The 137172-nt window shown below is 42.2% G+C and overlaps 1 protein-coding gene and 1 long non-coding RNA gene across 3 annotated transcripts; one reads left to right on the forward strand and one right to left on the reverse strand.

The window, feature by feature from the left end:
• Window positions 1–7438: 7438 nt before the first annotated feature.
• Window positions 7439–45092, reverse strand: SLC34A2 (solute carrier family 34 member 2). Its single transcript, XM_050947626.1, is given in 14 exon segments — window positions 7439–11273; window positions 11275–11289; window positions 17642–17766; window positions 17851–17967; window positions 19734–19901; window positions 20598–20718; window positions 24178–24273; window positions 24895–25090; window positions 29190–29301; window positions 29949–30092; window positions 31000–31128; window positions 31736–31870; window positions 31980–32094; window positions 45046–45092. Coding segments are annotated over 13 exon segments (2031 nt in total). The 5' UTR covers window positions 32086–32094; window positions 45046–45092; the 3' UTR covers window positions 7439–10706.
• LOC127048387 (uncharacterized) lies at window positions 41085–63364 on the forward strand. Of its 2 annotated transcripts, XR_007773633.1 has the most exons (4): window positions 41085–41561; window positions 53462–53515; window positions 55763–55869; window positions 56927–63364. It is a non-coding gene; the product is annotated as an uncharacterized LOC127048387 (long non-coding RNA). The 2 variants fall into 2 exon arrangements; XR_007773632.1 differs by lacking the exon at window positions 55763–55869.
• The last annotated feature ends 73808 nt before the right edge of the window (window positions 63365–137172 follow it).

A 137172-nucleotide genomic window follows, 5' to 3' on the forward strand; every position in this document is an offset into this window, starting at 1 on the left:
CAGATCTCTGCCTTCCTGGAAAACAAGCGAAAACAGCCAGGCACTTCATCAAGATAGAGAGCAATGACTCACCCTCTAGCATTCTATATCGGAAGTGATACAAAATGGCATCTCCCTCACAGTTGCCCCCAAGAGGGCTGGAAGACCTTTCTACACTTAAAGGAGCAGTACACATAAAAGAGAATGACATTTTCTTTCAGGTATCATAGCTAGATGCACCACACAGATGAGCGTTACCCAGAACTCAGAAGTGTAGTTACCACCAGAAAGCAGCATAATGGCACGTGACAGGGCACAAGATGACCCTAAAAAGTTTTACTGAAGTGAATGGAGCTGGGTGGGAGGGAAGAAAGGGAGGGGACTCAAATGAAAAGGAGATGATTTACTAATAAGGTAGAGGGATCTAGGATTTGCTAATGCTATACGGGCTAAGAAATTCTCAAAACAGTTAAAGTTAATGGGAGGGGATTTTCAAAGGCACAAATGACAGTTAGGCACTTAAGTCCCACTTAGCTGAAATAAGAGTTGAGTTCCAGACACGATTTGTGCCTTTGTAAATCTCCCCCAACTTGTCCTTCTCCGTCCCAAACTTTCTAGAGCCTCCAAACTCAAGGAAGCCAAATTAGCCCAAATTTTGTCTTTATTATTATTTATTACCATACTGGGACCCGTTTGCACAGCTAGGAACAAAAAGACAGTCCCTGGCCCAAGCTTAAAGCCTATTTCAAATATATAACTAACTTTTCCTTGTCGTTTCTTTTCATAGCGATAACAGCTGTCTGTAAATGACCCTTTTAAAATACATGGCCTTTCATGCAGCCGTTAAATGTCTCTGAAGAGGGTCACTTCTCTTCCAGTTCTGCTTGGTCTAATGCATGACCATCATCATACGGTGGGGGTTTCATACATACCATACTGAGGGAAAAAAATGTTACGAATATAGATTTTTTTCAAATTAAAATGACTGTTGTACGTATGCAAGGTGACTATGAATATATGCATATATATATATTTTTAAACTGTAGCAGGAAGCCAGGCAGAAGGGAGCTGCGGAAGGTTCTAGGTCAGTCGTCGGCAACCTTTGGCACCTGGCCCATCAGGGTAATCCAGTGGTGGGCAGCGAAACATTTTGTTTTACTTTGACTGTTCGCAGGCATGGCCCTCCACAGCTCCCATTGGCCGGGAACGTTGCTCCTGAGTCAAGAGTGGCCTTGCTGCTGCTCCTAAGAGGAAGAAGATGTCCCATGCTGCCTCTCTGGAAAGGGATCCCCATGCCACCACAATTCCAAGTGTGGGGAGGCAAGACCAAGGTCTCAGATTGCTTGAATCTGGCCTTGCCTTCTCTGCCAACCTCAGTAGCTTTACTGAACAAGCTAGACCTGATTTTTTTTGGACTGCTCCCTCTGTGAGCATGGTGATTAGTAATGCTTTTATACTGTCTTTTGGTTCATGTTCTATAAATTGTGCTGAGGAACAACCCCCGCTGGGGCAAAGAGTGAGGGAGAGAATCGCTTATGATTATATAAATCATCTACTCTTCCATCTGGGATCATACAATATTCCTGTGGCAACTACAGCAATTTCTTCCATGGAAAACTAATACTGGGAAAATACTTAATGCATTTTTAGCATCTTTTCATGCAAAGTAGCAACCGGCAACAAGAAGGAGCCAGCACCAGGGACTAGATCCACAAAGGCAGTTAGATGTTACAACACCCCACCAATGACTAGAATTCTCAGCTCTGAGTTAAGTGCCCAGGCTCCCTGCACAATGCATGGAGAAAATTAGGCACCTGAGGAAGGAATCCTTAGAAACCAGCAATCCAAGAAGGAAGCCACCTAAGCTAGCCAGGAATGAAATGCAAAGGAAAGGGGAGTGGCTTAGAACCCAAACTCAATGGTATTTAGGTGTCTAACTTCCATTGATCAGGGCCTCTAGGTGACTAAATTGACAGGCAGAGGAAGGTGCTTCCCTCTGCTCAAGATAGTTGGGGTTGGTCCTGCTTTGAGCAGGGGGTTGAATCAGATGACCTCCTGAGGTCTACTCCAACCCTAGTCTTCTATGATTCTATGAGATCCTCAGCCATGAACAATCTCCTGGTGTAAAACACATAAGCTAGGTCAGCTGCTTAAGTAACCCATGCCCTAGCAACTGAAAATCAGCAAGAGAGACCTACTCTGTTATAGCCAGCCGTCTAGTGGTTAGGCCACGCACTTAGGATGTGGAAGACCCAACTTCAAGCCCGATTTGAAACACGGACTTGAACATGCAACTGAGGTGAGTCCTCTAACCAGTAGGCTATTGGCTGTTCTGAGGTGGGTCTCTTAACCTGTTCTGCTGAAGCTGTTGCACTTTGTATAAGTAACTAAATGTTCATTTGGGGCAGAGACTTGAACCTGGGTCTCTGTGAACAGGTTTCCCCTTCAGCTCCTGGAAACACTAGCTAGTAAGCCCTCTTTGTGAATTAAGCAGCACATATAGTCCACCAGCATCTTGATGATTGTTTATGTGCCAGGCACAGCGCAGCATAGCAGCAGTTATGTAGAACCTCCTTCGCTTGCTAGGGTGACCAGATGTCCCGATTTTATAGGGACAGTCCCAATTTTTGGGTCTTTTCTTAAATAGGCTCCTATTATCCCCCCACCCCCGTCCTGATATTTCACATTTGCTGTCTGGTCAGCCTACTGCCTGCTCCCAGGCTCTGCCTTTTACACTGCTTGCTTTCTTCTCAGAGCTATCCAGCAAGCAAGCTAATTACTTCATTAGCTCCTCAGAATCCCTACAGGTGCAAATGATGCCTTCTGCCTTTCCATACCCAAGCTCCCTAAGTCCCTCATACTCTAACTACACCCAGTACCCTGGCTATTCTAAGTGACCCAGGGTGCTTCCCAAGGGCTCAATTTAAAGCTGCTGATAGCACCCTGTCACAGTCTCTCACGTACTAACTGAGTGTTTTAACTACTGGACTATAGTGCTGCCTCTGGTCATTTGATTATTTATACAAAGCAAAGTAGCTTTAACAGGAGAGACTGAGCATCTTTGTGGCTGTAGCCCCTTATGACCAACTAGCTCTCTGTGAACAACAGCTTGAGAACTGATGCTCTAGGCCAGAGTCAAATAGTCGACTACTGAATTGTATCCTCAGTTACATGTGCGCAGCTCCTGCTAAAGCTACTAAGAGTTGCATGTTGCAGAATCTGACCCATAAATTGTCCAAATTGTAATTTATGCTTCTTGCATAGTGTAAACTAGCAGTAATTACATGCTACTGTCATCTGCTTGCAAAATATTATTTATTGCTGTAATTAAGTTGCTTGTTTATACTACAGTGCAGGGCACTAATATATTAACTAGTGTTTAGTGATTGGCACATGCAAGAAGTGTGAAGGGTAAATATGAAAGTTTCACAAGGGCATGAGTAAAATGGAATAGTTTCAATATTGTCCTCCCTTCTGATGTTCTGCTATGTTGTAATGCTGGGGTCTGATCTGCACTGTAAATCTACTTAGTCACTGCTCTAGAGAAAATCAGCATGTTTACTATCCATGTGAGAAGTGCACACCTTAGCTTCCCTGGTTATGGAGCATGTAGACTAAAGTAGTGAAGGGAGGGCTACAACTCACAGAATATTCCCTATAAAAATACATTGCATGAGTTGACATGTACAGTAAAATGCCATCCAGTCACATGGACAAAAATATTTATAGCAACTGGCATTTAGTACGGCTAGAAATTCCTGCTGAATAGAAGCAAATCCCTGTCAGTGACACATTGAGGATGATATGGAGCACAACGTTGCTGCTTACTTACAACACCTATATGGAAATATGGACTGAGATTTTCTTCTGATTTCCTTATGCTGTTAATCCACAATATTCGTATCTAGCACCCATTTGCTGACACACCTACTGAATCATGTGGATTTGTTCTCAGTATTATTCATTAACCATTCATTTTTTTCTAGTAATGTATGGGTCACTATGGCCAAATGCTTCCGTGTGAGTCAAGGGAAAGTTTTCTAAGAAGCAGGAAGTGGAAGAAAGCTGCTGTTTTTGGTCACTGGTACTACAGGCTTATTTAGGCTCAGTGACGAAACACAGGAGGGTGTAACTTTGTCAACAGAAGGAGTGGACAGTGTCCTAACTAATTCTTCAGTGCATCTTCTTCTTCCAACTATCATCACTTTTGCTTTGCCTGGCCTGAGTTTGAACCAGCTGCTCCTCATTGAGGAGGGAGCTATTGAACACATTGTGAAGTCTTAGTGGTGACACTGGTGGCATCTGTAGAGAATGCGATATGGTTGGCTGTCAACAGTGCACATTACTGGCCACAAAGTCTGTGGCATCTCATCATTTTTTAATTGTTCTCATGAAGCCCAATTAAGGGGAAATAGTATGGCTCTCTGTAGGATCCCTCAAGGAAGAAGAGCATTTACCCATTACCATTCTCTGGGTTTTGCTGAAAAGGAATTGTGATAGTGTGCCATCTGTTCCAATCAAACAGGCGGATTATCAGGATCTTTGTGATCTACTGTGTTGGAGGCTGATGAGAGGTGCAGTAGTATAAGCATGAAGATGAGATCTGGCCTAGTTTGGTGTTTTCTGCCATTCAGATTCAGGTGAATTTTTCAGGAAAATATGGGGGCTATCCACAGCAGTTGGTGTTTGGGTTTGAGGTTTGAACTATGATGTCTGGACTGATTAGTCAGCTCATTATGTGAAATCGCTCTGCCTCAGACTGCCCTATTGTCCCCAGGTTTCATGGGACTGTGCCGCTTTGACCCACAATTGCCTCCACCCCCTTGCCCAGTTGAAACAGCTCCTATTCCACAGGGCTGGCTGGGCTCAGTTTAGATCCTGGTGCATAGGTTTGGCCCAGCCTCTCTGACAGGGGTGGGGGATGGCCAGGCCAAATTTGAGAGAATGGCCCTGTGACCCCATGCATCAGGGGCCGGGTTATAATATCTGGAGCCCAGCCAGTCCCACAGGACAGGAGCTGCAAGAGTTGCCCCTGGGGAGGGGACATGGAGAGTGCCGGCCTGAGTCCAACACTACATTGTGTGGGCCTGAGTCCAACCACCCTTTTCCCAGACTTCCTAGTGCCCTCGAAGTGTGGCTGCTTTAGCCTTTAGTTTATGGTGCAATGTGGGAAAACTTGATTGTCTATCAAACTTGACTATCCCAAGGACAAAGAAAGTCCATGGGATTGTAGGATACTTTTGGATGACTCACAGTGCACAAATCCAATAGAGCCGTGTTATCACTGTAAAACAATAGGGCTTGAACCCTGGCTTGACTCAGGCTTGACTCAGGCTCGTACCCTCCACCGAAGCCCTTGGTTAACATGATTTGTGTGTAGACAGAATGGAAGTTAGGCTTGAGCCTGAGTTTGAACCCTGGGCTTACACTGCAGTGTAGACATACCCTTAGTTCCTCAAGAGCTTTTTCCTGAAGTAATGTGAGGTCTGTCCCCATCAATAAATTCAATCTTTTCCCCAAGAGAATCTTTTGAAAATTGTGATTGTTTTATGGACATTTCCTCTGTATTGTGCACATTTATTTTTACAAATATTCATTTCTTGCATGCACTATTCCCCCCAGGGAAAGGATGAGAAAGCGAATGAATGAGAACATGACACATAGTCACATTGCTTAATGCACTTCTGCAAAGTGCTCTGATACTCTACTGTGATGAGTGCAGTATAAGAACCTATCTAGACTAAGCTAGAAACAGTCATTTACCATTTCCTTCCATGGTTCCAATATGGAAATCAAGGAGAGAAATAAGCAGTGGAGTGTTTAACTTCCCCTGGATTTAAAATGTACTGAGTTTAATGCTCTGTTCTAGATATGAATAATTATCAGGACACAGTGGAAAGTGGAGAAAGAAGGTAAACCTCCCAAATAATCCTGGTGAGAAGAAAGGTCCACTTGAAAGTGACAGCAAAGGAGCCAAAAGCTCAGACGTGAATGATGAACAATGTGGTCCAGATGAGGAGACAGAAGAAAGAGGAGTACAGCAAAATGCAGAGATAAGAGCAGTAATGTGAAGTCTCTTGATGAAGCTTCATTCTAAGAGTCTTTAGATCCCCCTGCAGCACCTACCTGAAGTTAAGTGTTTGCTTAAATGCTTTGCCAAAGTGAAGCTTCAGTGAACTTCCATAATGGATTTGAAAATTGTCCACATGAGGTGGACAGCACAGGGATGGGGTTTACAAACTCCACACTAAGGCAGAGACAAAGGAAGGGCTGGAGCAATACTGGCCCATGGAGGCCCTTCCCCCTCAGACATTGTTGAGCATGGTCCTGGGAGAATACCAGGATAAAAGGAGCATCAGGAACCCCAGGTGGTGGGCCGTTTCCTGGAGGAGCACTGTTCTGCAGCAACAGGAGAGGGACGTTCTCCTAAAGGTACCTGACTGTGATTCTTCCCCTCACCCGCCCCCCAGATGCTCCCCAGGAGAGAGGAGGAACTGTGGGCTAGGATTTGAATAGGCAATAGGCATCAGCCCTAGACTGGGGTTTGGAAGTAAAGACTAACTAATGCCACTGCGTCCGTGCCCCAGACTGAGATGCAGTGGTGGTAGGAAGTGGCCCAGGGAAGAGCAAGCAAACAGGCTGGACAAACTTAGGCCAGTGCATGCTGTTTCACTTGCAGGGCCCAGGGCATGGACCTGCTGCAAAGAGAGGGCCCAGGTCCCTTTTCCCACCCCAGAGCTATGCCTATAACCTTAAGGAGGACAGGATGAGGAGTTACCACCAAAGGTCACTCCAGCTACCACCTCATCCAATGGTCAGGGATACCTTGAACAAACAGAAAGGCTTAGGGTTGCCAACTTTCTAAAATAGTACAAAACCGAACACCCTTGCCTCATCTTACCCCTCCTTTTCCCCGAGCCCCACCTCTACCGCATCACTTCATAGGCCCTGTTCCCCGCTCACTCTATCCCATAGAAACTTGCCAGAAAATGTCCACGTCCACAAAAGACAGGCGCAAAGTACTTTACTTAGGAAGGAAAAATCAAATGCACAACTACAAAACGGAATAACTGGCTAGGTAATAGTACCACTGAAAAAGGATCAGGGGCCTACCACAGTAGGATAATAAATTGAATATGAGTCAACAATGTGTTGCGGTTGCCAAAAAAAAAAAAAAAGGCTAATATAGTTCTGGGATGGATTAACAGGAGTGTCTTATGTAAGACAAAGGAGGTAATTGTCCTGCTGTACTTGGCACTGGAGAGGCCTCAGTTGGAGTACGTGTCCAATTCTGGGCACTGCACTTTAAGAAAGAAGTGGACAGAGGAGCGCAACAAAAACAATAAAAAGTTTAGAAAACCTGACCTGTGGAGAAAAGTTAAAAAGAACTCGGCCTATTTAGTCTTGAGAACAGAAGACTAAGGGGGGTATTGGATAACAGTATGCTAACATGTTGAGGCCTGTTATAAAGGAGATGGTGATCAATTGCTCTCCAGGTCCACCGAAAGCAGAACAAGAAGTGCTAGGCTCAATCTGTAGCAAGTGAGATTTAGGTTAGCTATTACGTAAAACTTTCTAACTATAGAGGGTATTAAGAAACTATAGAGGGTAGTTAAGCTCTGGAATAGGCTTCCAAGGGAGGTTGTGGAATCCCCAGCATTAGAGGTTTTAAAGAACAGGTTGCACAAATACCTGTCAGGGATGTTCTAGACTTAACTTAGTCCTGCCTCAGCACTGAGTACTGAACTAGATGACCTCTCATGGTCCCTTCCAGCATGCCTCTTACGCAGCATGTTTAATGCTGTGAAAATCTATATTGGTGCACATTCCTCCTAAGATTTCCTTTGTTGTACCTACGCTGATGCACAACCCCATATCCTTTACAGTTTGCTGTTTCAAACTAGAGTTCCTCGACTCAGAACTATTTTTCCTTTGGCAACCACTGCATCTAAGTAAATGTATATATTTTAAACATCTCTTTATTTTTTTATTCAATGCACTGCACTCTACTAGAGCAAGATGAACATTCATGCCAGGTTACAAAGCCAATGGTACAGAATCCCAAAAGGTTGTATAAATTCTTTGAATTTAAAAAAATAATTTTTAGGAACCTTGTGCCTCAACAGTTACTCTTCACAGAAAATTCACAACCGGTTAGAAAAATAGAATTCAACATCCTTGTGCATTATAGACATAATAGGAATATATTTAGCTACATTGTAATCTTTATTTTAAGGACTCACCTCCTGCATTAGCAGCAAATCGCAATGTAACTTTAACAATGGAGCCACTAACATGCCTCCATAGTATGAAGTATACATAGTTACAAATACAATTTTTAAAAGCTATGTTACAAAATATACAGTATATCCTTTTTACATTATAGATAAACATTGCACAGTTTTCAAATATGTAATGTAAACAACTCAATCACATAAAGACATTTACGATATAACTTAAGAAAATGCTGTACACTAGAACAATTATAAATTAAGTGTAAATAGCAATTATTAGAGTCTGGGAAGGAATATGCTGGGACATGTGCTATCAACTTTTAAGTAAATGTCTCCACTGAAATCCATGAGTTCTGCCTGAAAATAAAGGCACATGACACAATGTATATAAAGAGTGAAGAAGGCTAAACAAGAACTGAATGTGGGACAGGAGAATAGTTACAACAAAGAAGCCTAGAGCACTGATATGTCAAAACATAATTCCTCCAGTTCCTTTGTAGCAACTGCTTTTCCTAACTACTCTGGTGTTTTGATAGAGAGCTTGTTATGCTTTTATTTAAAACAGTAAAACAAAGAGTCACTCTGTTAACTGAATAAGGAGAAGCAGGAAACATCTTCTATTTCAAGGTTAGTCAATGAAAAAATCTTACAGAATTTCACAAGAACGTCTAGATATTATTCTAATGAGTCAAAAAGCTGAGAGTAGGAAATGCACATAAGCCTATAAAGACATGTGAGAGCACATTAGAAATGTGAGGGGCAGACTAGAGATCTTGTTCATATGAGAAGAGTTGTTCAAAGACAACGAAGTTCAACAAACATTAACATCAAGAAAACAAAAGAAGGAATAAGCTGAAACGCATGGATGGTCCTAACTCTGAGTTCTCTATTGAGATCCAGGGGAGCAGAGTTAGGCCAACAGTGAGTCCTTTTGAAAATCCTATCTGGGCTAATAGATACAAATCACAACTATGCTTAGCATCTTGTCACTGGCTCACAGGAGCAGAAAAAATCCAAAGCTCAGTCTGAATACAATTTAATATAGTATGAAAAAGCAGACTTTACACAACTTATAAACATGTCAATTTAAAAATGTGAAGAACTTATTTTCACCCTCAAAATGTACATATTTACATTATAACTGAGTTCTGCCTACTAAATTACATAACATTAAGAAAATAGCAAACTTGTTCAGAAGTAAATCTATTTTAGCAGCACTGAGTAGCTATGCTACAGTGAAAGGTCTTGTCAGCATTTCCATTGTAAGTCTCATTTATAACTCAGCTATATAAACTAAAAATTAGCATAGAGCCAGGGCTGTAGTTTTTCCACCCCTCACAACTGTCAACCTTCACACATTCCAACCCTCACCCACTATATCTCCCATGATTTGGTCATTTTTAAATTCTATAAAGCCAACAAAAGTGTACTGATTTTTGAAGGCTTTGCAGTACTCAGAAATGGCTCATTCTGAAATGTTGCAGTTTGTTGTCAGTCCATGATGTGGACTAATCTGCACAGGCATTTACTAAAACATTAATACCCACAGAGAGTGAGGACAAGGGACTTCCCACCATGTGATGTCCGATTACTTTACCTGTGGATGTTTATTAGAGATTTGGATTCCTAATATGCACATGCATAATAATGACAAATTCATCCCAGGCACTATGCTGATTCCAACCAAGACTGACACAGGCCATGCCGTAAATGGTTACAGTTAACACATATGTTCTCTACAGTTGGTGTTAACAGCTTTCTTTAAGAATGTGTGATCTTAGCATAAGCCCTGCAGTCGGCATAATGCTGAATTCCAAATGTCCTTGCTTTCATTGCTCTAAATCCAACCGTTACTGCTATTTTAAAAGGCTGTTTTGTAGTTTAGTAAAGAGTTTCCAGCAAGCCCTTCAGTAGGCACCCAATCCTTAACTGATTTATACTTTCAAACGACAAGTGCACCAGCAATTTAAAATAGTTACATGTTAGCCTTTAGTTAGAAGTCACAAAATACAGCATCTAAGCTCTCTAACATTACAGGAAATGAATATATGAAAATATTTTCATTCTTCTGAGTTTCTGCCTCTTCCAAAAACTTTGTGGTATCATCAGGTGAGTGTAGTTAAATATTCCTCTAATCCAGAGAGAATGTTCTGCACATTACAGCATGTTTTTTTAAGTTCATATGTCTCAATTCACTGGAGCCATTCTGTTAATGGGACTGCATATCAACATTTATTTGTTTGGTACTACTGGCCTTGAATTAACATATAGTAGATCCTTCAGATAAAAATTCATCCTTAGCTTTTTACCTGATCTTAGACTTTCTGGGAACCCTGTAGAATTTTTTTCTACTGCATTCCTTGATGAGTAGTATTCCACTGGATACAAGAACCTAACAGAGTTTTCATTCATTCCTCAGTATACTGCCCAAGCTGATTTTCAAGAGATTGATTGTCTTATACTGTATCTTTGCTATTACAGATTGATCCCCTCCTAAAAGGCTGTGTTGTCTGAGTAGGTTTTCTCAACACCAGCCGCTGGTTGTGTCTTTGTAATACAATTTTCTTCATCCGCCAATTCAACCGTGTTATCATAAACTGCCACAGCCTTTTCCTGCTTGTCTTTGGCCAGCTCATCTTCCGTGTTGCCTTTGCAGCATTTGCAGCACTTGTTGCAGAAGCAGTATCTCCCACAGAAGGAAAGTGCAGAAGTTATCACATTATCCCATGGCTTCAAGGAGTGCATCCACCTGGGAAGGAAATCCCAGTTTTGGAGCTTTGTAGGCAGGATATTTGGCCGTTTGGACTGCAGAACATTAATCACAATCACCACAATCACAGCAAGTAGGATGGGACCACAAATGCCCAGAAGGACCTGCCAGCCAGCTACCGACAAGCCAAACACAGCCAACGGGATCAGGAGGAAGCAGATGATCAGATAAAAAACAGCAAACCATCTGTACTTGGCTGTTATGTTCCCCAAGCCCTTTGCGAGGCGGATTGGTAACCGGGTGAAAGGTATTGGGTACCACAGAATAATCCCAGAAATATTGAAAAAAAAAATGACACAAAGCAATCTGAAAGCAAGCACATTTTGAGCAGTTAGTTAAAGTGCCTTTAAATACTGTGACCCAAATATCAACAAACCTATGATCTTCCTCAGAGTCTGTATTGTCTTCCGTCACTCCCCTCTTACTCTATTATCACACTTAAGAGTTATGTTTAGTTTTAGGTTATACGGTCTTGTCTGTGTCCTGGGAAGCACTACGAACACTTTGGGTACTACATAATTAATAATGATCAACAATCAGGATAATATTTGGAAAATATCCAGAGTTCTGTGTATTTTTGATGAGTCGTCAACATAAGACAACTAAGTTACATCTGACTTGGCCTAAGGGTCTGATTCCTTACTCTCACACTACCAAAATTCCCAGTGAAACCAAGGAGCCTACAACAAGAGTATTAAAAGGTCATTAAAAGTGTACAATGGACAGCACATCCACATGAAAGTACAATTTAGATGGGGCTACTATAAGGTGGGTGCATAACTGGCTGGATAACCGTACTCAGAGAGTAGTTGTTAATGGCTCCCAATCCTGCTGGAAAGGTATAACAAGTGGGGTTCCGCAGGGGTCTGTTTTGGGACCGGTTCTGTTCAATATCTTCATCAACGATTTAGATGTTGGCATAGAAAGTACGCTTATTAAGTTTGCAGACGATACCAAACTGGGAGGGATTGCAACTGCTTTGGAGGACAGGGTCAAAATTCAAAATGATCTGGACAAATTGAAGAAATGGTCTGAGGTAAACAGGATGAAGTTCAATAAAGATAAATGCAAAGTGCTCCACCTAGGAAGGAACAATCAGTTTCACACATACAGAATGGGAAGAGACTGTCTAGGAAGGAGTATGGCAGAAAGAGATCTAGGGGTCATAGTAGACCACAAGCTTAATATGAGTCAACAGTGTGATACTGTTGCAAAAAAGGCAAACGTGATTCTGGGATGCATTAACAGGTGTGTTGTAAACAAGACACGAGAAGTCATTCTTCCGCTTTACTCTGCGCTGGTTAGGCCTCAACTGGAGTATTGTGTCCAGTTCTGGGCACCGCATTTCAAGAAGGATGTGGAGAAATTGGAGAGGGTCCAGAGAAGAGCAACAAGAATGATTAAAGATCTTGAGAACATGACCTATGAAGGAAGGCTGAAGGAATTGGGTTTGTTTAGTTTGGAAAAGAGAAGACTGAGAGGGGACATGATAGCAGTTTTCAGGTATCTAAAAGGGTGTCATCAGGAGGAGGGAGAAAACTTGTTCACCTTAGCCTCCAATGATAGAACAAGAAGCAATGGGCTTAAACTGCAGCAAGGGAGATTTAGGTTGGACATTAGGAAAAAGTTCCTAACTGTCAGGGTAGTTAAACACTGGAATAGATTGCCTAGGGAAGTTGTGGAATCCCCATCTCTGGAGATATTTAAGAGTAGGTTAGATAAATGTCTATTAGGGATGGTCTAGACAGTATTTGGTCCTGCCATGAGGGCAGGGGACTGGACTCGATGACCTCTCGAGGTCCCTTCCAGTCCTAGAGTCTATGAGTTTATGCACAATGATACACAGAGCTGGCCAGAGAAGCTCGGTGAGAACCTGATTCTGTTGGAATATGTGGTTCCGTCAGCATCAAAATGCTTAATGAAACTGGGTACATTTTGCCATAATATCATTGGGGGTAAGGGGAAAGGTTTCAACAAATGTCCCATTTAGACATTTTTGGAACAAAACATTTTGATTTTTTGCATTGAAACTACTTTTCATATCTAAATTTTTTTACTTAAATAAAGACATGTAAAAAGTTGAAATCAAAAGGAAACATTTTTCAATGACCGAAAATATTATTTTGAATTTCCCATTGTGGACAATTTGAAAATTTTGGGTCTTTGCTCTGATTTGGAACAAAGTCAAAGCTCAATATCTCCAAATCCTTCAGAAAACAGTACTCCCATCCTCCACACAGCTCTGCTGAGTAGTTCTACCATGCAGCCCTTCACCCCTGTGCTGACAAAGCCAGCCAACTCAAACAATAAGCAATTTCTGTTCATCAACTGAAAAAGACACAAGTCCATATCAATGAGAAAGGCACACAACTCTAATTTTTTTAATGTAAAAAATGTGTGCTTACAAGGAAATAAGATGCTGCCTTAGACTCCGGCAGTCTAAGAAGTCAATAAGGACAAATGCAAAGTACTCCACTTAGGAAGGAACAATCACACATACAAAATGGGAAATGACTGCCTAGGAAGAAGTACTGCGGAAAGGGATCTGGGGGTCATAGAGGACCACAAACTAAATATGAGTCAAGAGTGTAACACTGTTACAAAAAAAGCAAACAACATTCTGTATTATATTAGCAGAAGTATTGTAAGCAAGACTACATGCATCTGACGAAGTGGGTATTCATCCATGAAAGCTCATGCTCCAAAATGTCCGTTAGTCTATAAGGTGCCACAGGACCCTTTGCTGCTTTTACAGATCCAGACTAACACGGCTACCCCTCTGATACAAGACACGAGAAATAATTCTTCCACTCTACTCCGTGCTGATTAGGACTCAGCTGGAGGATTGTGTCCAGTTCTGGGTGCCACATTTCAGGAAAGATGTGGACAAACTGGAGAAAGTCTAGAGAAGAGTAACAAACATGATTAAAGATCTAGAAAACATGACCTAAGAGAGAAGATTGAAAAAAATGTGTTTGTTTAGTCTGGAGATGAGAAGACTGAGAGGGGACGTGATGACAGTTTTCAAGTACATAAAAGGTTGTTACAAGGAGGAGGGAGAAAAACTGTTCTTCTTAACCTCTGAGGATAGGACAAGAAGAAATGGGCTTAAATTGCCACAAGGGCGATTTAGGTTGGACATTAGGAAAAACTTTAGGAAAAACCTACAATGTGACAGTCTCCATTCCAAATGAGCACATGGAATGGAGACTGTCACACTGTATTTGAAAGAAAAACTTAGAGTTTAATGATCTAAAATTAAGGAGATCAGATAATTTCTGTCCCAGAATACTGAAAGAACTGGCACATGAAATTGCTAGTCCAGTAGCAAATATTTTTAATAAATCTGTATATTTGGCAGTAGTACCATATGACTGGAGAATAGCTAGCATTGTTCCGCTATTTAAGAAAGGGAAAATAACTGATCCGGGCAATTACAGAGCTATTAGTCTGACCTAAATGGTATGCAAGGCTTTAGAACAAATTATGAAGGAAAGGATAATAAAATTCATAGAGGTAAATGGAAAAGGGAGGTAACACAACATGGCTTTACCAAAAATAAAGTGTGCCAGACTAGCCTGATTTATTTCTTTGAGAAGAGAACTGATTTTTTAGATAAGGGACATGCAGCAGTTTTAATACACTTGGACATCAGTAAAGCATCTGACATGGTACCACATGGAAAATTGTTAGTTAAGTTAGAGACGATAAGGATTAGTACAAGGAACTGGCTAAAGGAGAGAGGGCAATGCGTTGTGCTGAAAGGAGAAATATCAGACTGCAGAGAGGTTACCAGTGGAGTTCCTCAAGGATTGGTGTTGGGGCCAATATTATTTAATATTTTTATCAATGACTTTGGCACAAAAAGTAGGAATGTGCTAATAAAATTTGCTGTTGAAACAAAGGTGGGAGGTATTGGCAATACAGAGGAGGATCTGAATATTATACAGGAAGATCTTGAAGACAGGAGTGATAGAAATGGGATGGAATTCAACAGTACAAAGTGCAAGGTAGGATTCAATAATAAGAATTTCTGTTATAAATTCAGAGTTTATCAGTTAGAAGCAACAGACACTAAGTGTATTGCTTGATCACAGGATAATTATGAGCCACCACTATGATGTGGCTGCAAAAAAGGCAGGTGCAATGCTAGGCTGTGTTATGAAAGACATTTCCAGTAGAGATAGAGAAGTATTAATGTCATTGTACAAAGTACAGGTGAAACCTCATCTGGAATACTGTGTAAAACTCATGTAAAACCATGTTCAAGAAAAAAAAATTCAAACTGGAACAGGTGCAAAGAAGAGCTACTAAGATGATTGGGATATGGAGGACCTATTCTATGAGAGGAGAATGGAAGTGCTTGGCTTGACTGGCCTAGCAAAATGAAGTCTGAGAGGGGGTAAACACCAGGGAGCATGAAAAACTATTAAATTTAAAGGACAAGGCTGGGACAAGAACATATGAGTATAAGCTGGCCACGAAAAAATTAAGGCCGGAAATTTAAAGAAGGTTTCTAACCATCAAAGAGATGAGATTCTGGAACAGCTTCACAATAGACCTTATGAGGCAAAACAGTTAATTAGTTTTGAGAGATGGATAAATTTATGAGTAGGATTGTATGATGGGATTGGTCGTGATGGTGGGGGGTAAGGCTCAACAGCCCTGGGGGTCCCTTCCAGTTTATGTCTTCAGTCAGTCACCTGAAGGGGTGACCTCAATGTATTCTGAGGTTTTTTTCTTCTTCCTCTGAAGTGTCAGAGATGGGACACTGGACAGATGGTGCTTTAAGGTGGTACTGAGCATTCTCTCACTCAGGTGCTTGCTCACATGCTCAGGCTCTAGCTGATTGCAACATGTGGGGTTGGGAAAGAATTTTCCCCAAGGTCAGAGGGTGACTTTGTGGGGGTTTCACCTTCCTTTGCAGCATGGGGTGCACTTAACATGCTGGGATCATCTAGATATTCTTGCTGAATCAATTCCCTGCCATGGTGAGGGCTTCCGGCACTGATACACCTCAGTCTCCCCCCTTCTCTGCCTGTGCCACATAATAATTTAGTCTCTTGTGGGCTACAGAACTTTCATCTAATTTTGATTGTTGGGTTTAGTGTGGCGGTGTTGGATGATGTTAGTGGTCTGTGATACACAGGAAGTCACCCGAGGGCCAGGTCTACACTAACAACTTAAGTCAACCCAGTTGTGTCACTCAGGAGTGTGAAAAATCCACAAGTAAGTCAGCCTAACTGCCCCCTGTTGACTGTGTTAGGCTGACAGAATAATTCTTCTGTTAACCTAATTAACGGCCCTCAGGGAGGCAGCAATGGGAGAAACCCTTCTATTGCAGCTGCGAGTGTCTATGCTGTAGAGGTTTAAGAGTGATATAACCTACATAATCTGGTGGTCCCTTCTGACCAAAAAATGTTTGGCACATCTGGCATGTAAATATCTTGCGATGCCGGCTACAACAGTGCCATGAGAACGCTTGTTCTCACTTTCAAGTAACATTGTAAATAAGAAGGGGGCAGCATTATCTTCTGCAAATGTAAACAAACTTGTTTGTCTGAGTGATTGGCTGAATAAGAATAGGACTGGGTGGATTTGCAGGCTCTAAAATTTTGCATTGTTTTATTTTTGAATGCAGTTTTTTTTTTACATAATTCTATATTTGTAAGTTCAACTTTCATGTAAAGAGATTGCATTACAGTACTTGTATTAGGTGAATTGAAAAATACTATTTCTTTTGTTTTTTACTGTGCAAATACTTGTAATCAATAATAAATATAAAGTGAGCACTCTACACTTTGTATTCTGTGTTGTAATTGAAATCGATGTATTTGAAAATGTAGAAAACATCCAAAACTATTTAAAGAAATGGTATTCTATTGTTGTTTATTAGTGTGATTAATTGCGATTAATTTTTTAATCGCTTGACAGCCCTAATTCAAACATATGGTTTTGTTTTTTAAACGATGTCATAAAATGATTATTTAACATGATATGAACTTAACTGGACTTAGCCCAGCTGAGATTGCAGCTGCTTTATCTTGTGCAGAGGCAATAAAATGACTACTGTTGTTATTTCCCTATTTTCCAAGTATGTCAATAACCCTTTCAGTTTATTAGAGTTATTGAAATGCATTGATACTTGATGTAGAAAGGTAAATTCAGACATCACCATATACCTGGAATATCATTTATCTTTTTAAAAAATAGGTTCCCAAACCTAGGCTCCTAAAATCAGCGGTGTGCTTTTCACAAAGGCTGAGCCAATAATGAAGTCAATGGAAGCTACACGGTGTTCAGCATTTTTGAGAACAGGCCATCAGTGTAGATGTCTACATTCTGACTTCGGAACCTAACTTCAGACTCTAGTTTCTGAAAATCTATAACAGAATCAAGCCAATCTCAGGAAAGCCATTGTCAATTCTGTGAACATATAATGTATCTTTTTGCGCTGGTCTCAATATTTGAAACTGATGCATGACCCTTAATAACCTGAAGAGCTCAGGTTTGAAAGGCAATAGTCTGGTACTAATGTGGGATATTTTATACCAGCATGATTAAAGCTAAATCCTCCTTACGCCTTAATCCTCCTTACTCTGGCAAAATTCTCACTGACTTCAATCTGTAAGTAATAATAAGCATGATTTATACTGACCTGTAATGAATATCTTAATGTACTGCCTGGACTTGCTAAAGCCGCAAGTATAGCAGTCGTGGTCGTACCAATGTTAGACCCTAACGTAAGTGGGTAAGCACGCTCAATACTTATAACACCAATACCTAAAAGAAGAAAATAGGACTGAATATTTTGGACTGAAAAATATAAAATACGAGGCTTTAGAAATGGAACACCAAAGAACTTACCAACGAGCGGCGTAATAGCAGATGTGAAAACAGAACTGCTTTGAACAATGAACGTCATACCAGCTCCAACAAGCATCGCCAGGTATCCGGTTACCCAAGAAAAAGGATATGGAAAATCTGAAAAAGAAAAAAGGGAAGGCACGATTTTTAGAGTCACAAAATATTTTATGCTCTATGTAATACAGCTGTGAAAATATTATTATTATTTCTTATTTATTAGATGTTAAAGCTACTTGGGGCAATGACCATTTTTTGTTCTATGTTAGTACAGCACCTAAGACAGCGAAGCCCTGGTCTTTGAGTAGGGCTCCTAGGTGCTACCACAGTGCAAATAATAATAAAAGCATTTACATGGAGATCAACACAACAATGTATAGGTGCCTTTCAAGTTATAAACTGAAATAACAAGGCCTACGGTTTCCAAATTTCAGTTGCCTCAATTTTGGCAGCTTCAGATGCCTTCAATGAGCCTGTTTTTCAAAAAGCACTGAGAGCTCATTCTGTGAAAAATCGGGTCTCTTTAATGTGTCTCAAGCTGGGCACCTAAAAATCACTAATAACTTTTGAAAATATAGACCTAAAGACCCCAATTAGAGAGATAATGCACCATGTTTCCCTGAAGCCTGCAGTTTTGCCAGTCAGCTATGAAATCAGGACTTAATCAGTTGGGAAGAAGTGAAATAAGAAACCCAAGAAACTGACAAGTTCCAAATTAGATGTAAACATGGGAACTGACTAATTTTTTTCCTGAGCCGCTGCTGCCCTCTACCCCAGAGGAAGGAAGGGCCAGCAGCAAATCCTGTCTGTTTAACCTTCTCCCCATGCAGAGCACCATCTCTTCTTCCTCAGTCACACCTCTGTCAGGGCTGCCTCCCACTGCTGGTGAGGCCCACCCCTCTCCTCAATCTAGGAAGCAAAAGGGGATGGTGGCAAAAGCTGCACCTGGGTGAATGACCTATCACAGGGGTAGGCAACCTATGGCATGTGTGCCAAAGGCGGCACGCAAGCTGATTTTCAGCGACACTCACACTGCCCGAGTCCTGGCCACCAGTCCAAGGGGCTCTGCATTTTAATTTAATTTTAAATGAAGCTTCTTAAACATTTTAAAAACCTTATTTACTTTGCATACAACAATAGTTTAGTTATATATTATAGACTTAGAGAAAGAGACCTTTTAAAAATGTTAAAATGTATTACTGGCACACAAAACCTTAAATTAGAGTGAATAAATGAAGACTTGGCACACCACTTCTGAAAGTATCAGAGGGGTGGCCATGTTAGTCTGGATCTGTAAAAGCAGCAAAAAGTCCTGTGGCACCTTATAGACTAACAGACATTTTGGAGCATGAGCTTTCCTGGGTGAATACCCACTTCGTTGGATGCATGCACTTCTGAAAGGTTGCTGACCTCTGACCTTGCACAAAGTGGCTTTTTAATGAGACAGGTGGTCATAGAGATTGAAGCTGGATGCTCAGTCAGGAGAGGGAAAGGGAATTGTCCCTTTTTTCAACTAGCTCTAGCAGTAACATGAGGTGAAGGCCCCGTGCCAGAGGAAGCTGTCAGCACTTCAGTGGTATTTACTAAGGATATATATCTAGTAACCCCTAGGATTCTTACAGCTAATGATTATACAGTATATCAAAAACAGAGTCTGGACTTTGGTTCCTACGGCTTAATCAGCCACACTTCACAAGTGAAACATTCATTCATTGATTTATAAAAAGAAATGAAAGAAACACACTGACAAGTTGAAATATTATTCTAGAATTTCAGCTTATATTACTTCACTCGTGCCATCGCTTCAGCTCAGCCAGTGCAAAGTGTCAGTAAATGTGTTTATTGCCACAGTTATTCATAGTTAAATAGAAACAACACATAGTTACCGGTATTGAGCGTCTTCTTGATAACTGAGGCCACTTGTCCTTTAAGCACAGAATTCAGTAACTTAACTATCAGCACCAAACAGGTGCACAAAATTATCAAAGACCCTGCAAGCAGGATGAGACCGACAGCAAGATCAGCAAGATTTGTTCCTACGAAGAGATGCTGACCTAAAAAAGAAAAAGAAAGTCAAAGTAAGACTAGCCAGAATTGTATTTCTGTCACTAGGCCATACTGCTGTTCTTCCATAAATAGGCACAGTGGCATCAATGTCAAAGGTAGCAAAAAATCCTTACCTCATTGTCTGCCTAGTTTGGGTGTTTTAGGGGTGTGTGTGGATCTGCTATGGACATGGCTGTAAGATATCTAGCATCCCCACACAAAGGGGCAGACAGAGACAGAGACATGCCCATGTATGGGTAGTGAATCTCCATGCAACTTTGAGCAAGGGAGCGATACGCAAAGGCAGGAGCAAATCTTAGTATGTTCTTCAGGGCAAGATGAGTGTGTCACCCCTTCTCTGCCAAATGGTACTCACATGCCAATGAAGATGGTCAATCAAAATATCCAAGAAATCACTCTTGTAAAGTAACCCTAGGAACCTGTCACTGGACTTGTAAGGTGTGACGTGACATGGAAAACCTGTGCTGATTTTAGGGCTCCTAGCAAGAGATCTATGTGGGGTCTGAATGATGCAATGTTACCAAAAGGAAATTGGTCAATAACTCCAGAGGAGCTGGTCTGAATGTATGCAGCTGGCAAACTTCATTTTGCTTGTATCCCTTTATAATGATATGTTGTTCACTTCACACAAAATAAGTGTATCTAAAACCCATAACTTACAAATAAGTAGTATTTCTACTTACATTTTTTAATATTTTCTGTGAGAGACACATTTTTGATGGTCCACGTCAAGTTTCCATCAGTCCAGCAAAGGTCAGGGGATGTGCAGTTTTCTGAGACCGGAATGGTGACATTCTGCATTGTCTAGATATTGTCATGCAAAACAGACAATTTAATCAACTACATCCTTTGCATTAAAAACTAACATGCATAGGTTTTCAAGAACTGCAACAAAGCGTTCATATAATAAATGAAGAATGGTGAACAGGGCTAAGCTCAGTCTATATATAACTAATGGCACCCCACCAATGAAGAGGCAGACTTGCTTGTATTTTGAAAAAAGGCTGAGACTTCATTCAAGTTAATTAAAGTAATATGGTGGGGTGGGAAGGCTGTAGAATTCCTTGACAATCCCTATCCATCTCACTGCTTCCTTGAATCAAAGAAACTTATCTCCACTAGGGTCCTTAATTGAAAGTAGTGGAGACAGTGCTGCCTATTGGATAGAGCACTTGACTAGGATTCAGGACACCTGGTTCTACTACCACCTCTTCTTGTTGGGTGACCTTGGGCAAGTCACTTCACCTCTCTATGACTCAGTTTCCCCATCTGTAGAATGGAGATAATGCTACTGATGTTCTTTATAAAGCACTTTGAGATCTACTGATGAAAAGTGCTATAGAAGAACTAATTACTATTAGTGGGGACCTGTACTGGACCCCACACTTGTTCACCAGCCACAACCTTGCCCGTGAGGAGGGAAGTGACCAGTTCAGACTCTTGCCGTGCTGTCTGTGGTTTGCCAAGGCAGTCATGTTCTGCTATTTCAAAGCAGTAGCCTCGAGTAGATCAGACTCAGCTCTAGCGGATTCTTCATTCAGGGTGGCAGGCACACACAGACCCTGATTCTTCAGTTCACAGAGAAATGGTGTTATATAATACAAGGTCTGCAAATCCTAGCCAGATTAAGAAACCATGGAATGGATTGTTTGCTAAATTGTACAGCCCAAGAAAGTGCTTACCAGCCAGTTAGACTTTGAACTCTGACTTTCTGAGCCACTGACATTGTGACTGTCACCAGTCCACAGACAAGTTTTTCCGTTTCTGTTATCTCTCACTTTGTTGCCGCTACAGCCAGTGACAAATTGTCTGTACCTATGCTTGTAAGGGGTTTATTAAAACAGTTTTCTAACATTGTGTGTTTAAATGTACCAATTTAACAATATTTTTGAATGACAACACAGTAGGGGTTCTACACATCTCTTCTTTCCTTTCCTTCATATGAATTTTTATTCATCAGAGACACAGGACTAAGCTTGCAATTTAATAAATACAAGAGAACTTATTGTCTAGGATTTATAGTAGTCTCTGAAACCAGGGGTTATTGTAAGTAAAGCATGAAACCTTACAATGTTTAATGAATCTCCTGCAAATTCAGCAGCAATTACTGCCCATTTATTGCCAAATGTTACTTACTGTATTTTTACAACATTACCACTCTCAGCAGAGCTTCTGAAATAGCCGCTGGCAAAAGCAAAACCAACCATTTAGTATTAGAGCCAAGCAATATGCTGTTGTTGTAGGACCTGATTCTAATATACTTTCATTGAGAAGTATCTTATTCCCCAACCCGTCCCACTGGTTTCAATGAGATTACTCAAGGAGTAATCAGAATCTAGCCTTTAGAATATATGTTTAAAGAGGTGTGCATGGTCACCTTTTTAATGGACGAGAACCTGCTCCTCTTACTCATGCTGAGCAGTACCTTACTCTGAAAGTAGTCTCACTGAAATCTAGTACGGTAGTTCTCAGAGGAAGTAAGGGTGACAGAATCTAGCCCATTATAAACTGATATTGGGCTGTATTCTATTAAACAAATGGGATTTGAGTGCAAAAATCAAAAGGGAAACATGATCTACTGGTTTTTATGGGGTCACTGCTTTGCAGAAGGGACTATAGAGAATCTAACACAACTCTTATCTTAAGAACTATTTTTAGAGCATTTTGTACTGGTGAAAGATGGTAGATTGATAGTCCTGCTAAGTGACATTTTGTATTTGTCAACAGAAAAGTTACTATATGGGTAGGGACAGTGCAAGCTTCCCACACTGCCCTGTCAATACACCTCAACTCTGATCTGGAGTTACCAAATCTGTCCGAATAGCTATTCAATATTTGGCCTCTCTGCTGAGACGGTTTGTTTAGTTTGTTTTTAAAATTAATTGTTTCCTTGAGTTGCAGTTCTAGAACAACAAATGTATCCATGCACATCAAACTGTATGTATTTCATTATATCCCTCTTCCCACATGCTCCATGTAATCACTTATCTTCTTAGTGGGAACTTTCAAAGACATGTTTGACAGTTGGGTGGCCAAATCTCATTGAATATTAATGAGAAGTGAGTGCCTAACTCCATTAGGCTCATCTGAAAATTCCAACACTAGATTTTAAATTCTTCAGAGCTGGAATTGTGTCTTCTTATGCATTTGGGGCCGCTGACTTGGAGACTTTGGGCATTACTGTAATACATATGAGAAGTGATAACATTCTCATTAAGAGCACCAAGGGATCTTTAACAGACCAGTTTTTATTTAAATGAAGCACGGAACAAGATCCAAATCCTGTAGTCTTTAATCTAGCAAAATGGATATTGATGTTAACTTCTGAAAGAAATTCCTTTAATTGGGAGTTTTGCCTTTGTTATGAATTCTGGTTAAGCTCCAAGTCAGGTTGGTCACAAAGCAGTTTTCCAAGAATACTAAAATAGGCAAAAGACTGCACTAATGCACATCAGAATAAACTAGTTCTGTATTGGTTTGTCAGATCAACTCACTGGAATGCTGCCATACTGCAGTGGTCTCATGCTTGAATATTTAGCTTTGCTATTTATATCTTCACCTCAGTGTTTTATGTCAGGGGCACTATTCTGTTCTGCTGAAATTCATGCTTCATTGCAGATGACTTTCACCTCTTTTTGTTAATTATTTTTACTGTAGTAGCACCATAAGTCCCCAGTCATAGGGACCCACAGTGCTTGGCATTGTGCAAACACCTAGTAAGAGACAGACCATGCCCTGAAGAGCTTACAATATAAATGGACAAGACAAAAAAGGGGTGGGAGGAAGGTAGTATTATTACCATCGCTGTGTTGCACATATTCTCCACATGCAGGAAGTCTGCAGCAGCACCAGAAATTTAAAATAATAGTGGATTTAGGAGGGTTTTCTTTTTCTTTTTGACTCAAGACAATCACAATGACAAATCAAAAGGTGTACAGCATCGTTCAATGTCAGACACACTAGGCCAAATTCATACTTGGTACAACTCCTTAGACTTCAGTAGAGGTACAAGAATGTTAGACTTTGTTCATTTATTTTATGCAACAAATAAAACTAATCTCAAAATAATCTCACAAACTGCATATATTAGAATACCTTACCCAACTACTGTAAATAACATTAGTAGTAACAGAAAAAGATCTTTTTTGTGCTGTGGATGTATTTATAATACTGTCAAACTATTTCCTTCTATATGAAGGAGTGATAGTTAAGCAACAATATCTTTCCTTAAGAGCACAAAAGCTATTTTAACACAATACTTACCACATTTGTTTTAGTTTTGCACCAAGTCTTTACCAGGGATTTGTTTTTTGCTCCTTCCTCATTTGTAGCAATTGCATTTATTACTGATTTATCAAGCTAAAAGAGAAGAAACAAATAGAACACAGTAATTCCAGTCTGTAGTTTGGATCTGTAAAATTAGAGCCAAGCCTACTCATCTAACTCCTCCAAGTAGTCCCACCAATAGGTTTGCTAACATGAGTAAAGCAAACATGACCTTAGAAGTGGCCTGATCTCCTGCCCAGCAAGAAATACAAACAGGGGTTTATCTCCTGGAAAAATAATCTTCTTTATAATCTGAAACATGCATCCTTTGCCCCATGTACTAGACCAAATCAGCCATCAGCTACCCCTCATTTAAACAAACACACATGGTTGATTTCATATAAACTCAACTTCTCCACGTATCAATTTCCCTGTTCACTCTATTTTTCATCAATTGCCTAACTCCCAAACAACCTTCCCACAAGTGCCTGCCTTGAGTGTCAGCATTAAATTGACAATTTTTTCTGAAATATTTGAAACATGCATCTAATACATAAGATTTCAGGAAATGTGAAACAAAAACATAAAATAAAATAAAAAATGAGCTTTTCTGTCATGAGTCCAGTAATACTAACATGCAGCCTGGCAGCCTCAGAGCAGTTTGATTAACTGAAGATGAATCAAGCAAGAGGCCTCATTAAAGTGAGAGCTTACCTGGATGATAAGCTTTGTAAAAGGATCTGTGATGACTTTTAGCAGCTCAGGGGCATCTTCGCCACTCTCAAGATTAAAGGAATCAACTATAACATTAGTGAGACGATAAAGATAACCAGACACTACTTCCAGGGGCAACAACACAAACACTGAGAGCCAGTTAAAGAAATCATGGACTGTAGCTCCAGCAAAGGCCCTGCAAAAAGAAATTTAAAAAGATGATTTGCAGTTTGAATAACACATACGGATAAAGGATGTAATCATATGGGTTGGAAAGGAGCCTGCACTGAGGCAGGAATGATTTCATTTTTGGGGCCAAAATCTGCCATCCTGTCTCACAGTGCACAGAATCTTACATGCAATTGACAAAATGGACCCCGAGGAATTAAAACATCAAAGGAGAACAGACAAATGAAGCAATTCTCCCTGAAAGAGGGGTGTCATATCTTGCCTTAACTATTTCCAGTGAAAGTCACTGCATAATCTCTATTAGCTCATTCCATCACTCAACTCTAGTTATACTGTTTTCCCCTAATACTTAGCCTGACTTTTTCCTGCTGTAGTTAAAACCTTTCTTCCTATCCTTACCCAGCAGCGTGAATTATGTATCCCTATCCTCTTTATAGCAATCCTGTAAATATTTGCAAACAATTACTGTAGATCTCCCTTCCGGGCTTTCTTTTCTGCAGACTGAACATTCACAGTTTTTTCCCCATAGGTCTTCTTTTCCAAGTCTTTAATCTTTAATCTCCTTTAATTCTCTCCAGTTTGTCTATATATGTTTTAAAATGTGGTTCCTAAAACTAAAAACCTAATGCTGTAAGCCAAGGAAACATGTTTTCCAAATGTTAATCTGTTTGATACCTTAGGTTTGCAATATTGCTTGAGGGTAAAATATTAGTGGAAGTTGGAACATTAGAATTGGACAATGGAAATGGAAGTCAAATCCTAGTGAGGCAAATAGAAAGGAGCACAAACACTGCCAGCTTAAGTGCAAGAGTGTAATAAGAAAAGCCAAAGAGGAGTTTGAAGAACGGCTAGCCAAAAACTCCAAAGGTAATAACAAAATGTTTTTTAAGTACATCAGAAGCAGGAAGCCTGCTAAACAACCAGTGGGGCCCCTTGATGATCAAGATATAAAAGGAGCTCTTAAAGATGATAAAGTCATTGCGGAGAAACTAAATGGATTCTTGGCTTCAGTCTTCACGGTTGAGGATGTTAGGGAGATTCCTAAACCTGAGCCAGCTTTTGTAGGTGACAAATCTGAGGAACTGTCACAGATTGAAGTGTCACTAGAGGAGGTTTTGGAATTAATTGATAAACTCAACATTAACAAGACACCGGGACCAGATGGCATTCGCCCAAGAGTTCTGAAAGAACTCAAATGTGAAGTTGCAGAACTATTAACTAAGGTTTGTAACCTGTCCTTTAAATCAGCTTTGGTACCCAGTGACTGGAAGTTAGCTAATGTAATGACAATATTTAAAAAGGGCTCTAGAGGAGATCCAGGCAATTACAGACCGGTAAGTCTAAAGTCGGTAAAGGGCAAATTAGTCGAAACAATAGTTAAGAATAAAATTGTCAGATACATAGAAAAACATAAACTGTTGAGCAATAGTTAACATGGTTTCTGTAAAGGGAAATCGTGTCTTGCTAATCTATTAGAGTTCTTTGAAGGGGTCAACAAACATGTGGACAAGGGGGATCCAGTGGACATAGTGTACTTAGATTTCCAGAAAGCCTTTGACAAGGTCCCTGACCAAAGGCTCTCACGTAAATTAAGCTGTCATGGGATAAAAGAGAAGGTCCTTTCATGGATTGAGAACTGGTTAAAAGACAGGGAACAAAGGGTAGGAATTAATGGTAAATTCTCAGAATGGAGAGGGGTAACTAGTGGTGTTCCCCAAGGGTCAGTCCTAGGACCAATTCTATTCAATTTATTCATAAATGATCTGGAGAAAGGGGTAAACAGTGAGGTGGCAAAGTTTGCAGATGATACTAAACTATTCAAGATAGTTAAGACCAAAGCAGATTGTGAAGAACTTCAAAAAGATCTCACAAAACTAAGTGATTGGGCAACAAAATGGCAAATGAAATTTAATGTGGATAAATGTAAAGTGATGCACATTGGAAAAAATAACCCCAACTATACATACAATATGATGGGGGCTAACTTAGCTACAATGAGTCAGGAAAAAGATCTTGGCGTCATCGTGGATAGTTCTCTGAAGATGTCCAAGCAGTGCGCAGAGGTGGTCAAAACAGCAAACAGGATGTTAGGAATCATTAAAAAGGGGATAGAGAATAAGACTGAGAATATATTATTGCCCTTATATAAATCCATGGTATGCCCACATCTCGAATACTGTGTACAGATATGGTCTCCTCACCTCAAAAAAGATATTCTAGCACTAGAAAAGGTTCAGAAAAGGGCAACTAAAATGATTAGGGGTTTGGAGAGGGCCCCTTTTGAGGAAAGATTAAAGAGGCTAGGCCTCTTCAGCTTGGAAAAGAGGAGACTAAGGGGGGATATGATAGAGGTATATAAAATCATGAGTGATGTGGAGAAAGTGGATAAGGAAAAGTTATTACTTATTCCCATAATACAAGAACTAGGGGTCACCAAATGAAATTAATAGGTAGCAGGTTTAAAACAAATAAAAGGAAGTTCTTCTTCACACAGTACACAGTCAACTTGTGGAACTCCTTACCTGAGGAGGTTGTGAAGGCTGGGATTATAACAATGTTTAAAAGAGAACTGGATAAATTCATGGTGGCTAAGTCCATAAATCGCTATTAGCCAGGAAGAGTAAAGAATGGTGTCCCTAGCCTCAATTCATCAGAGGATGGAGATGGATGGCAGGAGAGAGATCACTTGATCATTGCCTATTAGCTTCACTCCCTCTGGGGCACCTGGCATTGGCCACTGTCGGTAGACAGATACTGGGCTAGATGGACCTTTGGTCTGACCGGTACGGCTGTTCTTATGTTCTTATGTACGATGCAGCCACACAGTGAATATTATTTGGACTGCTAGCAGGCACTTGTCATTTTTTTATTCTTTCTTTGAAATGTGAATGTATCAATCCATTTCATCCACCACAAGAGCGATGTGAACAGTAAGGCTATTAACAGATAGATATGATTATTAATAATTATATTATGAAGCAACTTTTTCAATTTACTTTAGCAACTAAAGTTTCTCCCTTTTATACATTATTTAGCTCTAACAAACTATTTGGTAGGTGATGTGTATGTCGTTGACAAAGACTGGTAAGATTCAGAGGGACAACACATAGAAATATGTTTTGGGTAAATGTATTTCACGCATCTGGTTATATGCACATATTCATTATTATTTGTACTGAATGACAAGGTGCTAAAGTCTCACTCCCACCCCATTTTTACTGCTGTCTATCAGTAAGCTAGCAGAATACCTTTGTAGTGTCAAGATAGTAATCCACAAACTGGTAATGGATACGGTCAGTGGTTAGAATGTTTCACTTTCCTCATTTTACCATATCTTACCTACTGTGGAATTGACAGACGTTGAAAAAAACCATAAGGAGAGTAAACAACAGGTAGAAAACATTTTATCTAGTGTAACATTAATCTCTACTGTGTAGACAAAGTTTTTCTTTGCCCGTTTTAGAGATACGGTGAAATGAGGGTAGAAAAGCAGGCACTCTTCAAATTCCACTGGCTGGAAAGATTTTACTAGCTCCTGTGACATTCCTGATCTCTAAAAAGAAGGATTCTATTAAGCAAGAGTAGAATCTCTTAGAACTGTGGAACTTTTCAATGGAACCACTATGCATCTTTTCAGATGTATTTTCAATTAGACTACCTTATGTCTAGGTTGTACTGTACTTTATAGTGGCACATAGCTGATGAACAAAGGGACATGGTACTTACTGTACTACCAAAGCTGACTACTTTATGAAGCAGAAAGCTACATAATTGCCATGTAATTATGTATGATGACTAGGCAGGACACAGCCTATTGAGGTCTATCACAAAATTCCCCTTGATTTAAGTGAGACAGGATTACATTTTCAAGATTGTTGACTAAATGTTGATTTATTTTAATTAGTTTATATCCAAGAATATAACTGAAACTGCACAATAACTCATTAAATGTAGCGTTAGAAATGTACTTTCACCTTTCCAAATTATAAAACATCCCTTTGGACAATTAAACTGTAAGGTGGCTACTGTGGTGATAAGAACACAAAAGAAAGCCTGCTAGAGGAGGTGAAAATAGGCTCTGAAGGGCTAAGATTAAAGCACAATACCTTCTAAATTCATTCCTGTCTCCAGCTTGCATGAGTGCCACAATTGTGTTTGTGATTGAGGTACCAATATTTGCCCCCATTATGATAGGAATAGCAGCCTTTACACTCAGCACTATAAAGTAAAAAAGGAGCATTAGGAGAAAATCAATCCTTCAGCACACATTTTACATTCATCCTATAGAAGTCAATGGGAGCTCTGCCACTGACTTCAATGGGATCAGGATTTGTCCTGTTAAGTAACTGTAATCAAGCACTATAATCTAAACAAGTTATTTTATTAAAGCACCTTGAGAACGTGCTACATGATTAGTCTGATTCTTCGAAGGTCATGCTCTGCATCTGCAGCATACTGGTTTTATGCCACTGCCACAAGATGTGAAAGTAGTAGAAATTCTGTCTTATCTTAAGCATTATCCCGCATGCAACTCTCACAGAACTAAACCTCAGAAGAAAACCAGTTACAGTAACTTTGTTGGTAGAACGAAGTATGCAAGTGCTGCTGAAGTTAACAAATCTAGTGTCAGTGAACCAAACAAATTTTACATAGTTGTGGGGTCGGGTGGGAGGGCTGGTTTTCTATGCTATGTGTCCATTTTTAATTGCTGTCCATTTCTTATTTTGTATCAGGATGAAATAACAGTGAGGTTGTTTTCCTGCAGTCCCTTTCCTCATTTCCAATGTTTTTATACCTGGAGGTAAAAAGTGCTGAATGTAAAGGTCTGAGGGTGATCTGCACTAGCTTATTGTAAGCAGACTTACATGTAGAAGACACCATGCTGACTATAATGGATGAGGAAGTGCTAGAGCTCTGCACCATGACTGTCACCAAAACTCCAATCACCAAACCAGCAACAGGATTTGACAGCACAGATCCGTCTCGAAAAATGTCCCCTGCTGCTTTACCTATGTAAAGGAATTATTTTAGTGAGAAAGTGCCGTGTATAGTCGATAGTAAATAAGACAGCATTTTGTGAAAGATCGTAAAAACAATATGCATGTGGCCATGCCTGTCAGTCTAAAGTGATATAACCCAGTGATCCAAGTTCAGATCCTGAACATAGTTTCTAGCCTTCTGAGTGATCAGGGAACACCTTACATTTTTCTCTTTCCTTTGGTTGACTGAAAAATCAGCAACGGTGATGGGCCCCAGAGAGAACTGTATCTAGCCTACTTTGTCTGAGGGAAGGCCATCAAAATTGGGAAAGGGATTGAGGTTTGGGAGAGAAACCCCTGAGGGAAAAAAAAGAGTAATAGCTTTATAGACTCTAAGGCCAGAAGGGACCATCATGATCATTGTACAAAGATGTAGTTAGTCTTAGGGGGATCTTCAAAAGGAGCAGCTGTCTGAGGCACAGATATGGGTAGAGTACTGATAGGTCCAAATCCCTCTATATTTTGCCTTACTTTCAGCATGACCCTGTGGTGGTGGCGGCAGTTACCTGAGCCTGGGGCACAGGAAACCTGGGACCATGAGAGCTTTCAATAAGCATCCAGTTTTAAATCTCTCCACAGTAAAAAGGTTTTCACATATTGAAGATAACATAACTACACCTGTGTATTTAACAATCACTAAAATAAAAGGGACTTCCAAAATAAACTGGGATCACCAATCTCTAATGTCAACACCACTCTGGAATTTTGGAAACAAAGGCATCCTGCAACAAAGGGAGATCAACATTCAATCACAGAGGACTCCCTCTGTATATTCTCTCTAGGTTGATATTCTTTAATTAGTTACTTTATTTTGAATTGAATTAGATTCAACAGCCCACCCAAAGCCTAACCTGATACTTCATAAGCATTTTCATACCTCCTACCAACTGGAAGGCAGAGCTCAGTATATCCAAGGAACACACAAAGAAGTAGAGTAGTCCAAGCAAGGCAATAAACTTTGCTATCGCTGTGAGTACACTGATGATTTTTCCTTTGTTATCCAGGTCTGCAAAACATAAGATAAGTGTTTGTGTATCAAATAGTTACGTATTTGGCACTTCTTTTTGAACTATTTAGCACTTCTAGCAAGTCTCCCATCCATAGTCCATGGAGTCAAGGATACTGTTGTGAGCTCTATGGATGATAAACCCAAAGGAATGCTCTTGTTAATAAAATTTTAACTACAGCATCACTGCACATAAAAGCTTTTAATATACTTTAAAGATTCAGTGAAGTTTGAAATTCATCCTTATTTTTTTACTGTTCACTTTTAGGTTTTTACCACATATAATGGGGTTAATGAAAGGCTGATATTAACATACTGCTTGACAGCTTTCATCCACAGCTCTCACAGTGCTTTAAAATGGTGGGTAAAAGGTATTACAATCTCATCATCCACAGGATCTGAGGAAATATTATAGCCCCATTTTACCAATGGGGAAACTGAAGCAGAATGGTTAACACCAACATTTTAAAACCTGTGTGCCTAAGAGGAGGATTTTAAATTCATTTCTCCAGAAACTAACATTTGAGAAGAAATGGCTAAGATAAAGAGCACAGAAGATGAGAAGAAATAAAGACATGTAGATAAGTTGCGTATTGACAGGTTGTACCTCCCCACTTGACCCCAGTGTCCTGAAGCACTGGCATACTCCAAGGGTCTTCTTCTTGCCCTGGCTCATCTATCAAGGCAATGTTGGAATGTGCAGGCTGAAGTCCACCTTTACTTCGAAGTGAACCCACATTGTCTGTTGAAATAAAACACAAACAAACCAAATTGATTACTTGCCATCTTTCTCCATAGCACAACTGTAAGGTTTTTATAGCCGTGTAAATTATATGGAAGCAGATATTTACCTTTTGTTTTTTCTCCACCTTTTTCAGACATGGCCTTGTCTTGCTTAGAGGAGTCTTCAGTATAATTATTGGGTTGAGAATTTTCCAACTGAGGCCAAGGAGCCATGATCTGACACTAAAAAAATACATTGATTAATGTCAGAATCTGATGAAAACACTCTTCAGTGTATGACAAGAGAAAGGATTACCTCTAAAAACAACAGAGAGAAAACAACTCATCCTTGAACTCTGTTCTTTTTTAACCTTATTGAATTAATGCATTTTATTTGTGAAACCATATTTTAGCTTTACTTGTGAAACTTAGGCCACTACAAGCTATACTGTTATGAGCTGCATAAAAGCTTGTTATGATTTGAATTAAAAACTTGTTCAAGCTGATGTGTGAACATGCCCGTCATTTAAGAGGTTGTAAGAGACAGCTGAGGAGTCACACCTAAAACAAGATCTAACAGAGTCTGCCCAGAAACGAACACCATGGGGGCAAGGAGTTCCTCTGGGTATTGTGACTGGGGAGGTATGAGAGAGTGAGGGAAGGTAGAACACACAGAAACTGAGACCACACAAGAACAAAGAGAGACAGAGGCAAAAAGCAAGAAAGCCAAGCAGTAGCCTGTGAGCACAGTGTGACCCTGGGTAAAACTAGAGAGAGAGCTTTTGGATCTGTTGGCTAAAGAGGCTTGGGGCTGTAATCTAAAAAACTGCTCCTTTTGTTCTTGGTTCCTCCTGTGTTTGGAGAAACAGGACTTAGTCTCTTTTACCCAATCTTGTTTATTTACAAGTTATGTACTATCGGACTCCATCAATTTCTACTTCTAACTGGAAAATCCCCAGGGCCCCAAAATTTGACTAGTCACTTGGCTCAAAAAGGGGCAACGCTGGTGTTAGCCTTGGGATCCAATTTCCAAGGAGAAAGAGTGTGAGCTGGTATTTCTGCTAAACCAAGATGGAAGGGCCGTCCTTAGGCATACACCGCATATGCAGCTGCATAGGGCACCTGAAAATTTGGGGCACCCCTGGATCTCAGTGTCCACCCTCCCGCCTGTTCCTATCCCTGTTCTGACCCTTCCCACAGGTTCCCACCACAGCTGGCTGCTGCAGCCTGGGGGGTCTTTCTCGGGAGAGGATCTAGTACTTAAAAGTGAAAAAGCCTTCAGTCTGCCAGACCTATTAGCACAACATTGAAACTGTTAAAGAGCCATTCAAGTGGTGATTAAGCCATTTAATAGGCATTTGCCAACCTCCAGGTATATACTGTCAGGCCATGGCTACACTTACAGTTCTGCAGCGCTGGTAGTTACAGCTGTGTTCATACAACTGTGTAGGGCCAGCGCTGCAGTGTGGCCACACTGACAGCTAACAGCGCTGCAGTGTCGCCACATTTGCAGCATTTGCAGCGCTGTTGGGAGTGGTGCATTGTGGGCAGCTATCCCAGCATTCAAGTGGCTGCAACGTGCTTTTCAAAAGAGGGGGGTGGGGTGGAATGTGACAGGGAGCTGGAGGAGACAGACAGAATGGATTTTTGGAACTGACACTGTTCTCAGCTCCCTGCCTTGCAAGTTCTAAGGACTGGAAGATACACAGTGCCTACCTTCAATCATTTTAAAAGTTCTGACCCTTTCCCCCACCCCTCTCTCATTCAATAAATGCAAATTATGCACTCCTAAATAGCGAGACCAGATAAGCATCTGCTCAACACGGACTTCCCCCTCCCCCTCTGCCGTGTGAGAGTGCTCTTTCTCTCTTCAAGCAAACAGCTGTGAACATTCCAAAGTAATTCCTCTGCCTGCCTCCGCTCGCTCAGCAAACAGGAGCTGTGTTTGTTTTTTAAATAAGCAGTTTGGCTGAACTCCGAGCTCCCCCTTTCTTCCGGTTTGTTGTGGACAGGAATTCTGGGATACCTCCTTATACCCCGGAGGTCAATAAAAGCGCTGGTGGGGTCCACACTTGCTGACCAGTGCTGGATCACTAGTGCTGGAATCGCTACACCCGAGGCTCGACCGGGTGTACAGCCAGCGCTGCAACCAGGGAGTTGCAGCGCTGGCCATGCTTTGCAAGTGTGGCCACATCCTAAGTTGCAGCGCTGTAACCCCCTCACCAGCGCTGCAACTCTCTAGTGTAGCCATGGCTTCAGTTTCTGAATTTAATGACAAAAACAGTTGTGCATGACTGTAATATTTACCCAGAACATGTTAGTCTACAGGACCTTAGTTTAAAATTTGCTTTAAAAATATTTCATTAGTGTGTTCCTGAAGATTATAAAATCACATCACTAAAAAATCCTTGCATAGATTTTTAGATGCCCAATCTGGGTATTCATCTTTAGCCTTAAATGCTTGGATCTTCAGACATATAGTTTTCTAAATAAATCCTTCAAAAGGCCACCCTTATCTAAAATACACATGCAAACCCAGGCAGCTATCGGGCACAGGGGCACCAGTTTAATATACTGCATAGGGCCCCATAAATCCTAAGGACGGCCCTGCAAGATGGAACAAATACTGGGGATGCTTGCAGAAATCAGAAGTGGCCAGCTGAACTTAAAACAAGACCTGAAACAGGAGCTGGAAGCTTCACAAATGGAATTGAAGCAGCACCTGGAGGTTCGCCAGAAAGGGCTCAGAGATGACTTGCAGACAGAAATGAAACCTCTGTGGGAGCAAAAACTGCAAAGGGTCCGGAGAGATTGGTCTGGACATGTCCATGCTGGAATAGTGATGAGGTGACCAGCAATCTGACTGGCATAGATCAGCAGTTCTTCAGTGAAATAGTGGAAGCTAAGCAAACTTTAGACAAGCTTCAATTTGCCAACCAAGACGAGCTGCAGCAAGGACTTATGGAGCTAAAAATTCACCTCTGGAAGGAAATCAAAGGGTCACAGACCAGTGGAAGGCAGCAGCGTGGAGAGGAGTTGAGCTACCTAGCACACTTTGTTAAGATTGGACGTTTACAACAGTTTTCTACCCTGTTCGTAACCTACAGAGGCCTAGGAGGAGAGGTCTGTCCCAGCTCAAATAAGGCAAAATCTTTGATTAAAAAAAGCTTCCGGGGAGGTTTTTTTGGCCCAGGTTAACCTTGTAATTGAATGGCTGGGAGGAAGGATAAAGAGGAGGGTTACTAGCAGCAAGCTTGGGGGGCCCAGCTCTGATTGTGCTGCAGAACTTACCCAGACCTTTGACCTGTTGTTTGGATCTAGCCATTACCTGAGCTGGCCAGGGCACAGCTAGGAGCTGGAAGGAGAGGGAATGAACCCTCACCTGAACTGGCAGAGTATGTGTAGAGACTTATGTTCTTGGCATACCAGATACTACAGAGGCCTTCCAGGATACACTGGCATTGGACCAATGTATAGATGTTCAGCTGGACTTGGACTTGCCAATCAAGATTAGCAAAAGGAGACCAAAGACCCTCCAAGAGGCTGTGAAATTTTCCTGTTGAACTTGAAGCTTTTCTTTCAGTAGTGCACCAGAAGAGAAAGCAGCTGCTAGTGACCGAGATGGAAACTGATTGTCATGAGCCCTGTAAGTACAGCTCTGTATCCAATATGTATGACGAAAGAGGGAATTTAAATTTGGTACATGACAATATTGAATGATTAGAACAAATGATAAACGTGGTTTGTAAAAAGAAGAAATTGCCAATAATGCAAAAATAGGTCAGTTAAATTCTGCTACTGTGCCAAAATTGGCCCAAAAAGAAGGATTATTATAAATTTAAGGCAGGTCTAAAGTCTCTAGTGAAAGCCTTTCTCCTGGACTGGGAAACAGGTGATACCAAGTTGAAGGAGCAAAGCTTATGGAGGTACAAAGATCAGACCCAGAGTTTTGGTTTAATAGCCCAGATCTAAGCAATAGTAAGAGGAGTTTGGCTATCGAGTACATATGACGATCTGTGTTGTGTATAGGGATAGTTGACACAGACTCAAATATAATGGTTATTAGACCAGACATGCTAAAAAGGCTACCCAACTCCCCAGACAGTAACAGATGCTTAGAGTTTCTAGAGAACTGCTCCTATTACAGAAAGTTCATTTGTGGGTTTCCAACTATTGCAAAACCACTGCATAGATTGGGTGAGAAAAGGAAACAATATCAATGGTCAGCAAAGTGTGATGTAGCATTTTCAGAAGTGAAAAGCCTCTTGTGATGGTGCCTTGCTTGGCCTAGCCATGTTTCAAAACCCCCTTTGGAAACTGGACACAGATACTAGTGCTTATGATTGGAGGAAAATATTGACACAAGAATACAATGGACTTGAGCGGGTGGTAACTTATTATAGCAAAAATCTAAGTTCCCCAGAGCGAAATTACTGCACTGACCAAAAGGAACTCCGGCAGTGGTTAAATCTACAGAATGTTTTTCTCACTGTTTGTATGGGAGGAAGTTTATGGTCAGGACCAACCAATGCTTCCCTGCAATGGCTCTTTAGATCCACGAATTCTAAGGGACAGCTTGTCAGGTGGTTGGAAAAACTGCAGTGCTAAGATTTCAAAATCACATGCAGATGTGGCCATAGGCATAGTAATGTTCCTGCCTTGTCCAGGCAGACTTGTTGGGACACTAATTTGAAAACACTGCCCCAAGTGGGAGAGCAAGGAATTAGTTGCTCAGTGGAACAGGTCTGCCTCTCTTCCTCTATTTGCAGAAGTGCCCAGTGTTCCTGGTTTATCCTCTGGAACAATGGGGATAGGGTTGCCGGAATGGAACCCAGAACAAACTAAAAACTTACCAGAGAGAGGATTCTGATCTCATGATAGTGTATAATTAGAAAATCAACTATCAAACACAGCCACCCTGGAATATGGTCTCCTCCCACAGTAGCACCATTAAAGCTTCCTAATCATTGGGAATTTAAATACTGCTGGACATTTTGGATTTGCAAAACCTTAGCCAAGCTAAAAGAAAATTTCTGTTGAGTAAAATGAAGGCAGGACATAAAAAGTCAGTGCAGGAAATGTGATGCTTGCTTTACAAAGAAGGGTCCCCCTAAAACTGGGAGAGCCCCTTTGCAGCAGTATTTTGTGGGAGGCACCAGTGCAGAGCATTGCCATTGATGCTCTCACGCTGTTGCTTGAGGCAGAGGCTGGCACTCAATATTTGCTGGTAGCTATAGATTATTTTGAAAATGACCTGAGGTATATCCATTAAGAAATCAAGAGACTGTGATAGTAACAGAGGTCTTAGTGAAGGTATTCACAAGATTTGGGACCCCGAGTGAGTTACAGAGCAAGGGAGAAACTTGGAATCCAAAGGTTTTCAACAGGCTTGTGAGATTCTAGGCATCCACAAAAGCACACCCACAATCTGATGGGACAGTGGAGAGGTCAATAGGACTTTTGAGGTTCAGCTGGCTACATCTGTAGAGCACCACCAAAGGGACAGAGCCCAGCATATTCCATTCATTTCGATGTTATATAAAACAGCAATGAGAGTACAAAGTGTTCCCCAGGTTTGGGCATGAGCTATGGACCCCAGAAAACCTCTAGTATGAAGTTCCTGAAAAGGAACAAAGGGAATGGAACCCAAAACTGAAAAAGCTAACGCTTTTGCTGGGGAAAATTTGAGGATAGCCTCTGATAAAATGAAAAGCCTCTGTGACATCATGGCATATAGACAATATTTTAGAAGCAAGGACGTGGTCTGGTTTCACATTCCTAGAAGAAAGAAAGGTAGGACCCCTAAGCTAGATAAACCTTGGGATGGACCCTATACAGTACTGTCCCAAATAAACAAAGTGGTATACAAAATAGAGTTGGGTCCCAGGACTAAACCCAAAGTTATCCAGAAGGATCATCAAGGGCAGTGTCAGAGAGATAGGATTTCAGCATGGTTGCTTTCCAAATTGGAGAATGTAACTGTGGATGCTGAGGCTGGGAATGTTGTGACAGTAATGAGTCCCAGCCCCAGACAGAATAAGCAGGAACTGTCATAGCCAGCAGTTCCACAGAAACAACAGACACACCTCAGGAGCACTGAAAGGAAATCCAGGGAGAAAAAAGCCCCCAAACAGATTTGGGTGGGAATAAAATTATTGTATGTTGGTGAAGTGAAATTACTCTGACAGAAAGACACTGTAAATAGTTAAGCTTGGGTTTAGTCCTGGGACCCAACTGCATCCTGTATGCCACTTCATTTATTTGGGACACTCCTGTTCAGGGCCCATCTCAAGGGTATGTAAATAGCTACGCTTGTATCGTTTGTAATCATTTGTGTTAAATTATTCATTTTCTTTCTGTTTGGGATGGGTTATTGGGTATCACCATTTTAGGCCTCATTGGGAGGATGAGTAAAATGGAGCTGAGGAGTGTTATGAGCTATGTGAATTCTTGTTATGGGCTGAGTTAAAACCTCATTCAAACTGATGTGTGAACATACTCTTCATTTAAAAGCGTTGTAGAGACATTTATAGGCCACACCTAAAACAAGGCCCAATAAAGTCTGCCCAGAAATTAGTACCATGTGGACTGGGGTATTCCATGGGGTATTGTAACCATGTGTTTGTGTGCAAAAGGGTGAGGGAAGGCACAACACACAGAAACGGAGAACTCGAAAGAGAAGCAGAGGCAAAAAGCAAGAAAGCAAAGCAATAGCCGGTGAGCACAGTGTGACCTGGGAAAAGCTAGAGAGAAACCGTCAGGTTTGTTGGCTAATGAGGCTTGGAGCAGTTTGCTAAGGAACTTCTTTTGTTCTTGGTTCCTCCTGCAATCAGAGAAGGAGGACTTTGTAAATTCCTTGTAAATAAACAGCATTGCACAACAAGAATACCAGACTCCATCGATTTCTACGTCCAACTGGAACAGCCCCAAGACTCAAAATTTGACTAGTGGCTTGGGATGAAAAAGAAGCAAACAAAATGATTTCCTCCTTCTGTTTGTAAATGTGTTTAGTTTTGGCTGCTACTGAAGCAAAAAACGTCATGCTTTCAAAACTTTAAGTATACCGGTTGTTTTAATTCTTCATTCATTTTGCCTCCTGTAGAAAACAACTTAAATTTTTGCTTTTAACTTTTTTCCTATTTTCTGGTGCTTAACTGTATAATTGTAATCCTGAAATAGTATTCCAGTGTATGGATCTGAAGAGGGACCTGCTATTTTTATTGTTGACTGAATATGTGAGAATTACAACCCTGCTTTCTCCATTTCCATCAATCTTTCCAGGATGTCTTAATTCAGAAGTGACAAAGAGTCCTGTGGCACCTTATAGACTAACAGATGTATTGGAGCATAAGCTTCGTGGGTGAATACCCACTTCGTCAAACGCATGTGGTGGAAATTTCCAGAGGCAGGTATAAATATGCAGGCAAGAATCAGTCTAGAGATAATGAGGTTAGTTCAATCAGAGAGGATGAGGCCTTCTTCTAGCAGTTGAGATGTGAATACCAAGGGAGAAGAAACTGCTTTTATAGTTGGCTAGCCATTCACAGTCTTTGTTTAATCCTGAGCTGATGATGTCAAATTTGCAAATGAACTGGATTTCAGCAGTTTCTCTTTGGAGTCTGGTCCTGAAGTTTTTTTGCTGCAGGATGGCTACTTAACTCTGATACTTAATTCAGAAGCCAAATCATATGGCCCATTTGTGTTATTCAGGCACATTCCTATACTCTGGGTACTGATCAGGTTTGGGTCTTGTCTATACTTGCAGTTTAACTGTTTTTAGCATTGGTTCAGCCATATCTGTTGCTGACAGCTGTTTTTAACAAAGGCTAAATTACTGCATGTAGATAAAGCTTCAGTGTTATAAACTTCCATATAGACAGTTACCACCATGTGTAATGAAAGAGGTGCCGGGGCTCAAGCAATTAGGTGCCAGGACTCAACAATTTTTTACATTAATAACTGATGCAGCAAGCCCAGAGGTGCCTGAGCTATGAACTGCCAAGCCTAGACCTCAGCCCTGGTAAGCCCTGACACAAATTAAGCACTGGACAGTTACAATTATAGCATATAGTTATAAGAAAAGAACCATGGTAGAGCCCTTCTAGCAAAAAACATGGCTAAATATTGCTAACATTTGAGCTTTTACTTTGAACAGGCCCTTTACAAAGTAAGGATATTCCAGAAAGTTGTTCCCTAAAGGCTATGTGTGTAGGAAATATTTGCTAAAATATCACTTGGCTGCTACCACCAATTCAGCTCCAACCTTGGTAACACTAAAGAAATTATTAACATGAACAAAGCTGTGGAGGTAACTGGAATTTTAAGTTCTGTATTGTATAGACCTGCTCTGAGCAGTTACATACCTCAGGGATAGATATACAAAGGGATTTAGTTGCCTAAATCCAGAAATCAGATCCTCAAAACCACTGCGGAGTTGCCCCCTCACCCTGTAGGTGCCTAAATTCTTTAGCTGTCTAAATTTCTGCCAGTAAAGTTCTCTGGGTGCCTAAATATCTGCTGGTGGACACATGTAAAAGCACCTCTGCTCTGATGCCTAGCACCTAGCTCATATCTAAGCCCTGGCTGGAGTCTGAAACTAAGTGTTCCCCTCCCTATCTTGCCTGTAGGACCAGATCAGGGCCCACATAAAATGAGGAGGAGGTGGTGCTCCTTCCTCCCTTCTATCAAATATCCCAGTTGTTAAAGCACTCATCAAGGATGCAGGAGAACCATGTTCAAGTCTGAACTTTGCCTGATCTGAAGCAGAAACTTAAATCCAGTTCCCGTCTCCCTGAGGAGTACACTAACCACAAGGATAAGGGGTAGGTGTCACTCAATTGCTCCTGTTGAAGCTATTCCACTTTGTATAAATAATTAAATAGTCACTGGTCCAGAGAGAGAGTGAGAATTTCTTGATAGCCCAGTAGCTAGGGCATTCATGCAGGAGGGAGGAGAGTCAGGTTCCAGTCCCTCCTTCAATGGCTATTTGTGTTTAACCATGGCTTCTTTAGCATAGTATCATGACACTCATAAGGAAAACATTCTCCTCCTTCCACACTGGTCAGGAAAATTATGGTAATAGCCTGATAGCAACAACTGTGCCTTTACACAATTGTTATTAGTAGAGTTTTAACAGTAGTGTAGACATAGCAACTTGGAGGGCACAAAAAGAATGATCTTTACACAGCTGGAAAAAACACTCTTGCTTGTTTCAACAGTGTGTTTCCATTTGCCTGGAGCCATTCTCGTAGTCCCAAGCATGTCAGAACAACCCAATCCTGTTAGACAAGTTGCATTAGTATATGTTAACTTCAGCATTAAAACAGCTTGCAACAAAATTGCTTAGCAGTAGCAACCCTCCAAAATTTAAATGCAAGCATTAAAAAAGTATCTAAATCCAGGTTTAGGGTTGGACTGGCCGCTTGTTTTCACCACTCATCACAGGTCCTATCACCTACAAAATAAATTTAAAACTGTTTTGCTATATTCAAATTCAAGGTGGAACTCAAGTATTCAGCCTCCCCTATTACTGAGGCAGCATGAAAATTAGACTGGTGTGATCTCCAGAGGTACGAGGGCTTGAAAACTCCACCTGGTGAACAGCCTCTTTCATCCCACTAAAGAAGAAATCTTCTAAGCTCAAGAATTTGGCAGAACAAATTTTCATAATGAAGATGCCTCATAGCACTAAGGTGTCTGGAGTTCCACAGGTAGGTCATTCATTTTTATTATTGCTTCTTTATATTATTATTTCTTTATCCTGAAGCACACTGAGCGAGTTGGGGTGGGGGTGGGAGAGTGAAGAAGGGAGAAGGTGTCAGAGGAGAGGTGCTATATAGCTAAATATATACATAAAATTATTAAATGTGATGTCTGATCAATGTCCAAGATGGGGAATATAACCTGAATATCCTAATTCCTAGAAGTAACTCCCCTCAGCAGCTCTGTTTCCAGAAAGGGTATCACAGTAGCAGCCAACTCTGACTGCTTGATGTTAGCAAGGGTCTCTGAAAGTAGAACCATGTAGATAGAGTTTGGACTTCTTAAGTGTCAACAAAAGATGTCCACTTCCCCCATCCCCAAACCCTAGCTAAGTGAAACAGTGAGCATCTGAGCAGGTAACTTTCAGCCACCAGACAGACTGATTAACAGAATTCTGGCACACAACTACCCACAAGTTGATTTAATAAAGGTCTTTTCTCATTCTGATGCAGAATGTGAATATTATCACTGCAATATTGACTTCCGAGTTTACTGTCTTCCCCAAGGGTAAGCACTGAAACGTTGGGAACAATATTCCGAAGAAAAAGTAGACACTGCAGAGAAACTGAAACCTAATGTTACAGGGCCTCACAGTCCACTTCCTTGTCCCTTATGTTATTTACACTTGTGTAAAGTCAGTGAACACCTCCATTACCACATCAAAATAGTAGCAGTTTATATCTGTTTTGCACAGATATAAATGCCTATAAAAAGTGTAAGGGAATGGAGAATCAGTTCCACAGTCCTTAACATAATATTTACTTTAGGCATGATTTTCAATGCTACTTTGAGAGGCTCCCACCTATAATGATGCAAGCACTGAAACGGAAAGATTTCTTTTTTAAAGTAACATGTCAAAAGATTCTTTGCACACCATATGAAAGTATTATTTCCAAGGTATGAAATTTAATGCTCATGCAAGCTGTGATCCAATCTATCTCAGTGAACCTTGCAATATATCCTCACAAGTCATAAGCATGTGATCCTATAGTTGTAACTCTTGCTTCTGGTCGTGCCCACTGTGTGCTAATTGCTTTCCAAATATAAACGAAGGCAAAGTCCCTTCCTTAAAGAGTATAGAACATCAGGACAAAAAGTGGAATATTTTGAAGCAACATTGAATCACGAGTGGCCCATTGACATATGCCAGCAAAGGGTGAGCCCACAGTTTGCATGGAAACTTACAGTGCCACAATCACAAAAATTCAACTCTCTGGTGAATAACTTGAGCAGAACTAGGCACCATGGAATTATCTTGTATTATACTCCCAAGTGTCTCATTAAACCACTTCCACGTTTTCTGTGTTGTACAGTGAAACTTTCAGTAGTTTTCAATTCTACAGTAAAAGCAATCGCAAGTCTATTTATTTTGCTGGACTTAACACACGGAGATATAAACTACCAATTGCCATGTGTCTACAAAGCATTGTTTGTACCTTTCCATCCATGACAGTTCAGTGAAAGGACAAGTTGTACTTGAAAGAAGTACTGGGAAGCAGTAAGGTTTAGAGAAATCAAAATTACAGGGGAACTGAATGAAGTAAAATTGAGATGAAATGCTGGTTGGGGGGGAAAAGGGGTTTTCTCTGTGGAGAAAGAACCACTACCTTCATATGCAATTATTAATAAAAAGAGAAACAGCTAGACTATCATACATGCAAATTCTTTCCAGATCTTTCAAACTGTTCCCAAGACAAGATACAGAAAATCCGTTTCATGCAGGCTATTCAGACTTTCTTCTAAGTATCCTCTTTTTTTACTTTTCTACATATACATAATACTTTATAGTAATTCACCATGCTGTAGAGATTTTTAGTTTTAAAAATGGCATTTTTACAGCTAGTCTGATATTTAGTGCTAACTGTGTGAATCAATACTATTTCATCACCTAAACATCTTAGTAGCAAGTATGTATTAACCCTTGTCAGCATACACTTTGAATAAATATTGAATGTTTCTTTAAAATGTATAACTAAAGATAAAACTTAAGACTTGTAAAGGCAAGAGGGGGCCAGATTGTTAGATAGTGTAAATAGGTGTAGCTCCAGTAAGTTCATTGGAGCTATACCCATTTATATTAGCTGTGGATCTGGTCCAAGACTCTGGTACATTGCTGCCCAATTCCCATAAGCGTGATAGAACAGGTAATAATTTAAATACATGCAAACAATGCCTCAAACTCACTCGGAACAAGTTTCTTCTTTGCTTTAGCAACAGTGACTTCAGTGGGACTATTAGCATGAATAAAGAGATCAGAATCTAGCCACTTCTAAACATCTCTTTATAGATGGGAAAATATAAGGGATGGATGCTAAATAATTATATATTTTTTCATTTCTATTGAGCCCTTGGACCCCCGGTTGCCTCACAAAATAGAATCTAAAGCATGTTAAAACTAAATCATACATAACATGAAATAATAAATAAAATGAATTTCTAAGCCAGTACAGAAATAAAGCAAATCCCAAGTAACAACCCATCAACTCATGAACAAACAGTTCTAAAGATACTGCTTTCCAATAGCCATAACCACACCAACTGTCATATAAAAGATTTCAATGAACTACCTGGCAGAAAGATACCTAAATAAAACAAGTTACAATTCTTAAAAATTGAAAGGAAAAAAATTCTTAATAGTAAACAATGAAAATAAAACAGGATCCTACCAGTACTTAACCTGAAGCACATAGTAAAGAATCTCAAGAAAGGAAAAAGTAATGATATTAAAAGGCTTGCTGATCTAATAGAAGAGCCGCTAATAAAAGTTCCTCTGATATCCATGGACTTCTGTTTCCTGTCACATTAGTTCAGCTAACCATATTAGACTAATGTACTCCTTTTACCTCAGTGTGTCAAACTGAATTAGCATAAGACAACGTAACCTTGACAAATCGCCTGATACTGCAACAGTGCTGCACATAGACATTACACTATTATTTATACTAACAAAGTGAAAAAAGGGATATCTTTAAATAATGCTTTATTGATTACATTCTGGCCTTTTTTCCCCACTATTGGACACTACTCTTCATTGTGCTGTATTTTAAAATCTCACCAAATAAAAGATTAAGACAATACTTTCCCCAAGCTATAGACGGGTGAGTTAATTCTTGCTCTTTATCACTATTCAAATAACTTTTAGTTCCTTTTTAGGATTTGACAAAAAATATAGTTACTTTCTAAACAAATATTTATTATATCACAATGTATACATTTTTATCATCTGTTTTAAAATATTATCAGTACAAATTAAAGAATAAAAGCTGAAAAAAATAAGAACTGAATGATACTGCATTGTGCAATTCCACTTCGCTTTATGAGCTCTAGTTGCTGCTATCTCATGTGAGCTGCAAAAAATTCTGTGGAGATTCTGACTTGCAAACTAAGGTAAAGTTTTTAAAAAGGAGAGTTTGTCTGAGTGGTTTTACTTACCACTTCTTTCTTCCCAGACAATAGAGTGAACCAGGTATCCACTGAAACCTACATTATATATAGACGTAGGTATTGAGCAAAGTCTACTGTCATCACCACACACTCACATTCCTACCTTACACTCTGGAGGCACTGCCTACCTGCAATTTAATGATTTCAAACAGCTCTTTCCAGCACGGCAGTAACCAACGGTACTAAACTTCAAATTGTTTCACGCTCATCATATTCTAGGGACTGTCTCATCAGCATTAAGCAAGCGTAGCTCATATGTTCCTGTGAATGCGGTGGAGCTGTTTGTTCCACTCTGACAAATTGCTGGGCACCTTAACACTCAGTCATCTCTCTAATAAGAATTTTCCAAAAATATTTTGTGGTATCAGAAATCTAACAAAAGGGTTCTGATAGGGATATGGTACTGTTATCTGTCTATTCATCTATTAATCTTTCTATCTGTTTCATCTGCCTATTGATCTGTCTAAGAAGAGAAGTGGAGAATCAGATAAAAAACAGTCTCATTGGGAAACCCGTGAGAATCCCTTTCAGAACAAAGGAATCATTTTCATTCTTATCAGTGCTCAGTGTTTCCAATTAAAGAGAAGCTACAGTGATCATTAGCATTTTGGCCATTGCTGGTGTGGTTCTCATTCTTACAGAGATTTAAAGATGTGAGACTGCTTCTGGTAATTGTATCCTGAAGTCTAGAAAGTAGGACAGGTATGAAGATGCTTCGTACGATATAAAAGATTCATGAACTATACAAACAATTGACTCAAGTTAGACCAAGAGCCACTATACAGGACTGGGCTTGTAAGGAATCTGGGTACTGACCAGGCAACATCAAATATTGCAATTAATGTTTGCTTTACAGAACTGTTCACTCTTAAAGAACACCTTCACTTGGAAAAGTGACTATGTAAAGCAGCATCTTACCCAAGAGATCTGCTTCCTATGTGTATGCAGGTCATATCTACTGATAAAAATAGCTTTTCACTCCAGTTAGCTGCAGCGACAACGCAGCTGAAAAGGTGTAAGCTGGATTTTATACATTATCAACAGAATTATTTACTAAATTCTAAGTTGTTAAACTCATGCCATCCTCTGGAGGCACTGGGGTGGCGCAGGGGTGAGTAAGACATATTTTGAAGACAAGGGAGCAAATTTAAAGATAGGTGTAACCAAAAGCCTAATTACCCTTATTACTCATAATGATTCACTAGGAGCAAAGTACCCAGCTTTAATCTCAGATCCCAGACGGAGCTTGCAAAGTTGACTATTAAAAATATGTTTTTATTTGTGAAAGCTGAAAACACTTGAAATGGAAATAAATGACTGAAACCACACCTGGAAACCCATAATGCCATTTTTATAGTCACTTCTCCTACTAGAACTGCACTTTAATTTTACATACAAAATAATTGTAATTGATCCCCCACTTGCAGAAAAATACATATTAGAATAGCTTAAAATAGGAAGATCCTTGTGTCCTGTGAACGACGCATATATCCTCCTTTGGTTTACTAAGTGTAAAACACCAGCTCTGGTACTGAGAAAGTTCTTAGTCATTCAAGATTTAAACTCATGGTCAGTGTTCAACCAGGTAGATGCCTAACTTTTTAACAGTTGGTTTTTTTCAAGATACTTTGTTCTGGCTGTCAAACACAGAATGATTCTTGTAATAGGCTATAACAGCCTTTTCAGATTTTAGGAAGATGACCCTCCTGGACCAGTATTTTGCTGTTCCAGAAACAGTAGGTTAAGGAAGAGGAGCTGGTCATTGAGGGAGAGGAAGTGGTTTCAGGAAGGCAGTCTGAGGCTTGGGAAAACACTTATTCCAGCCTGCGTTTAGGGCCCAAGAATGATACTTCATGAGCAGAAGGGCTATAACTCTCTGTCACAGGGTAAACGGGACCTTTAAGAGTATGTCTGCACAGCTGCTGGGAGCAAATCTGACAGCCCAGAACAACAGACTTGTGTTACTGGGACTCAAGCTAGCTCACTCAAAATAGCAATATGGACATTCCAGTTTGGGCTGGAGCTCGGGCTCTGAAGCCTAGGGACAGGGGACTTCAGAGCCCGAGCTCCAGCCCACGTGTCAAACCAATGTCTACACAGCTAGTTAGTATGCTACCCCAAGCCCTACTAGCATGAATCTGTCAATGAGGTCTGCAAGACTCTTTCCCAGCGGCTGTGTAGACATATCCTAAAAGGGAACTGCTCCAGCTCATCTACACTGTGTTAGCAGCCTTGATGGGGCATGATGAAGGACAGGTCTCCATATAAAGAGCCAAAAGAGAATGGGGGTTTTGGGGAAGCTCAGGAAATTGTAGAGTGAGGAAGACTCTTGCAGGCAATACCCTGACACCAGGGGAGTTTTGAAGCCAGAGCCACAATGTTGAGCTCCAGCCAGGTAAGCCTGGGAATGGTAGTTGAATTAGTTGAGAGAAGACGGGCCCCTTGTTGGAAAAGAGGGACTAGGCTAGTCCCAGTTTAAACCTGGTGTAAAGACTCAGTATTTGAGTTAGACTACAAGGTGAAAGAGATCACTGAGCTCTGTTTGTTGCCAGCCTGAGTGGAACTAGTGAATGGTGAATCAAAGGGACCAGAGAGAAGAACAGCCCAGAAGGAGTGCTGCAGGGTTCCCTTAGTCAAGAGGGAAGGATTTAGGGCCATTGGAAACTGTGCACAAAATTATATAAACTAGACTCCCACCCAAAAGGGGTAATTTTGTTTGAAACACTGTGGACTGTTCAGTTTTTAAGGGGCCCTGATGGGAGGAAATGGAAGCAAAGTGTGGCAGAGTGACCTCTGGTCAAGACGGGGCAGCTGACCTGGCTGCATTCCCTTTTCCCCTCAGTAGTGAAGACTCAAGGTGTCTGTTAATTGAACTAGCAATCTCTCTGACTGAATTGTCCCAAGGCTGCTGGGACTGGAGTCCAGAGTCCTAGCAAGATCTGATGGGAAATGGAGATGGGACATAAAAAATAGGGAGAGACCTGGAAGCTACGGGTAATACTGAGGGCAAGTAACACAGATTTCTTAATTTTTATCAACTAGGGATTACTTTGAAGCAGATGCCTTTTTTGATCAACTGACCAAAAGGATGTGGACAAATTGGAGAGAGTCCAGCAGAGGGCAACAAAAATGATTAAGGGGCTGGGGCACATGACTTATGAGGAGAGGCTGAGGGAACTGGGCTTAGTTAGTCCACAGAAGAGAAGAGTGAGGGGGGATTTGATAGCAGCCTTCAACTACCTGAAGGGGGTTCCAAAGAGGATGGAGCTTGGCTGTTCTCAGTTGTGGCAGATGACAGAACAAGGAGTAATGGTCTCAAGTTGCAGTGACGGAGGTCTAGGTTGAATATTAAGAAACACTATTTCACTAGGAGGGTGGTGAAGCACTGGAATGGGTTACCTAGGGAGATGCTTGTGGAATCTCCATTCATAGAGGTTGTTAAGGTCCAGTTTAACAAAGCCATGGCTGGGATGATTTAGTTGGGGTTGGTCCTGCTTTCAGCAAGGGGTTGGACTAGATGACCTCCAGACGTCTCTTCCAACCCTAATCTTCTATGATTCTATGACCCTATTTGAAAGGCGTGAGGAAAAAAGTCTCTGGCAAGGAAAGAGTTAACTCACAAATTCACTCCATGGATGTGGTTTTCTGTTTTGTTTGACCTGCCACAAGGTCCGTTAGTTATTCTGCAGAAAGTAGTTACTCACAATTCCAGGTACTTGAAAAAAACACCATTTGAAGTCCTTTCGTGTTTGTGTAGAAAACTCACCTCAAACAATGGCTCATTTACAGGCTGCCAGTAAGTTATGTGACTTATGAACTCTGTCAAGTCACAGTTTTTGTCATCAGGAGCCTATAAAACAGTCGAGACATATGTCTGACATGCATACATACCACAAAATGCTACAAGCTCTCTGACAACATCCCCAAACAAACTGGCGATACACAGGACTTGCAGTGAGAGCAAGACAAATATAAATCCATCTGTCCCCAAGGGACAATATTCATTCCTGAGCTTGTGCACATACATTCCAGTAGAAAAATGTGGATCATATACAGTTAAAATAAAACTTTAAAAATCAATCTAAAAATTGACTAACATGAATCCTAACAAAAACATCATAGCAGCACAAGGCTTATATCTATCATTAATAATATTACGGGATCACTCTGGTCATATTACTAGATATGAATCCCAAAACAATTATTATGCATCGTCAAGATAGCCCTCTCACACCAGGAAGAAAATTACCTCTTATGCAATATACCAATTACATTAATCTTTTAAGGTTCTACTAATCAGAACAATATACTGCCATGCATTTATTATATAAATGAAGTAAGGCTGATGTCACTATCTTTACCAGATAGCCATGTGGCTCGCTGTTGAGGAGGTTGTAAGTTTCAGAGTTTCTGAACACAATGTCCACTGAAACTTGCTCTGCCAAATTCCGCCCTCTGATCTGTGTTTGGAAAGGGCACATATTTGGCCTAAAATGTCCTCCTTTCCTCTCCTTTCCCCTAGCCACCGACACTCCCAGTCGTAAACAAAACTGTTGGCTGTATGAAAAAAGAGCCCCATGCTGATTGCATTATGGATAATGATATAAAAATTATTTGGTGCAGAGCCAGCTACCGTCAGCCCTGAAACAACCTGAAATAGTGCTCTTTCTTGACATCCATAGTACAGTTTTCAGGGTAGAATTTAACCCCAAATTATCTATTTCATTTAAATACAGAATACTTTTTGGGTGATATTTAAACAACTTTTTTTGTTAAAAACGGAAAGCACAGTGAATTGAAGTTGGTATGTATGAAATTCTGCATTCACATACTCTTCAGTATGCACTGGGAAATAATATTTAGACCAAATTCTATCCTTGGTAGTATACCTGAGGTTTCCACTTCAGTACATATATGCCTTGGAGAGCAGATTCTTGATGCTGTAGCCTTTGTACTTGTATATTAAATTTGTTTTTTCCTTTAATAAGTGCAAATTTGTCTTTGATGTTATCATTCTTACAGGGCAATATTCTACTTATAGTTTCTCACATGACTTTACTGTCAGCTGTGTTAGATTGCAAAAATATACTGAGAGTAGTATTTGGCCCAATATGTTTCTATTGTATTCAGAAAATAATAATGGAGACTTCTTGAGGCTAATTTAAGATTATATAAATTATGTAAAGGCTACATAACCTAGTGGACAAAGTATCTACATCACATCACACAGAGTAGTGTGTTACTAGGATTGCCAATAGTCCCTTATTACAAGGGAAGTCCCTTATTGTTTCATCTCTGTACAACAAGATCGGGAGTTGCTGAGTGCTGCAAAAAAGCAGCAAGAAATACCACTGGTGAATGTAGATGAATACTTTTATTATTATTAATGATTATAATAATAATAATAATATTGGGAGGATAGGTAGGGCAGGGGTGCTAAGAAAACAGTCTCTTATTTTTTGAATACAATGTTGGCAATCCTATGTGTTATGCAAAATGTAATTGCACTGTAGTTTAATGTTTTTTAACACATAAACAGTACCCAAAAATTCTTCAGAGTTATTGCAATTATACACATACAGTGCTCAATAATGTCAGAAAGAGAGAGCATTTGACAGGTATAGTCAAAGGGGGGAATGATGAGATATGAAATGAGTGGGAGAGTCAATGAAGTGAAAAACCACAGGAAGGCTTTTCCAGACAATAAGAGGAAAGAAGGCTTTCACACCAAATGGTACAAGATTTTCTGATTGGACAGAAAGGAGGCCAGTGTTAGACGACCAGAGCACTAGGGGGAAATAGAGAGCATCTTTTAGCAAGTCCATGATAGCTTTTAATAACGAGAGGACAAACTTGAACAGAATCCTTAAATAAATGGGGAGTTAGAAATAAAGTTGCTTGAGGATGGAGTTGATATTGCATTTCTTTGTATATATGAGAAAGTGAATAGAAGCAGTCTGCATGTGCTGGGCTCTGGAGAAGCAAATGGGCAGAGACATGCAGCAGTCAAGGCGAGAGGAAAGGAAAGCATGCATACTAATTTCAGAAATGAAAGGCCTGGGTCAAGGAGGAAGTTAGAAAAGATAAGGAGCATCTGATGATCTTCTCTCTCTAGAAAAGGCTCATAAAAAGGCTGAAGGTACTGAAATAGTAAGGAGGAATATGAAAAAAGCATAGCAAACTGAGAAAATAATGGAAGCCACAAAAGAGTTGAACTCCTGTAAAACTTTTATCTTACAATTTTTATTAAGATTCCTATCAAAACAATAATTAGATTAATTTATTTCTAACTCTTTTCTGAAGTAAAAACAGTATCCAATGATTCAGAATAATACTCATGAGAAATAAAGCCAGTTTAGGAAAAATTGTAGCCATATGGATCCCAGGTTGTTAGAGAGACAATGGGGCTTAGGTAAAATCTTTTATTAGACCAACTTCTGTTGGTGAGAGAGACAAGATTTTAGTTTACACAAAGCTCTTCTTCAGGTCTAATAAATGTACTGAGAGTGTCACAGGTAAATACAAAGTGGAACAGATTGTTTAGCATAAATAGTTAACACATATTGCAAGGGACTGACCATTCAGTGTGGCCAGTTATGACTTCTGCAATAATAAGAGAGTGGAAAATGGGGTAGGGGAAGTTATAGATCACTGTAATAAGCTATACATCCAGGTCTCTATTAAGTCCAAGATTTTTAGTGTCTAGCAAAGTTATGAATTTAAGGTCCCAGCCCACGCTCATCTTTTGACAGTTTTCTGTAGGTGTCCTTTGAGGACAAGGACTGAGAGGTCAGATATGGAGTAAATGTTTTATGAAAAGTGTTTGCTACGGATGACACAGTGTTTGTGTCATATCATTTTTCTGTGTGAGTTCATCTGAGAGCATAGTGATTGTCTCATTTCACCAACAGAGTTGTTATTGGGGCATTTACTGCACCAGATGAGGTATACCACATATTGTGATAGGCATAGGTAGGACCCATGGATCTTGAAAGGTGTGTTCTCAGGGTTATTGATCATCATGGCACTGGAAATATGTCTGCAGGTTTTGCACCTGTTGTGGCACAGTCTGCTGTGACTTGAACGTTGTGGGTCCTGGTCTGTGCTTGCTTCAGATGATAAACTGGGAGAGACTGGGGGGTTGTTTGAAGGCCAGAAGAGGGGATTTGGGAAAGATTTCTTTCAAAATGTGGTCCCCATCAAGTATGTGTTGCAATTGTTTAATGTTACCCTGTATGGTTTCCAGTGTGGAGTAATAGGTGAGAAGTAGGGGTGTGTGGTCAGAAAGGGTCTTCCTTCTGTATTGAAGCAGATTCTCTCAGGGTATTTGGGTGGCCTGTTCCATGACACAGCTGAAACTCTGTAGTGCGTCTGGTGAAGATGTGCCATCCTGTCAGCATAATTACTCCATCTCTGCAAGAAGTGACATGGCACCAGTATGGACAATGTGAAACTTGCATCAGTCGGGGGGATGGAGGGGGCTTTTTCACACTCCTGAGCTATGTAAGTTAGGTCACTTAAGCGTTAGTGTAGATCTGCCCTACATCTGGCTCATCTCTGTGTTAGTATTGTATTTTAATGTATTAAAATTATAAGAATGTGTGTAGTGTTTTGACTTTATTGAATGCTAGTGAGCTCCTGTGTGCATTAATCTCACTCAGAATGTCTGTATCCCATATTGTAAGGTACTATTTAAGCAGCTGTGTTGTGAGCCTCTGTGACTATGCAAATCACCGAACAGGAGAGAGACAGTAAGAAGCATGAAATGCTGGTCTTCATCAGAAGATGTTAAATAAATAATTGGAGATATACCACTCTCCTAGAACTGGAAGGGACCTTGAAAGGTCATTGAGTCTTGCCTCCTGCCTTCACTAGCAGGACCAATACTGATTTTTGCCCCAGATCCCTAAGTGGCCCCCTCAAGGATTGAGCTTACAACAGTGGGTTTAGCAAGCCAATGCTCAAACCACTGAGCTATCCCTCCCCCTGACAGGAAAGACCAATCAACACCAAATGGACTATTGTGGGACATTGAAGAGGACAAAAGACTTTGTTGTTCTGCTTTCTTTACCGTGAAGATGAGTCATGCAAATGGATTCCTCCCATCAGCCAAATTTGCAGCTTAGAGTACATAGCAGGAGGGGGATAAGAACCCCAAACTGAAGGAACTGTTTTTCCTCTATGCTCCTTGGACTTTGAGGTTTTTTCTAGGCATAAGCAAGACATCCCCAGCTAAGGATTAGCCCTAAAGGACATATAGAGCTTGCTTATTATAGAAGATTTTATTAACTTTTGAAATTTAAGATTATAAACTCATTTGTTACATATGTTTACCTGCTTTAGCCTTGTAAATAACTCTAATTTCCTTTTCCTATTTAATAAATCTTTATATCACTTATTATAGGATTGGCTACAAGATTCATCATTGGTGTGAGATCTAAGGTGCAACTGACTTGAGGTAAGTGACTGGTTCTTTGAGACAGAGAGTAATCTGAATACTGCTCTGATTCTTGGTGTAAGGGTCCAATATATCACAAAAGTATGTTCACCTAGGTAGTGAGATAGATCAGAGTACTCAGTGGAACTGTCTGTGACTCCCTGCTAAGGCTGTTACAGTGCCTGACAAGTTTATACTTGATAACTGGTTGGTGAACCAGTATAGGGTGCTGGTTCACCAACCAGTATAGAACTTAGGGTTTGTACCCTGGTTCCTAACTGTCTGCTTTGAGGTTGGTGCTCACACTCTGAAGCCACCACAGGCAGTGTTACAGAGTGTCCTTGTCCAAAGGTGGTTTTAAGTGTGTTAAGGTATGTATTGCAGACTTTTCCTCAGAGCATCTTCTGTGGTATCCAAGTATCTGGTTGTAAATAACAGATTTCGTGGTGTGTTTCTTGGTCCAGAACCCCTCCCCAATTCATAGTACACGAGGTGTTACTGAGTTTCACAAATAGGCAAAAGAAACAATCCTCTCCCCTCTTTTTCCCTTATGAGAGAGGGGAACCTGGGTGAAAACAAAGAAGGGCAAAGATTGCCTGTCTGTCAGGCAGTCTTTCTGGATTTAGGTCTATGAGCTTGGTCTATCAGAGTCTATTACCCCTCAGTGGGGCCTACCTTCTGCCCCTCTGCTTGGGGCATACTGCTTTACAGTTGGTCTGTGCAGCTTCAAGAGTGGTATAGCCTGCAACTATCTCCTTTTCAGCTGACCTGTCTTGTTGTCTGTAATCCCTGAAGTGAAGCAGCCCTCTTCCTGCTCACCACCCTTCCTTTGGCAGGTATCCCTTTTTTAAACTCCTCACCCTCCAGGCAGAAGAAGTCCTGCGGGTATGCCATTAATTTTGAACATCCCAGACGAATTCATTAGTATCTTCTCCACCAGAGTGAGAGTGTGTCCCTTCACAGGGTGACTACTGGATCTGTGAAGATAAGTGTGGTGATCCATGGGTTTCCTGTATATAGTTGTCCATGGGGTTCCATTGTTGAAGCTGATTGTGTTGTTCAGGAAGTTAACTCTGCTGTGGGAGTGTTCTAGAGAGAGTTTGATGGATGATGGTGGTTGTTGAAGTCATGGTGGAATTTTATAAGGGAGTTTAGGTCATCTGTGCAGAGGATGAAAATATCACCAATGTATCTCAAGTATATCATTGGTTTTGTGGTGCATTTTTAACTCCTTCTGTCAATGGAGAGGTGTTAACTAGCCACTTTGCCTTGAATAGTCCCTTCAAATGTGTGTTAACTACTCATGCTAAACCATCTGTACCACCATGTATTTAGCTGTGACACTCTGAGTACATTTTTCAGATCTGAAGAAGAGCTCTGTGTAGCTTGAAAGCTTATCCTCACAAACAGAAATCGGTCAAATAAAAAATATTACCTCATCCACCTTGTCTCTCTAGTGTAGGAAAAGAACAGTTCTGCCATATGGTATAAAGATGTGATATCTATAAAAATAGCTAAACTAGAAAAATGTAAGCCTTTAAAGGTGAGATTTCAAAAACAGCTAAAGTGATTTAAGTACATCCAAACCCAAACTGTCAAGTTAAATGCGACATAATTAGGGCTACATTAGTTTCATTCCTAATGTTCATAAATCCTTCACATGAACTCTAAACGAGGGAGGGGATCAAATTAGTTTTAAATGTGTCTTATTTAATGTAAGCATTTAAAAGGTCAGTGCTTTTCTTTTTACAAAATTCTTTCATTGGTAATTTAAGAAAAAAATAAAGAAAATACTATACAATGAGTAAGATATTTAAATGAATGCAATAGCCATGAGAATCAATGAAATAATAAAACATTAAAGTCTTTTGCTTTTTGCTTTTAGCGCTTTTTTCTTGTTGGTTTGGTTTGTTTGTTTTTTATTTTTTACACAGGATCAGCCCAGTACATGACCTCAAGGTCAGTTTACACTAGTTTAAAATGGTATCTACAAATGTTGTTTCAGTAACAATATCATATATGATCCTTGCTATATCACAACTGCACAAATGCATCTATGGTATACCAAATTTTCATGTAATTTTTCTATTTGCAATGTAAAGTTATTTTCTCCATCAAAGCTGAGTTTGACAATTCTCTCTACCATGCTGAATAAACTAGAGGTTATTTGATTTTCATTTTGAGTATTAAATATTTTGTAACCAATAGATATGTCAGTACTCATTTCTTGATGTTCACTGGAACATATCATTCATTTACTAATTCTAGAGTACAGACATTTGGACAGATAAAATCATAGGGTTAGAAGGGCGAGAGGCGGAAGCGGAGTAGACGGGGGAGCCGCGGTCGTCGATCCCATGCCGTGAGGATGGGAGGTAAGTTGATCTAAGATATGTCGACTTCAGCTACACTATTCTCATGTTGCATATCTTAGATCGATCCCCCCAACACACACACACAGTGTAGACCAGGGCCTAGTCTAACCCCCTGCCAAGATGCAGGATTTGTTGTGTCTAAACTATCCAAGACAGATGGCTATCAAGCCTCCTTTTGAAAATCACCAGTGAAAGAGCTTCCACAACCTCATGAGGCAGTCTGTTCCATTGTCCTACTGTTCTTACAGTTAGGAAGTTTTTCCTGAGATTTAATCTAAATCTGCTGTGCTGTAGTTTGAACCCATTGCCTCTTGTCCTGCCCTCTGTAGCAAAAGAGAATTACTTTTCTCTATCTTTTTAATGGCAGCCTTTCAAGTATCTGAAGACTGTTATAATGTCACCCCTTAATCTCCTCTTTTCCAAACTCACCATACCCAGTTCCTTTAGCCTTTGCTCATATGGCTTTTATTCCATCCCTTTGATCACTTTGTCACTCACCTCTGGATCTTTTCCAGTTTCTCTATGATCTGTGGAAAGAACTTTGTACAAATTCTGTGGTGTGGCTGAGCATGCTTCCTGCCCTCCAGGAATGGAAGTGGGGTATATGTACAGTGTTTGTTTAAAACACCCAAATCCACTAGCATAAAATAGCTTAATTTTTCACAGCAGCAATGTCAGCAGAAGGTTAAAATAACTGGTCCAGCTACATGTTTTAAATAATTTGTAATCATGGTTGCTTTAATTTTTTATATTTTAGCTTAAATGCTTGAGCAGGCTATTTAAGAAGTATGAACCAAACTTCTTATATAAAAACTATAAAAATTACTGTTTTCCATGAGATTCTTTGGGGAGAGGGGTATTTTTAAAGACTAAAATAACCCAACATATTTCCTCTCTTCTTCACCATTCCTCACTCCTCTCTTTCTCTCTCCTTTCCTTTTCATCTCTTCTCCTGGAATTCCAAAAATCTAGGAAAAAGCAATATTTTTTCATTGTTGACATGGAGACTACACATTGGACAAAAACTAGCTGTCTTTTTTCTCTCTTTTCCCCAAAGCACAGGACATGTTGCGGTAACCATGGACAGAGGTGCTGAACTGAGTTCCTAAAGGACAGGGAAATTGCTAGCACATCACAGCTACTGGGGATGATGGAAAGACAAACAATCTGCCTGAAGCACAGGGCTTTGAAAGCACAAACTTGTCTGCATGCAACTTTTAAAATGATGATTATTATTATTATTATTATTATTACTTTTAAATGGTTTAACTTTGCAGAGCATTATGTGCGTTCAACTCAATTTTTTACTGTTCTAAACCTTGAACACAGTGTGTTCATTGTTATTTATTAAGAAATCAGTGAAAATATCTTTACATTTATGGTTTTGAGTCTTACACAATTCACTGAAATGCCCAGCTTCATTGTCATAAAATCCACACATTTACTATACTTAAATCCTCACATAAAGTGTGATAAAATGCACATATGAAGCATGATAAAATCCTTGCACCACTGCAGATACACATGAAGTTGTGCACTAATCATAATTAAAGCCTTATACAAAAGCAATACATTGTTCACATGCAGCCCCAACACTCAAGTTTGTAGGGAAATGTATCGCTGACTGTGTGCCCCTGAGTAGTTACAGCATTCTACAGAGGTCGCCTCTCTGGCAGTTCAAAACTTTCAGCAAATCTGTCCACTTCCTCCTCCCATACAGCCACAAGGCTTTCTCCCTTGCTCTCACAAAAGGTTGTGCAAAACACAGCAAGCAGCTATCATAAAGAAGTAGATATCTCATCGGCCCCGAACCCCAACAACAGGCTCCTTCATCTACCTGTTAATCTCCCAAATGCACATTCCAATGTCATTCTACAAATACTCAGGATACATTAAACAGCTCCTTTTTCTCATCCAAGTAAAAAGTAAGCTGCATCTCCCAGATGACTGAAAGAATGGCAACAACATCAATGTCTGCAATGACCATCGGAGTAAATGTTTCTATTATCATTGGAGAAAACAGTTCAAATTTTCTAAAGTTCCTGGATCATGGACCTTTCCACTGTGATCAAGCAAACCTTGCAGCACCACGGTGAAATGGCCTTTCTATTGATGAACACTGAGACCTGGTATGGGAGAGCAAAGAATAGGTATGTGTCCCCACAACTGGGGAACCCCAACCACGGAAACCAGTTAATAAACTCCTGTATTTTGCCCAGCCAGATGACCTGGGATGACAGCACCTCCTTGATAGCTGCACACATAAAAAATAAATAGATGATGGGATGAAAGGAGAGGAATCATAGGAATTATTTAATTTGATCCCAACCCTCCGAATTTCAGTAGTTTCTCACATGGCACAGTGCAAAAAATCCCTGAATGCACACAGTACAGCCGTGGAGCAATGCACCATGGGATGTCTACTTAGAAGCTGAGTGCTTACTTCAAAACTTTGCAGTGCTGTCTGGCTGCAACAATACAAACTAAAAGTACCATAACTGGAGAACAACAATATGGTGACTAACAAGGCACCTTAAAGACTAACAGATTTATTTGGGCATAAGCTTTCATGGGTGAAAAAAACCCACTTCTTCACATGCTAGGATCTTGCAACTTATGGCAGTTTTCATAAAGTTCATGAATCTCTTACCAAAATGAAAATGCATCTGTGATGGCAGTTCACGGTGCGATACAGACTAATAAGAGGTTGTGTCACCATGTGCCCTGCAATCCTGGAGGCCTTGCAATGCTCTTACTGCTCAAGCTCCCAGCCTGGGATCTCACTTCAGACGTGGGTTTTTTACCAATGAAAGCTTATGCCTAAATAAATCTGTTAGTCTTTAAGGTGCCACTGAACTCCTCGTTGTTTTTGTGGATACAGACTTACACAGCTACCCCTCTGAATATGGTGAATACAAACCATTCATCCAACCGTTGTGAATCACTTAATGTGGATACACAAAACCTGCAACAAGTTTCAAGTACAGACATGCCCTATGGGGTTCAGATTGCCTAGTTGGCAGGGAAACCGACATTCCAATTGTTTATTCAATTGAATCTAGAGAAAGAGATGAATTACTTTGAACACCATATCCAGTTAATATTATAACCATTTAACCAGAGCAGACAGGTCCATATTCTGAAATTTAATGTAGTTGTGCAAAACCAAAATACCCTTCTCCTTACCTTGAAACAAAAAATAGACCACTTTGACTTATCCCATGATCTGGATGATGGAATGAAGTGCACCCTCAGCAAGTTCACAGATGATACCAAGCTGGGAGGAGAGGTAGATAGGCTGGAGGGTAGGGATAGGATCCAGAGTGACCTAGACAAATTGGAGGATTGGGCCAAACGCAATCTGATGAGGTTCAACAAGAACAAGTGCAAAGTCCTGCACTTAGGAAGGAAGAATCCCATGCACCAGTGTAGGCTGGGGACCAACTGGCTAAGCAGCACTTCGGCAGAAAAGCACACGGGAATTACAGTGGACGAGAAGCTGGATATGAGTCAGCAGTGTGCCCTTGTTGCCAAGAAGGCTAATAGTATATTGGGCTGAATCAGTAGAAGCACTGTCAGCAGATCAAGGGAAGTGATTATTCCCATCTATTTGGCACTGTTGAGGCCACATCTGGAGTATTGTGTCCATTGTTGGTTCCCCCACTACAGAAGGGATGTAGACAAATTGGAGAGATTCCAGCGGAGGGCAACAAAAATTATTAGGGGGCTGGGGCACATGACTTATGAGGAGAGGCTGAGGGAACTGGGATTGTTTAGTCTGCAGAAGAGAAGAGTGAGGGGGGGATTTGATAGCAGCCTTCAACTACCTGAAGGGGGGGGGTTCCAAAGAGGATGGGGCTCAGCTGTTCTCAGTGGTGACAGATGACAGAACGAGGAGCAGTGGTCTCAAGTTGCATTGGGGGAGGTCTAGGTTGAATATTAGGAAACACTATTTCACTAGGAGGGTGATGAAGCACTGGAATGGGTTAACAGAGAAGTGGTGGAATCTCCATCCATAGAGGTTTTTAAGGCCTGGCTTGACAAAGCCATGGCTGGAATAATTTAGTTGGTGTTGGTCCTGCTTTGAGCAGGGGATTGGACTAGATGACCTCCTGAGGTCTTGTCCAACCCTAATAATCGATGATTCTATGTGGTGGTGTTTTTTTTCAGCATGTCTAATGGCACAATATTTTCACCATTTTGATATCAATAAAATTCTAAAGTTTTTAAACCATACACATAGGACACAACTTTCATCACAGAGAGTAGATCCATCTTGTTATAGCTGCAGAATTCCCTAAATTATAAGCAATGGAATACATCTTCTTAGATGGTGAAGAACTTCAGCAAGCAACCAAGATCATGGCAGTGGATATATCCCCAGAACTGGATGATCTAAAGTGAAATTTTATGTATCACCTCAGCTTTGCTCTTTTTTCCGTCCTACAGTATTTGGAGCAGAGTCTTCCCTGTGGGAACGCTGAAAGTTGAAATCCGTTCACTCTCTCACACACAAAAAAGCAAAGACCCTGAGATTTGTGCTTCCTGTAAGCCCCTATCACTTATCTACATAGGTATAAGCATCTGGGCCAAGGTCCTAGCTGTTAAGCTACAGGTCATTCACACTTTAACTGCTCCTTCCCAGGGAGGTTACGTTAATAGCAGTTTTCTGGCAATGATGTCTGACAACTAATCAGCCTTATCAATAGGATAATTTAGAGCACATCCACTCTCTTCATCTCCACAGAAGCAGAGAAAGCATTTGACAGAGTAAATTGGAATTTTATGTTTGGCACTTAGATGTTGTTACATTCTGGGATGCAATCCAGACTGGTGAAGAGTTGTGTCACCTCTTACACTGTAACTCTGAGTGCTTCCATTGGGAAGCCTTGCTATTGTTCCTCTCTCCTGGGACATCCACAGTCAGCAAAAAATATGCCACACAGGGGCTATGGGGCAATAAACAGGTTGCTGGGGCAGAGCTGCTGAACCAGGGCTGTCTACCACACAGACACTCAGGGTGTGACCTGCGTGCTTGAAAGCTGGCTGTGAGATCTCAGGCTGGGAGCTCCAGCAGCAGAGCATTGCAAGACACCCAGCATTGCAAGGCACACAGTGACACACTTCTTATCAGTCTGGACTGCACTATGAACCACCGTCACAGATGCATTTTCATTTTGGTAAGAGATTCATGAACTTTATGAAAACTATCATAAGTTGCAAGATCCTACCATGTGTCTTCTAACCAACAGCCTTCAGGGGGTGTTGTTTCATGTGGGCACAGTTGACCAATATCCTGATTGTTTCTCACCCTCTGACATTTGCCACTAGTGAACACCCAAACATTACACAGTACTCAAATAGACAAGACAAATTATCCTTGGGTGCTGACAACATACTGCTTGAAGTCATCGACCCAGCCACTTCCATTCCTAAATTACATGCCCATATTACAGAGTTGGGAGGATATCCGGTTTTAAAGATTAATTGAGGGAGATGGCATCCAGGACAGGGCAAGGTAACATTCTGGAGAACCTGCACTAAAAGCCTTCCCCTTTAGGTAATCCCCCAAAGTACTGTCAATATTTTGACACAAGATGACAACAATATTTTCCGGACTTAGCCTGTGAAAAATCCAGTGAAATCAGCATACATATGTTCACTGAGAAGGTGAATTGGTAAATCTATACACTTATTTAGCAATTGAAACAAAAACCACTTTTTCATTACTATAAAGAGGGAAGGAAGTGTCACTTGACAAGAGTCCCAGAAAGAGTTTTCTCTTCTAATATCAAATAAGTAATGTAGGGATAATAGTGTTGTTCTTATTCTAAAGCCTCTCTCTCTCTTTCTCTCTGTGTCTCTCTCTCTCTCTCTCTGTTAATGGAATAATTTCCTGAAAAGTATTTAAAGTGAAATGCTGCCTCTGACAGACACAGGAGTGAGCTTCCATTAACTTTTGTAGTAGTTGCATATGTGTACCTAAGAGCAGAATGTGGCCCTTAGTGTTTCAGTGGAATACCTGTTCCATTATTAAAATCAAATATGGCACTACCTTCAATAAGACTTCCTTCCAAAGTAAGGGCCCAATCCTGCAAACATTTATGCATGAGTATATTTGCTCACCTTAATAGTTACACTGATGCCACCTGTGCAAATGAAGTTACTCATGTGCATAGAGGTTTGCAGGATCAGGACCTTACCTACCACTCAGCATACAGGTTGGCAGAATCTGGCACTAAAATTTTGCTATGGCACAATCCTGCCCGCAATCTTGTCCACAGATATACAGGCTTATAATAGTCTGGGTGTTGAAAATCAGCTATTGTTATTGGGCCTCAATGAACAGCAGCTGATTTCAAAGATACGTGCTTGTATTTCTGCTGGCAGGCAGTAATGGAGACATCTATTTACATCTTAATGTAAACACAGCCCTAGAACAACTATTTGTGGGGAAACATCACACAACTCTACCATTGCGAAATGTGTAAGGTGTAACACACTTGTGATTATAAAATAATTTCTATGCTCAGGAAAATATACCCTTACATTCTTAAAACATAGCAACCAACAAACCTCCTAAACAAAGGTCTGCCCTGATTCTAATCACCAAACGTTTTCAAAAGCCAGACTTAGGCCCTGATTCTGTGAACACTTATCTATCAGTATAAACTTACTTGCAGGAGAAATCCTAATGAGCCTAATGCAAGTAAAGTTATATACCTGTATAAGTGTTTGCAGGATCATGACCTTAAGAAGAATCTATTGTTGGAAAGATTTGTCAGAGTTGTCAGAACATTATAAAGACCACAGAAAAAAAGACTGTTCCTTAAAAAAGTCAGTTAACTACCTTCACAGCAATGGATCACCCATCAATTGATGCAGCTCAGCAAGCAATAATTACTTGTTAACTTATACTGGCGAGACAGTTTTTACCCGAAGGCAACAAGAGTGTTTTGGCATATATTAAGATTTAAACAGATGTGTCTGTTACAGCTGATGTGTAACTAAGGACCTACAGAGTCTGCAAAACTTTACCATTTTAGGTTAATGTCAAATTATGTAAAACACATTTACAAAGATGTTCTGTACTGTCCTTGATCCCTAAACCTTGATCTGATTGATCTGCTATTTATAAATCCTCTATCAGTTTCATGTAGAATCTGCCCTGTATTGTTTCTAAATAACAAGTACAATAAAATTTCCTTTATCAGCCTCTTCTTCTGCTAATCTTTTCAAGGTTTTTCATATTCCACGCATCAGACTAGCATTATATTGCATCATTATGTGTATTTTCAAAAACTCACTTAGGGATTGTCTATTGTAGAATAAGAACATGCACACAAGGATCTATTCTAGAATAGCTAGTCTGGTCAATTTTCCGTCGTAGATAAGCCCTTAAAGAGATTTAGCTGACCCTTTGTCATAAACAGATAGTTAAGGGTTAATGTCTCTTTTACCTGTAAAGGTTTAACAAACAGTGAACCGGACACCTGACCAGAGGACCAATCAGGAAACAAGATACTTTCAAATCTTGGTGGAGGGCAGCCTTTGTTTGTGATTTTGGGGTTTTGCTTTGTTCTCTCTGGGATCTGAGAGGGACCGGACATACTACAGGCTCTAATTTTCTATTCAAGTAGTAAGTGCAAGTAGAAAGGCGGTTTAGTCTTTTTAATTGGTTTTCTTTATTTGCTAATGTGTATTTGGCTGGAAGTATTTTAAATTGTATTTCTGTTGGAGGAGGCTTTTTCTCCAGTTTCTAGAAGCTGACAGACCCTGTAACTTTTACCATCTAAATTGCAGAGATAACTTTTACTTTTTTCTTTCTTTTTATTAAAAGTTTTGCTTTTAAGACCTGTCTGATTTTCTCCCCTTGTTGAGGCTCAAGGGAATTGAGTCTGTACTTAACAGGGAAGGAGAAGGGAGGGGAAAAGGGTGGAATCCCTTTGTTTTAGATTCACGGAGCTTGAATCTGTCTCTCTCTCCAGGAGTCCAGGGAGAGAACATCTGGAGGGGAAGAGAAGGGGAGAGAAATGGTTTATTCCTCTGTGTTGTAAGACTCAAGGAATTTGGGTCTTGGGGTCCCCAGGGAAGGTTTTTGTGGGGATCAGAGTGCCCCAAAACACTATATATTTGTGGGTGGTGGCTGTGTATCAGATCTAAGCTGGTAATTAAGCTTAGGGGAATTCATGCTGGTACCCCAACTTTTGGACTCTAAGGTTCAGATTGGGGAAAGATACCATGACATCCTTTGTCTGTATTTTGTTTTTTTCATATAAATACCTTGGCATGATCAACTATTATGACTGTTTACAGTTCCCTTAGAGCCTGATCCAAAGTCTACTAAAGTCAATAAGAGTATTTCTACTGACTTCCACAGGCATTAGATCAGGCCCTAAATAAGACATAAGTTAGGAAACACTATAACTGTCTGACTTCATTAGGCTCTCACCTAAACACAGTAAAACCTCTGACTCAGGTTTGTGGGTGCTTTAAGCATAGGCTAGTTTACTTGACTAGGGTATGGATTAGAATCTGGATACTGCTGTCACGTGGGCTGGAACCCACCTACTCTGCAGTGATGGTGCCGGCAAAATCACTTGAATGATGACTGTCCTCCAATCAATGCCCTTCCCACAATTCTCCCCAAAGGACAAACAAGTTCCCCTGTAATTGACACAAGTGACTGGGAAAGAATCCCAGAGCATCTCAGCACAAAGAACCATGGGATATATCCCAGACACACATGGGCAAGTGCAGAAATAGTAAGCCCACAGTAACATTGGCATGGCTTTGCTGCAGGAACACTCACTCCTGGGCTGGGCTAACCCAGATGCTTAGACTCAGCTGCCAATCATCCAAATTAACAATGCAGTGAAAACATACTCTCCTTGACCAGGGCAGAGGAGAGACAGAGCTAATGATCATTTCTTTCTTGGCCCTTTTAAGACAATTTGCACCCCAGATGTGCTAGCAGGGAGCAATGTAGTTCAGGGATTGCAGTTCTCCTTGGTCCATGAACAGGGGTGTAATGGAGAGTGAGTGTCTATGTATCCCTCTGCCCTTAAGTATCCACACAAACACCCAGGACAATTAAGCTCAATATTTCCAGCTGAAGATGATGAAGAAAACAACATAGGGAAGAAATAGATACTTCACAGAGCAGCTGGCTGTCATTTGGGCCTCCTCCCAGCAGAGGGAGCTGCTGTGCTATTTGCCTAGCATCACAGGTGTCTGAGGCCCTGATTAGGAAGGGACTGAGGCTGCTTGAGGAGCAAGAGAATGGAAGCTGCCTGGTGCCTAGATAAATCCTGCCCTGCCACCAAGACTCCTCCCCCACTTTTCTGCCCCTCCCCCTCCCTGTCTCTTTCTCTCTCTCTCTCACACACACGCACACACCCTTTTTGTTAATGACACTTTTTTTCATTTCCTTCAATAGCAACTCAAAACATGCTGTATTTTTCTTGATTTAAATTTTGTAAAAGGGAAACAAAGTGAATTATGGCTCATGTTCAACCATACTCCAGATCAGGGGTAGGCAACCTATGGCACATGTGCCGAAGGCAGCATGCAAGCTGAATTTAAGCGGTACTCACATTGCCCGGGTCCTGGCAACTGGTCAGGGAGGCTCTGCATTTTAATTTAATTTTAAAAGAAGCTTCTTAAACATTTTAAAAAACTTATTTACTTTACATACAACAATAGTTTAGTTCTATATTATAGACTTAGAGAAAGAGACCTTCTAAAAACGTTAAAATGTATTTCCAGCACACGAAACCTTAAATTAGAGCGAATAAATGAAGACTCGGCACACCACTTCTGAAAGGTTGCCGACCCCTGCTCCAGATACAAATTAGCAGGAACTACAGATTTAAATTAGACAAAAAGTCAGGCCACTGACTGTAATTCAGCAGCACACACTGACATAAATCAAGACGTCATTTTTGACATTTTATTATTTCTTGTAATTTGAGTATAATGAAAGATAATAGTAATGGCTGCTTCATTGTGTTGCTTTTTGATACACTGTCTAAGAATTTTAAATGTTTAAAGAAGATGTTATAGGAGCTGCTTGGGAAGTTAACTAGGAAACACTTTTATCGGAAATGTTGAATCAACAAAACCAAAACTTTTTGCAGAAAGGTATTGGGAGGGTTTCTTGGGTCCAGAGTATAATTTCTGGTCAAAATGAGAGACAGAAAAAAATCTAAACAGCCCACTGATTAGGACACTCTGCATGATTCAAACAAGGGATTTGAATTTGAGTTTCCTACATCCCAGGTGAATACCTTAACACCTGAGCTCTTGCTATCCCCACTGTATTCTGGGGTGGGTACATATCCATGTATTAAGCATCTAGTCTATTCCCCCCTCCTCCATATTCTGGGGTAGATCTCTCTCTTGCTTGCTCTCTCTCAGAGGATTGTGGAAGTGAGTCTGAGGTGGGTGTGTTCTGCTGTCTCTGTGTTTCTTTCTGTTGGGGAAATGGGATTTGAGGTTTATTGCATGTTTGTTTACAGGTTCAATTTCAGGATTTCACTTTTTCAGCAGTTTGTCTGCCTGCCCTTGGGGCTGGCCAAGATGACAGCGACCTCCATTTATTGTGGATTGTGAGGGTTTAACCTGCAGCCCTGGGCTGCAGGTTTTGCCTCCAGACTGCCTTTGCGGAGAAGTGTGTTCCAGCTGTGGGGAAGGTAATTGGGTTTATAAATGTGAGGTATGCCTCCTGCTTGTGTTTGTTGACTCATTAGCCTTGTTGAGCCGGTGGTTGTGGCGATTTTGTGCAGGGTATTTTTGTCCCTATAGTGCCCCTCGCAACACCTGCTGCTAAAGTCAGTATCACTAATGTTCCTCCTTTTTTAGAAAATGGACAACTGGCTGGAGACCTGGTGAGTTATGGTAAGATCACCAGCCCTATTAGGAGGATTCTAGAGGTTTGGCATGTCTTGTCCTTTCATAGGGAAGTTTATATGCTATTAAACAATGCTTCCAAAGTTTTAAGTTTACATGAAGTATAGGATTGGTGTGTGTGATTATGTTGGGTTTGTTGCCTCTGAGGCCAGCGCCTGTTTTTGTTGTGGTAGTCTGAGACATTGGTTAATCATTGTCCTAAGAAGACTAATTGGTGACCCAGTGTCTAGAAATATGGGGGTTTGAGAGTAAAGCACAAGGTGGGGTGGCTGTGACAGAGACGGTGTCCCAACAGGCTCCAGCTGTCTCTGGGGATGTTGGTTCTGGGGGGTCAGTGCCCCCTTTACAACCTGGGAGAGATGGTATTACTGGTTCTGTGGCTCCTGACTCAGTGGCCTCATGGCCTGCGCCTGATTGCAAAATGGAAGCTGAGCCTGTTGCTATGGAAACTGTCGCCTTAGCTGAGGATTCTGGCTTTTTGGCAAAGCCCCTGTGAAGGGGTGTTCACCAGGAAGCTGGCAACAGAAATGACTGCAGTGATAAAGTCTGTAGCCACCCTCTGCTTTAGAGACAGAAGGACGGAACACAGGGAGAGAGTAGGAGCCTGGCTCTGAGGAAGGGCATACCCAGAAGAGAGAACGGTGGAGAAGAAAGCCTGTGGGGTGGGGCGTAGGCAGTAGCCTAGGAAGAGAACAGCAAGATTGGTGACTTAGAGACCTTAGTTGCATGTTGTAGGGTTCCTGTGCTGGGCCTGGGATCCCCTACCAGCCACTGATTGACTGGCATTGCCTGTACAGTGGGTCCAGTGAGACTCTATACCCCAGGAGGGGAAATCACATAGGGATCTGGCCAAAAGTTCAAGTGACAAAGAGGAAGCTGCAGCTCCTAGAGTGAGAGAGGGGCCACAGAGTGAAAAAGATGACAATGGGGAGAGACCACAAGGGGAGGCATTGGACCTGGAAGAGAGCTAATCCCCAGAACAGTGAGGAGGAGGCACCACCCACAGTGAGTGAACACCCTGTGACAACTGCAAAGTAAAAAATGGTCGTTGAAGGTGGAAGAAAATAGAAAAGAGCATAAACTCTGACAAGAGGGCGCTCCAGTTTCTGAGGGTGCTATAAAGCAGATTAGTTTGGTCAAAGCAGTAGGGAAGCACACTGTTGAGGGTGGTTCTTTGGTTGGAGACATCGAGAATTTTCAAATATTAGTTTTGCCCCCTTCATCCCTACAGCCCCGTACCTCTGGACTCTCTCTCGTCTCTCTCTCTCTCTCTCTCTCCCCTCTCAAGGTCAATAGTGACTCTGAGTCTGAGTGTGTGGAGTATGACGAACTCACAGATTCTTTTGGATCCTGAACTCACTGAGGGGGGATATACCCCGGATGCTGTTGGTAGGCTTCCAGATTAGACTAACAGAAAACGTGGAGTAGAGATGGCAGAGGCTCAGACAAGATTTGTTAGCTTTGATTTGAGAGCCCTGAAATATATGGAAATCCTGACAAACACGAGGAACAACTATGAAGTTATTTATCCTATGTTCCCAACGTGTCTTCGTTTAGATGAATGTTTTCAAAAGTGAATGCTATAGCTAGGCACTTAGTTCCAGATTTTTAAAGGTATCTAGGTGTTGGCTGCTTTCAGCATAGCAATGTCTAACTGATTTAGGAGTCTAAATATCATTTTCAAAAGGGACAGTCAATGGGATTTTGGCTCCTATGCCTAAATCCCTTTTGAAAATGAGACTTGCATGATTGCAGTGCTGAAGCCAGCAATACCTTTAAACAATCCAGGCCTTACATCCAAATCTAAATACCAAAATGAATACACCTCTACCCCAATATAATGCTATCCTCAGGAGCCAAAAAATCTTACCACGTTATAGGTGAAACCGCGTTATATCGCACTTGCTTTGATCCACCGGAGCACCGGGTCACTTTATATTGGGGTAGAGATGTAGTATGGGTTTCAGAGGTCTAACCACAACAATTCCCAGTGACTTCAGCTTCTTTATTAACACCACCAAACAGTTCATCAAATAAGGAAAATGGAGCATTTTTAGAGATTGCAACATAAAAAACATGACAATACCAGTATCACAGACTTGGATGAGGACTTCTAGAAAGATGAGAGAGCCCTGCTGACTTTCCAGTGAAACCACATTTTTGTGGAGAACATTGGAATGGATTTATGATTTATGGGCCCACCAAACACATGCCTAGTATAACTCCATAGCCTTCAAGAAGTTATACGGAAGATCAGTACAGTTTTATACGTATTTGTGAAATACAGAATACAAAAAGCTTTTAAGTGAGAAAAGCAAATTCAGCTTTAGAGCCACCATCAGGGGTTTTTCATTTGTTTTCTTCGTTTTAATTGCATGTATCTTTTAAAGACCAAATTTGCTAAAATCTTACGAAAAGCCTGGGAGTGCAAAGGGCATGGTAAAATTCATTGTCTTGTTGCATTATAATATTACAAGGTGCCGTAAATGGAAGCATGCATCATACAGTTGTTCTTTCACATTAGAAGAAGGATTAGGGAGGAAATTGCAATGAATACAATTGCTAATCAGATTAGGAATTCTCACTTCACATTCACTGGACATTCAGGAAATTGTACCTATGAACGTTGTCTGTAGTGTTGGTGTAGCCATGTTGGTCCCAGGATATTCGAAAGACAAGGTGGGTGAGGTAATATCTTTTACTGCACCAGTTTCTGTTGATGAAAGAGACAAGCTTGTAAGCCATACAGAGCTCTTCTTCAGGTCTGGGATAGAATGTATCAATTTACAAGAAACTACGGTCTGCTCATTTACTTGACACACTGAAAGCACTTGACATAGCATTGCATACAACAAGGCCTGAGGATGTGGGTAACGGCTGGCAAACTAACATTGTAACCTAATGACTTAACGAAAGACATGCCAGGAGCTTAGAAAGTCAACAATGTTTATACTCAAACAGAAAAGTCATGATAAATGAAGAACAAAACTATTTTTAAAAGTTAAAGTAATAACAGAGAAGGGTAAAATGTGTAGTATGCAAAAAAAACCTGGAGAAAACATGCATCAGATAGTACTACACCAACAATCTGATAAAAAAGATTACAAAACCAGTTTTAAATTTCTTTAATTTTCCTCAAACATTGCTTCTACGGATTCTCAGTAGTGATGGGTTTCAGAGTAGCAGTCATGTTAGTCTGTATCCACAAAAAGAACAGGAGTACTAGTGGCACCTTAGAGACTAGCAAATTTATTTGAGCATAAGCTTTCGTGAGCTACAGCCCACTTCTTCAGATGCATAGAATGGAACATATAGTAAGGAGATATATATACATACAGAACATGAAAAGGTGGAAGTAGCCATATAAACGCTAAGAGGCTAATTAATTAAGATAGCAATTATTAGCAGGAGAAAAAAATGTTTGTAGTGTTAATCAAGATGGCCCATTTCAGACAGTTGACAAGAGGTGTCAATTGCCACCTTTAAGTCTGTTACTGAGTGACCAGAGAGGTTGAAGTGTTCTCCTACTGGTTTTTTAATGTTATGATTCCTGATGTCAGATTTGTGTCCATTTATTCTTTTGCGTAGAAACTGTCCGGTTTGGCCAATGTACATAGTGTACAAGATGGCAATTTTGCAACAGAAAAGCTTCAAAAACAGACTCCAACAAGAAACTGCTAAAGTTGAATTAATATGCAAACTAGATACCATTAATTTAGGCTTGAATAGAGACTGGGAATGGCTGAGTCATTACACATATTGAATCTATTTCCCCATGTTAAGTATCCTCACACCTCTTGTCAACTGTCTGAAATAGGCAATCTTGATTATCACTACAAAAGTCTTTTTTCTCCAGGGCTGGAGCACCCATGGGGAAAAACTAGTTGGTGCTGTGCACCCACTCGCAGCCAAGCTCCCCTGCCCCAACCCCACCTTCTCTTCCTCCTCCCCACCCCCGAACGCACCGCGTCCCCGCTCCTCCACCTACCTCCCAGCGCTTCCCCCCAGCTGGTGCCAAACAGCTGAGAGGAGGTCAGGAACAGGAGGGGCTGGGGCAGGGACTTGGGGAAGAGGTTGGAATAGGGGCAGAGAGGGGGCAGAGTTGGGGCAGGGACTTTGGGGAAGGGGTTGGAATGGGAGTGGGGCAGGAAAAAGTGGAGATGCATTGAAGGGGTGGTGCGGGGGCGGGGCTGGGGGAAGAGGGAAGGGGTTAGCACCCGGGGGAAAGCGGGGAAGTTGGCGCCTATGGGTAGAAGGAAAAGGAGAGATGATTTGGGCTGTCCACTTTCCCTTCTTGTAGTTTTTTCTCTTCTTCAAGAAGCATCTCCAGCTGAGGTTCATGGGACAGAAAGTCTCTGTGGATGGGAACCCTAAGCTGTAGATTTTTTTGCCCACCTCCTCTTTCCTGCCAAAAAGTGGCCACTTATACTGGTGATGGTCCATTTGATTTTGTTGACACCTGGCTGAGGTATCAGCATACCTTTTGTCTCTGGGGAATTGGTTTGTGGTTGCTCCCCAGACTTGGAACATGTCTTAGTAATACAATACAGAAGAATCTTCTAACGTCCCATACAATATTGCCACACATTTTACCAGGACAGTTGTGATCAGCAAATTATGAGTTTTCAAACAATACCTCAACAAGGCATACTTTAAACACAATTTATCCTAATCCTGTGAAAGGGCTGGACCAGGGGTAGGCAACCTATGGCACGCGTGCCGAAGGCGGCACACGAGCTGATTTTCAGTGGCACTCACACTGCCCGGGTCCTGTTTAATTTTAAATGAAGCTTCTTAAACATTTTAAAAACCTTATTTACTTTACATACAACAATAGTTTTGTTACACATTATAGACTTCTAGAAAGAGACCTTCTAAAAACTTTAAGATGTATGGCTGGCACGCAAAACCTTAAATCAGAGTGAATAAATGAAGACTCGGAACACTGCTTCTGAAAGGTTGCCAACCCCTGGGCTGGACACAGGGGTACACATCTGTTCATGACTTTAATGAACATGTTACTGGTTTCATCTTGTATAATTTGAAGTGACCTTGTAGAGAGATTTAGGGGTAAGTTTCCTTCAGATTTGTTTTTAAAAATACATGCCATCTGGTGCAACCTGATCCATTCCAAAGGCAAACAACTGCTATTCAGAAATATTTTTATGAGCATAAGGGACCAGTCATCTCTGGCTGGGATGAATTAGCATCAGCCTGGTAGTGGGTAAACTCCATCCATGGCAGATATGTCATCATTATTTTACCTCCAGTTTGTCACATTTGTAACTGGTACTCTATGGGTATGTCTACACTCCAATTAGATACCTCTGGCTTGCCCATGCCACCTGACTTAGGTTCAGGCTAAGGGGCTGTTTTAACTGTAGTGTAGATATTTGAATTTGGGTTTGGGCTGCAGCTCCTTGGGCTGAGACCCTCCTTGCTAAAAAGGTCCTAGAGTCCAGGCATTCTGAATCCAGTGTCTTATGACTTATTACTACAATCTATGACTGCAGTGGTATTAACAGGCCACTCTTCCTTGAATGATCCCTTAGAATATTATGCTAAACAAACTGTTCCATTGTGCATTTAGCTCTGATACTCTGAGTACATTTCCCAGACCAGAAGGAGAGCTCTGTGTGGTTCAAAAATTTGTCTCTCTCACTAAGAGAAGTTGGTCCAATAAAAATATTGCCTCACCCACCTTGTCTCTCTGATATCCTGGGACCAACACAGCTCCACCTACACTGCATACAACATCATCAATATTATTTATACTGGGTCATATGTATGTTGAACTTATACTTTATCCGGTCCACTGAAATAAACAAACAGTGCAATCAAATCTTGTCATGGTTGTTATTATGAGTTGGAGGTGTTGACAGTGATTACACAAAGAAATGCCATGCATAGGCTATACATAGCTATTGCAAAATTCAAAGAATTCAGCATAAACATTAAGGACAGATATTATATCTACAAATATGAAAAGATATGCAAGCGTCACTAATGTGTCTAGTTTTGTTATATTAAGAAGTGACAAGGAATTCTTTAATTTAGGTCAGACTGTGTAATACTAGATGCCAAGTTCTGCTCACCTGACTCATGTAAGTAGGCCCACTGACTTCATCGGAATTACCCCTGTCAGTAAAGCAAGTAGGATATGGAACTAAGGAGAATCACAAGATTCAGGTTAACATTCTTAAACACTTAATGCCTAAATTACGCCTAAATCCCAGTGACTTTCAATGAGGCCTAGGCTCGTACAGCTCCAATCCTGCAAATACTTACGCATGTGTTTAACTCTACTACCATGAGCACTCCTGTGCTAGCAAATATAAACAGTCAAGTAACACATACACTTGAAGAGCTACATTTTCAAAGTTCCCAAGTTCCAGGCTACTACTTAGTCCTTGTCTATACTGGCGGCAGCATGTAGCTACATGCTGCAGTGAAAGGCAGGCTGCATCCACACTGTGGTGTGTAGCTACAGGCTGCAATGAAAGGCTCTAGCAGGAGGAAGACTATGAGCAAGGCTCTGGCAGAGAGAGCTGCTGGAGCCTTTCCCTGCTGCTTCCCCTTTGCCAATGTCAAGACTAGGGTGCAAGCAGTCTGAACTAGTGATCATAGCAGGGGCAGTAAGGCATAGTGGTCAGAGCCAGACTCAGCATCCAGGAACCAAGCTAGGGGTCAGAGACAGAGATCATCAACAGTCAGGTCCAGATCAGCAGCCAGTCAGGAAGTCTCTCAGTTCAGACAACTTCCTGTGCCTTCTTCTGGCTTAAACAGTATGGTCAGGCCAACCAGAGGGACTCATCATTGTCCCCCAGACAGGATCCTCATGGGCAGTGCCTCAAGAAGGTAGGTCAGTGTTCTGCTAGCTCCTTACTTCTAGAGGTTCTAGAAGTGGCAACCAGTTGTAAGGGCTTCCTAGGAACCCATGAGCCTGGGTTTGAGACCTGTGTGCCTTTACAGCCAGAGTCTTTTGATGAGACAGCAGGACCAACATTACTAAAAAGAGCAGCATAGACATGGGAAGCACTGCTTGGGCATGCAGAGAGCCGTGCAGGATATACACCCAAAGGTTATGGCATGTCTTTACTCCACTTGCCTAAACTGTGCCTCACCATCTACCCTGCTATTTATACTCAGCTTATCTTGGTATGTAGTGTACATACTCTATACACTACCACAAGCATAGACCTGTCATTAGTTTTCATTAAACTTATAAATATTTATTTCTTTAACACCAACAATTTTCTTTCTTTATACAGTAAACAAGATAAAGACAATCCCAACACCAAAGAGCTTACATTCTAAAAGAGAGATGCAACACTGCAAATAGGCCCCATCAGCTTCTTCCCAATGATAGCCAAAGGGAGTAATCCTTCTCCCCATAGCCTAAGACCTCCTCTAGGGACAGAGGTTGATTAAGGATTCAGGAATTGTACCTGGCAGTCATACAGCTTGTCTGCAACAGGAGGCTTTCCTCCGTGGTTTTCAGTTGACTTTTAGTCGTGTGGTTTTCCATGGAGAGAGGCTTGAACTCTGGGGCAAGGCTGATGTTTGTAACTGGGATCTAGAATACCTTCATCTGTGTTCTATATTCCTTTCCTTTCTCCCTCATAACACCAACAATCTGCAGCAAGGGATTGACAGTTCTCTCTGAATAGCTTGGCTTTGCACCAACCAAAGCTGTGGAGAAAACAAATGTTCTTGTTTACTTTTCAGCCCACATTAGAAGGTAATTAATACACCCCTCAGTTCAAAGTAATGCATCAAGTGTTCATTCCTGAACAAGAGTTCTATGGATCACCTCTTTCCTTTTCCATGATTCTGACCAACTCCCTCTGCCCCATGGAATAACTTTGCAATACTCAGGTAATACCTCCCATCAAACCCAAGTGTAATGAATGTCAGGACATGAGCCACATTCTTTATCCATTTGGTTTTTACTAAGAGTTTTTGTTTTGCTCTTATTTGGATTTTGTCCTGTGTAATTAAAGCTCCCATCTGCCATAGCAGTAGGTGGTACAGGAGTTAGTATTAGCAATGAATATATAAATCAGACAAAAGCAATGCAGTAACAAATGGTCTCTCTACAGCATAATGGGGTAAGAGTCTGAATAAGGTCAATTATGACTACATTTTTATTTTACATCTGGAATTTGAATTTTATTATTTTTGTTATAGTTTTCAGCCTCTGAGAGCCCACTGATCTCAAGCTGGGAAGTAGATGAACCGCAGATGGGGTTAAAGAGACTCAGATGTTTTATGATCTCATCTGTTGACAGAAAGCTAGATTATTTCCAGCATCAAAAGTTGCAACATTCTGCTAAATAGATCCCTTGTGAGCAATGAATACACCTAGTGTTTCCCTTCATTTTTTTTTTCAGTTTACACTGAATCACAAAACAGTCTTTCAGAGTTTTGGGGGATTCAAAAGAAGTCACCTAAGGTGGAAATCTATACAGGGTTCATTTTATTACAAAATAAAAATAAACAATGGAAAATACAAATGGTTAAGTAACATGCAAACCTTAAGAACTACATATCCAAATCTCTCAGGTCCCAAGGTACCTCTTTGGGTATGTCTGCACTACCCGCCACATCGGTGGGCAACGACCGATCCAGCAGGCGTCAATTTACTGCGTTTAGTCTAGATGCGATAAATCGACCCCTGAGCACTCTCCCATCGACTCCTGTACTCCTGTACCACGAGAGGCGCAGGCAGAGTCCACGGGGGAGTGACAGCTGTTGACTCACCACAGTGAGGACACCGCAGTGAGTAGGTCTAAGTACATGGACTTCAGCTACATTATTCATGTAGCTGAAGTTGCGTAATTTAGATTGATCCCCCTCCCCCACCCAGTGGAGACCTTAATCTTATAATCATTACTATTATTTATTATCTTTAACATCAACTATCTCTGCACAACAATAAATAAAATAAAGGCAATCTTTTTCCCAAATGTTTATGTTCTAAAGGAAAGACATATAGAAGACAGAGCACACTGGAAAAAAATGATCCAGTCCAATAGATGTGTGGTAATACTCAACAGTGTTAAGTACAGTGCCAAAAGGAGGATCTTTGCCTATGTAAAATAATGAAGAGTCATAACACACCTGTGAGGTGTGTATTATGATTGACCTAGGTGTCACAGTTCATCTGTGGCAGGGCCTGGAATATTAGCATGCAGGAATCCTAATCCCCAGGTCACAGATCAGAAATCTGTTTCTCCCCTCTAACAGAGGTGCATCTCTCTTGACTTTGCCTGGATAACTGAGAAGAGAATTGAACTCTTTACAATTACAACTTAAGGGGAGTAACTTTCCATATAACACCCCAAGGAAAGAAAGCAAACAGCTTCCTGAGAAAAAACTTTACATAAACTGTCTTTTCAAACTTGAGTGCCTCAAGTAGGTTGCTTGATTGTTTTCAGAACTGCAGGCCTCCAACTTGAATTTATCTGTTGGTACTCACCATGTCTGAAAATGAAGTCTTATTTAAGTGCCTAAATATGGATTTAGGTGCCCAATCCTGGACACCCATATTTAAAAAATGTAACTGTGCCTTTGCCTGACATCAATCCAGGTTCAAACTGATGCATTGTGGCTGTCATGGTATAATTCCCAAATCTGAACCTTAGAGTCCAAAAATATGGGGTACCAGCATGAATTTCTCTAAGCTTAATTACCAGCTTAGATCTGTTAAGCTGCCACCACCCAAAAATATATAGTGTTTTGGGGCACTCTGGTCCCCCCAAAAACCTTCCCTCCTCCTTTCTTCCTCCCAGCTCTTTCCCACCCTAGGTACACTAGGAGATCACCCTGATTCAAACTCCTTGAATCACCACACAGAGAGGAATGTTACCTCCCCTCCTCCTCTTTTCCCCTCACCCAGAGGCAAAACAGATTCAAACTCCGTGAATATAAAACAAAGGGATTTCACCCATCTCCCTCCCTGTTAAGTACAAACTCAATTCCCTTAAGCCTCAACAAGGGGAAAAAATCAGACAGGTCTTAAAAGCAAAACTTTTAATAAAAGAAAAAAAGAATAAAGAAAATCACTGTAAATTCAAGATGGAATATTACAGGGTCTGTCAGCTTCTAGAAACTGGAGAAAAAGCCTCCTCCAGCAGAAATACAATTTAAAATACTTCCAGCCAAATACACATTAGACCTCTACCAGCCAGATACACATTTGCAAATAAAATAAACCAATTAAAAAGACTAAACCGCCTTTCTACTTGCACTTACTACTTGAATAGAAATTTAGAGCCTGTAGTACGTCCAGTCACTCTCAGATCCCAGAGAGAACAAAACCAAACCCAAAAAACACAAACAAAGGCTTCCCTCCACCGAGATTTGAAAGTATCTTGTCTCCTGATTGGTCCCCGGGTCAGGTGTTTGGTTCCCTGTTTGTTAACCCTTTACAGGTAAAAGAGACATTAACCCTTAACTATCTGTTTATGACAGTGGCAGAGATGAATAAATGTAGGCCTGGATTGTGATATCCTTACTCACACTGAGTGGACACTTTCTCAACAAGTAGTCCCACTGACTTCATTGGAACTACTTGCGCTGTAAGATATTATTTGGTATGAATACGGTTATCATAATCTGGCACAAATTAATTACTTAGTACTTATAAACTACTTTCCATCCATAGATCTCAAATCACTTACAAAGATGGTAAACATTGTTACATTTAGGCAACTGCGCCTATATTCCCCTCTCCTTGGTCCCTGAGGGACATCCACTCTAAGCACCTGGCTCCTCAGCCATCACCTCTCCTGGACAAGTATCAGAGGGTAGCCGTGTTAGTCTGGATCTGTAAAAGCAGCAAAGAATCCTGTGGCACCTTATAGACTAACAGACGTTTTAGAGCATGAGCTTTCGTGGGTGAATACCCACTTCCTCAGATGCATGTAATGGAAATATCCAGGGGCAGGTATATATATGTGTGCTAGCAAGCAAGCTAGAGATAACGAGGTCAGTTCAATCAGGGAGGATGAGGCCCTGTTCTAGCAGTTGAGGTGTGAAAACCAAGAGAGGAGAAACTGGTTCTGTAATTGGCAAGCCATTCACAGTCTTTGTTCAATCCTGAGCTGATGGTGTCAAATTTGCAGATGAACTGAAGCTCAGCAGTTTCTCTTTGAAGTCTGGTCCTGAAGTTTTTTTGCTGCAGGATGGCCACCTTAAGGTCTGCTATAGTGTGGCCAGGGAGGTTGAAGTGCTCTCCTACAGGTTTTTGTATATTGCCATTCCTAATGTCTGATTTGTGTCCATTTATCCTTTTCCGTAGAGACTGTCCAGTTTGGCCGATGTACATAGCAGAGGGGCATTGCTGGCATATGATGGCGTATATTACATTGGTGGATGTGCAGGTGAATGAACCAGTGATGGTGTGGCTGATCTGGTTAGGTCCTGTGATGGTGTCGCTGGTGTAGATATGTGGGCAGAGTTGGCATCGAGGTTTGTTGCATGGATTGGTTCCTGAGCTAGAGTTATTATGGCAATTTCAGCTCAGGAAACTACAACTTCAATTCTTAAATCAACTCTGCTATTCAATTGCTAAAAGAGAAGAATGTACAAATGTACAAATGTGCTAGCACACATATATATACCTGCCCCTGGATATTTCCATTACATGCATCTGAGGAAGTGGGTATTCACCCACGAAAGCTCATGCTCTAAAACGTCTGTTAGTCTATAAGGTGCCACAGGATTCTTTGCTGCTCTCCTGGACAGAGACCCACATCTTTCCCTCATGACTGGGTTTTTTCCGGTACAATACAGTTCCCTGGACCCTGCCTACACTGTATTATTCCAGTAAGCCAGACTGCTTGAACAGACCTGCATCTGCACTTTACCCTCTCTCCAAAGGCTCTAAATAGCATAATTGGCCATAGTTATGTTACCACACAGCTCTGTCTAAGCAATTACATTTATTCTTAAAGTGAAAGCATTACAGAGAAAACATAAGGAATTAATAAAAACCTACACACATGTTAATAACCCTACCAGAGATCACCCCCTCAACTCCAGCGGGGGCTCTGCTAAGAGTCAGTCCTTCAAACTCCAACAATAGGTGTTTCTGTGGTTACAAGTTCACAACAGGATTAGCTCAGAACAAGCATACAGACTGGGCAAATCAGCCTGTTTCTTTATATAACTTGGGCCTTTGATTTTCAGATTCCAGGAACAGGTAATCAGCAGACAATGGCCCCTTCAGGCTGGAGCTTCAAAAGGCTGGACTTTTTGCATAACTGGGGGAGGACAAGAAGGAATGTTCATTAACGTCTCCCTAAATATTTCCCAGGAAATCCTCTTCACATATTTTGTCCAAAAAACCATTCTCATCTGCCACATTATTCAATATGGTCCATTGATCTTCAGGGCTCATAATAATACATAACCTTTGCATTTAATATAATGGAATCCAAAGATACTCAAACTTAAGTTTTTTCAAGGATATTTTGCAGGAAATTGCCACGTCTATCACAATCATTATTATTTCCATCTAACAGATGGGAAAAATAAGGCATTGAGAGTTTACGTGACTTGCGCACAGAGAAAGGCATTGGCAGAACTGGGAAAAAGAACCTAGCTCCTTTGATTTCCAAACCAGTGCCCACTGTCCTCTATGCTTTACCTTTTAGAGAGACTCAAGTCTTGATTTAAAAACTTCAAGGGGTGAAGAATCCACCACATTTTAGATACATTGTCCCAATGGTTACTTACCTTCACTGTTAAAGTGTGCCTTATTTATGTCCAACTTCAGCTTCCAGCCACTGGATTTAGAATATTTCCCTTGGTGTAATGAAAATTAAATAATATCAGATATTAGGCAAGTCACCAATGCAGAGTACTTCAAGCCACAACTGTTAACTGAAGAGTTTGTAAAGGAGAAAAAAAAGAGTTTAGTCCAGAACAAATCATTCTACCAAGAGTTTTATTTCAGACCTGGCAGTTGTAAGAGAATCTATGTACAAGAGTGAGAGAGGATTCTATTCTCACATTTTGTTTTGTTCCTACTGGGTCTGGAACGATTATGAACAGAATGAGTTAAAATGAAATGGATTTTTGAAATATAAATAGAATTAAGTTTACAGAGATATGAGATATGACATATCCGTAAAATGGAAGAAAAATGCGTGAACCATTCTAAAGGGGACCCATAAACACTAGATAAATATGAATTGTTCTATGCCTTCTTTGTATTACCTACTGCCTCTGGTAAGCTTCTCATACTACCAACTTTTTTCCAAGTTGGATAAAATTTTAATTCATCTCAGTCACATATTTACATTCAAGACCTGGTCAGTAATGATTGAAAATTGGGACCACTGGACACCAGCTCAGTTATCCATCGGTTGATCATCTGTTTTCATTTCTGAAGGGACAAGTGTTCAAAACACATGAACCCCCTTCACACTGGGAACTATTTGCTATCCCTGAAGGTAGTGTCACCAGGAAGGCACTGAAAAGTTGAATTATGTACCAACTATTAATAAAATATTAACATGTATAAACACTATTCAGCACAATCGGTTTAAACCAGTTTGACAACCTGAAAAAGCCAACGGTAAAAGGAACTTATTTCTTCCCCTAGTACACTTAGTTCCACAGTTCTACATGTGATGTTTCTCACCAGTTAAAGGAAGCCACTGATTATCCCCTCAGAGTTGCTCCCAAGCAGTGGGACAGGTGTGGGGAGAGCCAGGCGTGTATCCTGGCCTCCCTTGCTGCAAGGAATAGAGTCCAGCCTCTTCCCAACCTGGAGAGATGTCTGTGGGATTGGGAGAACCTGGGGTACCTGGGAGTGCAAGGGATCAAGAGAAGAGAGTAAGTCGGAAGTGAAATGGGTACCTGGAGCCTAAAAGGATTATTCGGGGGATCCTGGAGCATCCTCATCCATTGTGCCTGTCACCCCTTGTGCCCCATCCCAGCCTGTTCCTTGTTCAGTGGGTCTTCCCATTCACACCTCCTTGCAGACAAGACTCTTGCAGACAAGGCCAGCTTCTGCCTCCTCTTTCTGCCTCCTTTTTCTACCTCCTCTGAGCTCTTCATGTCTTGACAGAAACTGGCGGGGCATCAGAAGGGGTCAGAATTGACATGCAGAGGAGGAAAGACAGTCTCCTCAGCCTTCTGTGCCCATACCATATTAGGCCCTGCTGACCAGGAGGAGTCATTGCAGAGGAAATGCTTGTCAGTGCTGGATGCAGGAGAAAGGAAGTGAGGCAGGAAATATACAAGAACATTTCATGCAGCAATTTTCATTTTTGTATTTACAAGTCCAATTAAAAATGTAAGTCAATATTTTCAGGCTACCCCTGAAGGCAACAGGCAAGCTACTGCTTGATGAGCTTCAGGGAGAATTCTGTTTCCCTGAACTCTGCATAGCGCAGTGCAGCTCCGCACACACCCCAACACAGGGCTGCACGCCAATGGCACAATTGAGACCTTTGTGAGCAGTTACTCCTACTAGTAACCCTTTGCAAAGGTAAAATGATTGCTGGAACAACCACCAAAAATGGTAGCCCTATCCTACTGTAGCTACTCCAGCAAAGCTCCCATCAAATTCAGTGGAATCAGCCTCAGACATCAGGTTTTCTATAATTTATGCATAGTTCCAAGTGAGATCCGTTCCTTCATTGAAATATACTACAAATTATGCCCTTTAATGTATGAATTTATTAATCCGTCTGAAGTCTGAACACATTGCTGATTAGTAATGGTCCTCCTGTTTTATATCCTTAGCCCATGTAAATTAAACTAGGATTGAAACTAGCCTCTGCCCTAATATTGAAATGAAAAAAAAGAAAAAATCTTATTTTTAATTTAAGATATTGAAATTAGACAACTAGTTTCACTACCAGAGCTTTTTTGCTTGGTTGGTTGTGTGGTGGTGGTATTTGTTTTTTTGCCGAAGACTCTTCCTCTGTGAAATAGATAACACAGTAATGAGAGGAGTTGGGTTTCACAAAACTAATCTGGATTTCATCTCAAGTAAACTTTCTTCATATCACTCTTGGAAACAGTGCAGATAAATGGATGTTTGAACAGCAAATAAACAAAAGTACTTTTGAAGAGAGATACCTCTTTCCTAAAACAACAAAGCCCTCATCAAGGACATCTTTCTATCAACATTAAAGGCTTGAGATATCTTTAGTCTTTAAAATTTTAGATTTTATTTTATTTTTATTTTCACAGAGGTACATGTGTACTAAAGCTTCTAATACCTCTGAAGAAAATAAGGAAAATAGTTGGCAGAGCTCCTCATACTATCTTTAATTATAGGAACTATTTAGATTTTAAACAAGAGCTTAAGTTGTGAGGAGAATACGCTTAGTGGATAGATAAGAAGAGGCTGTATCTCACTGGAAAAATAAAGCATACATTTGTTTTTGGGGTCTGGAGCTTTATTATGGAATGACTGGTTACATATACATATTTTCTATAACTGAAAGTCTTTGCATACAGAGTTAAAACTGGTTGGGCAGGGAGGCTGGAACTGTTGAGCAAAGAGACTGGGAGCCAGTGAAGGAAAAGGGGGTGGAGATTGGGAGCCAGTGGTTGCAGGGGGTAACAATGAGATCGGAAGAGGAGGAGAGGAGAGACACTGGGACTGGCTGGACAAGGCAACTGCAGCTAGGAATTAGTAAGAGAAGGGAAATGCGGGGAGGGGAGGGAGGCAGCTCTGACAAGCAGCTGGGGTGTGATGAGGAAATGGGAATGGCTGAGCAAAGATTGGAACACAGAGCCAGGGGTGGGGGAGACTGGGGCAAGGAGCCAAGGAAGCGGGTGCAGGGGAGACAGATTGTATGAGGACTCCAAGGAGGGAGATCAGGACTGGGAGCTAGTGTGGGAGAGGGAAGAGAGAGATTGGACAATGGGCCAGAAGGGTGAACTGGGACTGGCATGGCAAGGAGGAATGATTGGGACTAGGACAGTTAGCCCAGAGCGGGAGACTAAGACTAGGTGGGCCAGGAGATTGGGACTGGAATGAGAGGCCAGGAGGGGAGAGACAGGACTGGGACAAGGACAGGTTGGAGGCAAGGAGGCATCAAGCTTGGGGAAAATGGGCAGAAGGGTCTCTGCCCCTTAGGAACACATTTCCCTCCAGAGCCTGGAATGGAACCCAGATTCCTGAGTCTCACCATTCCTCTGTTGTGTGTGCACCATACTCCCCTAGTGGCGGGTCCACATAGAGGATGACAACCTGCTGCGGCTATCAGTTTCTCTGTTCATTCAAGTGGCAGAGGTCTGTCCAGTGGGTCTGACCTGCTGATGACTCATGTGGGTGTCAATATGATGCCACTCGATGGAATTACTGTTTTTTCAGTTTGCTTTTTTTTTAATTAGCAAACTACACTTAAAAAAAAACCTACATGAAAGGAGCATTATTAAGGTTGCTAAATCAAGGCGTCAAAAGCTGGGAAATGTCAGAATTAAGGTTATCTGTGCAAGCTTACTCAGCCCTGTTGCATATATGTGTTATGATACCATCTTCAATTACATAATCACATACTAGTTTTTCTATAGGACCCCTGCCTTATTCAGTGCATGGGACGGACCTGCTCTAGATATTGAGCAGTGTTGTGAAATGAAGGAGGTTGTTGTCTGTAGAACCCATGCCTCATTTGTCGCAGATGTTGGAAGGTGTGTGGTGAATGAGGCAGGAGATTGCAGGAAGAGAAAGGAGGGTCTCATATTACCCTGGAGAACTGAATTCTATCCCAGCCTCTGCCAGAGTTCCTGTGTGATGTTGGACAAGTCACTTAAACCAAACTTCTCACAGGTGGTCACTAACTGTGTGTTCCTCATTTTCTGTGTGCTCAACTTGAGACCCAGAGGTCTGATTTGCAGATGAGCTGGACAGTTACTGCTGCAATTGAAGTTAATAGAAGCTGTGCTTGAATATACGAAGTACCATATAATGCTAAGAACTCTGAAAAATCATGTCCTAATCATCTCAAGTTAGGCATCCAAAATTAATGAAAACATCTGACCTTAATTTCTGTGGCCTCAGCCCCCAGCTGTAACATGGAAATAATGCCACATTCTCACCTCTTAGTGGTTTTGTGAAGATAAAATAGTTAATGTGAACTGAACTTGGCATGGATGTGAATGTGATATTAACTGGTAATATCCTGACCTTTGTGTTGATAAGAAAAGCAGATGAACAACCTAAACTCATGTGAATAAAAAGATATTGTAGAAGCATTTTCCCATTTTTTTAAGTAGGTTGAATAAGTGTAGATAACCATTCACATTAGTATCTATAGAAGTTTATAATAGAGGGAATAATACATACCAAGCTATACAGTTTGAGATAACATCTTCTGAGATCACTTTTTGCAATCTTTTGCCTTAACAAATATGTCCTGCTGATACAGACACTTGTGAATTAGATTATAGTCTCCTTGGATGACAAACTGTATGTATCATAAACAGATGGTTAAGGGTTAAACTCTCTTTTACCTGTAAAGGGTTATGAAGCTCAGTGAACCTGGCTGACACCTGACCAGAGGACCAATGGAGGGACAAGATACTTTCAAATCTTGGTGGAGGGAAGTCTTTGTTTGTGCTGTTTGTTTTGTTCGTTGTTGGCTCTTGGAGATGTACACCCAGGGTTTCTCCAATCTTTCTGAATCAGTCTCTCATGTTTCCAAATAGTAAGTAATAGCCAGGAAAGGCAGATTAGTCTTATGTTTGTTTTCTTAACTTGTAAATGTGTCTTTTGCTGGAAGGATTTTTACCTCTGTTTGCTGTAACTTTGAATCTCAGGCTAAGAGGGTGGGGAGGTCCCTCTAGGCTATATGAATCTGAATACCCTGTAAAACATTTTCCATCCTGATTTTACAGAGATAATTTTTACCTTAAATTTCTTTAATTAAAAGCTTTCTTTTTAAAGAACCTGATTGATTTTTTTCCTTGTTTTAAGACCCAAGGGATTGGGTCTGAACTCACCAGGGATTGGTGGGGGGAAAAGGAGGGTAGGGGAAGGTTAATTCCTCTTTGTTTTAAGATCCAAGGAGTTTGGATCAGTGTAGCCTCTCAGGGTAACCCAGGGAGGGGAAAGTCTGGGGGGGAAAAGAGGAGGGGGAAAGCTAATTTCTCCTTGTGTTCAGATCCAAGGGGTTTGGGTCTTGGGTTCCCCAGGGAAGGTTTTGGAGGAACAGGAAGTGTGCCAAACACTATATTTTTGGCTAGTGGCAGCATACCAAATTTAAGCTGGTAATTAAGCTTAAAAGTGATCATGCAGGTCCCCACTTTTTGGACATAAAAGTTCAAAGTGGGGAAAAAACCTTGACAGTATGTTTGTTCAGTGCTAAGCACACAAGTAGGAACTTAATAAATAATCAATTATAATACTACTTAAGCATGTGAATGATACTCATTGTACCCAGCACGTGCTGTCTCATGCACTAGGTACAGTCAGAGAGGAATACAGACATTCTGGCACTTTAAAAAAAATGCAATCCCTGCCAGTGGTCGAACTCCACTTTGAAGGCATTAATCTCTAGTAGAAAAACAAGGGCTGTGTGGGCTCCTCATTGAACTGACCCCAACTCTGAATCTGTGGAAGCCATTACTACCTGTGCACGCTGTAGGAGGGAGTAGAACAGGTGAAACCTGTGAGGTAGGAGGAATGTGAATTGGTCTTGACAGACATAAGAGGCACAAACTAGTCTCATAAAGAAGGAGCAAGCTGGCTTTGTCAGACAGAGGAGTGTTTGGTTACACTGGGTGGGAGGGGAAAAAAAAGATTTATCCCATGAGCATACTTAGATCGCTGGGATTGTTGAAAGAAGTTGGATGGTTGCGAGAGATGTGTACTATCAAGTACTTTTCAGTCTTTGCCAGTGGGAAAATATACCTAGTAGTTAGTTGGAGTAGGAGGGTAAGAGTCCTGTCTGTTCATCCCTGTCTCTGCCATGGGCTTTCTGCATGATCTTGGGCAATTTGCTCAATCTGTGTGTCTTGGTTTCCCCATTTGTAAATGGGGATGTTGTGAGGCTTCCAAATGTTATGTTAGCAAAGTGCTCTGTTCTAGGGAAGTGTAAAGCATTAAATTACAATTAATAGTAGTCCAACAATCTCGCTGAAAATGCACATGCACTACCCATCTGACAGGTTGAAACCTCCACTGTCCTTAATAACTGCAGACAGATGAATTAACTCACAGCTTGTTAGATGCCCACAATCACCACATGTTGGTATCGCTCAATGATGCTCAAATCAAATAAACAGGAGGGTGCAGTTTCTTACTCTGATCTGCAAACCAAGGACCTGCTTTAATTAAAGTTACCTAGATGATTCACTTAGAATCTTAATACTCTGAGATTACATTGGAGTACATTGAATCTGTTGCTGTCAGTCCAGGATTTTTTTGCTGCACTCCTCACCATAGAAAGTCAAGAGACTTGATGTTGGGTGTGATAATTGTTACACAGAAAGGGAGAAGCAGGAATATTATTTATGTTTCTGAATGGGAGGATACAGGGAAGTGTTCAGAGTATTTCTCTGTCTTCACGAATGAAGTATCAGAGGCACTCTGTGCACAGTTGCTAACAGTTCGATGAATAGATTCCAAATCCAGGTGGGACCATTGTGATTATCTAGTCTGACCTCTTGTATAACACAGGCCATAGAACTCCTCCAAAATAATTCCTAATTAGACTTGTAAGTATTATGCTGCAGCAGCCACATGAGAAGAAGTCCAAAGAGGTCAGATTTAGTCTAGTTTACATTTTTGTAGATGCCTGTTACAAAACAGAGATTATTCATTTGACAGTGGATCAGTACTTCCTTAAAAATCAGTGTTCGCCCATACTACTTCAAAGAACAGATCTTTCATTATGTCCAGATTTGATTTGCATTGCATATCCTGTGAACAAAAATTATCTGACGCTGATTTATCCACCTACTCTTGGAATCTTTTATTCTTAAGATCCAGGCAAACATTACACACCTTTAAACCTACCTAATACAGTAAATAGTACGTACAAAAAACAATAGGCCTTAAGCTTACTGCCAATTTCTTTTTTTATCAGCTGAATACAGGCATTGGTGGTAACTTTAGAGTTAATTTCATTTTCTGGCACTGATAATCTTACCAACAGACTCAGGTACAGCCTCATTTTTTAAACAGCAAACACAGACACACAATTTCCTCAACTGAATTCGACAGTGGCTAAGAACTGAAGTTTGTTTGACTCTCCTGTCAAACAGGACTAGTGTAAGAAAAGGGCTAATGTTTTTATTGACATTTTGTTAATTTCATGTTAAAAAAAAAAAGGAAAAAAATTCCCACAGCACAGTCCATGCTCAGAAAGCCTCAATATTCATGGAAGGCAAGCATGAAAGGATTGGGAAACCAGCTAACATGAACAATTTTCCATTCACTGGTCTGTCTGTTGAGAATGGTTTTTTTAGATGTGCCCAAAATCCAGAAGAGAACACATGGGTGCTTCTTTCTTCTTGGCAGTCAAGAGGTTAAATTTTCAAAGGTAGCCTCTAAGTGAACCTAGAATAAAATGAATCTGGTATGAATTTCCTTATCACTTGTTCCAAACAGCCTAAAATTCCTCCTTGAAATTCCTTCAGAACAAACAAGAGGCCTAACTACATTGAAATCACCCTTATTTTGTGTAAGCCTTGCCCTTCCCTCTCTAGTTACTTTTATCAAGTCAAAAAGGCAGGTTTGTGGATTATAAAATCATGTGAGAACAATTCCAAGAGCTCAGCTAGCCTCAGTGTAATTTTTTATTGAAACTTTGTAGAAAGACTTATTTCTCTATGGTGCAGAAAACTCTGCCGTTAAATCTTGGTCATTCTTGAGTTCCTTCACTAGCTCCCATTCTCAAGGTACAAGGTTTCACATTCTAGGCTCTGCTTAACTCTTCTCCCACCTACATCTCTTCCCCATTTCCTTCTACACCCGCCACCCACTCCATATGCTCTGCCCAAGCTAGTCTCTATTTTTCCCTTTGACACTTTTGTCCACTCCCAGGTCTGGGCTTCCTTTTATTCTACCCATTACAATTGGAACAGCCTCCTAAATAATAGTTACCAAGCACCATCCCTTCCTTTAAAAACTCCTAAGGACACACCTGTTCTCTGAAACATTCTAGCTCTAAAGATCCCACCCCATTCTGTGTTTGCTCTGTAATGTATTGTACTGGCTTGCGACTTGGACTGCAAAATTTGTTCTTTGGCACATTTGGCACTATATATAGTACATGTTAAATAATTTTACTCTGATATTTTCACACACCTCTCCTCCATTTCCTATATCTCTTTATTGTCTATTCATTATAATTACCCTTTGAATTTGTTACCAAGTGTATGTTCTGAAACATTATATATTTAACCATTTAGCACTCAGAATTGTCATGTGACAATGGTAAAGCATTATAAAAAGTGTCAGTTTCTTAATATTTTGTTAGAATACTGATTTTAAAAAAACCGAGAATGTATATCCTTACCTCTTTCCTCTCCCCTTTTCATTCTTACACAAACAATCTACAATAAGAACTAATATTGAATAAATTATACAGCTAGATGAGTCACTCTTCATCACATAATTAGATCTACCACCCATCTTTTGGTCTTGAGGAGGGTTTTGTCCAGTGGATTCACTTGGATTATCAAATCCGAAACTGCAGACTCTTCCTCAGTAGGTTTAAAACACCTCTCAACACAGTTATCTCCCTTCTTTAAGGGTGAGTCAGAACAGTTCAGCTGGTTTGGAACCTCATGAAGATGCTGCCCACTGACTAATCTTCCTGAACACCAAAAAAAGAAAACCTGCCTTTTAACTTTTCTATGACTTTTTGACTTGTGGGTCCAATGAAAAATGGAATTGAGAGCTGGTCAAAAAAATTCCATCACATTTTTTGTTGAAAGTGAAATTTTCACTAGAAGTGTCTATTTTCCACAAGATTTTTTAGGTTTTTGTTGAAAAAATGAAAACCTCCAAACTGAAAAAAAATAGATTTTTGGCCACAGAAAATATGTTTGTTTTCATTTTTATTTTTTGTGGGTTTTCTTTATGAAATCTTAAAAAATTTCAAGAAAAAAATCACTTCTATTTTTGTTGAAATTTCTCACTAGGGAAAAAAAATGTCTTCAATCAGCTCTAACAGAATTTCTACAAACTATTTTGGTTTCATGTCTCAGTATTGGCCTATGACTTGTGCTTCACAAAAACATTGCATCTCCCAAAACTCACCTATCCACATGCCCCTTGCACTGTGAGGAGCACAATTCTTTCCTGGTCTTCCTGCAAGTGAACAGCTTATATGCTGAAGAATTGAGGTATGGATCTAAATTATTTAACTTATTTATCTTACCCTGTAAACAGTCATTGTAACATCAGGTATGTTGGCTGCAGTGAGGGCAGTGTAACTCAGGAAGAAATTGTTTCAGGAAGCCACAACCCCTCTTTGAATTCTTTGGCATACTTAGAAGGCATTGAGAAAGAATGGATTTTCCCTTTATTATCTAAACTAATCTGAGATACTTGAAGCTGGGAATATTTTTGGATTGTTTACATTTCAGATCAAGACATTAGTTTCCATCCAAACACTGGAGCAGCTTTGAGTATCCAGTAACGAAAATAATGCCTCCCTTACATTGTTACTTTCTTAAATGACTGAAAGCAATACAACAATATTGTGTCTCAACAGGAAATGATCAGCACAGCAAAGGCTGAAACATCTGAATCAGAAATTCTTTCACCATAATGCAGATAATGTCCATATAGCAATAGATATTCTGTTCTTAGGCTGTCAGTTTCATTTCCAGTGGATGGTATCTATAGTTCTGAATGTCTCCAAAGCTGCTTTCTGCTTTTGCCAACATAAAACTTTTTTTTAAAATTCAAGAATCTCTCAACTCAGCAAAAACAGTGTTTAGGAAGCCTACTGTGTTGCCCATACTAATTTTTCCACTGGTCAGATTGGTACTATGGAAAATAATCTTTTCCCTGTTTTATTCTACAAACTCTCACAAAGAGAAGAAACAAACTATTGGAAATAAAAGTAACTTTCTTTTTTATTTTTAAAAAGACTACAGATTTAGTCAATCACAGATACAGCCTGCTATATATCACTCTCAAATCACCAACTACCAATTCCAACAAAATCATTCATCAATGGGACTACTCACGTGCTTTAAGTTAAGAGCATGCTTAAGTGTTTTGCCAAGTCAGGATGAAATGACTCATGTGTTTTAATGTGAGCACATCGTAAGTGGACAAAATCAGAGCTGGTCTGAACCTTCAACCAAAACTCAAACTAAATCAAAATTTTAAGACGGTCAGAAAAAATTTGCATGGTTATTTTTTTCCTCTCATATGTCTCAACGTTTATGTGGGGGAGGGGGGAATAAATTGACAAAATTACCAAATTTACCAAAAATGCATTTTGGGGGGCACCAAAATTATACATGAATTCAGAAAATTGTTTCAGCCAAACTCACTCTGACTTTTCTTTTGGATATATACATTTCCAATCAACATGTCATTTCATTTCAAAACACTATTGAAAACATTTTGCTCAACCTGAACAACATTGTTTTGGTTTTTCATTTCAAATAGAAAAACGTGGGTGGGGGGAAATAGTTTGGGTTTAAAACAAACAAATGAGCCAAACCAAAAAATTAATTATTCATTCGGGTCTACACATTACTCAACTTTCTGTTTTCATCCAGATCCAGACCACAAAGCATCTAAACAACAAGAGAAAGTCTATTCAACCCAGCTAGAAACAGGAAGCTGTGCTTAATGTGCATAAGCCCTGCCAAGTAGTATTAGGCTAAGCACTGTTAGGCCTCAAACTTCCAGAAGCTGTAAGAAGCGAGTACAGTAGAATCCTGCAAGCATAAGCATAATCTATCTAGGAAGCTTCATAGATTAAGAAGGAAACTTAGTAAAGGTTGATACAGACTTGTGGTTACTATGCTCTGCAACCAGACACCTCTTTAAGCTGATTTAAGTTTTTTTAAGTCTAGCAAGTTGACCACAAGTAGTCGCAAAAAGGAAAAATGAGCTGGTCACAGGTGCACAGTTCATTAGTTCAAAACAACCGCAAATGCCACCCTGTAAAATTTGGCCACCTTGATTGGTTGACTTGTTCAAAAGCACGGCCAGCAAGTACTGTAGAAATAAAATGCAGAAGTGCATATGTGTGTGTGTGTTGTTGACCTAAAAGAGATCGCTCTTTGTCAGGCTCACATACACCCCCTGAACCAAAGGGACTTGCACTTCACTGACTATCTGTGCCTGGCCAATGCAGAGAATGGTCAGCTGAAAGGTAATATATCTTTGGATAAAAACAGGGTGAGGTATTAGATAAAATGGTCTGATAGTGCTCGAGCTGGTTAATCTTAAATCTGTATTAATACTATAGGTGAAGTTTATCAATAAATTGTTTAAGTTGTTTAAAAGTAGTAGGAGTTAATAGTAAATCATTATATAGCAACAGTATATGACCTTGCCCACACCGTGCCCGTTTCCAGCAAGGCACAAATATATATGTGTGTGTTAAGATTGGTAAAATATAGTTAATCAATGTATTAGTATCACATAGAGGATTATATGCCATTGGAGGTGAATATAACGTCTTTAAGGTTGTTAGCTAATCAAAAATAGCAGCATTGCATGTTCTAGTAACTGTTTCCAATGTTAATTGTCTGTCATATATGAACTTCTAGGAATAAGAAGTTAATGCATAATATTACTTGTTCTTGTGCCTGTCTCCAGTATAATTTGTCATTTATATTAATCCCCACTCAGTGTTGGTCTTTAATTCTGTTCTTCTTATTCTGTCTGTGTTGCCTTTATAGTCGTAAATCATTAAAAGCCTTTCTTGAGGAATAATTAGTTGTTAGTTTCTCTTTTGCAGACTCTACTCAACCTCATTACATCTGTGTTGGATGGTGGGAAGTAGCGAACACCCAGAGCCCCACTAAGGCCCTAATAGGAGCCCCTTTAGGGCTCTGATATGTGCCTCCTCCTTCCATTAATCTCCACAGAAGCCTGTTGGATAGGTTCAGATAAGCATGCAAAAAAGTTTGGTGATTTGTGTTTTCAATTTAAAGCTACAGAAAACAGTTCCAAAACAATATGATGCTGGAAATGCAAGAATGTGGGAGAGTTTCCAAAACAGGTCATGTATGGGGCCTAACAGTGAGAGAGTATCTCTTCAAATATTTGAGATAATTTGCCAGTGGGAATCCAAAACGCAATAAGAAAGAAATGCATGCAATTACACTTAGTTTCTTTTACTTATCCATCAGTGTGAGTGGTTTTGATTTATTCACAGACATCCCTTTGAATGCTAAGAAATTCTGCTAATCTGACATGTTACTGGAAGCCTCAAATTCTTTGAGCTCCATCATCCCTTCTGCTTTTATGCTTTCTGCCATCTACAGAGTCATCATCACCATCCTTTTTACAGTTCTGAAGACATCCCTTGGTATTGCAGCAGTAAATATTCAGGTGGGAGGTGTGACGTTGCACTCCATATGTTTTATGGAAATATATTTATGTGTGTGAATATAGTGTAACTGGAATATGCTCCATGCAAAAGGTCTCTTGTAAGGTATCATTACAAAGCTTATAATCTACTGAGTGTGTTCGTCCTATTTGTATGAATGTATCATTCTTGTATCTAAAGCTAGAAATATGAAGTATTACTTCTGAAGTCCTATTGTGACTATGCAAAGGGTGTGCCATTAATGGTGGCTTGTAATCTTCATGGCTCCCATTAATTAGGACAATTGGTTGTAAACAGCTCTGTTTACTTGCAAACCTTCCTGGATACGTGCAAGCCAGCCCTGAAAGAATGGAGAATGAGGTCTTACAGTGACATATGATCATGTCGCCTGGTACTGGAATCCATCTTAAACCTGGTGCTTTTCCATTTAAAAGGAAGGACAAAAAGATTCCAGCCTTGTGCCAAAGCTATAAAAGGAGGTGGAACAGAACAAAGTGGGCTGCAGTCACGAGAAAAGCCCTAGTTACCACCTGAGCTGGACCTAACAAGAACTGTACTGGGGAAAGGATTGGGCCAAGACTAAGAATCTAGTCTGTGAAAGAAGCTTATTGGAACAACTCTGAGAGTGAGATTTACCTGTATTCAGTTTCTTAAATGTATTAGGCTTGGACTTGCATGTTTTGTTTTATTTTGCTTGGTAACTTACTTTGTTCTGTCTGTTATTACTTGAAACCACTTAAATCCTACTTTTTATACTTAATAAAATCACTTTTGTTTATTAATTAACCCAGAGTAAGTGATTAATACCTGGGGGAGCAAACACCTGTGCATATCTCTCTATCAGTGTTATCGAGGGCGGACAATTTATGAGTTTTATAAGCTTTATAGAGTAAAACGGATTTATTTTGGGTTCAGATCTCATTGGGAGCTGAGTGTCTGGGTGCTGGAGATAGGTGATTTGCTGAGCAGTTTTTGGTTAAAGTCTGCAACTTTGAGGATGTGGACCAGATCTGAGTCTGTGTTGCAGCAGACTAGCATGTTTGGCTCAACAAGGCAGAGTTCTGGAGTCCCAAGCTGGCAGTGGAAAACGGGCTCAGAGGTAATTCCAGCACATCAGGTGACAACCTCAGGGGGGATCTCTGTGACTGAACCCATCACAGAAGGAAAAGGAATCTTGCAGCATTTTTCACACATGTGGCAGTGGGCAGCTCAGATCTAAAGTAACATTAACTCAGTCTCTGCATCAGCACATCCCTCAGAGGAAGTTTGCACAGAACGCTTGGTCAACAACAGCACAGTTCTTTGATAGTCCAACATTCTGCAGGACCATTTCCCATCTCTCTATATTTCAGCCATCAACAGGGTTAGGCAGTCACCTCTTCCGCCTACTCAGCAGATACTGGGCATTTGCATACACTGGGGATTTTCCCCAACTGCAAACATTGGCATGGTTGCATGAGTGCAAACCGTAGTATGTAAAGGAAAAGCTGCTATTTGCACCAGTTTTAAGCAGGAGTTACTAGGAATTTCAACAGTGCAGCTATATTGATAGCTACCCACCAGTGGCTGCAACCGTGGCAAATTCAGAGTACAGGTAAGGCCATCATCATAACCCAAAGAGCAGAGGGAACAGTAGGGACAAGGAAGTTTGCATATCCCATGATCCAGGCCACACCATAGTTGTTTCCCAATCTGTAAAACTGTGATAATAATACTTCCCAACCTCACAGGGTATTGCAAAGAAACTGATTCGCATCTGTACAGCATTTTGAGTCTCAGATGTTGTTGGACGTGTGCAAATTATGATTAATTACTCTAACTGGAATTTGACAAGGACACCAAGTTTAACACCTCCACTCTGCAAAAAATGTTATAGGAGCTTTAACAACCACAGATGGTCAGAATCTCAATTTCAAATCTTACCCAAAAGCAGGCACCTGCAGCAGCACAGGGTCAAATAACACATGCTAGATCCTTATTTTAGTGAAGGCTTACAGGGCAGAATGCCACCTACTGAATCACCAGCACCACTCCCTTCAACACCCATGTTTTTTCCTTGAAGGAAATACATACAACTCCTGACTCAACCCAATAATACGTAGTTTGTGAAGTCTGATATAGCCCACAGTAGTTTGGCTGAATGCCATAAAATTTACGTTTTAAGGACTGTGGTAACTTTGAAGTTAGTTATTCACTTCAGTAAGATTATATTTCAAAATAGGTTCATCATGAAATAATTTAATATAATCGCCATGCATCCTGGTTAAAAATCCACAGAGCTAGATTATGAAACCAGTTGCAATGGTCACATAGCTTATCAAAATGACAGGAGTAAAAACAAGGAAGGAATTAGCATTCACATTACAGTACCATGGTGTTGCCACCATTTCCTATTGTATGCATCCCAAAATATTGACAACATCTAAATGAAAACAGGAGATTCAAAGTTAAGACCAGTATATAGCTAGACATGGGCAAAAATCAATGGTGATTGTTTTGGCTTTGCAAATCATCAATCAGGTGTTGATTCTGCAAAACCAAGATCAGAATGGGGTTTGGACCTGCATATTATTTTAACTGCAAAGTTCAGTGGAAGTAGGTGGCTACAAGAATCTGAGTTCAACCCCTCTCTAATCTTAAATCTTCTTTAATGTCTTGTTCATTTGAATCCAAATCTAAGTCTTAGGCTGGCCTCTCTGAGGTGGTGGGGGGTAGGAGTACTTCTGAGGAAGCATACTCAGTCCCTTGGGTGTCAATGAGGGGGAATTTGCTTGGCACTGCAGTGAACCATCTGGCTAGCTCAGGAAGTGGTGCTGATGAACTCCAAAGGAATGAAGTTCAGGATTCCAGTCAGATGAGGGTCATGGGGTGGAGGAGAATAAAGAAGGAAAATGGTGAGGATAGCCTCTCTCTAGCAGCCACTCTTATGTTTACACAAAGGTCATCTCAGTTCAATCACTGACTGACAGGTGTATTGCGTCTTTTCAGTTGATCAATATTTCATTTTGAGCAACAGTTAATAAGAGATCCAATGGTCCCTTTCCCATTCTAGACAGTTTTAACCAGTAGGTTTCAGAGTAACTCAAGCAAAGGACAGAGATGTAGCCACCCCTGAGATAAAGTCCCATCGATGAATAAGGGGTTTGGATACACTGCACCTTTGGAAGGGGTGAATAGTGAGCGAACAGGATTGTGACAGGAACACTATACGCTGGAGGAACCCAAGCTGCTCAGTTTTAGTAGGGTCCACATTGCACAATATATAATCTTCACATTATTTGCATGAGCAGATGCCAATTCCAGCTGAGTGTGATTACACTGAAAATATTCCCCCACAATCTTTTGACACCTGAAAACTTAAAGATATCCTATTGTATACATTTTGTTTACTGTGGAGGCAGCACAATCACGGCAAGCTGAGAGTTAAATGCTGGTACTTCAAAAGATGACTTTCAATAGGGGTTGGGCACATAATTCTCTTAGGTGTTTTTGAAATTCCTACACTAAGAATCCAAAGGAAAGTTAAGTAAATATTGAGTTTAATAAGAACTTAGCTGAACCTCATATGTGCTATTACTCTTACGTGTCATCTAAAGTGTGCTAAGCACTTTACAAAATAAAAGACATTCCCTGATCCAAGTGTTTTAGATTGGAAATAAATAGGAAGTATTGAACTTACATAGAACTTTACCCCCAAACTGTCCAGATACATCACATTGACATTAGCCAATAAAATATGGAATCATTATATTTTCAGAACTCCCTCTCCAGTGGATTGCACCCTGTATGCATGACAATGTTTCCAGAAGCTATTGAAAACTTCACTTTTCCAAACTAATCTTTTATGGGAGATTATCAGCATCCTATTCTACACCACCATAGATACAATGATGCTAGTCACCTCTATTTCAAGGACGACATTGACAGTCATAGTTTGTACTAATGGGTCTTCATATGACTCCATATACCAAATCAGGAAGAACGAAATTTAACACACTGGCCACAGAGCCGGATTGAGCTGTATGTTGTTTCCATACCTGGTGCTGTGCTTCCAGATGCTCAGACAAAATTCTCCTCAAAGTTGTGGACACCCACCCCTACAGCAGGGCATCATGTGATACAATCAATCACCAGTTGCTCAAAGGTCAAGTCAAAGTTGTTCGTTTTGAGTAAAAAAAAATTCAGAGTGTCTTTATTAAAGCTTTATTTATCAGACTTGTTTTGATAGATGCATCAGAGGCACACAAATTACATGGCCAGTCCATCTCAGCTGGGCACAGATCAAACCAGTCCTTTCACCAGGACTTCCATGTTGGAAACCCAGTACTGCCATTTGATGGCCAGCAATCATTGTAGGTGTCACAAATTAAAACTGTTCTTATTGTGCTGCTGCTAACTGGACCATGTTTCACACCTGTAGAGCAATGCTGCGAGAGGACAACAGCTTTATAGACTTTGATTTTTGTCCATAGACAGTTTCCATATTGATTCCAGATTTGGTAATAGTGGAGACCATATGTGGCATTGGCTTTCTCAATTTGTGCATCCACTTTGTGGTCAATTGTTGCTTTGTTGTTCAACATGCTGCTAAGATGAGAAAACTGTTTGACAGTATGTAGTATGCTTCCTTCCAAGCTTACTGATAGGTCTTGGAAAGGTTATTGAGGAGCTGGCTGGTACATAACCTCCATTTTTAATTGGCTGATGGTGCAGCCAAAGCTATGAACTGCCACACCAAAGCAGTTTGTAAGATTTCCTAGTGCTACTTCAGGGTGTACCATCAAGGCACAGGCATTGGTGTAGAGCAGTTCCTGCATGACCACTTCTATCACCATGCTGTTCTGAGGTAGATGGGAAAGATTTAAGAGCTTTCCAGTGCAGAAACATTTAAAAAAAGTCTTTGAAGAGCCACAAAGATCTTCCTCTAGCACCACAGCAAAGAATAGACCAAAAAGATTAGGAGCAAGGATACATCATTGCTTCGCCCTGTTTGTGAATGGAAATGAGCTGTTAGATCACCATCAATGCTAACTCTTCCAGACATGACTTCATGGAATTGCCAGACAAGATTCATAAATTTGTCTGGACAGTTAAATTTAGCGAGCAACTTCCAGAGAGAAGTCCAGTTGACTGTGTCAAATGTCTTGGATAAAGTGAGAAACACAAGTTGGTGCTGTTCACAACATTTTTCCTGTAACAGCTGAATGATGAAAATCATGCCAACAGTGCTTTGCTGAGCACAAAAGCTGCCCGATGTCTCAGACAGAACTTTGTCAATTATTTGGATCAGGAATCAGTTCAGGAGGATCTATCCAAGAATCTTGCCAGCCATGAAGAGCAAAGAGATACTGTGGTAATTACCACAGTTTCTCTTTGAGCTTTTATGCTTGTAGATAGTGATGTTGGCATCTTTCAATTGTTGCAGTATGATTTCTTGAAGCCAGACATGTGGGAAAAATTTGAAAACCTTGTCAATGAGAAGATTTCTTCCACGTTTGAAAACTTCAGCTGGAATGGCATTGGGACCAAGAGCTTTGTTATTTTTCATTACTTGAAAAACTTCAGGGCATGGGCTCATGTGGGTGGATTGGCAAGTGCTTTAGATGTGAGCAATTTATGGACATTATCCAGTGACTCATCAGAAACAGTAAATAACAGATTAAGTAATTCACTAAAATGTTCATGCCACCATTGGGGGATGGCAGTGTGATCTGTGATGAGAGATTCATGATTGACACTTGTTAGCAATATCAAGGCCAATCGGGTAGAGCCATACACAGCTCTAAAGGCATAATAAAAACCTTTAGCATCATGTTTATCAGCAAGGGCCTGTACTTCATCCGCTTTATGGTCAAACCACATATTTTGCATTTGGAAGAGTTTGCGTTGGAACGTGCTGCAAGCTGCCCTATATCTTTCCTTTTTAGACTCAGAGCAGCTCAGTTAAGAGTGTGGCATGCACTTGTCACTTGATATGAACAAGATTGAATATTTCAGGATCATTACCATTGAACCAGTCTGCATGATGGCATTTCACCTCCCCAACACAATCCACAACAGTGTTACAGACTGTGTCATGTACGATACCTCTTTGGCAGACACATCACTGATCGTTGGAAGAGTTTCTAAAATAGTAGTTAGCGGCACTGAAAATTGTTTGGAGATTGCCAGATCTTTCACCTGGGCACTACTTACATGCTTAACTGACAGGGTTTTACGCTTTTTTTGCCAGATAGAGGGGGAAAGCTTTGATCAAACAAGCAGAGGACAGTCCAACAATCAGTTCTGTGTAATACCCAAGTTATGAGTACATTTTGTACATCCCTCTGTTGAACCACCACAGTCTATCACATGCTAGTGATGTAAGTGAGAGTTTGGTGTATTGTATTTTTGGTAGTTTTGTATTTGCTGGGAAGCAGGAAGACAGTGTTTATAATAAGTCTCATAAGCCCAACCCCTCCTGCATGTGGTAGACACAGAGCAAGTAGGAAATTGCCTTGTAGGGTGAAGTATGGTGGTAAGCTCTGCTCACAGGGCCACTGCAGTAGCCATGAAGGCCTACCAGGATTTACTCCAAAATACCATCACTAATGGTACTCTGGCTGGTGTGACAGGGTCAGGCCAGATGGTTACAGGAGAGTGATCTTTTTTTTTTCTTGAATTCATGGAACAATAGAGGATCTCACTCTTGGGGTCAATTTAACACTTGGAAATTTTTTACTCTAAACTCAGGCTTTGTAGCCTACTGGATGGATTGTCTATCTGTGTTGGTGAGAAGCATGTGGGACCAATTCTCCAATGGGGTAAATTGAGGTAGCTCTGTTGAAATCACTATCTATCTATCTATATATATATATTATGACAGACCCAGGCCAGTGGGGTACAGGAGTCTGGTCCTATTGGTATCCCGGAGGTGGGCGAGCAAAGCCCACCCACTTCTAAAGGACCTCTCCCCAGCCTAAGATGCACAGGTCTGTGACACTACAGGAGAGTGACAGAAGGAAGATATATTAGCCCCAGGTTAAGTAGGTTTCCTTTCCCTGGGTAAGGTAACAAGGAAGGTAACAGAACAATCAGGAACTTTCTGGAAATAATTAATTAAGGCAGACAGGCTGATTAGAACACCTGCAACCAATCAAGAAGCTGCTAGAATCAATTAAGGCAGGCTAATCAGGGCACTTGGGTTTAAAAGGAAGCTCACTTCAGTTTGCAGTGCATGTGTGAGGAGCTTGGAGCAAGAGGCGCAAGGAGCTGAGAGTGAGAGGGTGTGCTACTGGAGGACTAAGGAGTACAAGTGTTATCAGACACCAGGAGGAAGGTCCTGTGGTGAGGATAAAGAAGGTGTTTGGAGGAGGCCATGGGGAAGTAGCCCAGGGAGTTGTAGCTGTCATGCAGCTGTTATAGGAGGCACTATAGACAGCTGCAATCCACATCGCCCTGGGCTGGAACCCGGAGTAGAGGGCGGGTCCGGGTTCCCCCCAAACCTCGCAACTCCTGATCAGACACAGGAGGAGTTCACCCAGACTGTGGGTTCCACCAGAGGGGAAGATCTCTGAGGTGAGCAAATCCACCAATAAGAGCAAGACCAACCAAGGTAGAGGAGGAACTTTGTCACACCGGGTAGACCAGGCTTATAAGCCTGGCCAAATGGCAATCTTCTCATTGACAAAATAAACCTGAAGCCAGCTAGCCCTTCAGTTGTCTAACTTACCTTGCCACTGGAAATGGCTGTTGGCCGAGAGAGTGTGCAAGTTGGTACACAACTGCTCATTCACTTGAAATAAATTCTTAGGCAGCTTTTGGCAATCCAACAAGTCCTGCAGCGATGGGGGGAAATGATGAAAGTGACAGGCAATAGACATTGCTGGGGAGTCATAGTAATGAAGCTGCATGCAGCCAGGTCAAGATTTTGGTCACTCTACATTGGCATGGAGTGACGGTACTCCAGCAGCATCTTGATCAACTCAGGTGCTCTATTGGTCCATGCCAGGTGTTCAGAAAGAATGAACAGAACAGGCAATCATCGAGTGATCTATCCCCTATCATCCACTCCCAGCTTCTGGCAATCAGAGGCTAGGGACACCCAGATCATCAGATTGCATCCCTGACTAACTTGGCTAATAGCCATTGATGAACCTATCCTCCCTTTTTTAATCCTGTGATAGGTTTGGCCTTCACAACATCCCCTGGCAACAAGTTGCACAGGTTGACTGTGTGTTACATGAAGAAATATTTCCTTTTGTTTGTTTAAAACCTGCTGTCTATTTATTTCATTGGGTTCCCCTGCTTCTTGTGTTCTGTGAAGGAGTAAATAACACTTCCATGTACACTTTCTTCATATCAGCCACAATTTTATAGACCTCTATCATATCCCCTCTTAGTCATCTCTTTTCAAACTGAAAAGTCACAGTCTTTTTAATCTTTCTTTTTTCTAATATGGCTAATTTATAGTAATAGATAGTCCGCAGTGGCAGCTTAAAGGGGGGTGGTATCAAATGGCTTGACTTCAAGGGAGGTTAAGCCAAATTAAATAAAGGTCTGAATTTAAAGTGCCTTAGTTAAAGTACATTAAAATTCCACGTGAATTTTCTCATTCAGAAGTAAAGCGGCTTTAGGTTGCTTTATCTTAATTCACTGTTTTGCTAGAATTTTGAAAAGGCAAAGATAATGTACTCCAAATGTAGCTGATTTGAGATGCAGGGTGGTATCTTCAAAATTAGCACAAGATAACACACCACTTATTTTTGCTGTGAGTGCCTGTGAAGCTAGTTAAGAGGGGGAAAGAACAGAGATTTACTACACAGTTGGTTTAAAGACCAAACTTTGGATTTTTTCCAATTTATTTTGCACCCATTTTTAAAAATTGTCCAGCAAACTAAAGTTGACTGGGAATCAAAAGCAGAGTTGTATGTGTACAAACAGAAGATTTATGGGCAGGTGCTAATACCAATCTAAACAGGAGGGGAAGAAAGGCATCCCTGTCAGGAAGTTAAATCCTCTGTCCCAATCAATGCCTTCTCACTGCTCCTGGTGTATACACCATCCTGTTCAAACAATCAAATGCCCCTTCACCACCCAGGAAAACAGCAGTGATGGCAGTATTTAGATCTTTTTCACAGCAAATTAACTCAAACTAAATTTGTATTTTCTAAGTTTAAAAAGGGGAGGAGATCTGAATTGATCATAATTTACATCCTGGCTCAGTTCCAACCTGTTTGCAAGGACTTTGGCATAGCTCTTACAACTAAAACAGATAAAGGAGATTGGCTGGTAGCGGTTGCAATTAGACTTCCTGATAGACTTCTTTGTAAGTGTAATTCATGTTTTCATTAAAACACTTGTTTAGGGTTTTAATTTAAAAAATTGGCTTTTCAGGTTGCTTTCCTGCATGGATTGGAGCTCACTAGTCTTTTCCTTTGGATATCATTAACTCTAAAGGATTACTGCTTCCTGTTCTCAGTTTTTTTAGAGGCACTAGACAGGGATGTCCATTATCACTTCTATTATAAACTTTGCTTGTGCAGCCACCAGCCATAAAGATTAGCAGTCAGATTTCATTTGGGTGGGGGCAGGTCTTGTTAGGTGGTCAGAATATCCTCATTGGGGCTGTGACCAGGACTTTAGATCAGCTAAAAAGAGATTGTCTCTGTCTCAGTGTTACTGGACATGCTGGCACAGGACTTTGGTTAGTGCTGTGTATCTGCAAACACTCTGTAAACGTGCTCAATGAAGAGATAAGGTTGTTTCTTCAGCTTTAGACCAAGAAGTTCTCAGTAACTTAAACTTTACAGTATGTTATATGCTGTGAAAAAAATTGATTGCCAGTACCCCTTCACTTTGGCTGCAATCAGCCCCAAAACTCTCCCCTCCTGTTTCCCCAAACTATGACAGGCCTCTTAATCCCACATTCCTCCCCTACTCTTTTCAAAGTATGGATTACATTTAAACACAGAGGTTGTTTAATCCTACCCCACCCAGGATCACATTGGCCATCTCACACTCTTTAAAATCTCTTTGGCAGTTACAGCAATTGTTAATATGGCAACGTATTTGATGTCTTTTTAGCTATCTTTAATGCTTACTAACAGCTAGAAAAGGGAAGAGAACAAGCATTATGTGACCAGCTATCTAGTTGGTGATCCACAAATAAGTGGTCCATAGACCTAATATGAAAATGAATGGGTATTTATGCTGCAGCAACTGTGGTTCTTTATTATGGGTTGTCCACGGGTATTATATATCTGGTGTGCATGCACCCATAGACATAAGATCAGAATCTTTTCAAGTACCAGTGTTCACTGGGGCCACGTATGCACTCTGCATACTCTCTGGCTCCCTGTAGCTCAGGTCATAAAGCCCAGTTCCTTTGCTAAAACAGATGCCAGATTGGAAAGGGTGAGGTTTTAATGTCATTTATTCTTGTGGAAAACTGAGACAAGAAAACTTCCGTATGTGGTGGCCCCACTACAAAGGCCCGAGTCTCTCCTATCTGTCTGATTGAGATTATGGCCACTAGGAAGACAGTCTTAATGGAGAGGTGGTACAAGAAGCAGGTAGCCAAGCATTTGAAGGGAGGTCCCATCAAACTTGTTAGCACTATGTTGAAGTCCCAGGAAGGTGGAGGTTCTCCGACAGGAGGGATTTGAACTAGAAAGAGTATCCCTTATCCACAATCTCTAGGATACACTGGTCCAACATAATCTGGTTTCATGACTCCCAAAACAAAATTTAAAAATACTTCCCATAGAGGAGAGGACAGGAGAGGAGATGGAATTGGATCCACTAGCTCTGCAAGGCTCTCGGCTTCACAATAAAACCTGCTGTTGTGAGGTAGATGGGCGGGTGTACAACAGAGGAGGAGAAAGAGGCAGAGGGTCTCCTCAGATTCTCAGGTAGTATCTGCTTACTTTAGTAGACCGAGGACGGTTGCTTCTACTGCTAGTAATGTTGAGGCTTGTACTGTCTCTTTCTGGAAGCCATGACACAAGGTAACCCCTAAGTTCTTCAATGTTCATCAATGTTTGTACTGAAAAGGTTGCAACCCTCAAACAAGAGGTCCTTGATTGTTATGTGAATCTCCCTCAGTGTTCCCAAGAACAGCAATCAGGAGGCCCTGCCATCATTATCACAGGATCCATACCCTTGGCCACTACATTGGAGATGCTAAATGTGGCCTGCAATGAGGTACGTGCTTCCATCTGTCCCTCCTGCATCAGAGATTTGATCTCCTCTCTGTTTTTCTTTCTGAAGTCTGTCAGCACATTGAGAAACAGGTCCCAATTCAGGAAGTCATATTTGGCCAGCAGTACTTGGTAGTTCGTAACACACATTTGTAGACTGACTGAGGAATACAACTTCTGGCCACAGGGGTCCAACGTTGTTTGGTTCCTTATCCTTGGGACATGCTTATGGGGATACATGGACTTCTCTTGGACATGGCTATGACTAGAGAGCCCAGTGTCAGCTGGTGGAAGAAATTCTCAAAGCCCTCAGAAGGGTCTTCAGAGCACCTGTCTGCCAAAAGTCTCTGGCCAGTTCCAAAAAGCCAAGCACTGCCAATCTACCGGGGACCAACAAGTGAACCATGCTGCGAAATTTAGGAGATTTCTCTTGCACTCTCTCGACTGGGATTTTCAGAAAGTTCCTGAGAAGTTGCTGGATGATTTTATAGTCATCAGGCTGGATTAGAACAACTGAGATCTTGGCCTCATCTGGTGAAGAGGACAAGATCACATTTGGGACATCTTGGGTTTCTGTCTCCTGCAAGTTCTCCTGGGTTCCTTTATTGGGTTCCTTAGGTGCCTGCTGAATGCAGTTATTCTCTTGAGGTCTACGAGGAGAGGCTGACCTTGTCCTAGGTTCCTCAGGGGCATTTGCAGCCTGCTGGCCGGGAATGGTGAACCATAGCCACTGGGAGCTGCGGGTGGTCATGGCCTGCTGACAGTCAATGTAAACAAACTGTCTTGCGGCCTGCCAGCAGATTACCCTGATGGGCCGCATGTAGCCCATAGGTTGCCCACCACTGTTCTAGAGACTGTACAAAGGTCTGTCAGTGACCAGTCAGTGTTCAGGCACCATCAGCGCTTGTTCTGGGCTTTGGACTGCCTGCTAGGCCATATGTGCTCCCTGTCAGAGAGGGAGATCTACATCTCCGGTCACCATGTCAGCAATGCTTCTTCCATCCTGTCTTCAGAGGTTTCTGAAGGAGTGAAGAAAGTTCTGGCCAATTCCATGGTGGAAGAATGGGATTTCCTCAGTGTTGAATGGGCTGTGGAGCCCAGGATGGACCAATAGCTTATCAGGGAGCTTGGAGAATAACACTGCATTATAAGATCCTAAAAATAAGTCCGAGATCTAAGGGAATCATATTGAACATGCTGACGTACTGTAATCTGTAAAACTGATCAATATCATCAGAATGCTCCTATAATATTATTATGAGTAAAGGATGGATACATTAAACTAAACAGTTAAATAAATGGATTAATCATCCAGAGGGGTGGAGCGAGACCCTTGCACTCAGCAATGATAACTCTGAGGCAAAAGAAAGTCATCTAGGCAAAGGAGAGGAAAAAATGAGCATTTTATTGAAAGTGTATAGCTGCACCCAATGATAAAATATTCCATGAGGCTGAGCCATAATGTTGGTTAAGGTAAACCAATTTACTGCATGCTAGTAAATAAATAACTTACAGTATTAAGAATAAAGCAATGCAGTTACTGTACTTGGAAAATTATCAGACTGTACTTAGTAGCAGCTGTATAAAGTTATAATAAAGATTTACAGTTCACACATGCACAGGGCTTAACTATGGTAACAGTGTGTGTTAGCATACAGCACTGATCTGACATTCATTAAAGACACACTAGACCATTATTAAAATGAATTATAATTTATTTGCTGAAAATGCAGTTTTGATCAACACAAAACTATTCATAAGTTTGTATCAAGTTCACTTAATATTTTCAACAGCAAACAAATTGTAATGTTTTGCTAATATACAATAAAAAACAAAACATTTCATTTCAACCTGACTCAAATTTTTTCATTTAAATTTTGGGCATTTTGACAAAAGCAAAGAGGACTAGATTCACAAACTACTTTAGGGAAGAAAGATAAGCTCCTTTATCCTGGTGATTGGGGTTCCCTCCTAGGACATAGGAGACCCAGGTTCAATTGCTGTCCCACCTTTTTGGGGAAGGGATTTGAACAGGGATCTCCTACATTACAGAAACATGCCTTAACCACTGGGCTATGGAAAATTCTGGCCTGTGGTTTTCTCAGCCTCTCCAGTTTTTATAAATAGTCATTGGAGCAGGGACACAAACTTGAGTCTACCACATCCCAGGTGAGTAACCTGGAGTTTTGTGCATTTAGTCCTCCTTTGCTTTTGTCAAGATGCCTGAAATCTAAATGAAAAATTTCAAATTAGATCAAAATGTTTCGTTTCAACCCAGTGTGAAATTTTTTCTGCTTTTCAAATCACTGAACATTTTTTGGGAAAGAAATTCATTTGCAGTTCAGCCCAAAGCAAAACTTCTTTGGATTTTTCAGAATTGCCAGTAACCCAAAACATCCATTATTCACCCAGCCAGTTCCAGGCTTTATCCTTGACCCCAAGTTCAGATTCCAGTTGTAATGGTTTTACAGTGATATTCTCCCCTCTGTCTCCCTGGCTGACGTGAAATATCCTCACACACAAACAGGGGAAACTTACAGACTATAAAGGGGAAACAGTAGAACAGTCTGCAAAGTGCTGTCAAATACACAAAATAAACTCACTGCAAAAATAGAGAAACATGTTTTCTTCTAATCTTAGGTTACACATGTATCAACAGCAAGTAAAAAAAATTTCAGACAGAAGTGTGATTTACAAGTTGATGCACTCCCTCCATCCAGCTTTAACATCTCAGAATATTTAACACAGAATGTTATTTCCTTCCCTCTGAGCCAGCATAATGAAAGGATGCACAAAATTGCTGCCGTGACACCTTTTGGCTGAGACAAAAACAATTTAATCAGCTTTGCGTTGTGTCTACAGTACTTTCTGGGTCCTTCTTGCCAATAATTTCTGGCAAACAGAATAGATTTCTGTTGTGCACTGGCTCATAAATAGTATATCTGATTCCATGATGCTTTCTCTCCCCTAGCAGATTTGTCAGTTTATTGAGTTATACAGTTAATGTTAGTATAGTCACTCACTGATACTACAAATGCCAACTTAAGAACTTGGAGCAAGTCTACCTTTTTATAGCTGATTTTTGAACTGAAAAAAAAAGTGTAATTCTTTCACAATTGACTTCAGATTAAACTTAATGGATAGGACATAAATCCTTTTTGACTAAATTAAAATTCAGGGCACACTTTTGATATGTCCACCAGACACAAAAAATTTTGAGAATACACTACACCCAAACATTTTTTTAATATATATATGCATTTCTACTCATGATTAGTATCAAGTCACCAATATACAATTTAGAAGGAAACTGTCTGGAAAAAGGATCTGTAGCGAGGCGGTGTGGCTCCCGTCCTCCACAGGGAGAGTCAAGCCCCGCCAGGGGCTGGAAGGGACTGGGCCACAGGGCACTGGACCCGCCCCTCAGAGGGTCAGGAGGCAACCCAGAAGTATAAAAGCTGGCTGGCAGTGCTCAGTTGGAGCCCAGCCACTGTCGGGAACAGACCTGTCCGGAAGGTGCTCGTGACTGGGAGGCTGCTGAGGCCCAGGGCAGTTGCCTGGACTGGCCGGAGCTTCCCCGCGCCCACTACGAGGAGGGACTGCCGGAGTCGCCCCGTCCCTGCTGTTACCCCGAGGAACCCCTGGAGCAAGCCTGGCCGGACTTCCCCGAGGTACTGCCGGATCTACCACCCAGCCCCAGCCGGGAGGGGCCCATGCTACTGGACTTCCCAGGGGCCGACGCCACAGAACAGGTAGACCCAGAGGGGGGAGATTGGAAGTAGCCCGGGGGCAGCCGACCCCAGTCAGGCTGCAAGTGTACCTGAACCCATGTCAGTGTGTTGTGGTCAGGAGCCCCACTGACGGTTAGCGGTGATAGCCACTGCTAGGGCCCCGGACTGGAACGCAGTGGAGTGGCTGGGCCTGCGTTCCCCCTGCCACCCGTACCCGGGTGGCAGAATCCCCCTCTCCCCAGCCTAAGGAGGCCATCAAATCCAGCGACTGACTGCTCGACCCTGAGCCACGAGGGTCGAAGCCTCTATAACTTTGTGTTTGTTGCCCAGCCCTATAACAGAAGGCCGGGGCCCTGAGCGATTGTGTAGCGTTGCTCAGCCCTGAAGAAAGGGGCTGACGTAGACGACGTGTAGCGAGGCTGGTGTGGCTCCCCTCCTCCCCAGGGAGGGTCGAGCCCCGGCCGTGCGCCTTTACAAGTGGCGCCTGACCAGGGACTGTAACCCTCGCCCCTGTGAGAAGGGGCCGGTCGGAGGGTGGTAGATTACACCCCCTCCCAGCCAGGGAACGTGGATATGGAGTGGCTATTCCAGCTGCCGGCGGAGAGCCAGGAATGACAGCAGGCGGCCCAACTGCTGCAGCAGCAGCATGCTGCCCAACTAGAGCAGCAGCAGCAGCGAGACGCCGCTCATCTCCAACAGCAACAGCAGCAGCACGCCGCTCAGCTGGAGCACCAGCAGCGACTGATGCAGCAACTGAGGAGCCAGCTGCAGCAACTTATCGGGCCTGCACCCTGCCCCATTGACTGGACTCCAGGAGAAGGCGCTGGGGGTTCGCGTCCACCTGCTCCCCTGCGCCTGACCAAGATGGGCCCAGGTGATGACCCTGAGGCCTTCTTGCTCACTTTTGAACGCGTGGCCCTCGTCGCAGGATGGGCCCGAGACCAATGGGCCACTCTCTTGGCCCCGTATCTGACCGGACCGGCCCAGCTCAGATTGCATATCACGGGCTGGCAGCGGAAGAGGCCAGGGGCTATGATCGGGTGAAGGCTGCGATCCTGGACGCCTTGGATGTCAGCCCCGAAACCTTCAGGCAGCGTTTTCGGAGCCAGACCTACCCGGCAGGCGCCTGTCCTCGGCTGGTAGCCCGGAGCTTGAAGGAGGCGAGCCGCCGCTGGCTACAGCCGGAAGCTAGGACAGCGGAGGAGGTAACCGAGCAGGTGGTCCTGGAACAATTTGTTCATATTCTACCCGCCCAGGGGAGGGCCTGGGTACTCTGCCACCGGCTGGCGACACTGGCGGCGGCCGTCTTGCTAATGGAGGGCTTCCTGGCCGCGGAAGTTTCCACAGGGCCTACCTTTTGGCCGCTTACCCCGGGGCCCAAGCAACCCCGTGGTGAGAAGAAGGCAATCACCATGTCTGGGCCGCAACACCCGAACCGTGGACCGGACACCTGGCTGGCACCCCGGACCCCGCGCCCGGACTCCACCCCGCAGCTTGTACCGCTGGCCTCCACCCCGGGGCTCCCGAAGGCCCGCCGGAGCCCCCCCCTCCGAAGTCCCTGAGCCGCCGTTCCCCAGAGCAGACGCCCAGAGGTCAGACCCTGCTTCAGATGTGGGAGAGCGGGGCACCTACAGCGGGACTGCCCCAAAATGGAGTGTAGCTTTGGGCAGGTCTGTGCAGGGGAAGGCCGGGCCCGACGACCACAGCCCCCTAAACTCACGGTCCCGGTGGTCATTGGGGACCAAGCCACGCGGGCCCTAATTGACTCTGGCTGTGGCCAAACATTGGTTCGCCAGGCCCTGGGACCCCCGGCCGACCGCTGCCTGGGCCCGATTCATCTACAGTGTATTCACGGAGACGTCCAACCTATCCGAGCGCTCGGGTCTGGCTAACTGTGAATGGCATCACTCGACAGTTGATAGTCGGCTTGGTCCCCTGACTAGCCTACCCCGTGATTCTGGGGCGGGACTGGCCCACCTTCGAGGAGATCCTCCGGTCCACGCTGGCCTTGGAGGCCGAACCCCAGGAACCCCCATCAGAGGCCATAGAGGACGCCAAGGAGAGTGAGGTAGAAGACCAAGAAGCTGATGGTCCACAGGAGGAGCCCCCTTCCAAATCCCGCTTTGATACGGACTTCTGCCGGGACCAGCAGGCAGACCCCACTCTCAGCCGGGCCTATGAGCAACTCGCAGCAGTCGACGGGTAGATCATCGATCCTCATCAGGCCACGCAGTGGCCCCAGTTTGAACTCCACCAAGACAGGCTCTATTGGGTCGATCGGGACCCCCGCACACGGGAGCCTCGGACGCAATTGCTCATGCCCCGCTGCCACTGACGGGCCGTGATAAGATTGTCTCACGACATGACGGCTGCCGGACATCTAGGGCACGAGAAGACCCTTGCCCGAATCCGGACCCGGTTTTACTGGCCGGGGCTCTACGAAGACGTGAAGCAGTACTGTAATTCCTGCCCGGAGTGTCAGTTGGCCGCCTCGCCCTGGATACCCAAGGCGCCCTTGGTCCTTATGCCCCTGGTCGAGACCCCATTCGAACGGGTTGCCATGGACCTGGTGGGCCCGCTCCCCAGAAGCGCGGCCGGGTTCCAGTACGTCTTGGTACTCGTAGACTACACCTCCCGGTTCCCGGAGGCTATACCCCTGTGGAGCATCACGACCCGGACCACTGCGGGTGAACTGGTAAAGATTTTTGTCCACGTGGGGTTACCCAGAGAAATTCTAACCGATCAAGGTACTAATTTTACATCCTGGCTGCTCAAACAGGTCTGCAAGCTCCTGGGGGTGAAACAGCTCCACACCTCCGTGTACTACACGCAGACCAACGGGTTGGTGGAGTGGTTTAATTGCACCCTCAAGGACATGCTGAAGAAATTCCCCTCAGAGGAGCTGCGCCACTGGGACCAGTTTCTACCTTCGCTGCTGCTGGCCGTCCTTGAGGTCCCCCAGGCGTCAACCAAGTTCTCTCCCTTTGAACTATTGTATGGGTGTAGGCCGCGGGGCCTCCTAGATTTAATGCGGGAGACGTGGGAACAATCAGCTTCCCCAACCCAAGGCCTCCTCCAGTACATCCTCCAGCTGCAGGAATATCTTACTCAGGCGGGAACCCTGGCACAGGAATCTTGAGGGTAGCCCAGGAGAGGCAGGGGCGAAGCTATAACCGGGAAGGGCAGGTGCAGGAGTTTGCTCCAGGGGACCGGGTTCTCCTGCTCCTGCCCTCAAGCGAATCGAAGTTATTGGCCCACTGGCAGGGGCCCTATGAAGTAACTCGGAAAGTGGGGCCCGTTACTTATGAGGTTCGCCAACCAGATCGACGGAAGAAGACGCAATTATATCATGTCAATCTGCTGAAGCCTTGGCGTGACCGGGAGGGTCTGCTAATCGACCCGTGCCCGCCTGAACTGGAGCTGGGCCCTGAGGTGGCCCAGATGGGGGATTCAACCGAACCCCCGCTGGGCAGCTCGCTCATGGAGGAACAGCGCAAGCAGGCCAAGCGTCTCCTGCGGGCATTCCGGCAAACCTTTACGGCAATACCGGGTTACACGACCTTGGCCTGTCACACGATCCGGACCGAGCCAGGGAAGACCATACGAGAAACTGCCTAGCCGTTGCCGTACCGAATGCGCCAGAAGGTCGAGGAGGAGGTCCAGGCCATGTTGGCCCTGGGGGTTGTCGAGCCATCCCGGAGCGAGTGGAGCAGTCCGGTGGTCCTGGTGCCCAAACCAGACAGCACCCTCCGGTTCTGCATAGATTTCCGAAAGGTCAATGCTATATCACGTTTTGACGCCTACCCGATGCCCCGGGTAGATGAGCCGCTGGGCCGCCTTGGGGAGGCCCAGTTTATTACTACTCTAGACCTTAGTAAGGGCTATTGGCAAATCCCGCTCGAAGAGGCCTCCAAAGAGAAGACCGCCTTTGCCACCCCCTCCGGACTCTATCAGTTTACCCGGATGCCCTTCGGTCTTTATGGGGCCCCCGGGACCTTCCAGCAGCTCATGGATCATCTCTTACGGCCGCATCAGGACTACGCCGCTGCATATCTAGACGACGTGGCGATTTACAGCCGCTGCTGGGAAAACCATCTAAACCGGGTCGCGGCAGTCCTAAGAACCCTGCGGCAGGCGGGGTTGACGGCTAACCCCAAGAAATGCCGCATAGCCTGGCAGGAGACCACCTACCTCGGCTATACTGTGGGGTGAGGACAGGTAAAACCCCTTGTAGGGAAGGTGCAAGCCCTCGCGAAATGCCCGATGCCAACGACGAAGCACCAGGTGCGACAATTCCTGGGCCTCGTGGAGTATTACAGGCGGTTCATTCCGCAATTTGCGTCCATTGCAGCACCCCTTACCGGGCTGCTAACTAAGAATAGCCCTCCGATAGATACGCTGGACCCCGGAGTGCGAGGTTGCCTTCAGGACACTCCAGGGCTGCTTGTGTCAGGGACCAGTCCTGAATAGCCCGGATTTTCACAAAAGATTTATCCTACAAACAGATGCATCAGAGATCGGCCTAGGGGCAGTCCTATCCCAGGAAAGGGAAGGAGGAGATCACCCAGTGCTGTACCTGAGCTGAAAACTATTCCCCCAGGAGCGGAATTATGCCATGATCAAAAAGGAGGTCCTCGCGGTGAAATGGGCCTGCGACGCCCTCGGGTTCTTCCTCCTGGGCACCCCATTCACACTCGTCATGGACCATGCCCTCCTCCAGTGGCTCATGAGCATGAAGGATAACAACGCCCGCATCATGCGCTGGTACTTGGCCTTGCAACCCTATGCATTTACCATCCAGCATCGGGCCGGCAAGGACCATGCCAACGCAGACTTCGTATCCCGCCTCGAGGAGATGGAAAAGACTGGCCCCGGTAGGCGGGAGCCAGACTTCGGGGGGGGGGATGTGTAGCAAGGCGGTGTGGCTCCCCACCTCCCCAGGGAGGGTCGAGCCCCGCCAGGGGCTGGAAGGGGCGGGGCCACAGGGCACTGGACCCACCCCTCAGAGGGTCAGCAGGCGACCCAGAAGTATAAAAGCCGGCCGGCGGCGCTCAGTTGGAGCCAAGCCGCCATTGGGAGCAGGCCTGTTGGAAGGTGCTCATGACTGGGAGGCTGCTGAGGCCCAGGGCAGTTGCCCAGACTGGCCGGAGCTTCCCCGCGCCCACTATGAGGAGGAGCTGCCGGAGCTTCCCAGCGCCCACTACGACAAGGAGCTGCCGGAGCTTCCCCGCGCCCGCTACAAGGAGCTGCCGGAGCTTCCCCGTGCCCACTACGAGGAGGGACTGCTGGAGTTGCCCTGTCGCTGCTGTTACCCCGAGGAACCCCTGGAGCAAGCCTGGCCGGACTTCCCCAAGGTACTGCCGGATCTACCACCCAGCCCCAGCCGGGAGGGGCCAATGCTACTGGACTTCCCAGGGGCCGATGCCACAGAACAGGTAGACCCAGAGGGGGAGATTGGAAGTAGCTCGGGGGCAGCTGACCCCAGTCAGGCTGCAAGTGTACCTGAACCCATGTCAGTGTGTTGTGGTCAGGAACCCCACTGACCGTTAGCGGTGATAGCCGCTACTAGGGCCCCAGGCTGGAACGCAGTGGAGTGGGTGGGCCTGCGTTCCCCCTGCCACCCGTACCTGGGTGGCAGAATCCCCCTCTCCTCAGCCTAAGGAGGTCATCAAGTCCAGCGACTGACTGCTCGACCCTGAGCCACGAGGGTCGGAGCCTTTGTAACTGTGTTTGGTGCCCTGCCCGAACCAAGGGCTGGGCCCCTCTGACTGTGCCACTGCTCGGTCCTGCCCCAAAGGGCTCGAGCTGCATGAACTATTGACTGCTCAAACCTGAGCCACGAGGGTCGGAGCCTTTGTAACTTTGTGTTTGGTGCCCCGCCCACACCAAGAGCTGGGTCCCTCTGACTGTGCCACTGCTCGATCCTGCCCCAAAGGGCTCGAGCTGCATGAACTATTGACTGCTCGACCCTGAGTCATGATGGTCGGAGCCTTTGCTGCTGTGTGTTTGGTGCCCCGCCCGAACCAAGGGCCTGGGCCCCCTTTAACTGTGCCACTGCTCGGTCCTGCCCCAAAGGGCTCGAGCTGCCTGACCTATTGTTGCTCAGCCCTGAGCCAGGAGGGTCTGAGCCTCTATAACTTTGTGTTTGTTGCCCCGCCCTATAGCAGAAGGCCGGGGCCCTGAGCAATTGTGTAGCGTCGCTCAGCCGTGAAGAAAGGGGCTGACATAGACAACGTGTAGCGAGGCCGGTGTGGCTCCCCTCCTCCCCAGGGAGGGTCGAGCCCTGGACGTGTGCCTTTACAAGATCATAACTCTCTTCTCTTTTTATGGACATTGTTGCATCTGAGAAGTTAGGATTTAGGTAGATACTTGAGGGGAAGAATTTTGGGTCCATGCCACAGCTCATTTGATTATTCAGATGATGTCTTCAGATAGAAATGAGACTTGCCCTAGAGACTACAACACTCAGGGCTTGTCTACACTTACCGGGGGATTGACAGGTGGCAAATAACGCATCAACGGTCGATTTAGCAGGTCTAGTGAAGACCCACTAAATTGACCGCAGATCGCTCTCCCGTTGACTCCTGTACTCCACCTGAACGAGAAGCGCAAGGGGAGTCAACAAGAGAGCGTAGTGTGGACCTCACAGTAAGTAGATCTAAGTACGTCAACTTCAGCTATGTTATTCATGTAGCTGAAGTTGCATAACTTAGATCAATATCCCCCCATAATGTAGACAAGATCTCAGGTTCAACACAATCTCCTGTGGCAGTGTGTCCTTGACTCGAGGAATCCAACTGTCTGGGTCTTGAGAGTTGCTGGGCACATATGTAGCACTCCCGTAGAGTGTACTTTTGTCATGGTACAATTCCCCACTCTGAACCTTAGCGTCCAAAAGATGGGGTACCAGCATGAATTCCTCTAAGCTCAATTACCAGCTTAGAACCTGTAGCGCTGCCACCAACCAGGAATTCCAGTGCCTGGTACACTCTGGTCCCCACAAAACCTTGCCTGGGGACCTCCAAGACCCAGACCCTCTGGATCTTAACACAAGGAAAGAAAACCCTTTCCCTCACCGTTGCCTCTCCCAGGCTTCCCCTCCCTGGGTTACCCTGGAAGATCACTGTGATTCAAACTCCTTGAATCTTAAACAGAGAGGAAAATACACCTTCCCCCCTCCTTCTCTCTCCCCCTCCCAGACTCTTCCTGAGAGAAAGTAATCCTGACACAGAGAGAAATTAGCCTCTCTCTCCTTCTTCCCTCCTTTCTCCCCACCAATTCCCTGGTGAATCCAGACCCAGTCCCCTGGGGTCTCACCAGAATAAAAAAAAATTAGGTTCTTAAACAAGAAAAGCTTTTAATTAAAGAAAGAAAAAACAGTAAAAATTATCTTTGTAAATTTTAAAAAAATGGAATAGGTACAGGGTCTTTCAGCTATAGACACTGGAAACACCCTCCCAGCCTAAGTATACAAGTACAAATTAAAATCTTTTCAGCAAAATACCAATTTGAACTCCTTTCAGCCAAATACACATTTGCAAATAAAGAAAACAACCATAAGCCTAACTCGCTTTATCTACCTAGTACTCACTAGTCTGAACTTATAAGAGCCTGTATTGGAGAGACTGGAGAGAAACCTGGTTGCACGTCTGATCCCTCTGAGCCCCCAGAGTGAACAACAACCAAACTAACAGCACAGCACAAAAACTTCCCTCCCTCAAGATTTGAAAGTATCCTGTCCTCTGATTGGTCCTCTGGTCAGGTGACAGCCAGGCTCACTGTTCTTGTTAACCCTTTCCAGGCAAAAGAGATATGAAGCAGTTTTGTTCTATTAACTCTTACTTATCTGTTTATGACAACTTTCAAAACAGAAGAGGAGAAAAAAGCTGTCGAGGTAACCAGGTTCTAGTACATTTAGAGCTTTAGAAATAAGGAAAGGATGTTAACCTAGGCATGGAAGTGAATTAGAATTCTATAGTGTGATGTGTTCCTATCTGTTCATGTTGAATCACTTGTAGTTTCCAAGTGGCTTTTAGGTCAAACAAAAGTAGAATATATTGCAATAGTTCATTTCAACCTGACTCAAAATCATTAACATCAAACATGTAGTACAATCCTGATTCATGAGATTACAGCGCAATCTCCTGACAAGACAAAGGAAAGACAGCTCTAGCAACTGCTATTAACTGAGGGTGTGTTCAGAGCATTTGTTAACCTGTCAAAGTGTTTCCTCTTGCCAACCAATATCATGTTATGTCCCCATTTTATCTGGATTGAGCTTGATCCAGATCCCTAATACTGGGACAGCAAGAAATCAGCATTGCCTGTGCTTACAAGAAGATACAGAGGTAGGTGTTTTCAGAATATTGGTGGTACTGCAACCCATAGCACCTTATACTCTCCACCAGTGGCTTCACATATACTGTCTCTCAAACAGGAGAAGTGACAAGATTGAGACCTGCAGAACTCTATAATGAGGGTCCTTGCTGAACAGAAGCAGCTGCCTATCATCAACTTGGTAGAATATGAAAGAAGAGAGCAAAGCCAGCTTGACACTCCTCCATTATTATGTATAACCAGCTTGGTCCCTTTGGCAGATCTGCATAATAGATGGTTTCAAAGTTGGTAGTTATTGAACTACTAGGATGGATGTTTGACCTTTACGTATTTCTAGAAAATCCATCACCACACAATCTAAGCACTAAATACACTAAAATTAACATATCATGGTCCAAAACAGATTTCATAATGAATCCTGCTTTTCTCATCTCCTAAACTCTCAGAATCTTTGCTTTGTTCCATTTTTTTTGTGGTGCTTTTTTAGGATTATTGATGGGAGAGTGGGAGAAGATGGTGTGTGTAAGAATGAATCTAATGGTTATGCTTGAATGTCAGTAATTCCTTATTTTTGATAATAGCATGAAGGACTATGGGAAAATAGATGGGTTTTGCAGAGTCCTCTGAAAAAAGGTAGAGTTTAATTTAGTCTACCGTTTCTGGTAGCTTGTTCTGAACTAAACCACTCTCAACCAAGAATACTTTGCATCTGACTTTCACAAGCTTTGTTTTGAACTTTGCTATCTGAATTGTCCCTAAAAATGCAACTGTCTTGATGGATCATGATGTTGTCAGATCCTAACAACAGGACCTTGAAGATTAAGACTAATTAAAAAGATTAAGATTAAAACCCGAAGCAGACAAGAGAAAGCAGCACAAAGTAAAACTGATGCTGATCTGCACAAGATCTGCTGCTAATAAACAACAAACAATATAGGACCTTATGAGTGATGAAACCACCTAATATAGCCTGCATCACTGAGACCCTCCTGGATGATGATGCAAGCCCAGAGCTAGTAGACCTCTTCCCCCACCCCCAGACACTGAGTACTTCACAGAGCTAGACAGGACAGTTAGGCAGGCCACCTTGCATTCATCTTCTCTGCAAACACCTAATACAAGCAAGGTGCCTCAGGAACCACAATTTTATTTAAATTGATTCATCTGACAGTAGGAACCAGAATCAAAGCTAATATTGATTCTGTGCTCATTTATATCACAGCTAAAGGAATTCATAAAGTCGCTCACCAATACCTTGTTGGTGATGGTGGTGAAATACCCCAGACCAGTTGTCCTGGGCACATGCATATTGACGAGGCCAGAGATGCAAAAGCCCAAAACAGTTCATCTCCTCACTTGCCTCCCTAATACTTCACAGATCATCTCTGCCCCAACCCACACATTCGGTCACACCTTGTCTCTGATTTTCAGCCTAGATGTCAAGATGGCGGCTGGGTTGTGATGTCCTCTGTCTTGGACAGCTCATCACATCATTAGGGCAGTGGTCAGAGACCTTCTGTTGACCAGGCAAAAATTAAGACTAACCATCCTGATTCAATCACAGAGACTGATGAGTGCAACAAATTCCAAAGCCTGCTAAGGGACAGCATCCCACTCACAGGACAAGAAGTCTAGGACCCACTGACTCATTACCAGTCTATCCTGCCTTGGCCATTGACATGCTGGTCCCCAAATAGCTTCTCTCTCACACACGCACCCAATCACCCACACAGATCTCTTTGTTTTTTGGTACCATGTGCCAGATGAAGAGAGGGCAAGAAACTTGAGTGCAGATATTGAAAAACAAAGGCTGATTCAGACAGGACGAAACATAATGAATTTGACAAGCCTAAACATTCTGTACTCAGAACTTAGCTCGCAATTTTATTGAGGATGTAGCAGCTAGAAAGCTCACACTTCCATAGCTGTATCAGGTGCACGGCACTAAGTGAATCAAAAATGTGTTTGAATACCTAGAGTAGACAAATATGATTCAGACATAAAGGGGGCAAAAAGGAAACATTTTGCAGTCCATTTTTTTTATCACAACCAAACTTTCAAGGAAAAGCTCAATGGGATCAGTCACTTGATCCATGAAAACATAACTAAATTACTAATACTTATGGCTAGACTGTACTTCATAGACACAAACATGTTTTGGGGGGCATGTGGAGCAAAGCTCTCCTGGCCTAGGGAAGTTATGGAGACATTTTGTCCAGGGACTGCACTTTTGCCTGGCACTTTGAAGTACAGTTGGGTGAATAACAGATATTTTGGTTTGCTGGCAATTTTGCAAAATAAAAAAATCATACCTGGTCAGACTACAAAGAAAAGTTTTAAGTGAATAAAAAATTTGTTTTGGATTGCATGAAATGTTTTGCTCAATCTGAAACAAAAGGTTTCGTTTCCTTGTTGAGCATTTTTAAATGTTTTTTGATTTTTTAAAAAAATGAAACTAAACTAAACAATCATTTTGAACCAAAACATTGAAACATTTCGTTTCACAAGCATCAAAACAAAATGTTTAGATTTTCTTCTATTTTAGGATTTTTCTGAAATGAACAATTTAATTAAAGCTATATCAATACAGTTTGATGCCATTAAATTTGAATTTTTCACCATAACACATTTCCGTTGAAAAAGTTTCACTCAGTTTTACATACAAGGCTGTACAAAGGAGCAACACTTCACAGGTATGGAAGGCAGAATCTACCTCCACGTCTTTACAATATCCCATCTACAATCACAAGGGTTCTGCTTTCTGGAATATTTGTCATTGAGACGGAATATTTTTCATCTTATCCTGGTTTTATCATATTGTCACTGACAAAACCTGCCATTTTTGCTGGTTCTAAAAAATGTTAAAATTATTATAATGATTTGATATGATATGCCTGATATCTTTAAAGTCATTTAATTTTCTCCATGTCTACAATGGCCTTTGGCACTCTTGGGGAAGGAAGACTGCCTCTTTTTCTGCACATGCACATGACTTTGTATTCTACTCCTGGCTCTGTCACCCGAGTTACAGTTCCGTTTCTCTCTCTGAGGGTACATCTACACTACGGGATTATTCCGATTTTACATAAACCGGTTTTGTAAAACAGATTGTATAAAGTCGAGTTCATGCAGCCACACTAAGCACATTAATTCGGTGGTGTGCGTCCATGGTCCGAGGCTAGTGTCAATTTCCGGAGCGTTGCACTGTGGGTAGCTATTCCGTAGCTATCCCATAGTTCCCGCAGTCTCCCCCACCCCTTGGAATTCTGGGTTGAGATCCCAGTGCCTGATGGGGCAAAAATCATTGTCTCAGATGGTTCTGGGTAAATGTCATCACTCATTCCTTCCTCCGGGAAAAAAACGGCAGACAATCATTTCACGCCCTTTTTCCCTGGATTGCCGTGGCAGATGCCATAGCACGGCAACCATGGAGCCCGTTCAGCTTTTTTTTTTACTGTCACTGTATGTGTACTGGATGCCGCTGACAGAAGTGATACTGCAGCGCTACACAGCAGCATTCATTTGCTTTTGCATGATAGCAGAGACTGTTATCAGTTGTTCTGTACCATCTGCTGCCATTGTAAATTGGCAATGAGATGATGGCTATCTGTCGTTCTGTACCGTCTGCTGCTATCATGAGTGCCCCTGGCTGAGGTCGGCCGGGGGCGCAAAGACAAAAATGGGAATGACTTCCCAAGTTGATCCCTTCTTTATGGTATCTAAAAATAGAGTCAGTCCCGCCTAGAATATGGGGCAAGTGTACTAGAGAACCAGTATATCAGAGAACCAGAGAGCACAGCTGCTCTGTGTCAGATCCCGCAGAAATGATGAGCTGCATGCCATTCACGGGGGTTGCCCGTGCAACAACCCCACCCGTTGCTTCCCTCCTCCCCAACCTACATAGGTTACCGTGGCAGTGTCCCCCCCATTTGTGTTATGAAGTTATAAAGAATGCAGGAATAAGAAACAGTGACTTGTTAGTGATATAAAATGTGGGGGAGGCAGCCTCCAGCTGCTATGATAGTCCAAGCAGGACATTAAGCGGTGTGGGGGAGAGGAGCCCAGCATCCCACTGCTATGATAGCCCAGGCAGTTCAGAATCTTTTCTTTATACATGAAAGGGAGAGGGCTGATTGAAGCTCAGCCCCCAGTTGCTATGATGAAGACAGTTACCAGCCATTCTGTACCATCTACTGGAAATGACCAGGAATCATTCCTATTTTTACCTAGGCACCACCCCTCAGCCAGCCTCACCTGAGGCCAGCCAAGGGTATTCAGCAGCTATCAAGCATATTGTACCATCTACCACCGGGGAGAGAAGAGGAACGAATCCTGCTCTTTACTGCCGCAGCATCGCGTCTGCCAGCAGCATTCAGTACACATAGGATGACATTAAAAAAAGTCAAGAAACGATTTTTTTCCCTTTTCTTTCACGTGGGGGGGAGGGGGTACATTGACGAGCTATACCCTGAACCACGCTGGACAATGTATTTGAACCTACAGGCATTGGGAGCTCAGCCAAGAATGCTAATACTTTTTGGAGACTGCTGTGGATTCTGGGATAGCTGGAGTCCTCAGTACCCCTTCCCTCCTTCCATGACCATACATTTGATTCTTTGGCTTTCTCTTACGCTTGTCACGCAGCACTGTGTAGCCTGGAGATTTTTTTCAAACGCTTTATGTAACGGAGCTCTGATAGAACAGATTTGTCTCCCCATACAGCGATCAGATCCAGTATCTCCTGTACGGTCCACGCTGGAGCTCTTTTTGGATTTGAGACTGCATCGCCACCCGTGCTGATCAGAGCTCCACGCTGGGCAAACAGGAAATGAAATTCAAAAGTTCATGGGGCTTTTCCTGTCTGCCTGGCCAGTGCATCCGAGTTCAGATTGCTGTCCAGAGCAGTCACAGTGGTGCACTGTGGGATACCGCCCGGAGGCCAATACCGTCAATTTGCGGCCACACTAACCCTAATCCGATATGGTAATACCGATTTTAGCGCTACTCCTCTCGTTGGGGAGGAGTACAGAAACCGATTAAAAGAGCCCTTTATATTGATATAAAGGGCCTCGTAGCGTGGACGGGTGCGCCGTTAAATCGGTTTAACGCTGCTAAAATCGGTTTAAACGCATAGTGTAGACCAGGCCTGAGACACCCATCAGTGACCACCTACTAGTTGAAAGACTTGAGTCAAGCTACCTTAAATGAAAGGATATTTTATTGGCAACTTTCTAGGAAAAAAGGAAATATTATAAAGGCACAGCCTGTCTGATAGACATTAGGGATCAGAACTCTGACTGATGCCTTTGTAAGTACTTTAGTACCACAGAAATGGAGAAGGGCTCTTTGAACAGGCAACTTATCTCAGAAAATTACATGAAACTTTACCTACAGAATATCTATTATTAAAATCTTAATATTTATACAGCAGATAGCGGTCTAGTCTGCCCAACATTATTCTAAGTAGAGTTCAGCATTCCTTAAAATATAAGTAGGTTTTGAACCATTGGGATACAAATAATTTTTGCCTCAAAGACATTTTACTAATGTTTGGGTGTGCGTATCAATATACATGTTTGCATGAATGTAAAGTCTGATAAACAAAGCTGACAGGACTTGTAACAGACTAGTTTAATTGGTGATCTCAGTATTCAAATAGACTAAACTACAGACTTGCTTTTTTTTCCTCTCTTTTTTTTCCACTCATCTCATGATTTTATATATATATATGGCAGCATCAATGCTGAGCAATGGTGTCAGAGTAAGAAGTGTGTCCCCACATAGATAAATGAATAAACAGCCAGACAACCAAAATTAACAACTGGCAGGGGGACATATACAGTAATAATTATTTCTAGATACTTAGAGCAACAGATACATTTTAGAACTCTTTATTATTAGATACAATAATCCCATGTAAACCATAGTACCATCTACATATTAAACAAGTTAAACTTTAAGGTGGCATTTTAAGTTCACTGAGCTGCTATCATTTTCTCACCCTGGCCCTAATTCCCTCAATGTCTATGACCAACTCTACAGTTAAAAAATAACTTACTTGGGAATTGCAACCAAATTTTCATAAACCTTCCAAAGTTGCCTAAGCATATCATATTCCAACTTTCATGCAGCAACATATGTAGTCACAAGTTCAGTCAGGACAAGTGGGTAAGAAGATAGTCACACATCTCATATTTTTATATTGGATTAATTTCCATCTGCACCTCAGCACCTACTGTTCAGTTAGTCTTTCAGTTATCTGAAACCAATAGGATAGTCTTTTCCTTACAGCTATACTAATATACATGCATGAATTAATATCTTTTCAGATAGGTCTAAAATCTGTCCTGTTATCATGATCAGGGATGGTACTTTGAGGAATGCTGCTCCTGTCTTGACAGCTGACATAACTTTATGTTGATTTTTTTTTAAACATAAGATGGAACATGTTCTTGACCTTCCTAGACAGAGGTTAACTATTCAAGATCAGTCTTAGCCCTCTTCACCCATCATTTTCTGTGGAGCTTTTTGGCTCTACAAGAAGTTCACTATTTGTTTAGAAATAGACAACATGTCATTGTCATATAGGGCTTAATGAAGCTGGAAGCGGGTGCAGCTCCCATAGAAGTTAAACACCGGATGTATATGGGTCAGAAAATTGACATCAGTGGGGAAAACGGTGTAATTTGCACCTAATTAGCATTTGGTGGGCCTTTTCTCCCCTATGGATTTCTGAAGAGGATGTATGCAAAACAAAGTTTTAATAGGTCTATTTATAAAAAGAAAGATTTTTCTATGTACATTTTTGTAACAGAACTTTTTAAAATACGTAAATAAATCCAGCATACTGTCTTTGGGTTTTAAACAGAACATGCTAAATGTTCAGAGTTACAGGGGATTTAAGCACAAAACTTAAGTTAACATCCCTTTGTGACTAAATCTTCTGCAATTCTGCACGCTAACGTCTGAGACTGCTGTACTTAGTGAGAAAACATTAAAGTCAAAAAGACTTTGGGGCATACCCACAGTTGGTTCAGGGTAACACTGCATACTACCATGGGAATTACGAGAGTGAAAGCAAAACTCAGTCATCTCTTCTCCTGGAACAGACATATAGACTGATGGGACAAGAGCATCAAACTGCTCTATTCTGCTCTTATAGCAACCCCTGCTGGCTAAGCAAAGAAGCATAGTGGCCTTTGTGTTCTCTTGTCAGCAGAAACAATTGAAGATGTGACCTGTATATACTAGGGACAAGGATACATTGCTGACATGGATTGAAATTTTTTACTTTTTCTCTCTCTGCACCACTAATCGGGCCAATGGAGCATTAGTCCCATCAGAGATTTTCTCCACCCAGGAGCAGCAGAGGCAGAATGAGCCTTGTAACCACTTATGAGACCTTAAAAGGGATGTGTTTTCCCTAAGGAGAAGAGACAGCAAAGCCAGAGGTTGCTAACAGCAGCAGCATCTCCTTCACAGCCTGAGGCCCCTTGTGATTACATAGCTCAGGGAGTTGTTTTTCAAGGATGAAAGTTTGACTTTTGGGAGGGGAAGTGCATGAAGCAGGACAAGTTCATTCACAATGTGGTAGAAAAGGAGGGAACTAAGTAGTGACCAAACAAATATGGAAAGGTAAAATAAAGGGTGAACTAAAACGGTTGAATGTAGCTAGATCAGAGTACAGGATGGTGAGCTTAGAATCAGCATGTGAAGAAGCAAATTAATTTCATAGGAACAAGGACAAATGAGGCCATACAGGAGGCTTTTCACCTAGCATCCATCTGGGCACCACACAACCTTAGATATTTTTAAGATCAAACAACAGAAGGGTGGCCGTAAGAGGGGGAGCAGATGAATGAGGGGAGGAAATCAAGAATGGGGTGGGGGGATGATAAATGAATAAAAATCTTTTAAAAAAAACTATTAAAATTGTGGGCCCAAAATGACGTGCCAAATTTGGTCTCAGTTTGTTTGCATCCATGCCTCCATCCCTTGTGTTTTCTTTGATTAGATTATTGAAATAAAGAGGCATTAACAAAGGTTAGCTAGGAAGAGTGACAGTGGATCTAGTTAGATATATAACAAAACCCACAAAGCCTTGGGAGCTACAAAGACCAGTGACCACACTGATTACTTTGGGCCTGGTCCTATAAACACTCACACAGGGAAGCAACTTTACTCACATGATTAGTCCACATTAAAGGAAACAGAACTAATTGCATGAATAAGTTACTCAGATGCACAACTATCTGCAGAGTTGTGTGCTTTGCTCTCATGTTACATCCCTTTCCAGCAGCCTTTATGTATTTTTTGCTCATTTAGTTTGTAAGCTTTTCAGGCACTGTGGGCTGGTCCACACTGGGAACTTACATTTACATAGCTGTGTGTCTTAGGTAAATCCACGCCCCTGACAGATGTAGCTATGCTGACCCTACCTTGGTGTAGACTGTGCTAGATTGATGGAAGAATTCTTCCGCCAGCCTAAGTACCACCTCTCGGAGAGGTGGGTTAACTACAGAGATGGGAGAACCCCTACTCTGAAACTCTGCAGTGGCACAGCTGTACCTTTGTAATGTTTTAAGCATAGATATACCCTGAGTGTTCCCAGGACCCAGCATGTTTCAGTGACCGGACAGCAAGTGTGAAAAATCGGGACAGCAGGTGGGGGTTAATAGGAGCCTATATAAGAAAAAGACCCCAAAATCAGGACTAGAAAATCGGGACATCTGGTCACCCTATTCGGCTGCTACTGTAATATAAATAATAATGATAAAAGAGTGATGCCCTATTGAAAGAAGAGGAAATGTGGGGTGACAGGAAAGTGAAAGCCCAGCTGTTAAGCCAAGTTAGTTGCTCAGGTTCCATCAGCACATATAGACAGGCATATACAGACTTATCTATAAAGGCAGAGAGCTGAAATTTGGAGCTTTGGAAGTGGAATGTGTACTTGGAAACTCAAAGCTTTAGCCATGTATTACAGTGTTAATCTAACATTTTAAAAGTCATAGCAGCCTCTTAATTTCAAAACATGTACTCAGCTCTGTTTTATCTCTATATTTTTATTGCAGTCTGGACATTGATGCAGTATATTATGTAAATAACATAGAGATCAGCAAATGATTTCTTCTGTTTTATTGTAAGTTGTTCTGTCCTTGACTCCATGTGACTGCAAGTACTGCATATCTCTGTAAAAGATACCAATGAGAACCAACACTAATAAACTGGTCAGGCGCACCTAAAACAATCTATAAACATGAGACCAGTGGTGGGCAACCTGTGCATGCAGCCCATCAGGGTAATCCACTGGCGAGCCGCGAGACAGTTTGTTTACATTGACCATCCGCAGGCACGGCTGCTCGCAGCTCCCAGTGGCCACAGTTAGCCGTTCCTAGCCAACGGGAGCTCCGGGAACGCGGCACACCAGCGAATTACCCTGATGGCCGCGTACTGGACGCGTGCAGCCCACAGGCCACAGGTTGCCCACCACTGCATTAGACTGTTGTCATAAGAATGATGATGGACTTTCCTACCATGAGTTTCACAGATGAGCTACCGTCACTTATTCTGAGATGAGTCACAGTCACTAATTCTGAGATGAGACCAAAGATCTTTGTTGTCGCAAAGATAGTAGGGATTTAAAGCCAAATTCTGTTTTCAGTTACACCCAGCCATTTTCAATGAGATGTTACATATATAACTGAGGGTTGAATTTGGCGTGCAAGGATTTCTGGTTTGTTTCTGTTTAACCAATGCAACAACACTTGGATACCAAGATGATAGATACTATAGAAAAACCTGAAAGCCAACCCTGGACTACCCCTTTCTCTCCCACAGGGATCTTATCAAACACATCATTAACAAGCATTGCCTCAAGTTTCTGTTCTCCAGTTTCATTTTATATATTCTCCAAAACCGATCTAAGGTTCCAACTGACCTTTCTTTGGCCATATCTCAGCACGTTTTTCTAAAAGATGTGCTCTAGGAATTATTTTGGGGAAGTTCTATGGCCTATATTATACAGGAAGTTACACTTGATGATTATAATGGTCCCTTCTGGACTTAGAAACTATGAATCTATGAACAAATCCCATCACATCTAGAGAGAAACTCCGCAACTTTTAACAGTAAACAGCAAAACTACACAGCTATTTGGGGCAAGAAAGGAAAAAAGCTACCAACTAGAATTTAAACATCAATAATGTTAAATTGTGTTTAATCAAACAGTATGCCCGTGTACCTTGTTATATAATATAATTTCAGGTTCTCAAAGGATTAATACATACTGAAATAAGCTCTGGAAAACAGGCCAATTTAAAGGAGATTATTTTTATGTATTGTAATGATAGCATTTCAACTCTCATCTGCTTTACTTCACCAGCTTGTTTTCTTACCTTAGAACTTTTTAAAAAATAATTAAAAGTTAGTATTGATTACATATACTTTCATTTAAATGATCAACATGTAAAATGAACCCACCTTGAAAACAATTTAAATCCATATTTAAAAACAGTATCACATCATCAAATCCCAAAACTAACTCCCAATATTCTGAGGACTAACTAAAGGATGGAGATGTGGAGTCTAATATACTTGTATTACTGTAGGACAAAAAAAAATAAAAAATATGTATCTAAAAGAAAAATCTGAATAATTTTATTATTTTGTTTTAACCTAAATCATTCCTGTCCCCCCAACAACTGATATATAGGAAGTCAATCAATTCCACATCCAAGAGATAAAGTTTATTATTATTCAGTTCACAATGACATTTTAAGCTGCTGCTCTTTGAGCTTGCCTAAGGAAATGGTTAGTTACTTCATCAAAAATTTAGTTTAAAATAAATATCTCACCCGATATTTCGTTACCTTTGCCCCGAATGCTTATCTGTAAATACTGACCAGATAAGAGAAGAATGTGGAATGCATCCTAGGAAAGGCCTACAACTTGATTAATAGACTCTCTTATAAAGGAGCTCACCTACGGGTGGCTGGGAGGTCCAGCAAAATAAGTCTCTGAGGAAATTCTTGAATTTAACCAATTTATTTTCAAGGAGGAGGCATCTTTTGGGCCCCAGTGCCTCCTCTGCAGCATAAGGGAAACCCAGCTACTTCTGCTACTTGTTAGGGATTGTGTATATAGACACCAGTTGCTAATAGGTGTGCAATTATGTTGGAGGGCTGGTGGCTACTAAGGCCCAGCTGTTGGGGAATTTGGGTTTGTTCCAGTGAATTTCTCTCTTTACCTCCAGCTATGTCACTATAGAATCCAGTAATATTGATGTAACATAAGCAGAGCCCCAGGTATTCCACACTTCTGGGGCTCCTGAATTTGCTGCATGGAATCCAGCTTTTAGTTAAAATGTGAGTTTCTAGACTTTGTCATTGGGAAGAAAACTTCCTAAATATGAACTGAATGTGAAGTTGTTTTTAATACAAAATTGTTTTCCTGAGTCTACAGAACCTGAAACAACAGCTTAATGAGAGATGTTAACTGTTCCCCTTCTGCTCATGTGGTATTGACTATGAAGCTTACCAGTAGCATTGTACAATATTAGCTGGCCATTATTTTAGGAATATATCTAAACTAATTGGCTTTACCATTGTTACTGATTGCAGTGGCTGACACTTGAGCAGATGCAGTGGGTAAGATGGTTGCTGTGGTTGGGATGAAGGCATTCAAGCATTTCCAGAAAAATTAAAGTCACCATAGATTCTCAACCAGAAGTACACGTATCCCTGGAGGTACATAGAGGTCTACCAAAGGGGCACATCAACTCATCTAGATATTTGCCTAGTTTTTACAACAGACTACATAAAAAGCATTACTGAAGTCTGTACAAACTAAAATTTCATATAGACAAATATTTGTTTATACTACTTTATACACTATACATTGATATGTAAGTACAATATTTATCTTCCAATTGATCTATTTTATAATTTATATAGTAAAAATGAGAAAGTGATCAATTTTTCAGTAATAGTCAGCTGTGACAATTGTGTATTTTTATGTCTGATTTTGTAAGCAAGCAGTTTTTAAGTGAGGTGAAACTTGGGGGTATGCAAGACGATCAGACTCCTGAAAGGTGTACGGTAGCCTGAAAAGGTGAAGGTACGTCTACACTACGGGATTATTCCGATTTTACATAAACCGGTTTTGTAAAACAGATTGTATAAAGTCGAGTGCACGCGGCCACAGTAAGCACATTAATTCAGTAGTGTGCGTCCATGTACCGAGGCTAGCATCGATTTCTGGAGTGTTGCACTGTGGGTAGCTATCCCGTAGCTATCCCATAGTTTCCGCAGTCTCCCCCACCCACTGGAATTCTGGGTTGAGATCCCAATGCCTGATGGTGCAAAAATAGAGTCACAGGTGATTCTGGGTAAATGTCGTCACTCATTCCTTCCTCCATGAAAGTAATGGCAGACCAGGGCCGGCTCCAGGCCACAGCGCGCCAAGCACGTGCTTGGGGCGGCATGCCGCCGGGGGCGCTCTGCCGGTTGCAGGGAGGGCGACAGGCGGCTCCGGTGGAGCTCCCGCAGGCTGCCTGCGGAGGGTCCGCTGGGCCCGCGGCTCCGGTGGAGCATCCTCAGGCATGCCTGCGGGAGGTCCACTGGAGCCGCGGGACCAGCGGACCCCCCGCAGGGAAGCCTGCGGGAGGTCCACCAGAGCCGCAGGACCGGCGAGCGGCAGAGCGCCTCCCGTGGCATGCCGCCGTGCTTGGGGTGGTGAAATTGCTAGAGCCATCCCTGTGGCAGACAATCATTTCGCGCCCTTTTTCCCTGGATTGGTCTGGCAGACGCCATAGCACGGCAACCATGGAGTCCGTTTTGCCTTTTGTCACTGTCACCGTATGTGTACTGGATGCCGCTGACAGATGCGGTATTGCAGCGCTACACAGCAGCATTCATTTGCCTTTGCAAGGTAGCAGAGATGATTACCAGTCGTTCTGTACCGTCTGCTGTGCCATTGTAAATTGGCGATGAGATGACGGTTATCAGTCGTTCTGTACCGTCTGCTGCTGTCATGGGTGCTCCTGGCTGACCTTCGCTGAGGTCGGCTGGGGGCACAAAGACAAAAATGGGAATGACCCCCTAGGTCATTCCCTCCTTTATGTTGTATCTAAAAATAGAGTCAGTCCTGCCTAGAATATGAGGCAAGTGTACTAGAGAACCAGTGTATCAGAGAACGAGCGAGCACAGCCGCTCCGTGTCAGATCCCACAGAAATGATGAGCTGCATGCCATTCTAGGGGATGTCCCTGCAACAACCCTACCTGTTGCTTCCCTCAACCCTTCTGGGCTACCGTTGCAGGGTCCCCCCGTTTGTGTGATGAAGTAATAAAGAATATAGGAATAAGAAACAGTGACTTTTTAATGAGATAAAATGAGGGGGAGGCAGCCCCCAGTTGCTATGATGAAGACGGTTACCAGCAGTTCTGTACCATCTACTGGGAATGACTGGGAGTCATTCCTATTTTTACCCAGGCACCCCAGCCGACCTCACCTGAGGCCAGCCAGGAGTACTCACAGGCTGATGATGACGATGGATAGCAGTCATATTGTACCATCTGCCACCGGGGAGGGGAGGGGAGAGAGTGCTGCTATTCAGTGCCGCAGCATCGCGTCTACCAGAAGCATGCAGTAGACATAGAATGACATATAAAAAAGTTAAGAAACAATTTTTTTCCCTTTTCTTTCACGGGGGGCGAGGGGGGTACATTGACGAGCTATACCCTGAACCACCCCGGACAATGTGTTTGACCCTACAGGCATTTGGAGCTCAGCCAATAATGCAAATACTTTTCGGAGACTGCGGGGACTGTGGGATAGCTGGAGTCCTCAGTACCCCCTCCCTCCCTCCATGAGTGTCTATTTGATTCTTTGGCTTTCCGTTACGCTTGTCATGCAGCACTATGCTGAGTCCCTGCTGTGGCCTCTATCTGGAGATTTTTTTCAAATGCTTTGCATTTCATCTTCTGGAACAGACCTCTGATAGATAGATTTGCCTCCCCATATAGCGATCAGATCCAGTATCTCCCGTACGGTCCATGCTGGAGCTCTTTTTGGGACTGCATCACCACCCGTGCTGATCAGAGCTCCACGCTGGGCAAACAGGAAATGAAATTCAAAAGTTCGCGGGGCTTTTCCTGTCTACCTGGCCAGTGCATCCGAGTTCAGATTGCTGTCCAGAGTGGTCACAATGGTGCACTGTGGGATACCGCCCGGAGGCCAATACCGTCAATTTGCGGCCACACTAACCCTAATCCTATATGGTAATACCGATTTCAGCGCTACTCCTCTTGTTGGGGAGGAGTACAGAAACTGGTTTAAAGAGCCCTTTATATTGATATAAAGGGCCTCGTTGTGTGGATGGGTGCAGCGTTAAATTGGTTTAACGCTGCTAAAAATCAGTATAAATGCGTAGTGAAGACCAGGCCTGAGAGTCACTGCCACAGACTATGCCTATAAGGAGAGAGGAGATCTAGTCCCTCCCACTTACCAAAAGGCTAAAGCTACCTCTAGAGCAGGGGTAGGCAACCTATGGCACGTGTGCCAAAGGAGGCACGTGAGCTGATTTTCAGTGGCACTCACACTGCCCGGGTCCTGGCCACCAGTCTGGGGGGCTCTGCATTTTAATTTAATTTTAAATGACACTTCTTAAACATTTTAAAAACCTTATTTACTTTACATACAACAATAGTTTAGTCATATATTATAGACTTATAGAAAGAGACCTTCTAAAAACATTCAAATATATTTCCAGCACAAGAAACCTTAAATTAGAGTGAATAAATGAAGACTCGGCACACCACTTCTGAAAGGTTGCCGACTCCTGCTCTAGAGTGTCAATAATCCAAGTACTTTCTCAAATGCCAAATCCCTGGTTATTGCCTCTTCAGCTGCCAAATCCTCCAGTCCCTCCACTACCCATCTCCAGCGACTTCTACAAATTAGTTCGGTGCTTTCACTACATACATTTCAGTATAGCACCTAGAAAATCTGTGGAGTGGCTCATCCCTCTTCTGCCCTTATGCATATACTGACCCACCCACCTCCAACACAGCCTGTCTTATAAATCCTCCCCACCCAGTCAGATTTGTCACTTCCTCCTCCCATCAAAAGACCCTCCACAAATCAAATCAACCCCCCAAATCAATACCCTCTGCCTTGGCACTTCTCTGCAGGTACTTCCCAGGCTGATTTCTCACCTACCTCCATGTCCTCTGACTGCAAGGCCGTGTTCCTTGTTGCTGCTGCCCGTAGTCACCACCTATCAGCTCATCCCGCCGCACAGTGCAAGGGCATAGGCTGGAAGGTGGATGCTGTGGTTACTGCCCTCTCCCTAAGTGCCTATGGCCCCATAGCGCTGGATCCTCACTTGAGATGATAACAGTGCTGCCCGCCACCGCAGGGCCTTTTGGGCTCACAATGCCCAAGGCAGGAAGAAGCTGCTACCTTCCAAGATACAGAGGCAAGTGCGTGGTGCCCCCTGGAGGCAGGGAGAATGTCAAGAGTCCTGGATCTGTCTGTCTTAAAGACGCAGTCCTCATTAACACCATAGAATAAATTATTTTAAACCTGCACTTTTGCTGGGGCCAGAAGTCTCTTGGGAGATTTCCTGGTATCATTAGAAGTCAGTCTGACATTATTGTACTATATTGCCTGTGTAGATATACTAGAGCGGCATATAATTAAATACAAGTCACTAACCTAAAGGGTGAACGTGGGTGTGAGATATTTTTATTGGACCAACTTCTGTTGGCGAGAGAGCCTAGCTTTTGAGCCACACAGAGCTCTTCTTCAGGTCTGGGCTGTTCTAGAGGGTGTCACACTTCTCGTTTCCCACTTCCACACCATTCTCTTTTTCTCCTTATTGTTCTCTCTTCCCTTTAAAGCTTCCCTTTCTCCATTCTCTTCCACTTCCCCTTCTGAGACGTTCCATATAGCAACACCTTTCTTCCTCTCCTCTCATTAAGGTACGTCCTTCTTCTAATTACTCGAACCCCAAGGAGGGTCCCAACAGCATGAGGTGAAGACTCCTTTCTTCTTCCCCTCTGTTAGGTTGAGTTCACTTTCAGATGTTTTGTAACTACAGGAATCCATGTTGGTTCCAAAATGGAGTTTTATACCCACATGAGCTATGGATTACTTTTCCTGCTCTTTTTTATTTCTCCTGGAGTTCTAAACAACTTCCAGTCAGAATGTTTGTTTTTTTTCTTTTCCTAAGGGGTTTCCCAGAAGGGGTTTCCTGCCTTTTCTAAGGGGTTTCCCAGGCAAGTGTATAAAAGACTGCACCGGACAGGGCCTCAGGGCTGTCTATCTAAGTGACAGTCAGGGACGGTCATGGGTCACGGGTCTTACCTGCAGGCATCTATCCATCCTGGTGGTAGAAGGGTTAGGGATTTTCTCCAACAGCTACCTCATCTGTAAAAAGGAGAGAGAAAAAGAAGAAACCACATCTCCTGAGTGTCCCATCTGTTCTGCTTTCCCATGATCCCAAAGGAACATCAAGGGACTCCTTGGAGCTCCTCTCCAAAGGCTTGCCATTAGCCAGAGGATTGAGGTCCCAAGCACCTGCCGTCGCTTTGATCTATGAAGAAGGGTTTTTTAGATTTGTTTATTGGATTGATTTTGAGGGAGTAATCACTGTATTGCGCTATTTTGCTGTTTATTCCTCCTTTTATCTGCCCCGCTCTTTGTTATGAACCCTTCAATACACTTTATTTGATTTTACCTTTATTAATTGACTCCTTATTATTTAGGGTGGGATGGGTCCTCTTTGCAGGGGAAAGGATCCTACCAGATGACAGATGCTGGACAGGGAGGCCGAGCACGCACGCATGCACACTCACACACACACACACACACTCTCTCTCTCTCCTCCTTTTGCCTTTCTGTCCTTTTCCCTTCTAACACCCTGTATCCTTTCCTTGAGGGCTACTACTGCAGCTCTCATCTGCCTAGGCCAGCAATGATACTGAGTGAGTCCTTGTGGCTGGAAATCAGCTCAATAAAGGAGCTAGCGCTGATGCAGACGGCCCATTTGAGTCTGCAAGAGAGCTCTTCTCAAGTGGCAGCAGGGGAAGCTTAAGCAACTCCTACATCCACAGATCAGTCAGGAGTCCCAACAAAATGGCGGTGACCTACTACCACAGATTGTGTGGGTGACAAAGCTTGGACTCGACAGCAGTAGGAGGACCATGGCTAATTCATGGGTTTGGTTAAAAAAACCACAGTGTAACATCTAGCAAGCACTAGATTTATATTTTGCAGGTTTTGTTCTGCGACAAAAAAAGGCTAGAATTTTTTAAAATTAGATTACATGGACACTTTTGAGAGCAGAAGAACAGGCTTCCTGCAGTAACAACATACAAAGAGTCTGACACAAAGGAGCACATGCAGTTCATATAATTACACAATGCTTAGTGATGTGTCCATATTCTTGAGTAGTAGAGTTTACAAAAAAACATTTTTCTACTCTCAAAAATTTCTGAAAACATGAACAGGCAAAAGGTTCATTTCTCACACTTCCAAACTCAAACTGTGTCTAAATAAATGAATTTCATTATTCAGAGCCTTAAATCTGCATCCCTGGTAAGTAAAGCTGGTCAAGTATTTTTCAACAAAATGTGTGTGGTGAGTTTTTTTGTTTTGGTCTTTTTTTCTGAAAATGTAGATTAATTAAAACTGAAAAGCTGTGTGGGAGTCAGTTTCAACAAAATGGTTTCTTAGATCCATGATGGAATTGCTGATCATAAACCTCAGAAAGCCCTCCTCACAAAAGGCCCTCAGGTCAGGGCACGCCATTGCAACGTGGGAGATCAAGGTTCAAGTCCCTGCTCTGCCCTATTTGGGAGCAGGGATTTGAATCTGGGTCTCCCATGTCCCAGCTGAGTTCTCTAACCACTTGGCAAAGGCTATAAAGGCAGGTCTGGTGTGCTACCCCAAGTGTAAGTTTGGAACAGTTCCAGCCAGAGAATTTGAGAAAGCTGGAAATCAACTCTATAGGCTAGTGGTTAGCACTCTCAGGTGGGATGAGAGAAGACCCCAGTTCAAGTCAGGAAGAGGTAGGAATTGAAACTGGATTTTGAAAATCCAAGGTCATTGCCAATGGTATAGGCTAGTCTAGAGTGAGACTCTCTCTTGCGTTTTTTTTGCAGAAAGACCTTAAAAGGTTTCACTTTTGTCCCATTGAGGAACAGGAAAGTTTTTCAAAATCTCAAATTTTTGCAAGCTGAAAAACTGTTTCCTACCCAAGTCTACAGTTTATGAACCTGGAAAACTCTCCAAAGTTATCATTAGCAGCATGGAAAAAACAGACTGGGGCTGGTTTAAAAGTATTTAGTTTTTCAGGGCCTGGTTAAGTTCTGTCTTTCCCCCTGATCCACATCTCCAAAAACAATGATGTTTGACATAGTCAAGGGTTGGATTTTTGAAGGGGGAGCATAGGTGATCAGATGCCATAGTAACGAGAGCTATAAGATCCTGAATTGTACATAGCATGCTTATATTCTGAAGGGAAGCAGAGGACCATAAGGGTTTGAAAAGGAAAGAAAGTCATATGATCAGCATGGATGCTAGTGAAATTAGGAGTGGGTTAGGGACAGTGAGGCAGAGTGAGGGGCTAGAGGAGATGAACAACTGAAGAACCCCAGTATTGGTGACAGAATAAGAGGAAGGAAAATATGGTAGATCTTGTCTAATTTTTTGAAGAAGCTGGAAAGACCAAGTGAAGGGAGAAGAATGTAAGAAAGGAGGCAGCAGCTTTTAGAATAAAAGGTTACCATTAAGCAACTGGGATTGTGGGCGTGTTTGTTGCTCAAATGGTGCTGACCAAGAAGGTATTAAAACTGAAGGAGGAAAGAACACATCTGTAGTAGAGGAAGTCTGCATGAACTAGGGACTTTCCTTCAGTGGCACAGAATGGAACAAATCAGATATTGGAGGTAAAAGAGACAGGCTTTAAAATGGGAGGGAGAGGCAAAGGAATTTAGGAGAAAGCAGAATAGAAAACTTAGCAACTGAGTCAATAGTGTAGCAAGAAGACAGTGGGGACAGAACAGCAGTTGTGAAATCACAGAAAGGCTACATGGTGGAGGGATATTAGACGAGATGAGATGGTACCCAGAGTGGAAATGCAACTAGAGTGATTGGAGAACAAGAAATTTTACTCCCGAGGGCATTTTGAACCAAAAATTTAAAAATTATACAAAAATTTAAAATTATGTGCATATTTTAAAATTCTGCAAAATTCTCCAAGTTTTATTTGTCAATAAACAAATGCAAAGGCTACAGCATGGCAGTGGGGAGCACAGGCCACTGGCTGTATGAAAGTTGGAGATCACCCTGCAGCCTCCCCACCCCCACCCTGGGACATGCACTCAGAGGTGAGGCTGCACCTGACCCTGACATGGCACAAGGCCTGGGCCTGCCCCAGAAACACCCTGGGGCCTTGCCCCTCTGTGCCAAGTGTGGGGCAGGCAGGCTCAACCAGGTAGGATCCAAGGGCAGAGGGGCTCAGTGTGGGGAGATCCAGATGTGGGGTGAGAGAATTCTGTGGGGGACAATCTGGGTGCAGGCAGCTCAGTGTTGGGGGACTAGGTATGGGGAGATCTGGATGCACAGAGGCTTGTTGTGGGGGGGGGGGTGTCTAGGTGCAGAGGCGATGGGATGCTGAAGGGGTTTCCAGGCGAAAGTGGTTGGGGCTCAGCGGAGTGATCTTGTGTGAGGGTTTCAGAAGGGGGGTGTCTGAGCACTGGGGTTTGGTGGGATGGGGGCATCTAGTTGGGGTCTGGATGTGGGGGTTCAGGGGGGTGCAGGTCATAGGGGTGGGGGTTGAATGCAGTAGGGGGTGGTCCAGAGGCAGAGGATCTGGGTGCAGGGGGCTGCAGATGCAGGGATTGAGGTTCAATGCGGTGAGGTTCAGGTACGGAGGACTGCGGGGGTTCTGGGTGTACAGGGTGAGGCGTGGTAGGGGTGTCTGGGTATGGGAGGTCCAGATGCATGGGGGTTGGGTGGATGGGGGAGCAGCTCCCTGTACAGTGACCCTTTCACCTGCAGCTGAGGAGCAATGGGGGGCAGGAAGCAGGGGAGGATTCTGAACTTCCTGGAGCTAGGAGCAGTTTCTAGGGGTAGGTCTGACAGTCCCAGCCACTCCTTGCAGGGTAAGAGGAAGTCCCGTCCCCTCCTGCCTCCAGCCTAGCCTGGACTAGCAGCTGATTCTGGCTCAGGGTAGGAGTCACTGGCTGGGGTGTCCCCAGCCCTGCAGTGATTTACCTGTCCGACAGTTGCTCCGGGTGCCAGAAATTATGTACGTGCACAGCTAGGGAGTGGTGCATGACTGCTCCGGCACCTTCCCTTTGCTTCCCTGTCAGAAAGTCAGTTTTCTACAGGGAAGCAAAGAAATCTGTGGGGGATATGAATTCTGCACACACACAGTGGCGCAGAATTCCCCCAGGCGTACAAGCAAGTCTTAGAGAAGATAAGATCAAATGACTGGCCCCATATCACCCATCAAAACTAAATATATGACAGCAACAAATGGGCTAATTGGGGTCCTGTCTGATGAAGGCGATGGGCTCCAACAATCATGTTTGAGTTACGATGAACAGCTCTCACGCTGTTTATAAATTGACACCGTTTCAACTTTATGACGCTCAATCTATGTTCATACATGCTCAGTTCCGAATTGCATTTCGACTTAAGATGCGATTTTCAGAGACCCATTGTGTCCAAGTCCAAGGAGTGCCTGCAAAGAAACATCAGCAGGAAAGACAAAAGGCTCTAATCCAGTGTTTCTCAACCAGTGGGCTGTAACCCCCAGGAGGGTCAGAAAAGATGATCAAGGCGGCTGCGAGGTGTTGAAATTTTAAACAAAGAAAATTTTGCTCCCCAGTTGTTGTGCGCTCTAACCCTTGGAGGTCAAGTATTCTGTCAACCTCTTGACAGACACACACACAAATTATATAGGCTTACCTTTTGTACTCCTACTTCCATAGTAAATGCAAGAGGGTCATGAAAACATTTTACTTAACGAGTCGCCAACCTAAATAGGCTGAGAAATACTTCTAAACTGACACATCATTTGTATTATGCATACTAGAGATTTAGGGACCAGTCATATACCTAATGAAGCTGGCAGCAAAGTTCCCATTGATTTTAGTGGGTGCAGGTCTGGGCCCTTGCATATATGTGCTGTATACACTGGGTTAGGAAGACTGGAGAAGATGAATGGAAGTAATAATTGAGTATTTCTAAAGAGCATATTGTAGTACAGGACTTAGCCTAAATCTCTGTAATATGTCCTCTATGTCTACACTAGGGGACGGGGAGGTTGACCTAAGATACACAACTTCAGCTACACGAATAGTGTAGCTGAAGTCGGCATATCTTAGGTCGATTTACCTGGCCATGAGGACTGCTGCTGCTCTCCCGTTGACTCCGCTTCCGCCTCTCACCCCGGTGGAGTTCCGGAGTCGACAGCAGAGTGATCGGGGATCTATTTTATCACGTCCAATTGATCCCCAATAGATCGATCACTACCTGCCAATCCAGTGGGTAGTGTAGACGTACCCTTCGAAAAACAAACTGTGGCAAAGCAGAAAGCAATGCTTCAAACCTCATGCATT

The sequence above is a fragment of the Gopherus flavomarginatus genome, chromosome 3 (genome assembly GCF_025201925.1).
Source record: "Gopherus flavomarginatus isolate rGopFla2 chromosome 3, rGopFla2.mat.asm, whole genome shotgun sequence".
Classification (NCBI taxonomy): domain Eukaryota; kingdom Metazoa; phylum Chordata; order Testudines; family Testudinidae; genus Gopherus; species Gopherus flavomarginatus.